Consider the following 144,179-nt stretch of genomic DNA (forward strand, 5'->3'; position numbering starts at 1 on the left):
TTTGGAGTCAACACTTTGTTAAAAATCCTCCGCCTCACCCTTTTCCCCGACAATTGCGAAACCTAATACATAAAAACTAAAAAGAGTTCACAATCCCTAAAAATTATAGACACTCTTTGGAATTATCTCTCTCTACATTTGTGCATTGCGCTTTTCCATTTTAGATATATACTTTTTTCTTAAATCAAAACTTTGAGTTTTCCTGTCCCTTCATCCCATGAACAAAAAAGGTAAATAGATCACAAAAAACTGAAAATTTTAGAGTATATGTATGAGAAAATTTAAAACAATAACAAATGTAAGTAAAGAAATTTTTTTCACACACCACAAAAAGAACACAAAAGTTTAATTATCCAAGTTTGGGAAATTCCACTTGTTCAACCCCAATAGCTTGGAATTTCATAAGAAAGAGATTTCTTCTACACATTTTTTAAAAATGGATATGCATGCTTGATACATGTTAAAGATGCAAATGACCTATGGATCCAAACATTTTAAAGAGAATAAAAAACACTAATTAAATTCTCAAGTGAACGTGCGATGGGATATTTATCCGAGGTCAAACAAGCCATTATTTTGCCCATTCACAAAAAGCTGACCTGACAATCATAGATGATTGTAAAGTGATTTATCATGCGTAACAGGCTATATTTTTGTAAGCAATGACTTTTGGATCGGGAGTCAGCACTCAGTTAAAAATCCCCCACCGCCCCCTTTTCCCCGACTCTTGCAAAACCTAATATATAAAAACTAAAAAGAGTTTACAATCCCTAAAATTTATAGACTCTCTTTGGAATTATCTCCCTCTATATTTGTGCATTGTGCATTTTCTTTTTAGATGAATATTTTTTTCTTAAATCAAAACTTTGAGTTTTGCTCTCCCTTCATCTCGTAAACAAGTCAAATAGATCACAACAAAATGAAAATTTTAGAGTTTATGTATGGAAAAAATTTAAATAAATAACAAATGTAAGTAAATAAAAGTTATTCACACACCACAAATGAACACAAAAGTTTTCTTATCCCAGTTTGGGAAATTCCACAAGTTCAACCCTAATAGCTTGAAATTTTATATGAAAGAGATTTCTTCTACACATGTTTTAAAATTGGATATGCAAGCTTGAACCATGCTAAAGATACAAATGACCTATGGATCGAAACCTTTTAAAGAGAATAACAAACGCTCATTAAATTCTCAAGTGATCGTGTGGTGGGATATTTACCAAAAAAGCCATTATTTAGCCCTTTTAGAAAAAACTGGCCTAACAATAATAGATGATTCTAAAGTGATTTATCAAGCGTAACGGGCTATATTTTAGTAAGAAATGACTTCTGGATTAGGAGTGAGCACTCCGTTAAAAATCCCCCGCCTCCCCCTTTTCCCCGACGATTGCAAAACCTAATATAGAAAAACTAAAAAGAGTTAACAATCCATAAAAATTACAGACACTCTTCGGAATTATCTCTCTCTACATTTGTAGATTGTGCATTTCCATTTTATTTGTATAAGTTTTTCTTAAATCAAAACTTTGAGTTTTCGCTGTCCCTTCATCCTGAAACAAAAAAGGCAAATAAATCACAACAAAATGAAATATTAGAGTTTATGTATGGAAAAAATTTTAAACAATAACAAACGTAAGTAAAGAAAATTTATCCACACACTACAAAGGAACTCAAAAGTTTTGTTATCCAAGATTGGGAAATTCCACTAGTTCAACCCTAATTGCTTGGGATTTTATAAGAAAGTGATTTCTTCTACACATGTTTTAAAAATGGATATGCATGCTTGAAACATGCTCAAGATGCAAATGACTTATGGATCCAAACCTTTTAAATAGAATAATAAACGCTCATTAAATTCTCAAGTAAACGTGCGGTTGGAAATTTACCCGAGTCAAACAAGCCATTTTTTTACCCATTTACCAAAAGCTGACCTAACAATCATAGATGATTGTAAAGTGATTTATCACACGTAACGGGGGTAAAGTTTTGTGACAAATGACTTACGGATTGGGAATCAACACTCAGTTAAAAATCCTCCACCTCCCCCTTTTCCCCAACTATTGCAAAACCTAATATATAAAAACTAAAAAGAGTTTACAATCCCTAAAAATTACAGACACAATTTGGAATTATTTCCCTCTACATTTTTACATTGTGCATTATCATTTTAGATGTATACTTTTTTCTTAAATCAAAACTTTTAGTTTTTACTCTCCCTTCATCCTGTAAACAAAAAAGGCAAATCGATCACAATAAAATGAAAATTTTAGAGTTTATGTATTGAAAAAAATTTTAAAAATAACAAATGTAAGTAAAAAAATTTATTCACACACCACAAATGAACACAAAAATTTTGTTATCCGAGTTTGGGAAATTCCACTTGTTCAATCCCAATAGCTTGAAATTTTATAACAAAAGAGATTTCTTCAACACATGTTTTAAAAATGGATATGCATGCTTGAAACAAGTTAAAGATGCAAATGACCTTTGGATCCAAACCTTTTAAAGAGAATAACAAATGCTCATTAAATTCTTAAGTAAATGTGCGGAGGGATATTTACCCGAATCAAAAGAGGCAATCTTTTGCCCATTTAAAAAAAGCTGACCTAACGATCATAGATGATTGTAAAGTGATTTATCACGCGTAACGGGCTATATTTTTGTCTGAAATGACTTATGGATTGGGAGTCAACACTCAGTTAAAAATCCCCTGCCTCCCCCTTTTCCCCGAGATTGCAAAACCAAATATATAAAAACTAAAAATTGATAACAATCCCTAAAAATTACAGACACTCTTTGTAATTATCTCTCTCTTCATTTGTGCAATGAGCATTTCCATTTATGATGTGTACAATTTTCTTAAATCAAAACTTTGACTTTTCGCTCTTCCTTCATCCTGTAAACAAAAAAGGCAAGATCACAACAAAATGAAAATTTTTGAGTTTATGTATGGAGAAAAGTTAAAACAATAAAAAATGATTTTAAAGAAAATATATTCACACTCCACAAATGAACACAAAAGTTTTCTTATCCAAGTTTGGGAAATACCTATAGTTCAACCCTTATAGCTTGAAATTTTATAAGAAAGAGATTTCATCTACACATGTTTTTAAAATGGATATGCTTGCTACAAACATGTTAAAGATGCAAATGACCTATGGATAAAATTTTTTTAAAGAGAATAACAAATGCTCATTAAATTCTCAAGTGAACGTGCAATAGGATATTTACCCGACTGAAACAAGCCATTATTTTGACCATATGAAAAATGCTGACCTAACATTCATAGATGATTGTAAAGTGATTTATCGTAACGGGTTAAATTTTTGTGACAAATAACTTAAGGATTGGGAGTCAACACTCAGCTAAAAATCCCCCACCTCCCCCTTTTCCCCGACGATTGCAAAACCTAATATATAAAAACTAAAAAGAGTTTACTATCCCTAAAAATTATAGACACTCTTAGGAATTATCTCTCTCTACATTTGTGCATTTTGAATATTCATTGTAGATGTATACTTTTTTCTTAAATAAAAAATTTGTGTTATCGTTCTCCCTTCATCTCGTAAACAAAAAAGTCAAACAGATCACAAAAAAATGAAAATTTTAGAGTTTATGTCCCGAAAAAATTTTAAACAATAAAAAATGTAGGTAAAGAAAATTTATTCACACACCTCAAATGACCACAAAAATTTTGCTATACGAGTTTGGAAAATTCCACTAGCTCAACCCCTAATTGCTTGGAATTTTATAAGAAAGAGATTTCTTCTACACATGTTTTAAAAATGGATGTGCATGTTTGAAACATGTTAAAGATGCAAATGGCCTATGCATTCAATCCTTTTAAAGTGAATAAAAAATGCTCATTAATTTCTCATGTGAACGGGTGGTGGGACATTTACCCGAGTGAAACAAGGCATTATTTTACCCATTTACAAAATGCTGACCTAACAATCATAGATGATTGTAAAGTGATTTATCACACGTAACGGTGGTAAATTTTTGTCACAAATGACGTAAGGATTGGGAGTCAACACTCAGTTAAAAATCCTCTGCCTCCCAATTTTCCACGACAATAGCAAAACCTAATATATAAAAACTAAAAAGAGTTTACAATCCCTAAAATTACAGACACTCTTTGGAATTATCTCTCTCTCCAATTCTGCACTATGCATTTTAGATGTATATTTTTTTCTTAAATCAAAACTTTGACTTTTCGCTCTCCCTTAATCTCGTAAACCAAAAAGGCAAACAAATCAGAAAAAAAATGAAAATTTTAGTGTTTATGCATGAAAAAAATTTAAAACAATAACAAATGTCAGTAAATAAAACTTATTCACACACCACAAATGAACACAAATGTTTTGGTATCCAAGTTTGGGAAATTTCACTTGTTCAACCCCAATAGTTAGGAATTTTATAAGAAATATATTTCTTCTACACATGTTTTAAAAATGGATATGCATGCTTGAAACATGTTAAAGACACAAATGACCTATGAATCCTAACCTTTTAAAGAGAATAACAAACGCTCATTAAATTCTACAGAGAACGTCCGGTGGGATATTTACCCAAGTCAAACAAACCATTATTTTGCCCATTTACAAAAGGCTGACCTAACAATCATAGATGATTGTAAGTGATTTATCACACGTAACAGGCCAAATTTTTGTAAGAAACGATATATGGATTGGGAGGCAAGACTCAGTTAAAAATCCCCCACCACCCCCTCTTCCCCGACAATTGAAAAAATTAAAATATAAAAACTAAAAAGACTTTACAATCCCTAAAAATTATAGACACACTTTGGAATTATATCTCTCTACATTTTTGCATTTTTTATTTCCATTTTAGATGTATACTTTTTCTTAAATCAAAACTTTGAGTTTTTGCAATCTCTTCATCCCGTAAACAAAAAGGGCAAATAGATCACAACAAAATGAAACTTTTAGAGTTTTTGTATGGAAAAAATTGAAACGAGTAACAACTGTAAGTAAAGAAAATTTATTCACACTCACAAATGAACACAAAAGTTTTGTTATCCAAGTTTCGGAAATTCCACTAGATCAACCCCAAAAGCTTCGAATTTTATAAGAAAGAAATTTCTTATACACATGTTTCAAAAATGGATATGTATGCTTGAAACATGTTAAAGATTCAAATGACCTATGGATCCATAAATTTTAAATAGAATAACAAACGCTCATTAAATTCTCGAGTCAAACAAGCCATTACTTTGCCCATTTAATAAAAAAAGTTGACCTAACAATCATATATGATTTTAAAGTGATTTTTCATACGTAACGGGCTTTTTTTTTTTGTAAGAAATGACTTATGGATTGGGAGTCAACACTCAGTTAAAAATCCCCTACCTCCCCCATTTCTCTAACGATCGCAAAACCGAATATATAAAAACTAAAAAGAGTTTACTATCCCTAAAAATTATAGACACTCTTTGGAAATATCTCTCTCTATATTTGTGCATTGTGCATTTCTATTTTAGATGTATACTTTTTTTTTAAATAAAAATTTTGAATTTTCGCTCTCCTTTCATCCCGTAAAAGAAAAACGCAAATTGATCACAACAAAATGAAAATTTAAGAGTTTTTGGCTGAAAAAATTTAAAACAATAAAAAATGGATGTAAAGAATATTTATCCACACACCACAAATGAACACAAAAGTTTTGTATCCAAGTTTGGAAAATTCCTCTAGTTCAACCCCTATACCTTGGAATATTATAAGAAAGGTATTTTTTCTATGGATGTTTTTAAAATGGATATGCATGCTTGAAACATATTAAAGATGCAAATGACCTATGGATCAAAAACTTTTAAAGAGAATAAAAAACACTCATTAAATTCTCAAGTGAACATGTGGTGGGATATTTACCCGAGTCAAACAAGCCATTATTTTGCCTTTAACAAAAAGCTAACCTAACAATCATAGATGATTTTAAAGTGTTTTATGACAAGTAATGGGCTATATTTTTGTGAGAAATTACTTGTGGATTAGGAGTCAACACTCAATTAAAAGTCCCCCACCTCCCCCTTTTCCCCACTATTGCAAAAACAAAATATATAAAAACTAAAAAGAGTTTTCAATCCCTAAAAATTACAGGCACTCTTAAGAATTATCTCTCTTTACATTTTTGCATTGTGCATTTCTATTTTAGAAGTATACTTTTTTCTTAATACAAAACTTTGAGTTTTCGCTCTCCCTTCATCCCGTAAACAAAGAAATGAAAATTATAGACTTTATGTATGAAAAAAATTTAGAACAATAAATTATGTAACTAAAGAAAATTTATTCACACACCACAAATGAACAAAAAAATTTTGTTATCCAAGTTTGGGAAACTTCACTAGTTCAACCCCAATAGCTTGAATTTTATAAGAAAGAGATTTCTTCTACACATGTTTTAAAAATGGATATGCATGCTTGAAACAAGTTAAAGATGCAAACGACCTATGAATCCAAACCTTTTAAAGAGAATTACAAACCCTCAATAAATTCTCAAGTGAACGTGCGGTGGGATATTTACCCGAATCAAACAAGCCATTATTTTGCCCATTTACAAAAAGCTGACCTAGCAATCATAGATGATTATAAAGTGATTTATCACGACAATAGCAAAACCTGATTTATAAAAACTAAAAAAAGTTTACAATCCCCAAAATAAGAGACAGTCTTTCGAATTATCTATCTCTCCATCTCTGCACTGTACATTTCCATTTTAGATGTATACTTTTTTCTTAAATTAAAACTTTGAGTTTTCGCTCTCCCTACATCCTGTAAACCAAAAGGGCAAATAGATCACAAAAAAATAAAAATTTTAGGGTTTATGTATGAAAATAATCTAAAACGATAACAAATGTAAGTAAAGAAAATTTATTCACGCACCACAAATGAACACAAAAGATTGGTTATCCAAGTTTGGGATATTCCATTAGTTCAACCCTAATAGCTTGGAATTTTATAAGAAGAAGATTTCTTCTACATATGTTTTAAAAATGGATATGCATGCTTGAAACATGTTAAAGATGCAAATTCCCTATGGATCCAAATCTTTTAAAGAGAATAACAAACGCTCATTAAATTCTCAAGTGAACGAGCGGTGAGATATTAACTCGAGCTCAAACAAGCCATTACTTTGCCCATTTACTAAAAGCTGACCTAACAATCATAGATGATTGTAAAGTGATTTATCACGTTTAACGGGCTATATTTTTGTAACAAATGAGTTATGGATTGGGAGTCAACACTCAGTTAAAAATCCCTCGCCTCTCCCTTTGCCCCGAAAATTGCCAAACCTAATATATAAAAACTAAAAAGAGTTTACAATCCCTAAAAATTATAGACACTCTTCTGAATTATCTCGCTCTACAATTGTGCATTGTGCATTTCCATTTTGGATGTATATTTTTTTCTTGAATAAAAACTTAGAGTTTTTGCTTTGCCTACATCCCGTAAACAAAAAAGGCAAATAGATCACAACAAAATGAAAATTTTAGATTTTATGTGCGGAAAAAATTTAAACAATAACAATTGTAAGTAAATAAAATTTATTCACATGCCACAAATGAACACAAAAGTTTTGTTTTCCAAGTTTTGGAAATTCCACAAGTTCAACCCCAATAGATTGGAATTTTATAAGAAAGATTTTTTCTACACATGTTTTAAAAATAGATAAGCATGCTTGAAACATGTTAAAGATGCAAATAACCTATGGATCAAAACCTTTTAAAGAGAATGACAAATGCTCATTAAATTCTCAAGTGAACGTGCGGTGGGATATTAACCCGAGTCAAACAAGCCATTATTTTACCTTTTACTAAAAGCTCACCTAACAATCATAGATGATTTTCAAGTGATTTATCACGAGTAACGGACTATATTTTTGTGAGAAATGACTTATGGCATGGGTGTAAACACTCAATTAAAAATCCCCCGCCTCCCCCTTTTCACCCACGATTGTAAAACCATATATATAAAAATTAAAAAGAGTTTAGAATCCTTAAAAATTACAAACACTCTTTAGAATTATCTCCCTCTACATTTGTGAATTGTGCATTTACATTTAAAATGTATAATTTTTTTCTTAAATCAAAACTTTGAGTTTTTGCTCTCCCTTCATCCCGTAAACAAAAAAGGCAAATAGATCACAAAAAATTGAAAATTTTAGAGTTTCTATATGGAAAAAATTTAAAACAATAATAAATAAAAGTAAAGAAAATTTATTCACATACCACAAATGAACACAAAATTTTTGTTATCCAAGTTTGGGAAATTCCACTAGTTCAACCCCATAGCTTGGAATTTTATAAGAAAGATATTTTTCTAGACATGTTTTAAAAATGGATATGCATGCTTGAAACATGTTCATGATGAAAATGACCTATGGATCCAAACCTTTCATAGAGAATAACAAATGCTCAATAAATTCTCAAGTGAACGTGCGGTGGGATATTTGCCCGAGTAACAGAAGCCATTATATTGCCCATTTACAAAAACCTAACCTAACAATCATAGATGATTGTAAAGTGATTTACCATGAGTAATGGGCTATATTTTTTTAAGAAATGACTTATGGATTGGGAGTCAACACTCAATTAAAAATCCTCCACCTCCCCCTTTTCCCTGACGATTGCCAAACCTAATATATAAAAACTAAAAAGATTTTACAATCCCTAAAAATTACAGACAGTCTTTTGAATTATCTCTCTCTACATTTGTGCATTGTGCATTTCCATTTTAGAAGTAATCTTTTTTCTTAATACAAAACTTTTAGTTTTCGCTCTCCCTTCATCCCGTAAACTAAAAAGGCGAATAGATCACAACAAAATGAAAATTTTAGAGCTTATGTATGGAAAATATTTTAAACAATAACAAATGTAAGTAAAAAAAATTTATTCACACACCACAAATGAACACAAACGTTTTGTTCTCCAAGTTTGGGAAATTACACTAGTTCAACCCCAATAGCTTGGAATTTTATAAGAAAGAGATTTCCTCTACACTTGTTTTAAAAATGGATATGCATGTTTGAAACATATTAAAGACACAAATGACCTAAAGATCCAATCCTTTTGAAGAGAATAATAAACGCTCATTAAATTCTCAAGTGAACATGCGGTGGGATATTTACCCAAGTCAAACAAGCCATTATTTTTCCCATTTAAAAAAAGCTGACCTAACAATCATAGATGATTGTAAACTGAATGGGGAATATTTTTGTAAGAAATGACTTATGGATTGGGAGTCAACACTCAGTTAAAATTCCCCCGCCTCCCCCTTTTCCCCGACGATTGCAAAACCTACTATATACAAACTAAAAAGAGTATACAATCCCTAAAAATTACAAACACTCTTTGGAATTATCTCTCTCTAAATTTTTGTATTGTGCATTTTCATTTTAGATGTAAACTTTTTTCTTAAATCAACACTGTGAGTTTTTGCTCTCCCTCCATCCCGTAAACAAAAAAGACAAATACATCACAACAAAATGAAAATTTTAGAATTTATGTATGGTAAAAATATCAAATAATAACAAATGTAAGTAAAGAAAATTTATTCATAACCAAAAATGAACAAAAAAGTTTTGTTATCCAAGTTTGGGAAATTCAACATGTTTGACCCTAATAGCTTGGAATTTTATAAAAAAGAGATTTCTTCTACACTTGGTTTAAATATTGATATGCATGCTTGAAACAAATTAAAGGTGCAAATGATCTTTGGATCCAAACCTTCTAAAGAGAATAACAAACACTCATTAAATTCTCAAGTGAACGTGCGGTGGGATATTTACCTGAGTAACACAAGCCATTATATTGCCCACTTTCAAAAAGCTGACCTAACAATCATAGATAATTGTAAAGTGATTTATCACGCGTAACGGGCTATATTTTTGTAAGAAATGACTTATGCATTGGGAGTCAACACTCATAAAAAATTCCCTGCATCCCCCTTTTCCCCGACTATTGCAAAAACTAATATATAAAAACTTAAAAGAGTTTACAATCCATTAAAATTACAGACACTGTTTGGAATTATCTCTATCTTCATTTGTGCGTTGTGCATTTCCATTTTAGATCTATACTTTTTTCTGAAATCAAAACTTTGAGTTTTCACTCTATCTTCATAGTGTAAACAAAAAAGGCAAATAGATCACAACAAAATGAAAATTTTAGAGTTTATGTATGGAAAAATTTAAAAAAATAAAAAATGTAAGTAAAGAAAATTTATTTACACATCTCAAACGAAGACAAAAGTTTTGTTATCCACGTTTGGGAAATTCCACTAGTTCAACCCCAATAGCTTGCAATTTTATAAGAAAGAGATTTCTTCTACACATGTTTTAAAAATGGATATGCATGCTTGAAACATGTTAATGACGCAAATGACCTATGGATCCAAACCTTTTAAATAAAATAAAAAACACTTATTAAATTCTCAAGTGAACATGCGGTGGGATTACAAGAGTCAAACAAACCATTATTTTGCCCATTTACGAAAATCATAGATGATTGTAAAGTTATTTATTATTCATAACGGGCTATATTTTTGTAAGAAATGACTTATGGAATTGGAGTCAACACTCAGTTAAAAATCCCCCACCTCTCCCTCTTCCCCGAGGATTGCAAAACATAATATATAAAAACTAAAAAGAGTTTACAATCCCTAAAAATTATAGACACTCTTTGGAAATATCACTCTCTACATTTGTGCATTGTGCATTTCCATTTAGATGTATACTTTTTTCTTAAATAAAACTTTGAGTTTTCGCTCTCCCATCATCCCATAAAGAAGAAAGGCAATTAGATAACAACAAAATAAAATATATAGAGTTTATGTATGGAAAAAAATTAAAACAATAACAAATGTAAGTAAAGAAAATTTATTCACACACCACAAATGACCACAAAAGTTTTGTTATCCAAGTTTGGGAAATTTCAATAGTTCCACCCCAATAGCTTGGAATTTTATAAGAAAGAGATTTCTTCTACACATGTTTTAAAAATGGCTAAGCATGCTTGAAACATGTTAAAGATGCAAATAACCTATGGATCAAAACCTTTTAAAGAGAATGACAAATGCTCATTATATTCTCAAGTGCATGTCTGGTGGGATATTAACTCTAGTCAAACAAGCCATTATTTTGCCTTTTACAAAAAGCTGACCTAACAATCATAGAAGATTGTAAAGTGATTTATCACGAGTAACAGACTATTTTTTTGTGAGAAATGACTTATGGCATGGGAGTCAACACTCAGTTAAAAATTCCCCGCCTCTACCTTTTCCTCGACGATTGCAAAACCATATATATAAAAACTAAAAAGAGTTTACAATCCCTAAAAATTACAGACACTCTTTCGCATTATCTCTCTCTACATTTGTGCATTGTGCATTTCCATTTAAAATGTATACTTTTTTCTTAAATCAAAACTTTGAGTTTTCATTCTCCTTTCACCATGAAAACAAAAGAGGCAAATAGATCACAAGAAAATGAAAATTTTAGAGTTTATGTATGGTAAAAATATCAAACAATAACAAATGTAATTAAAGAAAATTTATTCACAGACCACAAATGAATAGAAAATTTTTGTTATCCAAGGTTGGGAAATTGCACTAGTTGAACACCAATAGCATGGAATTTTTTAAGAAAGAGATTTCTTCTACACATTCTTTAAAAATGGATATGCATGATTGAAACATGTTCAAGATGCAAATGACCTATGTATCCAAAACTTTTAAAAAGAATAACAAATGCTCATTAAATTCTCAAGTGAACGTGCGGTGGGATATTTACCCGATTAACTGAAGCCATTATATTGCCTATTTGCAAAAGCTGACCTGACAATCATAGATGATTGTAAAGTGATTTATCCCAAGTAACGGGCTATATTTTTGTAAGAAATGACTTATAGATTGGGAGTCAACACTCAGGTGAAAATCCCCTGCCTCGCCCTTTTCTCCGACTATTGCAAAACCTAATATAAAAAAGTTAAAAAGAGTTTACAATCCTCAAAAATTACAGACACTCTTAGGAATTATCTCGTTCTACATTTCTGCATTGTGCATTTCCCTTTTAGAAGTATACTTTTTTTCTTAAATCAAAACTTTGAGTTTTTCCTCTCCCTTCATCCCGTAAACAAAAAAGGCAAATAGATAACAAAAAAGTGAAAATAATAGAGTTTATGTATGGAAAAACTTTTAAAAATAACAAATGTAAATAAAGAAAATTTATTCACACACAACTAATGAACACAAAATTTGTGTTGTCCAAGTTTGGGAAATTCGACTAGTTCAACCCCAACAGCTTGGAATTTTATAGGAAAGAGATTTCTTCTACACATGTTTTAAAAATGGATATGCATGCTTGAAACATGTTAAATATGAAAATGACCAATGGATCCAAACCTTTTAAAGAGAATAACAAATGCTCATTAAATTCTCAAGTGAACATGCGGTCGGATATTTACCTGAGTCAAACTAGCCATTGTTTTGCCCATTTACAAAAACCCGACCTAACAATCATAGATTATTGTAAAATGATTTATCACGCATAATGGGCAATGGTTTTTTAATAAATTACTTATGGATTGGGAGTCAACACTTAGTTAAAAATCCCCCGCCTCCCCCTTTTCCCTGACGATTGCAAAACGTAATATATAAAAACTAAAAAGAGTTTACAATCCCCATAACTTACAGACACTCTTAGGAATTATCTCTTTCTACTTTTTTGCATTGTGCATTTCCCTTTTAGAAGTATACTTTTTTCTCAAATCAAAACTTTGAGTTTTCGCTCTCCCTTCATCCTATAAAAAAAAAAAGGCAAATAGATAACAACAAAATGTAAATTTTAGAGTTTATGTATGGAAAAAATTTAAAACAATAACAAATGTAAGTAAAGAAAATTTATTCACACACCACAAATGAACACAAAAGTTTAGTTATCCAAGTTTGGGAAATTTCACTAGTTCAACCCCAATAGCTTGGAATTTTATAAGAAAGAGATTTCTTCTACACATGTTTTAAAAATGGATATGCATGCTTGAAACATGTTAAAGAAGCAAACGACCTGTGGACCCAAACCTTTTTAAGAGAATGACAAACACCCAATAAATTCTCAAGTGAACGTGCGTTGGATATTTACCTGAGTCAAACAAGCCATTTTTTTGCCCATTTACAAAAAGCTGACCTAACAAGCATAGATGATTGTAAGTGATTTATCACGAGTAGTGGGCTATATTTTTTTAAGAAATGACTTATGTTTTGGAGTCACCACTTAGTTAAAAATCCTCCACCACCCCTTTTCCATGACGATAGAAAAACCGAATATATAAAAACTAAAAAGCGTTTACAATCCCTAAAATTAAGACCACTCTTTGGAATTATCTCTCTCTCCAATTCTGCACTGTTTATTTCCATTATTTTTGTATACTTTTTCTTAAATCAAAAGTTTGAGTTTTCACTCTCCTTTCATCCCGTAAACAAAAAGGAAAATAGATAACAACAAAATGAAAATTTTAGAGTTTATGTATGGTAAAAATTTAAAACAATAACAAATGTAAGTAAAGAAAATGTATTCACACACCACAAATGAACCCAAAAGTTTTGTTATCCAAGTTTGGGAAATTCCACTAGTTCAACCCCAATAGCTTGGAATTTTATAAGAAAGAGATTTCTTCTACATTTGTTTTAAAAATGAATATGCAAGCTTGAAACATCTTAAAGACACAAATGACCTATGGATCCAAACCTTTTAAAGAGAATAATAAACTCTCATTAAATTCTTAAGTGAACGTGCGGTGGGATATTTACACGAGTCAAACAAGCCATTATTTTGCCCATTGACAAAAAGCTAACTTAACAACCATGGATAATTGTAAAGTGATTTATCACAAGTAACAGGCTGTATTTTTTTAAGAAATGACTTAAGGATTGGGAGTCAACACTCAGTTAAAAATCCCCGCCTCCCCCTCTTCCCCGAGGATTGTAAAACCTAATATATAAAACACTAAAAAGAGTTTACAATCCCTAAAAATTACAGACACTCTTAGGAGTCATCTCTCTCTCTATATTTGTGAATTGTGCATTTCCATTTCAGAAGTATACTTTTTTCTTAATTCAAAACTTTGAGTTTTCATTCTCCCTTCATCCTGTAAACAAAAAAGGCAAATAGATCACAACAAAATGAAAATTTTAGCGTTTATGTGTGGTAAAAATATCAAACAATAACAAATGTAAGTAAAGAAAATTTATTCACAATCACAAATGAACACAAAAGTTTTGTTATCCAAGTTTTGGAAATTCAAGTAGTTCAACCCTAATAGCTTGGAATTTTATAAGAAAGAGATTTCTTCTACACATGTTTTAAATATTGATTTGCGTGATTGAAACATGTTAAATATGCAAATAACCTATGGATCCAAACCTTTTAAGGGGAATAACAAACGCTCATTAAATTCTCAAGTGAACGTGCGGTGGGATATTTACCCTAGTAACACAAGCCATTATATTCCAATTTACAAAAGGCTGACCTAACAATCATAGATGATTGTTAAGTGATTTATCATGCGTAATGGGCTATATTCTTGTAAGAAATGACTTATGGATTGGGAGTCAACACTCAGTTCAAAATCCCCAGCCTCCCCCTTTTCCCTGACGATTGCAAAACCTACTATTCAAAAACTAAAAAGAGTATCCAATCCCTAAAAATTATAGACACTCTATGGAATTATCTTTCTCTAAATTTTTGCATTTTGTATTTCCATTTTAGATGTAAATTTTTTCTTACATCGAAACTTTGAGTTTTTGCTCTCCCTTCATCCAGTAAACAAAAAAGGACAAATAGATCACAAGAAAATGAAAATTTTAGAGTTTATGTATGGTAAAAATATCAAACAATAAAAAATGTAATTAAAGAAAATTTATTCACAACCACAAATGAACACAAAAGTTTTGTTATCCAGGTTTTGGAAATGCCACTTGTTCAACCCTAATCACTTGGAATTTTATAAAAAAGAGATTTCTTCTACACATGTTTCAAAAATGGATTTGCATGCTTGAAAAATGTTAAAGATGCAAATGACCTTTGGATCCAAATCTTTTAAAGAGAATAACAAACGCTCATTAAATTCTCAAGTGAACGTGCGGTGGGATATTTACATGAGTAACACAAGCTAATATATTGCCCACTTACAAAAAGCTGACCTAACAATCATAGATCATTGCAAAGTGATTTATCACGTGTAATGGGCTATATTTTTGTAAGAAATGACTTATGAATTGGGATTCAACACTCAGTTAAAAAATAACCGCATCCCCCTTTTCCCTGACGATTGCATAACCTAATATATAAAAACTTAAAAGAGTTTACAATCCCTAAAAATTACAGACACTGTTTGGAATTATCTCTCTCTACATTTGTGCATTGTGCATTTTCATTTTAGATCTACACTTTTTTCTCATATCAAAACTTTGAGTTTTCGCTCTATCTTCATCCTGTAAACAAAAAAGGCAAAAAGATAACAACAAAATGAAAATTTAAGAGTTTATGTATGGAAAAAAATTTAAAACAATAACAAATATAAGTAAAGAAATTTTTTTCACACACCACAAATGAAAACAAAAGTTTTGTTATCCAAGTTTGGCAAATTCCACTAGTTCAACCCCAATAGCTTGGAATTTTATAAGAAAGAGATTTCTTCTACACTTGTTTTAAATATGGATATGCATGCTTGAAACATGTTAAAGATGCAAAAGACCTTTTGATCCAAACCTTTTAAAGAGAATAACAAACGCTCATTAAATTCTCAAGTGAACGTGTAGTGGGATATTTACATGAATAACACATGCCAATATATTGCACACTTACAAAAAGCTGACCTAACAATCATATATGATTGTAAAGTGATTTATCACGCGTAACAGACTATATTTTTGTAAGAAATCACTTATGGATTGGTAGTCAACACTCACTTACAAATCCTCTGCCTCCTCCTCTTCCCCGAGGATTGCAAAACCTACTATGTAAAAACTAAAAAGAGTTTAAAATCCCTAAAAATTATAGACACTCTTTGGAAATATCGCTCTCTACATTTGTGCATTGTGCATTTCCATTTTAGATGTATGCTTTTTTATTAAACAAAACTTTGAGTTTTTGCTCTCCCTTCATCCCGTAAACAAAAAAGGCAATTAGATAACTACAAAATGAAAAATATAGAGTTTATGTATGGAAAAAATTTAAAACAATAACAAATGTAAGTAAAAAAATTTATTCACACACCAAAAATGAACACAAAAGTTTTTTTATCCAAGTTTGGGAAATTCCACTAGTTCAACCCCAATAGGTTGGAATTTTTTAAGAAAGAGATTTCTTCTACACATGTTTTTCAAATGGATATTCATGCTTGAAACATGTTAAAGATGCAAATGACCTATGGATCCAAACCTTTTAAAGAAAATAACAAAATCTCATTAACTTCTCAAGTGAACGTGTGGTGGGATATTTACCCTAGTCAAACAAGCCATTATTTTGCCTTTTACAAAAAGCTGACCTAACAATCACAGATGATTTTAAAGTGATTTATCATGAGTAACGGGCTATATCTTTGTGATAAATGACTTATGGATTGCGAGTCAAGACTCAATTAAAAATCCCCCGCCTCCCCCTTTTCCCCGACGATTGGAAAACTTAATATATAAAAACCAAAAGGAGTTTACAATCCCTTAAATTTAATGACACTCTTTGGAATTATCTCGCTCTACATTTGTGCATTGTGCATTTCCTTTTTAGATGTATACTTATTTCTTAAATCAAAAGTTTGAGTTTTCGCTCTTCCTTCATCTCGTAACCAAAAAAGGTAGATCAGAACAAAATGAAAATTTTAAAGTTTATGTATGAAAAAAATTTAAAACAATAAAAAATATGAGTAAATAAAATATACTCACACACCACAAATGAACACAAAAGTTTTGTTATCCAAGTTTTGGAAATACCACTAGTTCAACCCCAATAGCTTGGAATTTTATAAAAAAGAGATTTCTTCTACACTTGTTTTAAAAATAGATATGCATGCATGAAACATGTTAACGATGCAAATGACCTATGGATCCTAACCTTTTAAATAGAATAAAAAACGCTCATTAAATTTTCAAGTGAATATGTTGTGAGATATTTACCCAAGTTAAACAAGCCATTATTTTTCCCATTTACAAAAAGCTGACCTTTAAATCATGGATGATTGTAAAGTGATTTATCTCGTCTAACGGGCTATATTTTTTGTTTGAAATGACTTATGGATTGGGCGTCAACACTCGGTTAAAAATCGCCCGCCTCCCCCTCTTCCCTGACGATTGCAAAACCAAATATATAAAAAGTAAAAAGAGTTTACAATCCCAAAAAATTACAGACACTTTTTGGAATTATCACACTCTACATTTATGCATTGTGCATTTTCATTTCAGAAGTATACTTTTTTTTTAAATCAAAACTTTGAGTTTTTCGCTCTCCTTTCATCCCCTAAACAAAAATGTCAAATAGATCACAACAAAATGAAAATTTTAGAGTTTATGTATGCTGAAATTTTTTAAAAATAACAAATGTAATTAAAGAAAATTTGTTCACACACCACAAATGAAGACAAAAGTTTTGTGATCCGAGTTTAGGAAATTCCACTAGTTCAACCCCCAAAAGCTTGGAATTTTATAAGAAAGAGATTACTTCTACACATGTTTTAAAAATGGATATGCATCCTTCAAACATGTTAAAGATGCAAATGACCTACGGATCCAAACCTTTTAAAAGAGAATAACAAACGCTCATTAAATTTTCCAGTGAACATGCGGTGGGATATTTTCCCGAGTCAAACAAGGCATAATTTCGCCCATTTAAAAAAAACTAACCTAACAATCATTGATGATTCTAAAGTGATTTATCACGCATAATAGGCTATATTTTTTTGAGAAAAGACTTATGGATTGGGAGTCAACACTCATTTAAAAATCCCCTGCCTCCCCCTCTTCCCCGACGATTGCAAAACCTAATATATAAAAACTAAAAAGAGTTTACAATCCCTAAAAATTACAGGCACTCTTTGGAATCATCTCTCTCTACATTTTTACATTGTGCATTTCCATTTTAGATGTAAACTTTATACTTAAATCAAAACTTTGAGTTTTCACTCTCCCTTCATCTCATAAACAAAAAAGGTAAATAGATCACCATAAAATAAAAATTTAGAGTTTATGTATGGAAAAAAATTAAAACATTAACAAATGTAAGTAAAGAAAATTTATTCACACACCTCAAATGAACACAAAAGTTTTGTTATCTAAGTTGTGTAAATTCCATTAGTTCATCCCAAATAGCATGGAATTTTTTAAGAAAGAGATTTGTTCCACACGTGTTTAAAAAATGCATATGCATGCTTGAAACATGTTAATGATGCAAATGAATTATGGATCCAAACCTTTTAAAATGAATTACAAACTCTCATTAAATTTTCAAGTGAACGTGTGGTGGGATATTTACCCGAGTATAACAGGTCCTTATTATGCCCTTTTAAGAAATGACTTATGGATTGGGAGTCAACACTCAGTTAAAAATCCCTCGCCACCCCCTTTTACCTGACGATTGCAAAACTTAATATATAAAAAATAAAAAGAGTTTACAATCCATAAAAATTATAAACACTCTTTGGAATTATCTCTCTCTACATTTGTGCAATGTGCATTTCATTTTTAGTTGTATACTTCTTTCTTAAATCAAAACTTTGAGTTTTCGCTCTCACATATCCTGTAAACAAAAAAAGGGAAATAGATCACAACAAAATGAAAATTTAAGAGTTTATGCTTGGAAAAAATTTAAAACAATAACAAATGTAAGTAAAGAAAATTTATTCCCACACCACAAATGAACACAAGAGTCTTGTTATCCAAGTTTGGGAAATTCCACTAGTTCAACCCTAATAGCATGGAATTTTATAAGAAAGAGATTTCTTCTACACCTGTTTTAAAAATGGATATGCATGCTTGAAACATGTTAAAGATGGAAACGACCTATGGATCCAAACCCTTTAAAGAGAATAACAAACACTGATTAAATTATTAGGTGAACGTGCGGTGGGATATTTACCCGAGTCGGACAATCCATTATTTTTCCCATTTACAAAAAGCTGACCTACCAATCATAGATGATTGTAAAGTAATTTATCATGCGTAACGGGTAATATTTTTGTAAGAAATGACTCAGGGATTCAGAGTCAACACTCAGTTAAAAATCCCACGTCTCCCCCTTTTCCCCGATGATTGCAAAACCTAATATATAAAAACTAAAAAGAGTTTACAATCCATGAAAATTATACACACTCTTTGGAATTATCTCTCTCTAAATTTGTGCATTGTGCATCTCCATTTTAGACGTATACTTTTTGCTTATATAAAAATTTTGAGTTTTCGCTCTCCCTTCATCCCGTAAACAAAAAAGGAAAATAGATCACAAAAAAATAAAAATGTTCGAGTTTATATATCGGAAAATTTTAAAACAATAACTAATGTAAGTAAAGAAAGTTTATTCATGCACCACAAATGAACACAAAAGTTTTGTTATCCAAGTTTGGAAAATTCTTCTAGTTCAACCCCAATAGTTTGGAATTTTGTAAGAATGAGAATTCTTCTACACAGTGTTTTAAAATGGATATGCATGCTTGAAACTTGTTAAAGATGCAAATGACCTATGGATCCAAACCTTTTAAAGAGAATAACAAACGCTCATTAAATTCTCAAGTGAACGTGCGGTGAGATATTTACGGAGTCAAACAAGCCATTATTTTGCCCATTTACAAAAAGCTCACCTGACAATCATAGATGATTGTAAAGTGATTTATGACGTGTAACGGGCTATATTTTTGTAAGAAATGACTTATGGATTAGGAGTCAACACTCAGTTAAACATCCTCTGCGTCCCCCTTTTCCACAACGATAGCAAAACCTAATATATAAAAACTAAAAAGAGTTTATAATCCCTAAAATTACAATCACTCTTTGGAATTTTCTCTCTCTCCATTTCAGCACTACGCATTTCCATTTTAGATGTATACTTTTTTCTTTCATCAAAATTTTGTGTTTTCTCTCTCCCTTCATCTCGTAAACAAAAAGGCAAATAGATCACAACAAAATGCAAATTTTAGAGTTTATGTTTGGAAACAATTAAAACAAAAAAAAATTAAGTAAAGAAAATTTATTCACACACCACAAATGAACACAAAAGTTTTGTTATCCAAGTTTGGGAAATTCCACTAGTTCAACCCCAATAGCTTGGAATTTTATAAGAAAGAGTGAGAATAACAAACGCTCATTAAATTCTCAAGTGAGCGTGCGGTGGGATATTTACCCGAGTCAAACCAGTCATTATTTTGCCCTTTTAAAAAAAGCTAACCTGACAATCGTAGATGATTATAAAGTGATTTATCACGCATAACGGGCTATATTTTCTTAAGAAATGACTTATGGAATGGGAGTTAACACTCAGTTAAAAATCCCCCGCCTCCCCCTTTACCTCGACAATTGCAAAACCTAATATATAAAAACAGAAAAAGGGTTTAAAATCCCTTAAAATTAAAGACACTCCTTGGAATTATCTTGCTCTACATTTGGGCATTGTACATTTCTATTTTAGATGTATACTTTTTTCTTAAATCAAAACTTTGAGTTTTCGCTCTCCCTTCATCCCATAAACAAAAAAGGTAAATAGGTAACAACAAAATGAAAATTTTAGAGTTTATGTATGGAAAAAATTTAAAACAATGACAAATTTATGTAAATAAAATTTATTCACACGCCACAAATTAACACAAAAGTTTTGTTATCCAAGTTGTGGAAATACCACTAGTTCAACCCCAATAGCTTGGAATTTTAAAAGAAAGAAATATCTTCTACACATGTTTTAAAAATGGATATCCATGCTTGAAACATGTTAAAGATTCAAATAACCTATGGATCCAAACCTTTTCAAGACCTTAACAAACGATCATTAAATTCTCTAGTGAACGTGCAGTGCTATTTACTCCAGCCAAACAAGCCATTATTTTGCCCATTTATAAAAAGGTGACCAAACAATCATAGATGATTGTAAAGTGATTTAACACGCGTGACGGGCTATATTTTTGTGAGAAATGACTTATGTATTTGGAGTCAACACTCCATTAAAAATCCCCCACCTCCCCCTCTTTCCCGACGATTGCAAAACCTAATATATAAAAACTAAAAAGAGTTTACAATCCCTAAAAATTAAAGATACTCTTTGGAATTATCTCTCTCTACATTTGTTCATTGTGCATTTCCATTTTAGACGTATACTTTTTGCTTATATAAAAACTTTGAGTTTTCACTCTCCCTTCTTCCCGTAAACAAAAAAGGAAAATAGATCACAAAAAAATGAAAATTTTAGAGTTTATGTATGAGAAAATTTTAAAATAATAAAAAATTTAAGTAAAGAAAATTTATTCACGCACCACAAATGAACACAAAAGTTTTGTTATCCAAGTTTGGAAAATTCCACTTGTTCAACCCCAATAGCATGGAATTTTATAAGAAAGTGAATTCTTCTACGCATGTTTTAAAAATGGATATGCATGAAACATGTTAAAGATGAAAATGACCTATGGATCCAAACCTTTTAAAGAGAATAACAAACGCTCATTAAATTCTCAAGTGAACATTAGGTGGGATATTTACTGGAGTCAAACAAGCCATTATTTTGCCCATTTAAAAAAAACAGACATAACAATCATAGATGATTGTAAAGTGATTTATCACGCGTAACTGGCTATATTTTTCTGAGAAATAACTGATGGATTGGGTATCAACACTCAGTTAAAAGTCCCCGCCTCCCCCTTTTCCCCGACGATTGCAAAACCTAATATATAAAAACCAAGAAGAGTTTACAGTCCCTTATAATTACAGACACTCTTTGGAATTATCTCGCTCTACATTTGTGCATTGTGCATTTCCATTTTAGATGTATTCTTTTTTCTTAATTCAAAACTTTGAGTTTTCGCTCTCCCATATAGTGTAAACAAAAAAGGCAAAAAGATCAAAAAAATGAAAATTTTAGAGTTTATGTTTGGAAAAAATTTAAAACAATAACAAATGTAAGTAAAGAAAATTTATTCACACAACACAAATGAACACAAGAGTCTTGTTATCCAAGTTTGGGAAATTCCACTAGTTCAACCCTAATAGCTTGGAATTTTATAAGAAAAAGATTTCCTCTACACATGTTTTAAAAATGGATATGCAAGCTTGAAACATGTTAAAGATACAAACGACCTATGAATCCAAACCCTTTAAAGAGAATAACAAACGCTCATTAAATTATTAAGTGAATGTGCGGTGGGATATTTACCAGAGTCGCACAAGCCATTATTTTGTCCATTTACAAAAAGTTGACCTACCAATCATAGATGATTGTAAAGTGATTTATCATGCGTAACGGGCAATATTTTTTTAAGAAATGACTCATGGATTCGGAGTCAACACTCAGTTAAAAATCCCCGACTCCCCCTTTTCCCCGACGATTGCAAAACCTAATATATAAAAATTTAAAGAGTTTAAAATCCCTGAAAATTATACACACACTTTGGAATTATCTCTCTCTACATTTGTGCATTTCATTTTAGACGTATACTTTTTGCTTATATAAAAACTTTGAGTTTTCACTCTCTCTTCATCCCGTAAACAAAAAAGGAAAATAGATCACAAAAAAATGAAACTTTTAGAGTTTATGTACGGGAAAAATTTGAAACAATAACAAATGTAAGTAAAGAAAATTTATTCACACACCACAAATGAACACAAAAGTTTTGTTATCCATGTTTGGGAAATTCCACTAGTTCAACCCTTGGAATTTTAAACGACAGAGATTTCTTCTGCACATGTTTTAAAAATGGATATCCATGCTTGAAACATGTTAAAGATGCAAATGACCTATGGATCCAAACCTTTTCAAGAGATAACAAGCGATCATTAAATTCTCCAGTGAACGTGCGGTGGGATATTTACCCAAGCCAAACAAGCCATTATTTTGCCCATTTACAAAAGGTGACCGAACCATCATTCATGATTTTAAAGTGATTTAACACACGTGATGGGCTATATTTTTGTAAGAAATGACTTATGTATTTGGAGTCAACACTAAGTTAAAAAGCCCCCGCCTCCTCCTCTTCCCCGACGATTGCAAAACCTAATATATAAAAACTAAAAAGAGTTTACAATCCCTAAAAATTACAAACACTCTTTCGAATTATCTCTCTCTACATTTGTACATTGTGCATTTCCATTTTAGATGTAAACTTTTTACTTAAATCAAAACTTTGAGTTTTCGCTCTCTCTTCATCATGTAAACAAAAAAGGCAATTAGATTACAACAAAATGAAAATTTTAGAGTTGATGTATGGAAAAAATTTAAAACAATAACAAATTTAAGTAAATAAAATTTATTCACACACCACAAAAGAACACAAAAGTTTTGTTATCCAAGTTTGGTAAATTCCACTAGTTCATCCCCAATAGCTTGGAATTTTATAGGAAAGAGATTTATTGCACACATGTTTAAAAAATGGATATGCATGCTTGAAACATGTTAAAGATGCAAATGACCTAACCTTTTAATGAGAATAACGAACACCCATTAAATTCTTAAGTGAACGTGCGGTGGGATATTTACCCGAGTCAAACAAACCATTATTTTGCCCATTTACAAAAAGCTCACCTGACAATCATAGATGATTGTGAAGTGATTTATCACGTGTAACGGGCTATATTTTTGTAAGAGATGACTTATTGATTGGGAATCAACACTTAGTTAAAAATCCTCTGCCTCCGTCTTTTCCACAATGATAGAAAAACCTAATATATAAAAACTAAAAAGAGTTTACAATCCCTAACATTACAAACACTCTTTGGAATTATCTCTCTGTCCATTTATGCACTGTGCATTTCCATTTTAGATGTATACTTTTTTCTGAAATCAAAACTTTGATTTTTCGCTCTCCCTTCTTCCCGTAAAAACAAAAAGCAAACAGATCACAACAAAAAGAAAATTTTAGAGTTTACGTATAGAAAAAAAGTTTGAACATTAACAAATCTAAGTAAAGAAAATTTGTTCACACACCACAAAAGAACACAAAAGTTTTGTTATCCAAGGTTGGGCAATTCTACTAGTTCAAACCCAATAGTTTGGAATTTTATAAGAAAGAGATTTCATCTACACTTGTTTTAAAAATGGATATGCATGTTTGAAACAAGTTAAAGATCCAAATGACCTATGGATCCAAACCTTTTACAGAGAATAACAAACTCTCATTAAATTCTCAAGTAAACGTGCGGTGGGATATTTACCCGAGTCAAACAAGCCATTATTTTGCCCATTAACAAAAAGCTAACATAACAATCATAGATGATTGTAAAGTGATATATCACGCGTAACGAGTAATATTTTTGTACGAAATAACATATGGATTGGGAGTCAACACTCAGTTAAAAATCCTCCACCTCCCCCTTTTCTACGACAAATATATAAAAACTAAAAAGAGTTTACATTCCCTAAAAATATTGACACTCTTTGGAAATATCTGTCTCACCATTTCTGCACTGTGCATTTCCATTTTAGATGTATACTTTATTCTTAAATCAAAACTTTGAGTTTTCGCTCTCCCTTTATCCCGTAAACAAAAAAGGCATATAGATCACAACAAAATGAAAATTTTACAGTTTATGTATGGAAAAAATTTAAAACAATAACAAATGTAAGTTAAGAAATTTTATTTATACACCACAAAAGTTTTGTTCTCCAAGTTTGGGAAATTCCACGAGTTCAACCCCAATACATTGGAATTTTATAAAAAAGAGATTTCTTCAACTCATGTTTTAAAATGGATATGCATGCTTGAAACATGTTAAAGATGCAAAAGACTTATGGAAATAAACATTTTAAAGAGAATAACAAATGCTCATTAAATTCTCAAGTGAACGTGCGGTGGGATATTTACCCGAGTCAAACAAGCCATTATTTTGTCCATTTACAAAAATTTCACGTGACAATCATAGATGATTGTAAAGTGATTTATCACGCATAACAAGCTATATTTTTGTAAGAAAGGACTTATGGATTGGGAGTCAACACTCAGTTCAAAATCCTCCACCTTCCCCTTTTCCACTACGATTGCAAACCTAATATTTAAAAACTAAAAAGAGTTTAAAATCCCTAAAATTACAGAAACTCTTGGGAATTATCTCTATCTCAATTTCTGCATAGTGCATTTCCATTTTAGATGTATATTTTTTTCTTAAATTAAAACTTTGAGTTTTCGCTCTCCCTTCATCCCGTAAACAAAAAAGACAAATAGATCACAATAAAATGAAAATTTTAGAGTTTATGTATGGATAAAATTTAAAAAAATAACAAATGCAAGTAAGAAAAATTTATTCACACACCACAAATGAACACAAAAGTCTTCTTATCTAAGTTTTGGAAATTCCACAAGTTCAACCCCAATAGCTTGGAATTTAATAAGAAAAAAGATATCTTCGACACATGTTTTAAAAATGGAAATGCATGCTCGAAACATGTTCAAGATGCAAATGATCTATGGATCCAAACCTTTCAAAGAGAATAACAACCGCTCATTAAATTCTCGAGTGAACGTCCTGAGGGATATTTACTCGAATCAAACAAGCCATTATTTTGCCCATTTACAAAAAGCTGACCTAACAATCATAGATGATTGTAAAGAGATTTATCAAGCATAATGGGCTATATTTTTGTAAGAAATGACTTATGGATTCGAAGTCAACACTCAGTTAAAAATCTCCCGCCTGCCCCTTTTTCCCGACGATTGCAAAAGCTAATATATAAAAACAAAAAAGAGCTTATAATCGCTTAAAATTATAGACACTCTGCAATTGACCTATGGATCCAAACCTTCTAAAAAGAATAACAAACGTTCATCAAATTCTCAAGTGAACGTGCGGTGGGATCTTTACCCGAGTCTAACAAGCCATTATTTTTCACATTTACCAAAAGCTGACCTGGCAATCGTCGATGATTGTAAACTGATTTATCACCAGTAACGGGCTAAATGTTTGTAAGAAATGACTTATGGATTGGGATTCAACACTCAGTTAAAAGTCCCCCGCCTACCCCTCTTCCCTGACAATTGAAAAACCTAATATTTAAAAACAAAAATGAGTTTACAATCCCTAAAAATTAAAGGCACTCTTTAGAATTATCTCACTCTACATTTGTGCATTGTGCATTTCAATTTTAGATTTATACTTTTTTCTTAAATAAAAAACTTGAGTTTTCGTTCTCCCTTCATCCAGTAAAAAAAAAAAAGGAAAACAGATAACAAGAAAATGAAAATTTTAGATATTACGTATGGAAAAAATTTTAAACAATAACCAATGTAAGTTAAGAAAATTTATTCACACACCACAAATGAACACAAAAGTTTTGTTATCTAAGTTTGGGAAATTCCTCTAGTTCAACCCCAATAGCTTGGAATTTTATAAGAAAGATATTTCTTTTACACATGTTTTAAAAATGGATATGCATGCTTGAAACATGTTAAAGATGCAAATGAGCTATGGATCCAAACCTTTTAAAGAGAATAACAAAAGCTCATTAAATTCTGAAGTGAACGTGTGGTGGGATATTTTCCCAAGTCAAACATGCCATTATTTTGCCCATTTACAAAAAACCTTACCTAACAATCACAAATGATTTTAAAGTGATTTATCAGATGTAACGGGCTATATTTTTGTAAGAAATGACTTATGGATTGGGAGTCAACACTAAGTTAAAAATCCCCCGCCTCCCCCTCTTCCCCGACTATTGCAAAACGTAATATATAAAAACTAAAAAAGAGTTTACAATCCCTAAAAATTACAGACTCTCTTTGGAATTATCTCTCTCTACATTTGTTCATTGTGCATTTCCATTTTAGATGTGTATTTTTTTCTTAAAACAAAACTTTGAGTTTTCGCTCTCCCTTCATCCTAAAAAAAAAACAGTCATATAGTTCACTGAAAAATGAAAATTTTAGAGTTGTATGGAAAAAATTTAGAAAATAAAAAATGTAAGTAAAGAAAATTTATTCAAACACCACCAATAAACACAAAAGTTTTGTTATCCAAGTTTGGGAAATTCCACTAGTACAACACCAATAATTTTGAATTTTATAAGAAAGAGATTTCTTCTACACATGTTTTAAATATGGATATGCATGCTTGAAACAAGTTAAAGATTCAAATGATGTATGGATCCAAACCTTTTAAAGAGAATAAGAAACGCACATTAAATTCTCAAGTGAACGTGCGGTGGGATATTTTCCCGAGTCAAACAAGCCATTATTTTGCCCATTTAAAAAAAGCAGACTTAACAATCATAGATGATTGTAAAGTGATTTATCTCGCACAATTGGCTTCATTTTTTTAAGAAATGCCTTCTGGATTGGAAGTCAACACTCAGTTAAAATTCCCCCGCCTCTCCCATTTCCCCGACGATTGCAAAACTTAATATATAAAAACTAAAAAGAGTTTACGATCCCTAAAAGTTTCAGACACTCTTTGGAATTATCTCTCTCTACATTTGTGCATTGTGCTTTTCCATTTTAGATGAATACTTTTTTCATAAATCAAAACTTTGAGTTTTCGCTCTCACTTCATCCAGTAAAATAAAAAGGCAATTAGATCACAAAAAAATGAAAATTTTAGAGTTTATCTATGGCAAAAATTTAAAACAATAACAAATGTAAGTAAATAAAATTTATTCACACACCACAAAAGAACACAAAATATTAATTATCCAAGTTTGGAAAATTCCACTAGTTCAACCCCAATAGCTTGATATTTTATAAGAAAAAGATATCTTCTACACATGTTTTAAAAATGGATATGCATGCTTGAAACATGTTCAAGATGCAAATGACCTATGGATCCAAACCTTTTCAAGAGAATAACAAATGCTCATTAAATTCTCAAGTGAACGTGGGGTAGGATATTTACCCGAGTCAAACAAGCCATTATTTCGCCCATTTACAAAAAGCTGACCTAACAATCATAGATGATTGTAAAGTGATTTATCACACGTAATGGGCTATATTTTTGTAAGAAATGACTTATGGATTGAGAGACAACACTCAGTTAAAAATCCCCTGCCTCTCCCTCTTCCCAACGATTCCAAAACCTAATATATAAAAACTAAAAAGAGTATACAATCCCTAAAAATTATAGACACAGTTTGGAATTATCTCTCTCTACATTTTTGCATTATGACTTTCATTTTTAGATCTATACTTTTTTTTTAAATCAAAACTTTGAGTTTTCGCTCTACCTTCATCCAGTAAAAAAAAAAAGGCTAATAGATCACAAGAAAATGAAAATTTTAGAGTTTATATATGAAAAAAATTTTAAAAAATTACAAATGTAAGTCAACAAATTTTTTTCACACAGCACAAATGAACACAATAGTTTTGTTATTCAATTTTGGGAAATTCCACAAGTTCAACGCAATAGCCTGGAATTTTATAAGCAAGAGATATCTTCTACACATGTTTTAAAAATGGATATGCATGCTTGAAACATGTTAAAGATGCAAATGACCTATGGATCCAAACCTTTTAAAGAGAATAAAAAATGCTCATTAAATTCTCAAGTCAAGGTGCGGTGGGATATTTACCCGAGTCAAACAAGCCAATATTTTGCCCATTTTCAAAAAGTTGACCAAACAATCATAGATGATTGTAAAGTGATTGAGCACATGTAATGGGCTATATTTTTTTAAGAAATGAGTTAAGGATTGGGAGTCAACACTCAGTTAAAAATCCCCCGCCTCCCCCTTTTCCCCGACGATTGCAAAACTTAATTTATAAAAACTAAAAAAAGTTCACAATTCCTAAAAATTTCAGAGACTCTTTCGAATTATCTCTCTCTATATTTTTGCATTGTGTATTTCCATTTTAGATGTATACTTTTTTCTTAAATCAAAACTTTGAGTTTTTGCTCTCCCTTTATCCTGTAAACAAAAAAGGAAAATAGATCACAACAAAATTAAAAGTTTTTATTTTATGTATGGAAAAAATTTAATACAATAACAAATTTAAGTTAATAAAATTTATTCACACACCACAAATGAACACAAAATTTTTTTTATCCAAGTTTGGGAAATTCCACTAGTTCAACCCCAATAGCTTGGAATTTTATAAGAAAGAGATTTCTTCTAGACATGTTTTAAAAATTGATATGCATGCTTAAAACATGATAAAGATGCAAATGACCAATGGATCCAAACCTTTTAAAGAGACTAACAAAAACCCATTAAATTCTCAAGTGAACGTGCGGTGGGATATTTACCTGAGTCAAACAAGCCATTATTTTGCCCATTTACAAAAAGTGGACATAACAATCGTAGATGATTGTAAATTAATTTATCACGCGTAATGAGCTATATTTTTGTAACAAATGATGTATGGATTTAGAGTCAACACTTAGTTAAAAATCCCCAGCCTCCTCCTCTTCCCCAACGATTGCAAAACCAAATATATAAAAACTAAAAAGAGTTTACAATCTCTAAAAATTACAGACACTCTTTGGAATTATGTCTATCTACATTTGCGCATTGTGCATTTCCATTTTAGATGTATACTTTTTTCATAAATCAAAACTTTGATTTTTTCACTCTCCCTCATCCCGTAAACCAAAAAAGTCAAATAGATCAGAACAAAATGAAAATTTTAGAGTTTTTGTATGGAAAAAATTTAAAACAAAAACAAATGTAAGTAAAGAAAATTTATTCACACAGCACAAATGCACACAAATGTTTTGTTATCTAAGTTTGGGAAATTCCACTAGTTCAATCCCAATAGCTTGGAATTTTATAAGAAAGAGATTCCTCTACACATGTTTTAAAAATGGATATGCATGCTTTAAACATGTTAAAGATGCAAATGACCTATGGATTCAAAACTTTTAATGGGAATAACAAACGCTCATTAAATACTCAAGTGAACGTAAGGGGGATATTTATCCGAGTCAAACTAGCCATTATTTTTCCCATTTACAAAAACCTGACCTAACAATCATAGATGATTGTAAAGTGATATATCACGCATAACGGGCTATATTTTTGTAAGAAATGACTTATGGATTCGGAGTCAACACTCAGTAAAAAATCTCCCGCCTCCTTTTCCCTGACGATTACAAAACCTAATATATAAAAATAAAAATAAAGCTTACAATCCCTTAAAATTACAGACACTCTTCAAAATTATCTCCCTCTAAATTTGTGCATTGTGCATTTCCATTTTAGATGTATACTTTATTCTTAAATCAAAACTTTGAGTTTTCGCTCTCGCTTCATCCCCTAAACAAAAAAGGCAAATAGATCACTATGAAATGAAAATTTTAGAGTTTATGTATGGAAAAAATTTAAAACAAGAACAAATGTAAGTAAAGAAAATTTATTCACACACCACAAATGAACACAAAAGTTTTGTTATCTAAGTTTGGGAAATTCCACTAGTTCAATCCCAATAGCTTGGAATTTTATAAGAAAGAGATTTCTGTCTACACATGTTTTAAAAATGGATATGCATGGTTGAAACTTGTTAAAGATGCAAATCACCTATGGATCCAAAACTTTTCATGAGAATAAGAAACGCTCATTAAATACTCAAGTGAATGTAAGAAGGATATTTATCCGAGTAAAACTGGCCATTATTTTGCCCATTTACAAAAAGCTGACCTAGCAATCATAGATGATCTTAAAGTGCTTAATCATGCATAACGGGCTATATTTTTTTAAGAAATGACTTATGGATTCGGAGTCAACACTCAGTAAAAAATCCCCCGCCTCCCCCTTTTCCCCGACAATTACAAAACCTAATATATAAAAACAAAAAAGAGCTTACAATCCCTTAAAATTAAAAACACTCCTTGGAATTATCTCTCTCTACTTTTGTGCATTGTGCATTTCCATTAGTTTTCGCTCTCCCTTCATCTCGTAAACAAAAAAGGCAAATAGATCACTAAGAAATGAAAATTTTAGAGTTTATGTATGGAAAAAATTTCAAACAATAACAAATTTAAGTAAAGAAAATTTTTTCACACACCACAAATGAACACAAAAGTTTTGTTATCCAAATATGGGAAACTCCACTAGTTCAACCCCAAAAGCTTGGAATTTTATAAGAAAGAGATTTCTTCTCCACATGTTTTAAAAATGGATACGAATGCTTTGACCATGTCAAAGCTGCAAATGACCTATGGATCCAAACCGCTTAAAGAGAATAACAAATGCTCATTAAATTCTCAAGTGAACATGCGATGGGATATTTACCCGAGTAAAACAAGCTATTATTTTGCCAATTTAAAAAAAGCTGACCTAACAATCATAAATGATTGTCAAGTGATTTATCACGTGTAATGGGTTATATTTTTGTAAGGAATGACGTATGGATTGGGAGTCAACACTCAGTTAGAAATCACCCGCCTCCCCATTTTCTCCGACGATTGCAAAACCTAGTATATAAAAACTAAAAAGAGTTTAAAATCCCTAAAAATTACAGACAGTCTTTGGAATTGTCTCTCTCAACATTTGTGCATTGTGCATTTACATTTTAGATGTATACTTTTTTCTTAAATCAAAACTTTGAGTTTTCGCTCTCCCTTCTTCCCATAAAAAAAAACGCAAAGAGATCACAACAAAATTAAAATTTTAGAGTTTATGTAAGGAAAAAAATTTTAAACAATAAGAAAATTAAGTAAAGAAAATTTATTCACACACCACAAATGAACACAAAAGTTTTGTTATCCAATTTTGGGAAATTGCACTAGTTCAACCCCAATCGCTTGGAATTTTATAAGAAAGATATATCTTCTACACATGTTTTAAAAATGGATATGCATGCTTGAAACATGTTAAAAATGAAAATTACCTATGGATCCAAACCTTGTAAAGAGAATAACTAACGCTCATTAAATTCTCAAGTGAACGTGCAGTGGGATATTTACCCGAGTCAAACATGCCATTATTTATCCCATTTTAAAAAAAACTGACGTAACAATCACAGTTGATTCTAAAGTAATTTATCACGCGTAACGGGCTATATTTTTTAAGAAATGACTAATGGATTGGGAGTCAACACTCAATTGAAAATCCACCGCCTCCCCCTCTTCCCCGACTATTGCAAAACGTAATATATAAAAACAAAAAAGAGTTTACAATCCCTAAAAATTACAGACTCTCTTTGGAATTATCTTTCTCTACATTTATACATTATGCATTTCCATTTTAGACATATACTTTTTTCTTAAATCCAAAATTTGAGTTTTTGCTCTCCCTTCATCCTGTAAACAAAACAGGCAAATAAATCACAACAAAATGAAAATTTTTGAGTTTATGTGTGGAAAAAATTTAAAACAATAACAAATGTAAGTAAAGAAAATTTATTCACACACCACAAATGAACACAAAATATTTGTTATCCAAGTTTGGGAAATTCAACTAGTTCAACCCCAATAGCTTGGAATTTTATAAGAAAGTGATATCTTCTACACATGTTTTAAAAATGGATATGCATGCTTGAAACATGTTCAAGATGCAAATGACCTATGGATCCAAACCTTTTAAAGAGAATAAAAAACGCTCATTAAACTCTCAAGTCAAGGTGCGGTGGGATATTTACCCGTGTCAAAAGAGGCATTATTTTGCCCATTTTCAAAAAGCTGACCTAACAATCATAGATGATTGTAAAGTGATTTATCACACGTAACGGGTTATATTTTTGTTAGAAATGACTTATGGATTTGGAGTCAACACTCAATTAAAAATCCCCGCCTCCCCCTTTTCCCCGATGATTGTAAAACCTAATATATAAAAATTAAAAAGAGTTTACAATCCCTAAAAATTTCAGACACTCTTTGGAATTATCTCTCTCTACATTTTTGCATTGTGCATTTCTATTTTAGATGTATACTTTTTTCTTAAATCAAAACATTGAGTTTTCGCTGCCCCTTCATCCAGTAAACAAAAAAGGAAAATAGATCACAACAAAATGAAATTTTTAGATTTTATGTATGGAAAAAATTTAAATCAATAACAAATGTAAGTTAAGAAAATTTATTCACACACCACAAATGAACACAAAAGTTTTGTTATCCAAGTTTAGGAAATTCCACTAGTTCAACCCCAATATCTTGGAATTTTATAAGAAAGAGATTTCTTCTACACATGTTTTAAAAATGGACATGCATGCTTGAAAGATGTTAAAGATGCAAATGACCTATGGATCCAAACCTTTTAAAGATAATAACAAACGCTAATTAAATTCTCAAGTGAACGTGCGCTGGAATATTTACCCAAGTCAAACAAGCAAATATTTTACTCATTGACAAAATGCAAACCTAAAAATCATAGATGATTGGAAAGTAATTTGTCACATGTAATGGTCTATATATTTTTAAGAAATTACTTTTGGATTGGGAGTCAACACTCAGTTAAAAATCACAAGCCTCCCCCTTTTCCCCGACGATTACAAAACCTAAAATATAAAAACTAAAAAGTGATTAAAATCCGTAAAAATTACAGACACTCTTTTGAATTATCTCTTTCTACATTGTGCATTGTGCATTTCCATTTTAGATGTATACTTTTTTCTTAAATCAAAACTTTGAGTTTTCGCTCTCCCTTTGTCCCGTAAAAAAAAAGGCAAATCGATCTCAACAACATGAAAATTTTAGAGTTTATGTATGGAAAATATTTAAAAAAATAACAAATGTAAGTAAAGAAAATTTATTCAAACACCACAAATGAATACAAAATTTTTGTTATCCAACTTTGGGAAATTCCACTAGTTCAACCCCAATTGCTTGGAATTTTATAAGAAACATGTTTTAAAAATGGGTATGCATGCTTGAAACATATTAAAGATGCAAATGACGTATGGATCCATACCTTTTGAAGATAATAACAAATGCTCATTAAATTCTGAAATGAATGTGCGGTGGGATATTTACCCGAGTCAAACATGCCATTATTTTACTCATTTACAGAAAAACTGACCTAACAATCACAGATGATTGTAAAGTGTTTTATCATGTGTATTAGGCTCTATTTTTGTAAGAAATGACTTATGGCTTGGGAGTCAACACTCAGTTAAAAATCCACCGCCTTCCCCGACTATTGCAAAACGTAATATATAAAAACTAAATAGAGTTTACAATCCCTAAAAATTACAAAATTTCTTTTGATTTTTCTCTCTCTACATTTGTGCATTGTGCATTTCCATTTTAGATGTATACTTTTTCTTAAATCAAAACTTTCAGTTTTCCCTCTCCCTTCATCCTGTAAACAAAACAGGCAAACAGATAACAAGAAAATGAAAATTTTAGTATTTATGTATGGAAAAAATTTAAAACAATAACAAATGTAAGTAAAAAAAATTTATTCACTCACCGAAAATGAACACAAAATTTTTTTTATCCAACTTTTGGAAATTCCACGAGTTCAACCCCAATAGCTTGGAATATTATAAGAATGAGATTTCATCTACATATGTTTTAAAAATGGATATGCACGCTTGAAACATGTTAAAGATGCAAATGACGTATGGATCCAAACATTTTAAAGAGAATAAGAAACGCAAATTAAATTCTCAAGCGAACATGCGGTGGAATATTTATCCGAGTCAAAGAAGCCATTTTTCTGGCCATTTAGAAAAAGCAGACCTAACAATCATAGATGATTGTAACATGATTTATCACGCACAACGGGCTATATTTTTGTAAGAAATGCCTTCTGGATTGGTAGTCAACACTCAGTTAAAAATCCCCCGCCTCCTCCTTTTCCCCGATGATTGCAAAACCTAATATATAAAAACAAAAAAGAGCTTACAATCTCTTAAAATTACAGACACTCTTTCGAATTATTTCTCTCTACATTTGTGCCTTGTGCATTTCCATTTTAGACGCATACTTTTTCCTTAAATCAAAACTTTGAGTTTTCGCTCTCCCTTCATCCTGTAAACAAAAGAGGCAAATCACAACATCATGAAAATTTTAGAGTTTATGTATGGAAAAAATTTAAAACAACTACTAATTTATGTATAGAAAATTTATTCACACACCACAAATGATCACAAAAGTTTTGTTGTCCAAGTTTGGTAAATTCCAATAGTTCAAATCCGATTGCTTGGAATTTAATAAGAAAGAGATTTCTTCTACACATGTTTTAAAAATGGATATGCATTCTTGGAACATATTAAGGATGCAAATGACCTATGGATCCAAACCGTTTAAAGAAAATAACAAACGCTCATGAAATTCTCAAGTGAACGTGCGGTGGGATATTTACCCGAGTCAAACAAGCCAATATTTTGCCCATTTACAAAAAAAAACTGACCTAACAATCACAGATGATTGTAAAGTGATTTATCATGCGTAACGGGCTTTATTTTTGTAAGAAATGACTTATGGATTGGGAGTCAACACTCAGTTAAAAATTCCCGCCTCCCCTTCTTCCTCGACGATTGCAAAACCTAATATATAAAAACTAAAAAGAGTTTATATTCCTTAAAATTAAACACTCTCTTTGGAATTATCTCTCTTTATATTTGTGCATTGTGCATTTACATTTTATATGTATACTTTTTTCTTAAATTAAAACTTTGAGTTTTCGCTATCCCTTCATCCAGTATACAAAAAATGCAAATAGATCACAACAAAATGAAAAATTTAGAGTTTATGAATGGAAAAAATTTAAAAAAATAACTAATGTAAGTAAAGAAAATTTATTCACACAGCACAAATGAACATAAAAGTTTTGTTATCCAAGTTTGGGAAATTCCACTAGTTCAACCCGATTAGCTTGGAATTTTATAAGAAAGAGATTTCTTCTACACATGTTTTAAAAATGGATATGCATGCTTGAAACATGTTAAAGATGCAAATGACCTATGGATCGAAGCCTTTTAAAGAGAATAACAAACGCACATTAAATTCTCAAGTGAACGTGCGTTGGGATATTTTTCCCAGTCAAACAAGCCATTATTTTCCCATTTACAAAAAGCGGACCTAACAATCATAGATGATTGTAAAGTGATTTATCACGCACATTGGGCTATATTTTGGTTAGAAATGCTTTCTAGATTGGGAGTCAACACTCAGTTAAAGATCCCCCTGCCTCCCCCTTTTCCCCCACTATTGGAAAACCTAATAAATAAAAACTAAAAAAAATTTAAAATCCCTAAAAATTTTGGATACTCTTTGGAATTATTTCTCTCTACGTTTGTGCATTGTGCTTTTCCATTTTAGATGTATAATTTTTTCATAATTCAAAACTCCCTTCATCCTCGAATATAAAAAGGAAAATAGATCACAAAAAATAAAAATTTTAGAGTTTATGTATGGAAAAAATTTAAAACAATAAAAAATGTGAGTAAAGAAAATTTATTCACACACCACAAATGAACACAAAAGTTTTGTTCTCTAAGTTTGGGAAATTCCACTAGTTCAACCACAAAAGCTTGGAATTTTATAAGAAAAAGATTTCTTCTTCACATGTCTTAAAAATGGATAAGCATGTTTTAAACATGTTCAAGATGCAAATGAACTATGGATCCAAACCTTTTAAAGAGAATAACAAACACTCATTAAAATCTCAAGTGAACGTGTGGTAAGATATTTACCCGAGTCAAACAAGCCATTATTTTGCCTATTTACAAAAAAATCTGACCTAACCATCATAGATGATTGTAAAGTGATTTATCACGCATAACGGGCTATATTTTTGTAAGAAATGACATATGGATTGGGAGTCAACACTCAGGTAAAAATCCCCCGCTTCCCCCTTTTCACCGACAATTGCAAAACATAATAAATAAAAATTAAAAAGATTTTATAATCCCTAAAAATTTCAGACACTCTTTGGAATTATCTCTCTCTACATTTGTGAATTGTGCATTTCCATTTTACCTGTATACTTTTTTCTTAATTTAAAACTTTGAGTTTTCGCTCTCCCTTCATCCCGTAAACAAGAAAGGCAAATAGAACACAATAAAATGAAAATTATAGAGTTCAAGAATGGAAAAAATTTATAACAAAAATAAATGTAAGTAAAGAAAATTTATTCACACACCACAAATGAACACAAACCTTTTGTTATCCTAGTTTAGGAAATTCGACTTGTTCAACCCCAATAGCTTGGAATTTGATAAGAAAGAGATTTCTACTACAAATGTTTTAAAAATGGATATGAATAATTGAAACATGTTAAAGATCCAAATGAGCTATGGATCCAAACCTTTTAAAGAGAACAACAAATGCTCATTAAATTCTCAAATGAACATGCGGTGGGATATTTACCCGAGTCAAACAAGCCATTATTTTGCCCATTTTACAAAAAGCGGACCTAAAAATCATAGATGATTGTAAAGTGATTTATCTTGCGTAACGGCTATATTTTTTTAAGAAATGACTTATGGAGTGGGAGTCAACACTTAGTTAAAAATCCCCCGCCTCCCCCTCTTCCCGACGATTGCAAAACCTAATACATAAAAACGAAAAAGAGTTTACAATCCCAAAAAATTACAGACACTCATTGGAATTATCTCTCTCTACTTTTGTCCATTGTGCATTTACATTTTAGATTTATACTTTTTTTTAATCAAAACTTTGAGTTTTCGCTCTCCCTTCTTCCCATAAACAAAAAAGGCAAATAGATCAAAACAAAATTAAAATTTTAGTTTTTATGTATGGAAAAAATTTAAAAAAAAAACAAATATAAGTAAAAAAAATTTATTCACACACCACAAATGAACACAAAAGTTTTGTTATCCAAGTTTGGGAAATTCGAATAGTTCAACCCGATTAGCTTGGAATTTTATAAAAAAGAGATTTCTTCTACACATGTTTTAAAAATGGATATGCATGCTTGAAACATGTTAAAGATGCAAATGACCCACGGATCGAATCCTTTTAAAGAGAATAACAAACGCTCATTAAATTCTCAAGTAAACGTGCAGTGGGATATTTACTCGAGTCAAACAAGCCATTAATTTGCCCTTTTACTAAAGGTTGTCCTAACAATCATAGATGAATGTAAAGTGATTTATCACGCATAACGGGCTATATTTTTGTAAGAAATGACTTATGGATTGGGGTGTCAACCCTCAGGTAAGAATCCCCACCTCCCCCTCTTCCCCGACGTTTGGAAAACTTAATACAATAAAAACTAAAACGAGTTTACAGTCCCAGAAAGATATAGAAACTCTTTGGAATTATCTCTCTCTGCATTTGTGCATTGTGCATTTCCATTTTAGATGTATACAATTTTCTTAAATCAAAACTTTGAGTTTTCGCTCTCCCTAAATCCTGTAAACAAAAAAGGCTAATAGATCACAAAAAAATGAAAATTATAGAGTTTATGTATGGAAAAAATTTAAAACAGTAACAAATGTAAGTAAAGAAAATTTATTCACACACCACAAATGAACACAAAAGTTTTGTTATCCAAGTTTGGGATTTTCATTAGTTCAACTCTAATAGCTAGGAATTTTGTAAGAAGGAGATTTCTTCTACACATGTTTTAAAAATGGATATGCATGCTTGAAACATGTTAAATATGCAAATGACATATGGATCCAAACCTTTTTAAGAGAATAAGAAACGCTCATTAAATTTTCAAGTGAATGTGCGCTGGTAGATTTATCCTAGTCAAACAAGCCATTATTTTTCCAATTTACAAAATGATGACCTAACAATCATAGATGATTGTAAAGTGATTTATCACGCATAACGGGCTATAGTTTGTAAGAAATGACTTTTGGATTGGGAGTCAACACTCAGGTAAAAATCCCCCACTTCCCCCTTTTCACCGACGATTGCAAAACATAATAAATAAAAACTAAAAAGAGTTTATGATCCCTAAAAATTTTAGACACTCTTTGGAATTATCTCTCTCTACATTTGTGAATTTTGCATTTCCATTTTATATGTATACTTTTTTCTTAAATTGAAACTTTGAGTTTTTGCTCTCCCTTTATTCCGTAAACAAGAAAGGCAAATAGAACACAATAAAATGAAAATTTAGAGTTTAAAAATGGAAAAAATTTAAACCAAAAAAAAATGTATGAAAGAAAATTTATTCACACATCACAAATGAACACAAAACTTTTGTTATCCAAGTTTGGGAAATTCCACTTGTTCAACCCCAATAGCTTGGAATTTGATAAGAAAGAGATTTCTACTACAAATGTTTTAAAAATGGATATGAATAATTGAAACATGTTAAAGATCCTAATGAGCTATGGATCCAAACCTTTTAAAGAGAACAACAAATGCTCATTATATTCTCAAGTGAACATGCGGTGGGATATTTACTCAAGTCAAACAAGCAATTATTTTGCCCATTTACAAAAAGCGGACCTAACAATCATAGAAGATTGTAAAGTGATTTAACACGCGTAACGACTATATTTTTGTAAGAAATGACTTATGGAGTGGGAGTCAACACTTAGTTAAAAATCCCCCGCCTCCACCTCTTCCCGGCGATTACAAAATCTAATACATAAAAACAAAAAGAGTTTACAATCCCTAAAAATTACAGACACTCTTTGGAATTATCTCTCTCTACATTTGTCCATTCTGTATTTCCTTTTTAGATTTATATTTTTTTTAATCAAAACTTTGAGTTTTCGCTCTCCCTTCTTCCCGAACACAAAAAAGGAAAATAGATCAAAACAAAATGAAAATTTTAGTCTTTATGTATGGAAAAAAATTAAAACAATAAAAATTTAAATAAATAAAAATTATTCACACTCCGCAAATGAACACAATAGTTTTGTTATCAAAATTTGTGAAATTCCACTAGTTCAACCCCAATAGCTTGGAATTTTATAAGAAAGAGTATCCTTCTACACATGTTTTAAAATTGGATATGCACGCTTGAAACATGTTAAAGAAGCAAATGACCTATGGATCCAAACCTTTTAAAGAGAATAACAAACGCTCATTAAATTTTGAAGTGAACGTGCGGTGGGATATTTACCCGAGTCAAACAAGCCATTATTTTGCCCATTTACAAAAAACTGACCTAACAATCATAGATGATTGTAAAGTGATTTATCACGTGTAACGGGCTTTATTTTTGTAAGAAATGACTTATGGATTGGGAGTCAACACTCAGTTAAAAATCCCCCGCCTCCCCTTCTTCCTCGACGATAGCAAAACCTAATATATAAAAACTAAAAAGAGTTTACATTCCTAAAAATTAAACACTCTCTTTGGAATTATCTCTCTCTACATTTGTCCATTGTGCATTTACATTTTAGATGTATACTTTTTTCTTAAATTAAAACTTTGAGTTTGCGCTCCCCATTCATCCTGTTAACAAAAAATGCAAATAGATCACAACAAAATCAAAATTTTAGAGTTTATGAACGGAAAAAATTTAAAACAATAACTAATATAAGTAAAGAAAATTTATTCACACACCACAAATGAACATAATAGTTTTGTTATCCATGTCTTGGAAATTCCACTAGTGCAACCCCAATTGCTTTGAATTGTATAAGAAAGAGATTTCTTCTACACATGTTTTAAAAATGGATATGCATGTTTGAAACTTGTTAAAGATGCAAAGGACGTATGGATCCAAACCATTTAAAGAGAATAACAAACGCACATTTTATTCTCAAGTGAACGTGCGGTGGGATATTTATCCGAGTCAAACAAGCTGTTATTTTCCCATTTACAAAAAGCGGACCTAACAATCATAGATCATTTTAAAGTGATTTATCACGCACATTGGGCTATATTTTTGTAAGAAATGCTTTCTAGATTGGGAGTCAACACTCAGTTAAAGATCCCCCGCCTCCCCCTTTTCCCCCACGATTGCAAAACCTAATAAATAAAAACTAAAAAACATTTACAATCCCTACAAATTTTGGACACTCTTTGGAATTATTTCTCTCTACGTTTGTGCATTGTGATTTTCCATTTTAGGTGAATATTTTTTTCTTAATTCAAAAGTTTATGTTTTCGCTCTCCCTTCATCCAGGAATATTAAAAGGAAAATAGATCACAAAAAAATGAAAATTTTATAGTTTATGTATGGAAAAAATTTAAAACAATAAAAAATGTGAGTAAAAAAAATGTATTCACACACCACAACTGAACACAAAAGTTTTGTTATCTAAGTTTGGGAAATTCCACTAGTTCAACCCCAATAGCTTGGAATTTTATAAGAAAAAGATTTCTTCTTCACATATTTTAAAAATGGATATGCATGTTTGAAACATGTTCAAGATGCAAATGAACTATGGATCCAAACCTTTTAAAGAGAATAACAAATGCTCATTAAATTCTCAAGTGAACGTGCAGTAAGATATTTACCCGAGTCAAACAAGCCATTATTTTGCCCATTTACAAAAATCTGACCTAAGAATCATAGATGATTGTAAAGTGATTTATCACGCGTAATGGCGGCTATATTTTTTTAAGAAATGACTTATGGATTGGGTGTCAACACTCGGTTAAAAATCCCTTGCCTCCCCCTCTTCCCATCGATTTCAAAACCTAATATATAAAAACAAAAAAGAGTATACAATCCCCAAAAATTACAGACACTCTTTGGAATTATCTCGCTCTACTTTTTACATTGTGGATTTTCATTTTAGATGTATACTTTTTTTTGAAAAAAAACTTTGAGATTTCGCTCTCCCTTCTTCCCGTAAACAAAAAAGGCAAATAGACCAAAACAAAATAAAATTTTAGACTTTAAGCATGGAAAAATTTTTAAAAAAAACAAATATATGTAAAAAAAAATTATTCACACACCACAAATGAACACAAAAGTTTTGTTATCCAAGTTTGGAAAATTTCACTAGTTCAATCCGGTTAGCTTGGAATTTTATAAGAAAGAGATTTCTTCTACACATGTTTTAAAAATGGATATCCATGCTTGAAACATGTTAAAGATTCAAATGACCTACGGATCCAAGCCTTTTAAATAGAATAACAAACGCTCATTAAATTCTCAAGTAAATGTGCGGTGGGATATTTACTCGAGTCAAACAAGCCATTATTTTGCCCTTTTACAAAAGGCTGTCCTGACAATCATAGATGATTGTAAAGTGATTTAACACGCATAACGGGCTATATTTTTGTAAGAAATGACTTATGGATTGGGTGTCTACACTCAGGTAAAAATCCCCACCTCCCCTCTTCCCCGACATTCGGTAAATATAATATAATAAATACTAAAAATGTTTACAATCCCAGAAAGTTACAGAAACTCTATGGAATTATCCCTCTCTACATTTGAGCATTGTGCATTTCCATTTTAGATGTATACTTTTTTCTTCAATCAAAACTTTGAGTTTTCGCTTTCCTAAATCATGTAAACAAAAAAGGCTAATAGATCACAACAAAATGAAAATTTTAGAGTCTATGTATGGAAAAAATTAAAAACAGTAACAAATGTAAGTAAAGCAAATTTATTCACCCACAAATGAACACAAAAGTTTTGTTATCCAAGTTTGGGAAATTCCACTAGTTCAACCCGATTAGCTTGGAATTTTATAAGAAAGAGATTTCTTTTACACATGTTATAAAAATGGATATGCATGCTTGAAACATGTTAAAGATGCAAATGACGTATGGATCCAAACCATCTTAAGAGAATAAGAAACGCTCATTAAATTCTCAAGTGAATGTGCGCTGGTTTATTTATCCTAGTCAAACAAGCCATTATTTTTCCCATTTAGAAAATGATGACCTAAATATCAAAGATGATTGAAAAGTGATTTATCACGCATAACGGGCTATATTTGTGTAAGAAATGACTTATGGATTGGGATTCAACACTCAGGTAAAAATCCTCTGCTTCTCCCTTTTCATCGATGATTGCAAAACATAATAAATTAAAATTCAAAAAGATTTTATAATCCCTAAAAATTTCAGACACTCTTTGGAATTATCTCTCTCTACATTTGTGAATTGTGCGTTTCCATTTTACATGTATACTTTTTTCTTAAATTAAAACTTTGAGTTTTCGCTCTCCCTTCATCCCGTAAAACAAGAAAGGCAAATAGAACACAATAAAATGAAAATTTTAGAGTTCAAGAATGGAAAAAATTTATATAAAAATAAATGTAAGTAAAGAAAATTTATTCACATACCACAAATGAACACAAAACTTTTGTTATCCAAGTTTAGCAAATTCCACTTGTTCAAGCCCAATAGCTTGGAATTTGATAAGAAAGAGATTTCTACTAGAAATGTTTTAAAAATGGATATGAATAATTGAAACATGTTAAAGATCCAAATGAGCTATGGATCCAAACCTTTTAAAGAGAACAACAAATGCTCATTAAATTCTCAAATGAACATGCGGTGGGATATTTACCCGAGTCAAACAAGCCATTATTTTGCCCATTTACAAAAAGCGGACCTAACAATCATAGATGATTGTAAAGTGATTTATCACGCATAACGGCTATATTTTTTTAAGAAATGACTTATGGAGTGGGAGTCAAAACTTAGTTAAAAATCCCCTGCCTGCCTCTCTTCCCGACGATTGCAAAACCTAATACGTAAAAACAAAAAAGAGTTTACAATCCCTAAAAATTACAGACACTCTTTGGAATTATGTCTCTCTACTTTTGTCCATTTGTGGATTTCCATTTTAGATTTATACTTTTTTTAAATCAAAACTTTGAGTTTTCGCTCTCCCTTCTTCCCGTAAACAAAAAAGGCAAATAGATCAAAACAAAATGAAAATTTTAGTCTTTATGTATGGAAAAAATTTAAAACAAAAACAAATAGAAGTAAAAAAAAATTATTCACACGCCACAAATGAACACAAAATTTTTGTTATCCAAGTTTTGGAAATTCCACTAGTTCAACCCGATTAGCTTGGAATTTTATATGGAAGAGATTTCTTCTACACATGTTTTCAAAATGGATATGCATGCTTGAAACATGTTAAAGATGAAAAGGACCCACGGATCGAACCCTTTTAAAGAGAATAACAAACGCTCATTAAATTCTCAAGTAAACGTGCGGTGGGATATTTACTCGAGTCAAACAACCCATTAATTTGCCCTTTTACAAAAAGGTTGTCCTAACAATCATAGATGAATGTAAAGTGATTTATCACGCATAACGGGCTATATTTTTGTAAGAAATGACTTATGGATTGGGTGTCAACACTTAGGTAAGAATCCCCACCTACCCCTCTTCCCCGACGTTTGGAAAACATAATATAATAAAAACTAAAAAGAGTTTACAATCCCAGAAAGTTATAGAAACTCTTTGGAATTATCTCTCTCTGCATTTGTCCATTCTACATTTCGATTTTAGATGTATACATTTTTCTTAAATCAAAACTTCGAGTTTTCGCTCTCCCTAAATCCTGTAAAAGAAAAAGGCTAATAGATCACAACAAAATCAAAATTTTGGAGTTTATGTATGGAAAAAATTTAAAACAGTAACAAATGTAAGTAAATAAAATTTATTCACACACCACAAATGAACACAAAAGTTTTGTTATCCAAGTTTGGGATTTTCATTAGTTGAACCCTAATAGCTAGGAATTTTGTAAGAAGGAGATTTCTTCTACACATGTTTTAAAAATGGATATGCATGCTTGAAACGTGCTAAAGATGCAAATGACGTATGGATCCAAACCTTTTTAAGAGAATAAGAAATGCTCATTAAATTCTCAAGTGAACGTGCGCTGGTATATTTAACCTAGTCAAACAAGCCATTATTTTGCCCATTTACAAAATGATGACCTATCAATCATAGATGATTGTAAAGTGATTTATCACGCATAACGGGCTATATTTTTGTAAGAAATGACTTTTGGATTGGGAGACAATACTCAGGTAAAAATCCCCCACTTCCCCCTTTTCACCGACGATTGCAAAACATAATAAATAAAAACTAAAAAGAGTTTATAATCGGTAAAAATTTCAGACACTCTTTGGAATTATCTCTCTCTACATTTGTGAATTGTGCATTTCCATTTTACATGTATACTTTTTTCATAAATTAAAACTTTGAGTTTTCGCTCTCCCTTCATCCTGTAAACAAGAAAGACAAATAGAACACAATAAAATGAAAATTTTAGAGTTTAAGAATGGAAAAAATTTATAACAAAAACCAATGTAAGTAAAGAAAATTTATTCACACACCACAAATGAACACAAAACTTTTGTTATCCAAGTTTGGGAAATTCCACTTGTTCAACCCCAATAGCTTGGAATTTGATAAGAAAGAGATTTCTACTACAAATGTTTTAAAAATGGATATGAATAATTGAAACATGTTAAAGATCCAAATGAGCAATGGATCCAAACCTTTTAAAGAGAACAACAAATGTTCATTAAATTCTCAAGTGAACATGCGGTGGGATATTTACCCGGGTCGAACAAGCGATTATTTTGCCAATTTACAAAAAGTGGACCTAACAATCATAGATTATAGTAAAGTGATTTATCATGCGTAATGGCTATATTTTTGTAAGAAATGACTTATGGAGTGGGAGTCAACACTTAGTTAAAAATCCCCCGCCTCCCCCTCTTCCCGACAATTGCAAAACCTAATACATAAAAACAAAAAAGAGTTTACTATCCCTAAAAATTACAGAAACTCTTTGGAATTATCTCTCTCTACTTTTGTCCATTGTGCATTTCCATTTTAGATTTAAACTTTTTTTGAATAAAAACTTTGAGTTTTCGCTCTCCCTTCTTCCATTAAACAAAAAAAGCAAATAGATCAAAACAAAATGAAAATTTTAGTCTTTATGTATGGAGAAAATTTAAAACAAAAACAAATATAAGTAAAAAGAATTTATTCACACACCACAAATGAACACAAAAGTTTTGTTCAACCCGATTAGCTGGGAATTTTATAAGAAAGAGATTTCTTCTACACATGTTTTAAAAATGGATATGCATGTTTAAAACATGTTAAAGATGCAAATGACCTACGGATCCAAGGCTTTTAAAGAGAATAAAAAACGCTTATTAAATTCTAAAGTGAACGTGCGGTGGAATATTTAGTCGAGACAAACAAGCTATTATTTTTCCCATTTACAAAAAGTTGTCCTAACAATCATAGATGATTTTAAAGTGATTTATCACGCATAACGGGCTATATTTTAGTAAGAAATGACTGAAGGATTGGGAGTCAACACTCAGGTAAAAATGCTCCGCCTCCCCCTCTTACCCGACGATTGGAAAACCTAATATAATAAAAACTAAAAAGAGTTTACAATCCCTAAAATTTATAGACACTCTTTGGAGATTTCTCTCTCTACATTTGTGCATTGTGCATTTCCATTTAAGATGTATACTTTTTTCTTAAATCAAAATTTTGAGATTTCGCTCTCCCTAAATCCAGTAAAATAAAAAGGCAGATAGATCACAACAAAATGAAAATTTTAGAGTTTATGTATGGAAAAAATTTTAAACAATAAGAAATGTAAGTAAAGATAACTTATTCACACACCACAAATGAACACAAAAGTTTTGTTATCCAAGTTTGGGAAATTTCATTAGTTCAACCCTAATAGCTAGGAATTTTATAAGAAAGAGATTTCTTCTACACATGTTTTAAAAATGGATATGCATGCTTGAAACATGTTAAAGATCCAAATGACCTATGGATCCAAACCTTTTAAAGAGAATAAGAAACGCTCATTAAATTTTCAAGTGAACATGAAGTGGGATATTTACCAATCAAACAAGTCATTATTTTGACCATTTACAAAAAGCGGACCTAACAATCATAAATGATTGTAAAGTTATCTATCACGTGTAACGGTTTATATTATTGTAAGAAATGACTTATGGATTGGGAGTCGACACTTAGTTAAAAATCCCCCGCCTACCCCTTCTCCCCGACGATTGCAAAACCTAATTTATAAAAACTAAAAAGAGTTTACAATCCCTTAAAATTACAGACACTCTTTGGAATTATCTCTCTACTTTGTGCATTGTGCATTTCCATTTTAGATGTATTCTTTTTTTTTAAATCGAAACTTTGAGTTTTTGCTCTCCCTTCTTCCCGTAAACAAAAAAGGCAAATGGATCAAAACAAAATGAAAATTTTAAACTTTATGTATGGAAAAAATATAAAAAAACAACAAATATAAGTAAAAAAAAAATTTTTCACACACCAAAAATAAACACAAAAGTTTTGTTATCCAAGTTTGGGAAACTCCCCTAGTTCAACCCGATTAGCTTGGAATTTTATAAGAAAGAGATTTCTTCTACACATGTTTTAAAAATAGATATTCATACTTGAAACATGTTAAGGATGCAAATGACCTACGGATCCAAACCTTTTAAAGAGAATAACAAACGCTCATTAAATTCTAAAGTGAACGTGCGGTGGGATATTTACTCGAGACAAACAAGCCATTATTTTGCCCATTTACAAAAAGCTGTCCTCACAATCGTAGATGATTGTAAAGTGATTTATCATGCATAACGGGCTTAATATTTGTAAGAAATGACTTATGGATTGGGAGTCATCACTCCGTTAAAAACCCCCGTCTCCCCATTTTCCCCGACGATTGCAAAACCTTATATATAAAAACTAAAAAAAGCTTACAATCCCTTAAAATTACAGACACTATTTGGAATTATCTCTCTCTACATTTGTGCATTGTGCATTTCCATTTTAGATATATACTTTTTTCTTTAATCAAAACTTTGTGTTTTCGCTCTCCCTTCATCTCTTAAACAAAAATAAGCAAATAGATCACAACAAAATGAAAATTTTAGAGTTTAAGTATGGAAAATATTTTAAAAAATAAACAATGTAAGTAAAGAAATTTTTTTCACACACCAGAAATGATCACAAAAGTTTTTTATCCAACTTTGGGAAATTCCACTAGCTTAACCCCAATTGCTTGGATCTTTATAAGAAAGAGATTTCTTCTACACAAGTTTTAAGAATTGATATGCATGCTTACAACATGTTAAAGATGAAAATGACCTATGGATCCAAACTTTTAAAGAGAATAACAAACTCTCATTAAATTCTAGAATGAAAATGTTATGGGATATTTAACCGAGTCAAACAAGCCATTATTTTGCCCATCTACAAAAAGCTGACCTAACAATCGTAGATGATTTTAAAGTGATTTATCACCTGTGACAGGCTATATTTTTGTAAGAAATAACTTATGGGTTGGGAGTCAACACTCAATTAAAAATCCCTCGCCTCCCTGTCTTCCCCAACGATTGCAGAACCTAATATATAAAAACTAAAATGAGTTTACAATCCCTAAAAATTAATGACACTCTTTGGAATTACCTCTCTTTGCATTTGTGCATTGAGCATTTCAATTTTAGATTTATATTTTTTTATTAAATAAAAACTTTGAGTTTTCGTTCTCCCTACATCCTGTTAAAAAAAAGGCAAATAGATAACCAGAAAATAAAAATTTTACAGTTTATGTATGGAAAAAATTTAAAACAATAAAATTTAATTAAATAAAATTTATTCACACTCCGCAAATGAACACAACAGTTTTGTTATTAAAGTTTGTGAAATTCCACTAGTTCAACCCCAATAGCTTGGAATTTTATAAGAAAGAGTTTTTTTCTACACATGTTTTAAAATTGGATATGAATGCTTGAAACATGTTAAAGATGCAAATGACCTATGGATCCAAACCTTTTAAAGAGAATAACAGACGCTCATTAAATTCTAAAGTGAACGTTCGGTGGGATATTTACCTGAGTCAAACAAGCCATTATTTTGCCCATTTACAAAAAACTGACCTAACAATCACAGATGATAGTAAAGTGATTTATCACACATAACGGGCTTTATTTTTGTAAGAAATGACTTATGGATTGGGAGTCAACACTTAGTTAAAAATCCCTCGCCTCCGCTTCTTCCTCGACGGTTGCAAAACCTAATATATAAAAACTAAAAAGAGTTTACATTCCTAAAAATTAAACACTCTCTTTGGAATTATCTCTCTCTACATTTGTGCATTGTGCATTTACATTTAAGATGTATACTTTTTTCTAAAATTAAAACATTGAGTTTTTGCTCCCCCTTCATCCTGTAAACAAAAAATGCAAATAGATCACAACAAAATGAAAATTTTAGAGTTTATAAATGGAAAAAATTTAAAACAATAACTAATGTAAGCAAAGAAAATTTATTCACACACCACAAATGAACATAAAAGTTTTGTTATCCAAGTCTTGGAAATTCCACTAGTTCAACCCCAATTGGTTTGAATTTTATAAGAAAGAGATTTCTTCTACACATGTTTTAAAAATGGATATGCATGTTTGAAACATGTGAAACAGGCAAATGACATATGGATCCAAACCATTTAAAGAGAATAACAAATGCACATTATATTCTTAAGTGAACGTGTGGTGGGATATTTATCCGAGTCACACAAGCTATTATTTTCCCATTTACAAAAAGCAAACCTAACAATCATAGATGATTGTAAAGTTATTTAGAACGCACATTGGGCTATATTTTTGTAAGAAATGCTTTCTAAATTGGGAGTCAACACTCAGTTAAAGATCCCCCTTTTCCCCCTTTTCCCCCACGATTGCATAACCTAATAAATAAAAACTAAAAAAAGTTTACAATCCCTAAAAATCTCAGACACTCTTTGGAATTATTTCTCTCTACGTTTGTGCGTTGTGCTTTTCCATTTTAGATGTATACTTTTTTCTTAATTCAAAACTTTGTGTTTTCGCCCTCCCTTCATCCAGGAATATAATAAGGTAAATAGATACCAAAAAAATGAAAATTTTAGAGTTTATGTGTGGAAAAAATTTAAAACAATAAAAAATGTGAGTAAAGAAAATTTATTCTCACACCACAAATGAACACAAAAGTTTTGTTATCTAAGTTTGGGAAATTCCACTAGTTCAACCCCAATAGCTTCGAATTTTATAAGAAAAAGATTTCTTCTTCACATGTTTTAAAAAGGGATAGGCATATTTGAAACATGTTCAAGATGCAATTGAACTATGGATCCAAACCTTTTAAAGAGAATAACAAACGCTCATTAAATTCTGAGGTGAACGTGCCGTAAGATATTTACCTAAGTCAAAGAAGCCATTATTTTGTCCATTTACAAAAAATCTGACCTAACAATCATAGATGATTGTAAAGTGATTTATCACGCGTAATGGGGGCTATATTTTTGTAAGAAATGACTTATGGATTGGGAGTCAACACTCGGTTAAAAATCCCCTACCTACCCTCTTCCTAACAATTGCAAAACCTAATATATAAAAACAAAAAAAGTATACAATCCCCAAAAATTACAGAATCTCTTTGGAATTATCACTCTCTACTTTGAGCATTCTGGATTTCCATTTTAGATGTATACTTTTTTTGAATCAAGACTTTGAGTTTTCGCTATCCTTTCTTCCCGTAAACAAAAACGGCAAATAGATCAAAACAAAATGAAAATTTTAGACTTTATGTATGGAAAAAATTTAAAAAAATAACAAATATATGTAAACAAAATTTATTCACACACCACAAATGAACACAAAAGTTTTGTTATCCAAGTTTGGGAAATTTCACTAGTTCAACTCGATTAGCTTGGAATTTTATAAAAAAGAGATTTCTTCTACACATGTTTTAAAAATGGATATCCATGCTTGAAACATGTTAAAGATGCAAATGACCTACGGATCCAAGCCTTTTAAATAGAATAACAAACGCTCATTAAATTCTCAAGTAAACATGAGGTGGGATATTTACTCGAGTCAAACAAGCCATTATTTTGTTCTTTTACAAAAGGTTGTCTTGACAATCATAGATGATTGTAAAGTGATTTATCACGCATAACGGGCTATATTTTTGTAAGAAATGACTTATGGATTAGGTGTCTACACTCACATAAAAATCCCCACCTCCCCCTCTTCCCCAACGTTTGGAAAACATAATATAATAAAAACTAAAAATAGTTTACAATCCAAGAAAGTTATAGAAACTCTTTGGAATTATCTCTCTCCACATTTGTGCATTGTGCATTTCCATTTTAGATGTATACTTTTTTCTTCAATCAAAACTTTGAGTTTTCGCTCTCTCTAAATCATGTAAACAAAAAAGGCTAATAGATCATAACAAAATGAAAATTTAAGAGTCCATGTTTGGAAAAAATTTAAAACAGTAACAAATGTAAGTACATAAACTTTATTCACACATCACAAATGAACACAAAAGTTTTGTTATCCAAGTTTGGGAAATTTCATTAGTTCAACCCTAATAGCTAGGAATTTTATAAGAAAGATATTTCTTCTACACATGTTTTAAAAATGGATATGCATGCTTGAAACATGTTAAAGATGCAAATGACGTATGGATTAAATTCTCAAGTGAACGTGCGTTGGTATATTTATCCTAGTCAAACAAGCCATTATTTTGCCCATTTATAAAATGATGACCTAACAATCATAGATGATTGTAAAGTGATTTATCACGCATAACGGGCTATATTTTTGTAAGAAATGACTTATGGATTGGGAGTCAACACTCAGGTAAAAAATCCCCCGCTTCCCCCTTTTCACCGACAATTGTAAAACATAATAAATAAAAACTAAAAAGAGTTTATAATCCCTAAAAATTTCAGACACTCTTTGGAATTATCTCTCTCTACATTTGTGAATTGTGCATTTCTATTTTACATGTATACTTTTTTCTTAAATTAAAACTTTGAGTTTTCGCTCTCCCTTCATCCTGTAAACAAGAAAAGCAAATTGAACAAAATAAAATGAAAATTTGAGACTTTAAGAATGGAAAAAATTTATAACAAAAAAAATGAAGGTAAAGAAATTTTTATCACACACCACAAATGAACACAAATTTTTTGTTATCCAAGTTTAGGAAGTTCCACTTGTGCAACCCCAATAGCTTCGAAATTTGATAAGAAAGAGATTTCTACTACAAATGTTTTAAAAATGGATATGAATAATTGAAACATGTTAAAGATCCAAATGAGCTATGGATCCAAACCTTTTAAAGAGAACAACAAATGCTCATTAAATTCTCAAGTGAACATGCGGTGGGATATTTACCCGAGTCAAACCAGCCATTATTTTGCCCATTTACAAAAAGCGGACCTAACAATCATAGATGATTGTAAAGTGATTTATCAAGCGTAACGGCTATTTTTTTTTAATAAATGACTTATGGAGTGGGAGTCAATACTTAGTTAAAAATCATTCCCCCCCCGCGTCCCCCTCTTCCCGACGATTGCAAAACCTAATACATAAAAACAAAAAAGAGTTTACAATCCCTGAAAATTACATACACTCTTTGGAATTATCTCTCTCTACTTTTTTCCATTGTGCGTTTCCATTTTAGATTTATACTTTTTCTTTAATCAAAACTTTGAGTTTTCGCTCTCCGTTCTTCCCGTAAACAAAAAAGGCAAATAGATCAAAACAAAATGAAAATTTTATTCTTTATGTATGGAAAAAATTTAAAACAATAACAAACATAAGCAAAAAAAATTATTCACATAGCACAAATGAACACAAAAGTTTTTTTATCCAAGTTTGGGAAATCCACTAGTTCAACCCGATTAGCGTGGAATTTTATAAGAAAGAGATTTCTTCTACACATGTTTTAAAAATGGATATGCATACTTGAAACATGTTAAAGATGCAAATGACCTATGGATCTAAGCCTTTTAAACTGAATAACAAACGCACATTAAATTCTCAAGTGAACGTGCGGTGGGATATTTATCCAAGTCAAACAAGCCATTATTTTCCCATTTACAAAAAGTGGACCTAACAATCATAGATGATTGTAAAGTGATTTATCACGCACATTGGGCTATATTTTTGTTAGAAATGCTTTCTAGATTGGGAGTCAACACTCAGTTAAATATCCCCCTGCCTCCCCCTTTTTCCCCACGATTGGAAAACCTAATAAATAAAACACTAAAAAAAGTTTAAAATCCCTAAAAATTTTGGACACTCTTTGGAATTATTTCTCTCTACGTTTGTGCATTGTGCTTTTCCATTTTAGATGTATAATTTTTTCATAATTCAAAACTCCCTTCATCCATTAATATAAAAAGGAAATATATCACTAAAAAATGAAAATTTTAGAGTTTATGTATGGAAAAAAATTTAAAACAATAAAAAATGTGTGTAAAGAAAATTTATTCACACACCACAAATGAACACAAAAGTTTTGTTATCTAAGTTTGGGAAATTCCTCTAGTTCAAAACCCAAAAGCTTGGAATTTTATAAGAAAAAGATTTCTTCTTCACATGTCTTAAAAATGGATAAGCATGTTTGAAACTTGTTCAAGATGCAAATGAACTATGGATCCAAACCTTTTAAATAGAATAACAAACGGTCATTAAAATCTCAAGTGAACGTGCTGTAAGATATTTTCCCAAGTCAAACAAGCTATTATTTTTGCTATTTACAAAAAAATCTGACCTAACCATCATAGATGATTGTAAAGTGATTTATCACGCGTAACGGTGGCTTTATTTTTGTAAGAAATAACTTATGGATTGGGAGTCAACACTCGGTTAAAAATCCCCTGCCTCTCCCTCTAACCAACGATTGCAAAACCTAATATATAAAAACAAAACAGAGTATACATTCCCCAAAAATTACAGACACTCTTTGGAATTATCTCTCTGTACTTTGTGCATTGTGGATTTCCATTTTAGATGTATACTTTTTTTTGAATCAAAAATTTGAGTTTTTGCTCTCCCTTCTTCCCGTGAACAAAAAACGCAAATAGATCAAAACAAAATGAAAATTTTAGACTTTATGTATGGAAATTTTTTAAAAAAATAACAAATATATGTAAAACAAATTTATTCTCACACCACAAATGAACCCAAAAGTTTTGTTATCCAAGTTTGGGAAATTTCACTATTTCAACCCGATTAGCTTGGAATTTTATAAGAAAGAGATTTCTTCTACACATGTTTTAAAAATGGATATCCATGCTTGAAACATGTTAAAGATGCAAATGACCTACGAATCCAAGCCTTTTAAATAGAACAACAAACACTCATTAAATTCTCAAGTAAACGTGCGGTGGGATATTTACTCGAGTCAAACAAGCCATTATTTTGCCCTTCTACAAAAGGCTGTCCTGACAATCATAGATGATTGTAAAGTGATTTATCATGCATAACGGGCTATATTTTGGTAAGAAATGACTTATGGATTGGGTGTCTACACTCACGTAAAAATCCCCACCTCCCCCTCTTCCCCGACGTTTGGAAAACATAATATAATAAAAAATAAAAAGCGTTTACAATCCCAGAAAGTTACAGAAAATCTTTGGAATTATCTCTCTCTACATTTGTGCATTGTGCATTTCCATTTTAGATGTATACTTTTTTCTTCAATCAAAACTTTGAGTTTTCGCTCTCCCTAAATCATGTAAACAAAAAAGGCTAATAGATCACAACAAAATGAAAATTTTAGAGTCTATGTATGGAAAAAATTCAAAACAGTAACAAATGTAAGTAAAGAAAATTTATTCACACACAACAAATGAACACAAAAGTTTTGTTATCCATGTTTGGGAAATTTCATTAGTTCAACCCTAATAGCTAGGAATTTTATAAGAAAGAGATTTCTTCTACACATGTTTTAAAAATGGATATGCATGCTTGAAACATATTAAAGATGCAAATGACGTTTGGATCCAAACCTTTTTAAGAGAATAAGAAACGCTCATTAAATTCTTAAGTGAATGTGCGCTGGTTTATTTATCCTAGTCAAACAAGCCATTATTTTTCCCATTTACAAAATAATGACCTAAATATCATATATGATTGTAAAGTGATTTATCACACATAACGGGCTATATTTTTGTAAGAAATGACTTGTGGCTTGGGAGTCAACACTCGGGTAAAAATCCCCCGCTTCCCCCTTTTCACCGACGATTGCAAAACATAATAAATAAATATTAAAAAGAGTTTATAATCCCTAAAAATTTCAGACACCCTTTAGAATTATCTCTCTCTACATTTGTGAATTGTGCATTTCCATTTTACATGTATACTTTTTTCATAAATTAAAACTTTGATTTTTTGCTCTCCCTTCATCCCGTAAACAAGAAAGGCAAATAGAACACAATAAAATGAAAATTTTAGAGTTCAAGAATGGAAAAAATTTATAACAAAAATAAATGTAAGTAAAGAAAATTTATTCACACATTGCAAATGAACACAACTTTTGTTATCCAAGTTTAGGAAATTCCACTTGTTCAACCCCAATAGCTTGGAATTTGATAAGAAAGAGATTTCTACTACAAATTTTTTAAAAATGGATATGAATAATTGAAACATGTTAAAGATCCAAATGAGTTATGGATCCAAAACTTTTAAAGAGAACAACAAATGCTCATTAAATTCTCAAATGAACATGCGGTGGGATATTTACCCAAGTCAAACAAGCCATTATTTTGCCTATTTACAAAAAGCGGACCTAACAATCATAGATGATTGTAAAGTGATTTATGACGCGTAACGGCTATATTTTTTTAAGAAATGACTTATGGAGTGGGAGTCAACACTTAGTTAAAAATCCCCCGCCTCCCCCTCTTCCCGGTGATTGCAAAACCTAATACATAAAAACAAAAAAGATTTTAAAATCCCTAAAAATTACAGACACTCTTTAGAATTATCATTCTCTACTTTTGTCCGTTGTGCATTTCATTTTTAGATTTATACTTTTTTTTAATCAAAACTTTGAGTTTTCGTTCTCCCTTCTTCTCGTAAACAAAAAAGGCAAAAAAATCAAAACAAAATGAAAATTTTAGTCTTTATGTATGGAAAAAATTTAAAACAAAAACAAATATAAGTAAAAAAAATTTATTCACACACCACAAATGAACACAAAAGTTTTGTTATCCAAGTTTGGGAAATTCCACTAGTTCAACCCGATTAGCTTGGAATTTTATAAGAAAGAGATTTCTTCTACGCATGTTTTAAAAATGGATATGCATGCTTGAAACATGTTAAAAATGCAAATGACCCGCGGGTTGAAGCCTTTTAAAGAGAATAACAAACGCACATTAAATTCTCAAGTGAACGTGCGGTGGGATATTTATCCGAGTCAAACAAGCCATTATTTTCCCATTTACAAAAAGCAGACCTAACAATCTTAGATGATTGTAAAGTGATTTATCACGCATTGGGCAATATTTTTGTTAGAAATGCTTTCTAGATTGGGAGTAAAACTCAGTTAAAGATCCCCCTGCCTCCCCCTTTTCCCCCACGATTGGAAAACCTAATAAATAAAAACTAAAAAAAGTTTAAAATCCCTAAAAAATTCGGACACTCTTTGGAATTATTTCTCTCTACATTTGTGCATTGTGCTTTTCCATTTTAGATGAATAATGTTATCTTAATTCAAAACTCCCTTCATCCAGGAATATAAAAAGGCAAATAGATCACAAAAAAATGAAAATTTTAGAGTTTATGTATGGAAAAAATTTAAAAAAATAAAAAATGTGAGTAAAGAATATTTATTCACACACTACAAATGAACACAAAAGTTTTGTTATCTAAGTTTGGGAAATTCCACTAGTTCAACCCCAAAAGCTAGGAATTTTATAAGAAAAATATTTCTTCTTCACATGTTTTAAAAATGGATATGCATGTTTGAAACATGTTCAAGATGCAAATGAACTATGGATCCAAACCTTTTAAAGAGAATAACAAACACTCATTAAATTTTCAAGTGATCGTGGGGTAAGATATTTACCCGAGTCAAACAAGCCATTATTTTGCCCATTTACAAAAATTCTGACCTAACAATCATAGATGATTATAAAGTGATTAATCACGCATAACGAGGGCTATATTTTAGTAAGAAATGACTTATGGATTGGGAGTCAACACTCGGTTAAAAATCCCCTACCTCTCCCTCTTCCTGACGATTGCAAAACCTAATATATAAAAACAAAAAAGAGTATACAATCCCCAAAAATTGCAGACACTCATTGGAATTATCTCTCTCTACTTTGTGCATTGTAGATTTCCATTTTAGATATATACTTTTTTTAATCGAAACTTTGAGTTTTTGCTCTCCCTTCTTCCCGTAAACATAAAAGGCAAATAGGTCAAAACAACATGAAAATTTTAGACTTTAAGTATGGAAATAATTTAAAAAATAACAAATAAATGTAAAAAAAAATTATTCACACACTACAAATGAACACAAAAGTTTTGTTATCCAAGTTTGGGAAATTTCACTAGTTCAACCAGATTTGCTTGGAATTTTATAAGAAAGAGATTTCTTCTACACATGTTTTAAAATTGGATATCCATGCTTGAAAAATGTTAAAGATGCAAATGACCTACGGATCCAAGCCTTTTAAATAGAATAACAAACGCTCATTAAATTCTCAAGTAAACGTGCAGTGGGATATTTACCCTAGTCAAACAAGCCATTATTTTGGTCTTTTACAAAAGGTTGTCCTAAGAATCATAGATGATTGTAAAGTGATTTATCACGCATAACGGGCTATATTTTTGTATGAAATGACTTATGGATTGGGTGTCTACACTCACATAAAAATCCCCCACCTCCTCCTCTTCCCCGACTTTTGGAAAACCTAATATAATAAAAACTAAAAAGAGTTTACAATCCTAGAAAGTTATAGAAACTCTTTGGAATTATCTCTCTCTACATTTGTGCATTGTGCATTTCCATTTTAGATGTATACTTTTTTCTGAAATCAAAGCTTTGAGTTTTCGCTCTCCCTAAATCTTGTAAACAAAAAAGGCTAATAGATCACAACAAAATGAAAATTTTAGAGTTTATGTATGGAAAAAATTTAAAACAGTAACAAATGTAAGTAAATAAAATTTATTCACACACCAGAAATGAACACAAAAGTTTTGTTATCCAAGTTTGGGAAATTTCTTTAGTTCAACCCTAATAGCTAGGAATTTTATAAGAAAAAGATTTCTTCTACACATGTTTTAAAAATGGATATGCATGCTTGAAACATGTTAAAGATGCAAATGACGTATGGATCCAAACCTTTTTAAGAGAATAAGAAACTCTCATTAAATTCTCAAGTGAACGTGCGCTGGTATATTTATCCTAGTCAAACAAGCCATTATTTTCCCATTTACAAAATGATGACCTAACAATCATAGATGATTGTAAAGGGATTTATCATGTATAACGGGCTATATTTTTGTAAGAAATGACTTATGGAGTGGGAATCAACACTTAGTTAAAAATTCTCTGCCTCCCCCTCTTCCCGACGATTGCAAAACCTAATATAGAAAAACAAAAAAGAGTTTACAATCCCTAAAAATTACAAAAACTCTTTGGAATTATCTCTCTCTACTTTTTTCCATTGTGTATTTCCTTTTTAGATTTATACTTTTTTTAATAAAAATTTTGAGTTTTCGCTCTCCCTTCTTCCTGTAAACAAAAAAGGCAAATAGATCAACACAAAATGAAAAATTTATTCTTTATGTATGGAAAAAATTTAAAACAAAAACAAATATAAGTGAAAAAAAAATTATTCACACACCTCAAATGAACACAAAAGTTTTGTTATCCAAGTTTGGGAAATTCCACTAGTTCAACCCGATTATCTTGGAATTTTATAAGAAAAAGATTTCTTCTACACATGTTTTAAAAATGGTATGCATGCTTGAAACATGTTAAAGATGCAAATGACCTATAGATCCAATCCTTTTAAAGAGAATAACAAACGCTCATTAAATTCTAAACTGAACGTGCGGTGGGATATTTACTCAAGACAAACAAGTCATTATTTTTCCCATTTTCAAAAAGTTGTCCTAACAATCATAGATGATTTTAAAGTGATTTATCACACATAACGGGCTATATTTTAGTAAGAAATGACTAATGGATTGGGAGTCAACACTCAGGTAAAAATCCCCCGCCTCCCCCTCTTCCCCAACGATAGCAAAACCTAATATATAAAAACTAAAATGATTTTACAATCACTAAAATTTAAAGGCACTCTTTAGAATTATCTTTCTCTACATTTGTGCATTTTGCATTTCCATTTAAGATTTATACTTTTTTCTTAAATCAAAACTTTGAGTTTTTATTCTACCTTCATCCTGTAACCAAAAAAGGCAAATAGATCACAACAAAACGAAAATTTTAGAGTTTATGTATGGAAAAAAATTAAAATAAAAAAAAATCTAAGTAAAGAAAATTTATTCACACACCACAAATGAACACAAAAGTCTTTTATCCAAGTTTAGGAAATTGCACTAGTTCAACCACAATAGCTTGGAATTTAATAAGAAAGAGAATTTTTTCTATACATGTTTTAAAAATGGATATGCATTCTTGAAACATGTTAAAGATGCAAATGACCTATATATCCAAGCCTTTTAAAGAGAATAACAAACGCTCATTAAATTCTAAACTGAACGTGTGGTTGGATATTTACTCGAGACAAACAAGCCATTATTTTTCCCATTTACAAAAAGCTATCCTAACAATCATAGATGATTGTAAAGTGATTTATCATGCATGACGGGCTATATTTTAGTAAGAAATGACGGATGGATTGGGAGTCAACACTCAGGTATAAATCCCCCGCCTCCCCCTCTTCCCCGAGAATTGGATAACCTAATATAATAAAAACTAAAAAGAGTTTACGATCCCTAAAAGTTATAGACACTCTTTGGAATTTTCTCTCTCTACAGTTGAGCATTGGGCATTTCCATTTAAGATGTATACTTTTTTCTTAAATCAAAACTTTGAGTTTTCGCTCTCCCTAAATCCAGTAAAATAAAAAGGCAAATAGATCATAACAAAATGAAAATTTTAGAGTTTATGTATGGAAAAAATTTAAAACAATAACAAATGTAAGTAAAGAAAATTTATTCACACACCACAAATGAACACAAAAGTTTTGTTATCCATGTTTGGGAAATTTCATTAGTTCAACCCTTATAGCTAGGATTTTTATAAGAAAGAGATTTCTTCTACACATGTTTTAAAAATGGATCTGCATGCTTGAAACATGTTAAAGATCCAAATGACCTATGGATCCAAACCTTTTAAAGAGAATAGCAAACGCTCATTAAATTCTCAAGTGAACATGCAGTGGGATATTTACCTTTCAAAGTGGTCATTATTTTGCCCATTTACAAAAAGCTGACCTAACAATCATAAATGATTGTAAATTTATTTATCACGCATAACGGGCTATATTTTTGTAAGAAATGACTTATGGATTGGGAGTCAACACTCAATTAAAAATCCCCCGCCTCCCCATTTTCCCTGACGATTGCTAAACCTAATATATAAAAAATAAAAAGAGCTTACAATCCCTTAAAATTACAGACACTCTTTGGAATTATCTCTCTCTACATTTGTGCATTGTGCATTTCCATTTTAGATGTAACTTTTTTCTTTAATCAAAACTTTGTGTTGTCACTTTCCCTTCATCCCGTAAACAAAAAGGCAAATAGATCAAAACAAAATGAAATTTTAGAGTTTATGTATGAAAAAAATTTTAAACAATAAAAAATGTAAGTAAAGAAAATTTATTCACACACCACATATGAACACAAAAGTTTTGTTATCCAATTTTTGGAAATTCCACTTGTGCAACCCCAATAGCTTGGAATTTTATTAGAAAGAGATATGTTCTACACATGTTTAAAAAATGGATATGCATGCTTGAAACATGTTAATAATGCAAATAACCTATGGTTCCAAATCTTTTAAAGAGAATAACAAACGCTCATTAAATTCTCAAGTGAGTTTGCAGTGGGATATGTACCCGAGTCTAACAAGCCATTATTTTGCCCATTTACAAAAATTTGACCTAACGATCATAGAAGATTGTAAAGTGATTTATCATGCGTAATGGGCTATAATTTTTTGTAAGGAGTGACTTATAGATTGGGAGTCAACAGTCAGTTAAAAATCCCCTGCCTCCCCCTTTTCCCGATGATTGCAAAACCTAATATATAAAAACTAAAAAGAGTTTTCAATCCTTAAAATTTACAGACACTTTTTGGAATTATCTCTCTCTAAATTTGTGCACTTTGCATTTCCATTTTATAATATTAGTTTTTTTCCAAGATAAAAACTTCAGTTTTCATTGTCTCTTCATCTTGAAAACAAAATAGAGAAAAATGGCAAATAAATCACAAAAAAATTAATTTTTAATAGTTTATGTATGGAAAAAATTTAAAAAAATAAAAAATGTAAGCAAATAAAATTTATTCACACACCACAGATGAACACAAAAGTTTTGTTATCCAAGTTTGGGAAATTCCACTAGTTCAACCCTAATAGCTTGGAATTTCATTAGAAAGAGATTTTTCTACAAATGTTTTAAAAATGGATATGAATGCTTGAAACATGTTAAATATGCAAATGACCTATGGATCCAAACCTTTTAAGGAGAATAACAAACGCTCATTAAATTCTCAAGTGAACGTGCGGTGGAATTTTTACCCGACTAAAACAAGCCATTATTTTGCCCAATTACAAAAAGCTGACGTAACGATCATAGATGATTGTAAAGTGATTTATCATGTGTAACAGGCTATAATTTTTGTAAGGAATGACTTACGGGTTGGGAGTCAACACTCAGTTAAAAATCCCCCGCCTCCCCCTTTTCCCGATGATTGCAAAACCTAAGATATAAAAACAAAAAAGAGTTTATAATCCCTAAAAATTAATTATACTTTTTGAAATTATCTCTATGGACGTTTGTACACTGTGGAATTACTTTTTAGATGATTACTTTTCTTCTTAAAACAAAACTTGGGTTTTCAATTTCCCTCCATCTCGTAAACAAAATAGGGTTAAAAGGCAAATAGATCATTACAAAATGATAATTTTACAGTTTATATATGGAAAAAATTTAAAACAATAACAAATGTATGCAAAGAAAATTTATTCACACACCACAAATGAACACAAAAGTTTTGTTATCCATGTTTGGGAAATTCCACTAGTTCAACCCTAATTGCTTGGAATTTTAAAAGAAAGAGATTTCTACACATGTTTTAAAAATTGATATGCATATATCAAACATGTTAAAGATACAAATGACTTATGGATCCAAACCTATTAAAGCGAATAACAAACACTCTTTAAATTGTCAAGTGAGCGTGCGGTGGGATATTTACCCCTGTCAAACATGCCATTATTATGGCCATTTACAAACAGATGACCTAATGATCATTGATAATTGTAAAGTGATTTATCATGCGTAACAGGCTATATTTTTTTTTAAGGAATGTCTTACGGATTGGAAGTCAAGACACAGTTAAAAATCCCCCGCCTCCCCCTTTTCCCGACAATTGCAAAACCAAATATATAAAAACAAAAAAGTGTTTACAATCCATAAAAATTACAGACACTTTTTGGAATTATCTTTCTCTACATTTGTGCACTGTGCATTTCCATTTTAGATGCATACTTTCTTTCTTGAATCAAAACTTGAGTTTTCCCTTTCCCTTCATCTTGTAATAAAAAAAGAGATAAAAGGCAAATAGATCACAAAAAAATGAAAATTTTAGAGTTTATGTATGGAAAAAGTTTTAAAAAAAAACAAATGTAAGAAAAGAAAATTTATTCACACACCACAGATGAAAACAAAAGTTTTATTATCCAAGTTTGGGAAATTCCACTGGATCAACCATTATAGCTTGGAATTTTATAAGAAAGAAATTTTTGCACATGTTTTAAAAATGGATATGCATGCTTGAAACATGTTAAAGATGTAAATGACCTATGGATCCAAACCTTTTAAAGAGAATAACAAACACTAATTAAATTCTCAAGTGAGCATGCGGTGGGATATTTAACCGAGTCAAACAAGCTATTATTTTTCCCATTTAAAAAAAGCTGACCTAACGATCATAGATGATTGAAAAGTGATTTGTCTAGCGTAATAGGCTATATATTTTTTTAGGAATGACTAACGGTGTGGGAGTCAACACTCAGTTAAAAATCCCCCGCGTCCCCCTTTCCTAAAGATTGCAAAACCTAATATATAAAAACTAAAATGAGTTTAAATTTCCCAAAAATTACAGACACTTTTTGGAATTATCACTCTCTACATTTGTGGACTCTGCATTTGCATTTTAGATGTATACATTTTTTCTTAAATCAAAACTGGAGTTTTCACTTTCCCTTCATCTCGTAAAAAAAAAAGATATAAAAGGAAAATAGATCACAACAAAAAGAAAGTTTTAGAGTTTAAGTATGGCAAAAATTTAAAACTATCAACAAATAAGCAAAAAAAAATTTATTCACACACCACAGATGAACACAAAAGTTTTGTTATCCAAGTTAGCGAAACTCCACTAGTTCAACCCTAATAGTTTGGAATTTTAAGAAAGAGATTTCTACACATGTTTTAAAAATGGATATGCATGCTTGAAACATGTTAAAGATGCAAATGACCTATGGATCCAAACCTTTTACACAGAATAACAAACACTCATTTAATTCTCAAGTGAGCGTGCGGTGGAATATTTACCAGAGTCAAACAAGCCATTATTTTGCTTATTTACAAAAAGTTGACCTAATAATCATAGAAGATTGAAAAGTGATTTATCTTTTGTAATGGGTTATATTTTTTGTAAGGAATGACTCATGGATTGGGAATCAACACTCAATTAAAAATCCCCCGCCTCCCCCTTTTCCCGACGATTGCAAAACTAAATATAAAAAAACTAAAAAGAGTTTACAATCCCTAAAAATTACTGACACTTTTTGGAATTATCTCTCTCTACATTTGTGCACTGTGCATTTCCATTTTAGATGTTTACTTTTTTTTCTTAAATCAAAACTTGAGTTTTCAATTTCCCTTTATTTCGTAAACAAAAAAGTGATAAAAGGCAAATAGATCACAACAAAAGGAAAATTTTTTATTTTATGTATGGAAAAAATTTAAAACAATAACAAATGTAAGCAAAGAAAATTTATTCACACACCACAGATGAAAACAAAAGTTTTGTTATCCAAGTTTGGGAAATTCCAGTAGAACAACACTTATAGCTTGGAATTTTATAAGAAAGAGATTTCTGCACATGTTTTAAAAATGGATATGCATGGTTGAAACATGTTAAAGATGCAAATGACCTATGGATCCAAAAGTTTTAATCAGAATAACAAACACTAATTAAATTCTCAAGTGAGCATGCGGTGGGATATTTAACCGAGTCAAACAAGCTATTATTTTGCCCATTTACAAAAAGCTGACCTAACGATCATAGACGATTGAAAAGTGATTTGTCTTGCGTAATAGGCTATATTTTTTTTAAGGAATGACTTATGGTTTGGGAGTCAACACTCAGTTCAAAATCCCCCGCGTCCCCCTTTCCTGACGATTGCAAAACCTAACATATAAAATTTAAAATGAATTAACATTCCCCAAAGATTACACTTTTTAGAATTATTACTCTCTACATTTGTGGACTGTGCATCTTCATTTTAGATGTATACTTTTTTTCTTAAATCAAAACTTGAGTTTTCATTTTGCCTTCATCTCGTTAAAAAAAAAAAGATATAAAAGGCAAATAATTTTAGAGTTTAAGTATGGAAAAAATTTTAAACTATAAACAACTGTAAGCAAAGAAAATTTATTCACACACCACAAATGAACACAAAAGTTTTGTTATCCAAGTTAAGGAAATTCCACTAGTTCAACCCTAATAGCTTGGAATTTTAAGAAAGAGATTTCTACACATGTTTTAAAAATGGATATGCATGCTTGAAACATGTTAAAGATGCAAATGACCTATGGATCCAAACCTTTTACACAAAATAACAAACACTCATTTAATTCTCAAGTGAGCGTGCGGTGGGATAATTACCCAAGTCAAACAAGCAGTTAGTTTGCTCATTTACAAAAAGCTGACCTAATCATCATAGAAGATTGAAAAGTGATTTATCATTCGAAATGGGCTATATTTTTTTGTAAGGAATGACTTATGGATTGGGAGTCAACACTCAATTAAAAATCCCCCGCCTCCCCGTTCTCTCGACGATTGCAAATTCTAATATATAAAAACTAAAAAGAGTTTACAATCCCTAAAAATTACTGACACTTTTTGGAATTATCTCTCTCTACAATTGTGCACTGTACATTTCCATTTTAGATGTTTACTTTTTTTCTTAAATCAAAACTTGAGTTTTCACTTTCTTTTCATTACGTAAACACAAAAGAGATAAAAGCCAAATTGATCACAACAAAATGAAAATTTTAGAGTTTATGTATGGAAAAAATTTAAAATAATAACAAATTTAAACAAATAAAATTTATTCACACACCACATATGAACTCAAAAGTTTTGTTGACCAAGTTTGGGAAATTCCACTAGTTAAACCCTAACAGCTTGGAATTTTATAAGAAAGAAATTTCTTCACATGTTTTAAAAATGGATACGCATGCTTGCAACATGTTAAATATTCAAATGACCTATGGATTCAAACCTTTTAAAGAGAATAACAAACACACATTAAATTCTCAAGTGAGCGTGCGGTGGGATATTTACCCGAGTCAAACAAGCCATTATTTTGCCCATTTAAAAAAAGCTTACCTAATGATCATAGATGAGTGTAAAGTGATTTATCATGCGTAATTGCTTATATGTTTTGGAAGGAATGAAATATTCATTGGTAGTCAACACTTAGTTAAAAAACTCTCGCCTCCCCCTTTTCCTGATGATTGAAAAACCTAATATATAAAAATTTAAAAGGGTTGACAATCCCTAAAAATTACAGAAACTTTTTGGAATTATCTCTCTCTACATTTGTGCACTATGTATTTCCATTTTACATGATTACTTTTTTTCTTAAATCAAAACTTGTGCTTTCACTTTCCCTTCATCTCGTAAACAAAATAGAGATAAAGGAAAAAAGATCACAACAAAATGAAAATTTTAGAGTTTATGTATGGACAAAATTTAAAACAATAACAAATATAAGCAAAGAAAATTTATTCACACACCACAGATGAACATAAAGTTTTGTTATACAAGTTTGGGAAATTTCACTAGTTCAACCCTAATAGCTTGGAATTTTATAAGAAAGAGATTTCTACACATGTTTAAAAAATGGATATGCATACTTGATACATGTTAAAGATGCAAATGACCTATGGATCAAAACCTCTTAAAGAGCATAACATATGCTCATTAATTTTTGAAGTGAGCGTGCGGTGGGATATTTCCAAGAGTCAAACAAGCCATTATTTTGTCCATTTACAAAAAGCTAACCTATCTATCATAGATGATATTAAAGTGATTTATCATGTGTAATGGGCTATATTTTTTTAAGGAATGGCTTATAGATTGGGAGTAAACACTCAGTTAAAATCGCCCATTTCCCACTTTTCTCGACGATTGCAAAACCTAATATAAAAAGAACTAAAAAGAGTTTACAATCCCAAAAATTTAAAGACACTTTTTGGAATTATCCCTCTCTACATTTATGCAATATGCATTTCCATTTTAGATGTTTACTTTCCTTCTTATATCAAAACTTGAGTTTTCACTTTCCCTTCATCTCGTAAACAAAAAAGAGTTAAAAGGCAAATAGATCACAACGAAATGAAAATTTTAGAGTTTATGTCTGGAAAAAATTCAAAAAAATAACAAATGAAGCAAAGAAAATTTATTCACTCACCACAGATGAACACAAAAGTTTTGTTATCCAAGTTTGGGAAATTCCACTAGTTCAACCCTAATAGCTTGGAAATTTATAAGAAAGAGATTTCTACATATGTTTTAAAAATGGATATGCAAGCTTGAAACATGTTAAAGATGCAAATGACATGTGGATGTAAACCTTTTAAAGAGAATAACAAACGCTCATTACATTCACAAGTCAACGTGCGGTGGGATATTTACCTGAGTGAAACAGGCTATTCTTTTCCCATTTACAAAAAGCTAACCTAACGATCATAGAAGATTGTAAAGGGATTATCATGCATAACGGGCGATATTTTTTTGTAAGCAATGCCTTATGGATTAGGAGTCAACACTTAGTTAAAAATCCCCCGCCTCCCCCTTTTCCAGACGAATGCAAAACCTTATATATTAAAATAAAAATGAGTTCAACCCTAATAGCTTTGAATTTTATACGAAAGATTTCAAGATATGTTTTAAAAATGGATATGGATGCTAGAAACATATTCAAGATGCAAATGACCTATGGATCCAAACCTTTTAAAGAGAATAACAAACGCTCATTAAATTCTCAAGTGAGTGTGTGGTGGGATATTCACCCGAGTCAAACAAGCCATTATTTTGCCCACTAACAAAAGGCTGACCAAATGACCATAGACGATTGTAAAGTGATTTATCACGCGTAACGAACTATATCTTTAATATGGAATGACTTAAGGATTGGGAGTCAACACTCAGGTAAAAATCCCCCGGCTCCCCCTTTTCTCGATGATTGCAAAACCTAATAAATAAAAACTACAAATAGTTTACAACTCCTAAATATTACAGACACTTTTTGGAATTATCTCTCTCAAAATTTGTCCACTGTGCATTTCCATTTTAGATGGATTCTTTTTTTCTTAAATCAAAACTTGAGTTTTCACGTTCTCTTCATCTAGTAAACAAATAAGAGATACAAGGCAAATATATCACAACAAAATTAAAAAATGTAGAGTTTCAGAATCGAAAAAATTTAAAACAATAAGAAATGTAAGCAAAGAAATTTTATTCACACACCACAGATGAACACAAAAGTTTTGTTATCCAAGTTTGGGAAATTCCACTAGTTCAACCCTAATAGCTTGGAATTTTATAAGAAAGAGATTTCTACATATGTTTTAAAAAATTGATATGCATGCTTGAAACATGTTAAAGATGAAAATGACCTATAAATCCAAACCTTTTAAAGAGAATAACAAACGCTAATTAATTTCTCAAGTGAGCGTGCTGTAGGATATTTACCCGAGTCAAACAAGCCATTATTTTGCCCATTTACAAAATGCTGACCTGACGATCATAGATGATTGTAAAGTAATTTATCATGCATAACGGGCTATATTTTTTGTAAGGAATGACTTACGGATTGGTAGTCAACGCTTACTAAAAAATCCCCCACCTCTCGCATTTCTCGACGATTGTAAAACCTTATAAATAAAATCTAAAAGGAGTTTACAATCCCTAAAAACTACAGACACTTTTAGGAATTATCTCTATCCACATTTGTGCACTGTGCATTTCCATTTTAGATGTATATTTTTTTTCTTAAATCAAAACTTGAGTTTTCACTTTTCCTTCATCTCGTAAAAAAAAAAGAGATTAAAGGCAAATAGATCACAACAAAATGAAAATTTAAAATTTTATGCATGGAAAAAATTTAATACAATAAAAATGTAAGCAAAGAAAATTTATGCTCACACCACATATGAACTCAAAAGTTTTGTTATCCAAGTTTGGGAAATTCCTCAAGTTCAACCCTAATAACTTGGAATTTCATAAGAAAGATATATCTATTCATGTTTTTAAAATGGATATGCATGCTTGAAACATGTTTAAGATGCAAATGACCTCTCGATCCAAATCTCTTAAAGAGAATAATAAACCCTCATTAAATTTTCAAGTCAACGTGCCAAACTTTTTCCCATTTACAAAAAAGCTGACCTAACGATCATAGATGATTGTAATGGGATTTATTATGCGTAATAGGCTATATTTTTTTAAGCAATGACTTCTGGATTTGGAGTCAACACTCAGTTAAAAATCCCCTGCTTCCCCCTTTTCCCGACGATTGCAAAACCAAATATGTTAAAACTAAAATTATTTTAGAATCCCTAAAAATTACAGACACTTTTTGGAATTATCTCTCTCTACATTTGTACACTATGAATTTCCATTTAGATGTATACTTTTCTTCTTCTATCAAAACATGAGTTTTTACTTTCCCTTCATCTCTTAAACAAAATAGAGATAAAAGCCAAATAGATCACAAAAAACTGAAAATTTAAGAGATGATGTATGGAAAAAATTTAAAAGAATAACAAATTTAAGCAAAAAAATTTATTCACTCACCACAGATGAACACAAATGTTTTGTTATCCAAGTTTGGGAAATTCCACTAGTTCAACCCTAACAGCTTGGAATTTTATAAGAAAAAGATTTCTACACATGTTTTAAAAATGGATATGAATGCTTGAAACATGTTAAAGATTCAAATGACCTATGGCTCCAAACCTCTTAAATAGAATAACAAATGCTCATTGAATTCTCAAAAGAGCGCGCAGTAGGATAATTACCTGAGTCAAACAAGCCATTATTTTGCCCAATTACAAAAAGCTGACCTAACGATGATAGATGATTTTAAAGTGATTTATCATGTGTTAAAGGCTATAATTTTTGTAAGGAATGACTAACGAAATGGGAGTCAACACTCGGTTAAAAATCCCCCGGCTCCCCCTTTTCCCGACGATTGCAAAACCAAATATATATAAAAAAAAAGTGTTTACAATCCCTAAAAATTACAAACACTTTTTTGAATTATCTCTCTCTACATTTGTGCACTTGAGTTTTCACTTTCCCTTCATCTCGTAAACCAAAAAGAGATTAAGGCAAATAGGTCACCAAAAAATGAAAATTTTAGAGTTTACGTATGGAAATTTTTTTAAAGAATAACAAATGTAAGCAAAGAAAATTTATTCACACACCACTGATGAACACAAAAGTTTTGTTATCCAGGTTTGGGAAATTCTACTAGTTCAACCCTAATAGTTATGAATTTTATAAGAAAGAGATTTCTACACGTGTTTTAAAAATGGATATGCAAGCTTGAAACATGTTAAAAATGAAAATGACCTATTGATCCAAACCTTCTAAAGAGAATAACAAAAAATCATTAAATTCTAAAGTGAGTGTGCGGTGGGATATTTACACGAGTCAAAAAAGCCATTATTTTGCCCATTTACAAAAAGCTGACCTAACGATCATAGATGATTACAAAGTGATTTATCATCTGTAACGGTCTATATTTTTTTTTGTAAAGAATGACTTATGGATTGGGAGTCAACACTCAGTTAAAAATCCACCGCCTCCCCCTCTTCTAGACGATTGCAAAACCTAATATATAAAAAAAAAAAAGCTTCCAATCCCTAAAAATTATAGACACTTTTTGGAATTATCTCTCTCTACATTTGTGCACTGTACATTTCCATTTTAGATGTAAAATTTTTTTCTTAAATCAAAACTTAAGTTTTTACTTTCCCTTCATCTCGTAAACCAAAAAGAGATTACAGGCAAATAGGTCACAAAAAAATGAAAAATTTAGAGTTTATGTATGGAAATTTTTTTAAAGAATAACAAATGTAAACAAAGAAAATTTATTCACACACCCCCGATGATCACAAAAGTTTGTTTTCTAGGTTTGAGAAATTCCACTAGTTCAACCCTAATAGCTATGAATTTCATAAGAAAGAGATTTCTACACATGTTTTAAAAATGGATATGCAAGCTTGAAACATGTTAAAGATGAAAATGACCTATTGATCCACACCTTTTAAAGAGAATACCCAAAAATCATTAAATTCTAAAGTGAGCATGCGGTGGGATATTTACACAAGTCAAAAAAGCCATTATTTTGCCCATTTACAAAAAGCTGACCTAACGATCATAGAAGATTGCAAAGTGATTTATCATGTGTAACGGCCTATATTTTTTGTAAAGAATGACTTATGGATTGAAAGTCAACACTCAGTTAAAAATCCACCACCTCCCCCTTTTCATGATGATTGCAAAACCTAATATATAAATAAAAAAGAGCTGCCAGTCCCTAAAGATTATAGACACTTTTTGGAATTATCTCTCTCTACATTTGTGCACTGTTCATTTCGATTTTAGATGTAAACTTTTTTTCTTAAATCAAAACTTCAGTTTTCACTTTCCCTTCATCTCGTAAACAAAATAGAGAAAAATGACAAATAAATCACAACAAAATGAAAATTTAAGAGTTCATATATGGAAAAAATTTAAAACAAAACAAATGTAAGCAAAGAAAATTTATTCACATGCCATAGATGAACACAAAAGTTTTGTTACCCAAGTTCTGGAAATTCCACTAATTCAATCCTATTAGCTTGGAATTTTATAACAAAGAGATTTCTACATAGGTTTTAAGAATGGATATGCATGCTTGAAACATGTTAATGCAAATGACCTATGGATCCAAACCATTTAAAGAGAACAACAAATGCTCATTAAATTCTCAAGTGAGCGTGCGGTGGGATATTTACCCGAGTTAAACAAGCCATTATTTTGCCCATTTACAAATATTTGACTTAACTATCATAGATGATTGTAAAGTGATTTATCATGTGTAACGGGCTATATGTTTTGTAAGGAATGACTTATGGTTTGGGAGTCAACACTCAGTTCAAAATCCCTCGTCTCCCCCTTCTCCTGACGATTGCAAAATCTAATACATAAAAAATAAAAAGAGTTTAAAATACCTAAAAATTACAGATGCTTTTTGGAATTATCTCTCTCTACCTATGTGAACTGAGCATTTCCATTTTAGATGATAAGTTTTTTTATTAAATCAAAAGTTTCATTTTCACTTTCTCTTCATCTCATAAACAAAATAGAGATAAAAGGCAAACAAAGCACAACAAAATGAAAATTTTAGAGTTTATGTATGGAAAATTTTTAAAACAATAAGAAATGTAAGCAAAGAAAATTTTTTCACACACCACAGATGAACACAAAAGTTTTGTTATTAGAGTCTACGAAACTCTACTAGTTCAACACTAATAGCTTGGAATTTTATAAGAAAGAGATTTCTACACATGTTTTAAAAATGGATATGCATGCTTGAAACACGTTAAAGATGCAAATGACCTATGGATCCAAACGTTTTAAAGAGAATAACAAAGACTCATTAAATTCTCAAGTGAGCGTGCGTTGGGATATTTAACCGAGTCAAACAAGCCATTATTTTGCCCATTTACAAAAGGCTCACCTAACGATCATAAAGTATTGTAAGTGATTTATCATGCGTACGGGCTACATTTTTTTTAAGGAATGACTTACGCATTGGGAGTCAACACTCAGTTAAAAATCCATCACGTCCCCCTTTTCTCGACGATTGCCAAAACTAATATATAAAAACTTAAATGATTTTACATCCCACAAAAATGACAGACACTTTTGGCAATTATCTCTCTCTATATTTGTGCACTATTCATTTGCTTTTTAGATGTATACTTTTTTTTTAAATCAAAACTTGAGTTTTTACTTTCCCTTCATCTCGAAAGCAAAAATGATATAAAAGACAAATAGATCACAACAAAAAGAAAGTTTTAGAGTTTATGTATGGAAAAAATTTAAAACAATAACAAATGTATGCAAAGAAAATTTATTCACACACGACAGAAGAACACAAAAGTTTTGTTTTCCAAGTTTGGGAAATTCCACTAGTTCAACCCCAGTAGCTTGGAATTTTATAAGAAAGAGATTTCTACACATTTTTTAAAAATGGATATGCATGCTTGAAACATGTTAAAGATGCAAATGCCCTTTGGATTCAAACCTTTTAAAGAGAATAACAAACACTAGTTAAATTCTCAAGTGAGCGTGCGGTGGGATATTTACCCGAGTCGAACAATCCATTAATTTGCCCATTTACAAAAAGCTGACCTATTGATCATAGATGATTGAAAAGTGTTTAATCGTGCGTAACGGGCTATATATTTTTGTAACGAATGACCTATAGATTGGGAGACAACACTCAGTTAAAAATCACCCTCCCTCCCCCTTTTTCTCGGCGATTACAAAACCTGATGTATTAAAACTAAAAAGAGTTTACAATCCCTAAAACTTACAGACACTTTTTAGAATTATCACTCTCTACATTTGTGCACTGTACATTTCCATTTTAGATGTTTACCTTTTTTCTTAAATCAAAACTTGAGTTTGGAGTTTTCCTTCATCTCGTAAACAAAAGAGAGATAAAAAGCAAATAGATCACAGCAAAATGAAAATATAAGAGTTTATGTATGGAAAAAGTTTAAAACAAAAACAAATGTAAGAAAATAAAATTTATTCACTCACCACAGATGAACACAAAAGTTTTGTTTTCCAAGTTTGGGAAATTCCACTAGTTCAACCCGAAGAGCTTGAAATTTTATAAGAAAGATATTTCTACACATATTTTAAAAAAGGTGAAACATGTTAAAGATGAAAATAACCTATGGATCCAAACCTTTTTAAGAGAATAACCAACGCTCATAAAGTTCTAAAGTGAGCGTGCGGAGGGATATTTGCTCGAGTCAAACAAGCAATTATTTTTCCCATTTACAAAAAGTTTACCTAACGATCATAGATGATAGTAAAGTTATTTATCATGTGTAACGGGCTATATTTTTTTGTAAGGAATGACTTATGGATTGGGAGTCAACACTCAGTTAAAAATTGCCCACCTCCCCCTTTTCCCGACGATTGAAAAACCTAATATATAAAAACTAAAAAGAGATTACAATCCCTAAAAATTATTGACACTTTTTGGAATTATCTCTATCTATATTTGTGCACTTTGCATTTCCATTTTAGTTGCATACTTTTTTTCTTAAATAAAAGCTTGAGTTTTCACTTTCCCTTCATCTTGTAAACTAAAAAGAAATTAAAGGCAAATAGATGACAACCAAATGAAAAATTTAGAGTTTATGTACGGAAATATTAAAACAATAAAAAATTAAAGTAAAGAAAATTTATGCGCACACCACTGAAGAACACAAAAGTTTTCTTATCCAAGTTTTGGAAATTCCACAAGTTCAACCCTAATAACTTGGAATTTTATAAGATAGAGATTTCTACAAATGTTTTAAAAAGGGATATATGCATGCTTGAAACATGTTAAAGATGCAAATGACCTATGTATCCAAACCTTTTAAAGAGAATAACAAAGGCTCATTAAATTCACAAGAAGGCGTACAATGGGATATTTTCCCGAGTGAAACAAGATATTAGTTTACCCATTTACAAAAAGTTGACCTAGCGATCATAGATGATTGTAAAGTGATTTAACATGCATAATGGGCTATATTTTTTTATAAGGAAATACTTATGAATTGGGAGTCAACACTCAATTAAAAATCCCCTGCCTCTAAATTGAGCGTGTGGTGGGATATTTACTGGAGTCAAACAAGCCATTATCTTGCCCATTTACAAAAAGCTGACCTAACGATCAAAGATGACACTAAAGTGATTTATCGTGTGTAACGGGCTACATTTTTTTTTAAGGAATGACTTATGGTTTCGGAGACAACACATAGTTAAAAATCGCCTGCCTCCCCCTTTTCCCGACAATTGCAAAACCTAATATATAAATTGTAAAATGAGTTTAAAATCGCTAAAAATTACAAAAACTTTTTGGAATTATCTCTTTCTACATTTTTCCACTTTTTATTTCAATTTTAGATGTAAGCTTTTTATCTTAAAACAAAACTTGAGTTTTCACTTTCCCTTCATCTCGTAAACAAAATAGAGATAAAAGGGAAATAGATCACAGCAAAATGAAAATTTAAGAGTTTATGTATGGAAAAAATTTAAAACAATAACAAAATATAAGCAAAGAAAATTTATTCACACCCCATAGAAGGACACAAAAGTTTTGTAATCCAAGTTTTGGAAATTCCACTAGTTCAACCCTATTTGCTTGGAATTTTATAAGAAAGAGATTTCTACATAGGTTTTAAAAATGGATATGCATGCTTGAAACATGTTAAAGATGAAAATGACCTATGGATCCAAACCATTTAAAGCAAATAAAAAACGCTCATTAAATTCTCAAGTAAGCGTGCGGTGGGATATTTACCCGAGTCAAACAAAACATTATTTTGCACATTTACAAAAAGCTGACCTAACGATCATAGATGATTGTAAAGTGATTTATCATGTGTAATACGCTATATTTTTTTGTAAGGAATGACTTATGGATTGGGAGTCAATACTCAGTTAAAACTCCCTTGCCTCCCCCTTTTCCGGACGATTGCAAAACCTAATATATAAAAAGTAAAAAGAGTTTACAATGCCTAAAAATTACAGCCCATTTTGGAATTATCTCTCTCTGTGTTTGTGCACTGTGCATTTCAATTTTAGATGTATACTTTTTTTCTTAAATCAAAACTTGAGTTTTCACTTTCCTTTCATTTCGTAAAAAATAAAGAGATAAAAGGAAAATAGTTCACAACAAAATGAAAATTTTAGAGGTTCGGTATGGAAAAAATTTAAAACAATAACAAATGTAAGCAAATAAAATTTATTCACACACCACAGATGAACACAAAAGTTTTGTTATCCAAATTTTGGAAATTCCACTAGTTCAACACTAATAGCTTGGAAATTTATAAGATAGAGATTTCTACACTTGCTTTAAAAAGGGTATGTATGCTTGAAACATGTGAAAGATGAAAATGACCTATGCATCCAAACCTTTTAAAGAGAATAACAAAGGCTCGTTAAATTCACAAGTGAGCATGCATTGATATTTCCGCGAGTGAAACAAGACAATATTTTACCCATTTAAAAAAAATTGAACTAACAATCATAGATGATTGTAAAGTGATTTATCATGCGTAATGGGCTAATTGTTTTTGTAAGGAAAGACTTATGAATTGGGAGTCAACACTCAATTAAAAATCCCCCGCCTCTCCATTTTCCCGATGATTGCAAAACCTAATATATAAAAACTAAAGTGAGTTTACAATCCCTAAAAATTATTGACACTCTTCAAAATTATCTTTCTCTACATTTGTGCACTTTGAATTTCAAATTTAGATGTATACTTTTTTTCTTAAATCAAAACTTGAGTTTTCACTTTCCCTTCATCTCGTAAACAAAAAAGAGATAAAAGGAAAATTGATCACAACATAATGAAAATTTTAGCGTTTATGTATGGAAGAATTTAAAACAATAAAAAAATTTGGCAAAAAAAATTTATGCACACACCCCAGATGGACACAAAAGTTTTGTTATCCAAGTTTTGGAAATTCCATAAGTTCAACCTAATAACTTAGAATTTTATAAGAACGAGATTTCTACACATGTTTTAAAAATCCATATGCATGCTTGAACTTGTTAAAGATTAAAATGACGTTTGGATCCAAACATTTGAAAGAGAATAAAAAACGCTCATAAAATTCTAAATTGAGCGTGCGGTTGGATATTTACCCGAGTCAAACAAGGCATTATTTTGCCCATTTAAAAAAAGAAAACCTAACAATCAAAGCTGATACTAAAGTCATTCATCATATGTAACGGGATACATTTTTTTGTAAGGAATGACTTATGGATTGGAAGACAATACTCAGTTAAAAATCGCCCGCCTCCCCCTTTTCCTGACAATTGCAAAGCCTAATATATAAAAAGTAAAATGAGTTTAAAATCCCTAAAAATTACAGACACATATTGGAATTATCTCTCTCTACATTTGTCCACTTTCCCTACATCTCATAAACAAAATAGAGATAAAAGGCAAATAGATCAAAACAAAATGAAAATTTAAGAGTTTATGTATGGAAAAAATTTAAAACAATAACAAACATACACAAAAGTTTTGTTATTCAGGTTTTGGAAATTCCACTAGTTCAACCCTTTTAGCTTGGAATTTTATGAGAAAGAGATTTTTACTTAGGTTTTAAAAATGGATATTCAAGCTTGAAACACGTTAAAGATGCAAATGACCGATGGATCCAAACCATTTAAAGAGAATAACAAACGTTCATTAAATTCTGAAGTGAGTGTGGGTGGGATATTTAGCCCAGTCAAACAAGACATCATTTTGCCCATTTACAAAAAGTTGACCTAACGATAATAGATGATGGTAAAGTGATCTATCATGTGTAATGGGCTATATGTTTTGTAAATAATGACTTATGGATTGGGAGTCAACACTCAGTTCAAAATCCCCCGTCTCCCCCTTCTCCCGACGATTGCAAAATCTAATATATAAAAACTAAAAAGAGTTTAAAATCCCTAAAAATTACAGACACTTTTTTGAATTATCTATTTCTACATTTGTGCACTGTGCATTTCCATTTTAGATGATTACTTTTTTTATTAAATCAAAACTTGAATTTTCACTTTCTCTTTATCTAGTAAATAAATTAAAGATAAAAGGCAAACAAATCACAAAAAAATTAAAATTTTAGAGTTTATGCATGGAAAAATTGTAAAACAATAATAAATGTAAGCAAAGAAAGTTTATTCACACATCACAGATGAACAAAAAAGTTTTGGTATCCAAGTTTTGGAAATTCTACTAGTTCAACGCTAATAGCTCGAAATTTTATAAGAAAGAGATTTTTACACATGTTTAAAAAATAGATATGCATGCTTGAAAGATGTTAAAGATGCAAATGACATATTGATCCAAACCTCTTAATGAGAATAACAAACGTTCATTAAAGTCTCAAATGAGCTTGTTGTGGGATATTTACCCCCGTCAAACAAGCCATTATTTTGCCCTTTAACAAAAACTTGACCTCACAATCATAGATGATTGTAAAGTGATTTATCATGAGTAACATGCTATATTTTTTGTAAGGAATGTATTATGGATAGGGAGTCAACACTCAATTAAAAATCCCCCACCTCCCCATTTTCCCGACGATTGCAAAACCTAATATATAAAAATTAAAAAGATTTTACAATCCCTAAAAATTACAGACACTTTTTGGAATTATCTCTCTCAACATTTTTGCAGTATGCATTTTCATTTTAGAACTTTTCTTTTTTCATAAATCAAAACATGAGTTTTCACTTTGCATTCATCTCGTAAACAAAAAAGAGATAAAAGGCAAATAAATCACAAAAAAATGAAAATTTTAGAATTTATGCATGAAAAAAAGTTGAAAAAAAACAAATGTATGCAAAGAAAATTTGTTCACACATCACAAATGAACACAAAATTTTTTTTATCGAAGTTTGGGAAATTCCATTAGTTCAACCCTAATAGCTTGGAATTTTTGAAGAAAGAGATTTCTACACATGTTTTAAAAATGAATATGCATGCTTGAAACATGTTAAAGATGAAAATGACCAATGAATCCAAACCTTTTAAAGAGAATAACAAACACTCATTAAATTCTCAAGTGAGCGTGTGTTGGGATATTTTACCGAGTCAAACAAGCCATTATTTTACCCATTTACAAAAAGCTCTCCAAACGATAATAAATCATTGTAAAGTGATTTTTTATGCGTAATAGGTTATATTTTTTGTAAGAAATAACTTACAGATTAGGAGTCAACACTCAGTTAAAAATCCCCCATGTCCCCCTTTTCCCGACGATTGCAATACCAAATATTTAAAAACTAATATGCGTTTACATTCCCCAAAAATTACAGACACTTTTTGGAGTGATCACTCTCTACATTTGTGCACTGTGCATTTGCATTTTAGATGTATACTTTTTTTCTTAAATCAAAGCTTGAGTTTTTACTTTCCCTTCATCTTGTAAACAAAAAAGATATAAAAGGCAAATAGATCACAACAAAAAGAAAGTTTTAGAGTTTGAATGGAAAAAATTTAAAATAATAACAAATGTAACCAAAGAAAATTTATTCACACACCACAGATGAACACAAAAGTTTTGTTATCCAAGTTTGGGAAATTCCACTAGTTCAACCATAATAGATTGGAATTTTATAAGAAAGAGATTTCTACACATGTTTTAAAAATGGATATGCATGCTTGAAACATGTTAAAGATGAAAATGACCTTTGGATCCAAACCTTTTAAATAGAATAACAAACACTCATTAAATTCTCAAGGGAGCGTGAGTTGGGATATTTACCCGAGTCAAATAATCCATTATTTTGCCCAATTACAAAAAGCTGACCTAACGATCATAGATGATTGAAAAGTGATTTATCATGCGTAACGGGCTATATTTTTGTAACGAATGACTTATGGATTGGGAGTCAATACTCAGTTAAAAATCCCCCGTCCCCCCCACCTTTTCTTGACGATTGCAAAACCTAATATATAAATAGTAAAAAGAGTTTACAATCCCAAAATATTACAGACACTTTTTGGAATTTTCTCTCTCTACATTTGTGCACAGTGCATTTCCATTTTAGATGTTTACTTTTTTTCTAAAATCAAAACATGAGTTTTGAGTTTCCCTTCATCCAGTAAACAAAATAGAGATAAAAGGCAAATAGATCACAACAAAATGAAAATATAAGAGTTTATGTATGGAAAATATTTAAGACAATAACAAATGTAAGCAAAGAAAATTTATTCACGCACCACAAATGAACACCAAAGTTTTGTTATCCAAGTTTGGGAAATTCCACTAGTTTAACCCTAATAGCTTGGAATTTTATAAGAAAGATATTTCTACACATGTTTTAAAAATGGATATGCATGCTTAAAACATGTTAAAGATGAAAATGACCTATGGATCCAAACCTTTTAAAGAGAATAATCAACGCTCATAAAGTTCTAAAGTGAGCGTACGGAGGGATATTTGCTCGAGTCAAACAAGCAATTATTTTTCCCATTTACAAAAAGTTGACCTAACGATCATAGATGATAGTAAAGTTATTTATCATGTGTAATGGGCTATATTTTTTTTTGTAAGGAATGACTTATGGATTGGGAGACAACACTTAGTTAAAAATCGCCCACCTCCCCCTTTTCCCGACGATTGAAAAACCTAATATATAAAAACTAAAAAGATATTACAATCCCTAAAAATTATTGAAACTTTTTTGAATTATCTCTATCTATATTTGTGCACTTTGCATTTCCATTTTAGTTGCATTCTTTTTTTCTTAAATAAAAACTTGAGTTTCACTTTCCCTTCATCTTGTAAACTAAAAAGAAATTAAAGGCAAATAGATGACAACCAAATGAAAAATTTAGAGTTTATGTACGGAAATATTAAAACAATAACAAATGAAAGTAAAGAAAATTTATGTGCACACCACTGAAGAACACAAAAGTTTTCTTATCCAAGTTTTGGAAATTCCACAAGTTCAACCCTAATAACTTGGAATTTTATAAGATAGAGATTTCTACACATATTTTAAAAAGGGATATATGCATGCTTAAAACATGTTAAAGATGCAAATGACTCATGTATCCAAACCTTTTAAAGAGAATAACAAAGGCTCATTAAATTCACAAGAAGGCATACAATGGGATATTTTCCCGAGTGAAACAAGATATTAGTTTACCCATTTACAAAAAGTTGACCTAGCGATCATAGATAATTGTAAAGTGATTTAACCTGCATAATGGGCTATATTTTTTTATAAGGAAATACTTATGAATTGGGAGTCAACACTCAATTAAAAATCCCCTGCCTCTAAATTGAGCGTGCGGTGGGATATTTACTGGAGTCAAACAAGCCATTATCTTGCCCATTTACAAAAAGCTGACCTAACGATCAAAGATGACACTAAAGTGATTTATCGTGTGTAATGGGCTACATTTTTTTTTAAGGAATGACTTATGGTTTCGGAGACAACACTTAGTTAAAAATCGCCTGCCTCCCCCTTTTCCCGACAATTGCAAAACCTAATATATAAATTGTAAAATGAGTTTACAATCGCTAAAAATTACAAACACTTTTTGGAATTATCTCTTTTTACATTTTTCCACTTTTTATTTCAATTTTAGATGTAAACGTTTTTTCTTAAAACAAAACTTGAGTTTTCACTTTCCCTTCTTCTTGTAAACAAAATAGAGATAAAAGGCAAATAGATCACAGCAAAATGAAAATTTAAGAGTTTATGTATGGAAAAAATTTAAATGAATAACAAAATGTAAGCAAATAAAATTTATTCACATGCCATAGAAGGACACAAAAGTTTTGTAATCCAAGTTTTTGAAATTCCACTAGTTCAACCCAATTTGCTTGGAATTTATAAGAAAGAGATTTCTACATAGGTTTTAAAAATGGATATTCATGCTTGAAACATGTTAAAGATGAAAATGACCTATGGATCCAAACCATTTAAAGCAAATAAAAAGCGCTCATTAAATTCTCAAGTAAGCGTGCGGTGGGATATTTACCCGAGTCAAACAAAACATTATTTTGCCCATTTACAAAAAGTTGACCTAACGATCATAGATGACTGTAAAGTGATTTATCATGTTTAATGGGCTATATGTTTTCTAAGGAATGACTTATGGATAGGAAGTCAACACTCAGTTCAAAATCTCCTGCCTCCCCCTTCTCTCGACGATTGCAAAATCTAATATATAAAAACTAAAAAGAGTTTAAAATCCATAAAAATTACGGACACATTTTGGAATTATCTCTCTCTACATTTGTGCATTGTAGATGATTACTTTTTTTCTTAAATCAAAACTTGAGTTTTCACTTTCTCTTATCTCATAAAAAAAATAGAGATAAATGGCAAACTGATCACAACAAAATGATAATTTTAGAGTTTATGTGTGGAAAAATTTTAAAACAAAAACAAATGTAAGCAAAGAAAATTTAATAAGACACCATAGATGAACACAAAAGTTTCCTTATCCAAGTTTGGGAAATTCTACTAGTTCAACCCTAATAGCATGGAATTTTATAAGAAAGAGATTTCACCACATGTTTAAAAAATGGATATGCATACTTGAAACATGTTAAAGATGCAAATGACCTAAGGATCCAAACCACTTAATGAGAATAACAAACACTCATTAAATTCTCAAGTGAGCGTGCAGTGGGATACTTAACCGAGTGAAGCAAGCCATTATTTTGCCCATTTAAAAAAAGTTGACCAAACGATCATAAATGATTGTAAATTGATTTATCATGCGTAGCAGGCTATATTTTTTGTAAGGAATTACTTACGGATTGGGAGTGAACACTCAGTTAAAAATCCCCCACATCCCCCTTTGCCCGACGATTGCAAAACCTAATATATAAAAACTAAAATGAGTTTACATTCCCCAAAAATAACAGACATTTTTTGGAATTTTCTCTCTCTACATTTGTGCGCTGTGCATTTGCATTTTACATGTATACTTTTTTTATTAAATCAAAACTTGAGTTTTTACTTTCCCTTCATCTCGTAAACAAAAAAGATATAAAAGGCAAATAGATCACAACAAAAAGAAAGTTTTAGAGTTTATGTATGGAAAAAATTTAAAACAATAACAAATGTATGCAAAGAAAATTTATTCACACACCATAGATGAACACAAAAGTTTTGTTATCAAAGTTTGAGAAATTCCACTAGTTCAACCCTAATAGCTTGGAATTTTATAAGAAACAGATTTCTACACATGTTTTAAAAATGGATATGCATGCTTTAAACATGTTAAAGATGCAAATGACCTATGGATCCAAACCTTTTAATGAGAATTACAAACACTCATTAAATTCTCATGTGAGCGTGCGGTGGGATGTTTACCCGAGTCAAACAATCCATTATTTTGCCCAATTACAAAAAGCTGACCTAACGATCATAGATGATTGAAAAGTTATTTATCATGCGAAACAGGCAATATTTTTTGTAAGGACTGACTTGCGGATTGGGAGTCAACACTCAGTTAAAAATCCTCAGCTTCCCACTTTACCCGACGATTGCAAAACCTAATATATAAAAACTAAAAGGAATTTAAAATCCCTAAAAATTATAGACTCTTTTTTGAATTATCTCTCTCCAGATTTGTGCACTATGCATTTCCATTTTAGATGTATACTTTTTTTCTTAAATAAAAAAACTTGAGTTTTCACTTTCCCTTCATCTCGTAGACAAAATAGAGAAAAAAAGCAAATAGATCACAACATAATGAATATTTAAGAGTTTATGCATGGAAAAAATTTCAAACAATAACAAATGTAAGCAAAGAAAATTTATTCACACGCTATAGATGAACATAAAAGTTTTGTTATCCAAGCATTGGAAATTCCGCTAGTACAACCCTTTTATCTTGGAATTTTATAAGAAAGAGATTTCTACATAGGTTTTAAAAATGGATATGCGTTCTTGAAACATGTTAAAGATGCAAATGACCTATGGATCCAAACCATTTAAAGAGAATAATAAACGCTCATTAAATTCTCAAGTGAGCGTGCTGTGGGATAATTACCAGTGTCAAACAAGCCATTATTTTGCCCATTTACATAAAGGGGACCTAACGATCATAGATGATTGGAAAGTGATTTATCATGTGAAACGGGCTATATTTTTCAGTAAGGAATAACTTATGGATAGGGAGTCAACACTCAGTTCGAAATACCCTGCCTCCCCCTTCTCCGGATCATTGCAAAATCTAATATATAAAAACTAAAAAGAATCCATAAAAAATAGATACACTTTTTGGAATTATCTCTCTCTACATTTGTGGTCTGTGCATTTCCATTTTTTATGATTACTTTTTTCTTAAATCAAAACTTGAGTTTTCACTTTTTCTTCATTTCGTAAACAAAAAAGAGATAAAAGGCAAATATATCACAAAAAAATGAAAATTTAGATTTTATGTGTGGAAAAATTTTAAAACAATAAAAAATGTAATCAAAGAAAATTTATTCACACACCACAGATGAACACAAAAGTTTTGTTATCCAAGTTTGGGAAATTCCACTAGTTCAACCCTAATGGCTTGGAATTTTATAAGAAAGAGATTTCTACATAGGTTTTGAAAATGGATATGCATGCTTGAAACATGTTAAAGATGCAAATGACCTATGGATCCAAACCATTTAAAGAGAATAACCAACGCTCATTAAATTCTCAAGTGAGCATGCGATGGGATATTCACCCGAGTCAAACAAGCCATTATTTTGCCCATTTACAAAAAGCTGACTTAACGATCATAGATGATTGGAAAGTGATTTATCATGTGTAATGGGATATATTTTTTTTAAGGAATGACTTATGGATTGGGAGTCAACACTCAGTTCAAAATCCCCCGCCTCCCCCTTCTCCCGACGATTGCAAAATCTAATATATAAAAACTAAAAAAGAGTTTAAAATCCCTAAAAATTTCAGACAATTTTTGGAATTATCTCTCTCTACATTTGTGCACTGTGCAATTCCATTTTAGTTGATTACTTTTTTTCTTACATCAAAACTTGATTTTTCTCTTTCTCTTCATGTCGTAAACAAAATAGAGATAAAAGGCAAATAGATCACAAAAAAATGAAAATTTTAGATTTTATGTGTGGAAAATTTTTAAAACAATAACAAATGTAATCAAAGACAATTTATTCACACACCATAGATTAACTCAAAAGTTTTGTTATCCAAGTTTGGGAAATTCTACTACTTCAACCCTAATAGCTTGGAATTTTATAAGAAAGAGATTTCTACACAGGTTTAAAAAATGGATATGCATACTTGAAACATGTTAATGATGCAAATAACCAATGGATCAAAACCTCTTAATGAGAATAACAAAAGCTCATTAAATTCTCAAGTGAGCATGATGTGGGATATTTACAAACCTTGTCAAACAAGCCATTATTTTGCCCATTTACTAAAAGTTGGCCTCACGATCATAGTTGATTGTAAAGTGGTTTATCATGAGTAACATGCTATATTTTTTTTAAGGAATATCTTACGGATTGGGAGTCAACACTCAATTAAAAATCCCCCACCTCCCCTATTTCCCTACGATAGCAAAACCAAATATATAAAAAATAAAATTTTTTTACAAACCGTGCACTGTGCATTTGCATTTTAGATGTCCACATTTGTCCACTGTGCATTTGCATTTTAGATGTATAATTTTTTTCTTAAATCAAAACTTGAGTTTTTACTTTCCCTTCATCTCGTCAACAAAAAAGGTATAAAAGGCAAATAGATCACAACAAAAACAAAGTTTTAGAGTTTATGTATGGAAAAAATTTAAAACAATAACAAATGTGAGCAATAAAAGTTTATTCACACACCACAGATGAACACAAAAGTTTTGTTATCCAAGTTTGGGAAATACCACTAGTTCAACCCTAATAGCTTGGAATTTTATAAGAAACATATTTCTACACATGTTTTAAAAATGGATATGCATGCTTGAAACATGTTAAACATGCAAATGACCTATGGATCCAAACCTTTTAACGAGAATAACAAATACTCATTAAATTCTCAAGTGAGCGTGCGGTGGGATATTTACCCGAGTCAAATAATCCATTATTTGACCCAATTACAAAAAGCTGACCTAACGATCTTAGATGATTGAAAAGTTACTTATCATGCGTATCGAGCTATATTTTTTTGTAAGGAATGACTTATGGATTGGGAGTCAACACTCTATTAAAAGTCCCTCGCCTCCCCGTTTTCTCGACGATTGCAAAACCTAATATATAAAAACTACAAAGAGTTTACAACCCTTAAAAATTACAAACACTTTTTTGAATTATCTCTATCTAATTTTGTGCACTGTTCATTTCCATTTTAGATGTTTACTTTTTTTCTTAAATCAAAACTTGAGTTTTGAGTTTCCCTTCATCTCGTAAACAAAATAGAGATAAAAGGTAAATAGATCACAAAAAAATTAAAATTTAAGAGTTTATGTATGGAAAAAATTTAAAACAATAACAAATGTAAGGAAAGAAAATTTATTGACACACCACAGATGAACACAAAAGTTTTGTTATCCAAGTTTGGGAAATACCACTAGTTGAACCCTTATAACATGGAATTTTATAAGAAAGAGATTTCTACACTTGTTTTAAAAATGGATATGCATGCTTGAAATGTTAAAGATGCAAATGACCTATGGATCCAAACCTTTTAAAGAGAATAACAAACGCTCATAAAATTCTCAAGTCAACATGGGGTGGGATATTTACCCGAGTCAAAGAAGCCAATCTTTTTCCCATTTAAAAAAAGCTGACCTAACGATCATTGATGATTGTAAAGGGATTTATAATGAGTAACGAGCTATATTGTTTTGTCAGCAATTAATTATGGATTGGGAGTCAACACTCAAATAAAAATTCCCCGCCTCCCCCTTTTCCCGACAATAGCGAAACCTAATGTATTAAAACTAAAATTAGTTTACAATCCCTAAAAATTTTAAACACTTTTTAGAATTATCTCTCTCTACTTTTGTGCACTGTGCATTTCCATTTTAGATGTATACTTTTCTTTTTACATAAAAACTTGAGTTTTCACTTTCCCTTCATCTTGTAACCAAAAAAGAGATAAAAGGCAAATAGATCACAACAAAAAGAAAATTTTAGAGTTTATGTACTAAAAAAATTTAAAACAATAAAAAATGTTAGAAAAGAAAATTTATTCACACACCACAGATGAACACAAAAGTTTTGTTACCAAAGTTTGGGAAATTCCACTAGTTCAACCCAAATATCTTGGAATTTTATAAGAAAGAGATTTCTACACATGTTTTAAAAAAGGATATGCATGCTTGAAACTTGTTAAAGATGCAAATGACCTATGGATCCAAATATTTTAATTAGAATAACAAACACTCGTTAAATTCTTAAGTGAGCATGCGGTGGGATATTTAACCGAGTCAAACAAGCCATTATTTTGCCCATTTACAAAAAGCTGACCTAACGATCATAAATGATTGTAAAGTGATTTATCATGCGTAATAGGAATTATTTTTTATAAGGAATGACTTACGGATTGGGAGTCAACATTCAATTCAAAATCCCCGACGTCCCCCTTTTTCCAACGATTCCAAAACCTAATATATAAAAACTAAAATGTGTTTACATTCTCCAAAAATTACATAAACTTTTTGGAATTATCTCTCTGTATATTTGTGCATTGTGCATTTGCATTTTAGATATATACTTTTTTTCTTAAATCAAAACTTGAGTTTTTACTTTCCCTTCATCTCATAAACAATAGAGATATAAAAAACAAATAGATCACAACAAAAAGAAAGTTTTAGAGTTGATGTATGGAAAAAAAATTAAAACAATAACAAATGTAAGAAAAGAAAATTTATTCACACACCACAGATGAACAAAAAAGTTTTGTTATCCAAGTTTGGGAAATACCACTTGTTCAACCCTAATAGCTTGGAATTTTATAAGAAAGAGATTTCTACAATTGTTTTAAAAAAGGATATGCAAGCTTGAAACATATTAAAGATGCAAATGACCTATGGATCCAAAGCTTTTAAAGAGAATAACAAACACTCATTAAATTCTCAAGTGAGCGTGCGGTGGGATATTTACCTGAGTCAAATAATCCATTATTTTGCCCATTTACAAAAAGCTGACCTAACGATCTTAGATGATTGAAAAGTTATTTATCATTCGTATCGAGCTATATTTTTTTCTAACGAATGACTTATGGATTGGGAGTCAACACTCTATTACAAGTCCCCCGCCTCTACAAAGATTTTACAATCCCTAAAAATTACAGACAGTTTTTTGAATTATCTCTCTCTAATTTTGTGCATTGTTCATTTCCATTTTAGATGTTTACTTTTTTTCTTAAATCAAAACTTGAGTTTTGAGTTTCCCTTCATATCGTAAACAAAATAGAGATAAAAGGCAAATAGATCACAAAAAAATGAAAATTTAAGAGTTTATGTAGAGAAAAAATTTAAAACAATAGCAAATGTAAGCAAAAAAAATTTATTCACACACCACAGATGAACACAAAAGTTTTGTTATCAAAGTTTGGGAAATTCCACTAGTTCAACCCTTATTACATGGAATTTTATAAGAAAGAGATTTCTACACTTGTTTTAAAAATGGATATGCATGCTTGAAACATGTTAAAGATGCAAATGACCTATGGATCCAAACCTTTTAAAGAGATTAACAAATTCTCATAAAATTTTCAAGTGAACATGGGGTAGGATATTTACCCGAGTCAAACAAGCCGATCTTTTTCACATTTACAAAAAGCTGACCTAACGATCATAGAGCTATATTTTTTTGTAAGCAATGACTTATTGATTGGGAGTCAACACCCAATTAAATATCCCCCTCATCCCCCTTTTACCGACGATAGCAAAACCTAAAGTATAACAACTAAAATTAGTTTACAATCCTTACAAATTTTAAACACTTTTTGGAATTATCACCCTCTACTTTTGTGCACTATGCATTTCCATTTTAGATGTATACTTTTCTTCTTACATAAAAACTTGACTTTTCGCTTTCCCTTCATCTTGTAACCAAAAAAGAGATAAAAGGCAAATAGATCACAACAAAAAGAAAATTTTAGAGTTTATGTACTAAAAAAATTTAAAACAATAACAAATTTTTGAAAAGAAAATTTATTCACGCTCCACAGATTAACACTAAAGTTTTGTTATCCAAGTTTGGGAAATTCTACTAGTTCAACCCAAATAGCTTGGAATTTTATAAGAAAGAGATTTCTACACATGTTTTAAAAATGGATATGCATGCTTGAAACTTGTTAAAGATGCAAATGACCTATGGATCCAAACATATTAAATAGAATAACAAACACTCATTAAATTCTCAAGTGAGCGTGCGGTGGGATATTTAACCAAGTCAAACAAGCCATTAATTTGCCCATTTACAAAAAGCTGACTTAACGATCATAAATGATTGTAAAGTGATTTATCATGCGTAACAAGCTATTTTTTTACAAGGAATGACTTACGGATTGGGAGTCAACATTCAATTCCAAATCCCCCACGTCCCCCTTTTCCCGACAATTGCAAAACCTATCACATAAAAACTAAAATGATTTTGCATTTCCCAAAAATTACAGACACTTTTTTGAATTATCTCTCTCTATATTTGTGCACTATGCATTTGCATTTTAGATGTATAATTTTTTTCCTAAATCATAACATGAGTTTTTACTTTCCATTCATCTCATAAACAATAAAGATATAAAAGGCAATTAGATCACAACAAAAAGAAAGTTTTGGAGTTTATGTATGGAAAAAATTTGAAACAATAACAAATTTCAGCAAAGAAAATTTATTCACACACCACAGATGAACACAAAAGTTTTCTTATCCAAGTTTTGGAAATACCACTTGTTCAACCCTGATAGCTTGGAATTTTATAAGAAAAAGATTTCTACACATGTTTTAAAAGTGGATATGCAAGCTCTAAACATGTTAAAGATGCAAATGACCTATGGATCGAAACCTTTTAAACAGAATAACAAACACTCATTAAATTCTCAAGTGAGCATGCAGTGGGATATTTACCTGAGTCAAATAATCCATTATTTTTCCCAATTACAAAAAGTTGACCGAACGATCTTAGATGATTGAAAAGTGATTTACCATACGTGACAGGCTATATTTTTTGTAACAAATGACTTATGGATTGGGAGTCCGCACACTATTAAAAATCCTCCGTCTCCCCCTTTTCTCAATGATTGCAAAACCTATTATATAAAAACTAAAAAGAGTTCACAATAAAAAAAATAACAGACACTTTTTGGAATTATCTCTCTCTACATTTGTGCACTATTCATTTCGTTTTTAGATGTTTACTTTTTTTTTTAAATCAAAACTTGAGTTTTGAGTTTCCCTTCATGTCGTAAATAAAATAGAGATAAAAGGCAAATAGATCACAACAAAATGAAATTTAAGACTTTATGTATGAAAAAAATTTAAAACAATAACAAATGTAAGCAAAGAAAATTTATTCACACACCAGAGATGAACAAAAAAGTTTTGTTATCCAAGTTTGGGAAATTCCACTAGTTAAACTCTAACCGCTTGGAACTTTAAAGAAAAAGATTTCTACACTTGTTTTAAAAAACTGGATATGCATACTTGAAACACGCAAAAGATGCAAATGACCTATGGATCCAAACCTCTTAAAGAGAGTAACAGACACTCAATAAATTCTCAAGTGACCGTGCAATGGGATATTTACCCGAGTCAAACAAGCCATTATTTTGCCCAATCACAAAAAGCTGACTTAACGATCATAGATGATTGTAAAGTGATTTATCTTGCGTAACAAGCCTTATTTTTTATATGGAATGACTTATGGATTGGGAGTCCACACTCAGTTAAAAATCCCCTGCCTCCCCCTTTTCCCGATGATTGCAAAACCTAATATATAAAAAATAAAAAGAATTTACAATCCCTAAAAATTATAGACAATTTTTTGAATTATCTCTCTCTACATTAATGCACTATGGATTTCCATTTTAGATGTATACTTTTTTTCTTAACTCAAAACTTGAGTTTTCACTTTCCCTTCATCTTGTAAACAAAAAAGAGATAAGGCAAATAGACCACAACAAAATGAAAATATCGGAGTTTATGTATGGAAAAATTTAACACAATAAAAAATATAAGCAAAGAAAATTTATTCACACACCACAGATGAACACAAAAGTTCTGTTATCCAAGTTTGGGAAATTCCAATAGTTAAACCCTAATAGCTTGGAATTTTATAAGAAAGGGAATTCTACACATGTTTTAAAATTGGATATGCATAATTAAAACATGTTAAAGATGCAAATGACCTATGGATCCAAACCTTTTAAATAGAATAACAAAAGCTCATTAAATTTTGAAGTGAACGTGCGGTGGGATATTTACCCTAGTCAAACATGCCACTATTTTGCCCATTTACAAAAAAACCTGACCTAATATATAAAAACTAAAAAGAGTTTAAAATCCCTAAAAATTACAGACACTTTTTGGAATTATCTCCCTCTACATTTGTGCACTATGCATTTCCATTTTAGATGATTACTTTTTTTCTTACATCAAAACTTGAGTTTTCACTTTCTCTTCATGTCGTAAACAAAATAGAGATAAAAGGCAAATAGATGTCTACAAAATGAATATTTTAGAGTTTATGTATGGAAAATTTTTAAAACAATAACAAATGTAATCAAAGAAAATTTATTCACACACCATAGATTAACACAAAAGTTTTGTTATCCAAGTTTGGGAAATTCTACTAGTTCAACCTTAATAGCTTGGAATTTTATAAGAAAGAGATTTCTACACATGTTTTAAAAATGGATATGCATGCTTGAAACACTTTAAAGATGCAAATGACCTATGGATCCAAACCTTTTAAAGAGAATAACAAACACTCATTAAATTCTCAAGTGAGCGTGCTGTGGGATATTTAACCGAGTTAAACAAGCCATTATTTTTCCCATTTACAAAAAGCTGACGTAACGATCATAAATGATTTTGAAGGGATTTATCATGCGTAAATGGCTATATTTTTTTGTAACGAATGACTTACGGATTGGGAGTCAACACTCAGTTCAAAATCCCCCATGTCCCCCTTTTCCCGACGATTGCAAAACCTAATATATAAAAGCTAAAATGAATTTACATTCCCCAAAAATTACAGACACTTTTTGGAATTATCTGTCTCTACATTTATGCACTGTGCATTTTCATTTTTGATGTATACTTTTTTTCTCAAATCAAAACTTGAGTTCTTACTTTCCCTTCATCTTGTAAACAAAAAAGATATAAAAGGCAAATAGATCACAACAAAAAGAAAGTTTTAGAGTTTATGTATGGAAAAAAATTAAAACAATAAGAAATGTATGGAAAGAAAATTTTTTGATACACCACAGATGAACACAAAAGTTTTGTTATCCAAGTTTGGGAAATACCACTAGTTCAACTCTAATTGCTTGGAATTTTATAAGAAACAAATTTCTACACATGTTTTAAAAATGGATATGGATTCTTGAAACATGTTAAAGATTCAAATGATCTATAGAACCAAAAGTTTTAAAGAGAATAACAAACACTCATTAAATTCTCAAGTGAGCGTGCGGTGCGATATTTACTGGAGTCAAATAATCCATTATTTTGCCCACTTACAAAAAGCTGACCTAACGATCATACATGATGGAAAAGTGATTTATCACGCGTAATGGGAAATATTTTTTGTAACAAATGACTTATGGATTGGGAGTCAACACTCAATTAAAAATCCCGCGCCTCGCCATTTTCTCGACGATCGTAAAACCTAATATATAAAAATGAAAAAGAGTTTACAATCACAAAAACTTACAGACACTTTTTACAATTATCGCTCTCTACATTTGTGCAATGTGCTTTTCCATTTTAGATGTTTACTTTTTTTCTTAAATCAAAACTTGAGTTTTGAGTTTCCCTTCATCTCGTAAACAAAATAGAGATAAAAAGCAAATAGATCACAACAAAAAAAAAAAAAAATTTAGAGTTTATGTATGGAAAAAATTTAAAACAATAACAAATGTAAGCAAAGATAATTATGCACACACCACGGATGAACACACAAGTTTTGTTATCCAAATTTGGGAAATTCCACAAGTTCAACCCTAATAGCTTGGAATTTTATAAGAAAGAGATTTCTACAGATGTTTAAAAACGGAAATGCATAATTGAAACAAGTTAAAGATGCAAATGACCTATGGATCCAAACAACTTAAAGAGAATAACAAATGCTCATTAAATTCTCAAGTGAGCATGCGGTGGGATATTTACCCGAGTCAAACAAGCCATTATTTTGCCCAATTACAAAAAGCTGACCTAACGATCATAAATGATTGTAAAGTGATTTATCATGTGTAACACGCTCTATTTTTTTGTAAGGAATGACTTATGGATTGGGAGTCAACACTCAGTTAAAAATCCTTCGCCTCCCCCTTTTCCAGACTATTAGATAACTTAATATTTAAAAAGAAAAATGATTTTTCAATCCCTAAAAATACAGACCCTTTTTGGAATTATCTCTTTCTACATTTGTGCACAGTGCATTTCCATTTAAATGTATACTTTTTTTCTTAAATCAAAACTTGAGTTTTCACTTTCCCTTCATCTCATAAACAAAAAAGAGATAAAAGGCAAATAGTTCACAACAAAATGAAAATTTTAGAGTTTTATGTATGCAAAAAATTTAAAACAATAACAAATTTAAGCAAAGAAAATTAATTCACACACCACAGATGAACACAAAAGTTTTGTTATCCAAGTTTGGGAAATTTCACTAGTTCAAGCCTAATAGCTTGGAAATTTATAAGATAGAGATTTCTACACATGTTTTAAAAAGGGATATGCATGCTTGAAACATGTTAAAGAAGCAAATGACCTATGGATCCAAACCTTTTAAAGAGAATAACAAACACTCATTAAATTCACAAGTGAGCGTGCAGTGGGATATTTACCCGAGTCAAAGAAGATATTATTTTACCCATTTACAAAAATATGACCTAACGATCATAGATTATTGTATAGTGATTTACCGTACGTATTGGGCAATATTTTATTTTGTAAGGAATGACTTATGGAGTGGGAGTCAACACTCAATTAAAAATGCCCCGCCTCTCCCTTTTCCCGACGATTGCAAAACCTAAAATATAAAAACTAAAATTATTTTACAATCCCTAAAATTACAAACACTATTCGAATGCACTTTGCAGTTCAATTTTATATGTATACTTTTTTTCTTAAATCAAAACTTGAGTTTTCACTTTCCCTTCATCTCGTAAACAAAAAAGAGATAAAAGGCAAATAGATCACAACAAAATGACACTTTTAGAGTTTATGTATGGAAAAAATTTAAAACAATAATAAATGTAAGCAAAGAAAATTTATGCATACACCACAGATGAACACAAAAGTTTTGTAATCCCAGTTTGGGAAATTCCATAACTTCAACCCAAATAACTTGGAATTTTATAAGAAAGAGATTTCTACATATGTTTTAAAATGGATATGCATGCTTGAAACTTGTTAAAGATTAAAATGACCTATGGATCCAAACCTTTTAAAGAGAATAACTAACGCTAATTAAATTCTAAAGTGAGTGTGTGGTGGGATTTTTTCCCAAGTCAAACAAGACATTATTTTGCCCATGTACAAAAAGCTGACCTAACATTCATAGATGATACTAAAGTGATTTATCATCTGTAACATGCTCAATGTTTTGTATGGAATGACTTATGGATTGGGAGATAACACTCAGTTGAAAATCGCCCGCCTCCCCCTTTTCCCGACAATTGCAAAACCTAATATACAAAAAGTAAAATGAGTTTAAAATCCCAAGCAATTACATACAATTTTTGGAGTTATCTCTCTCTACATTTTTGCACTTTACATTTCAATTTTAGAGGTATACTTTTTTCTTAAATCAAAACTTGAGTTTTCACTTTCCCTTCATCTCGTAAAGAAATAAGAGATAAAAGGCAAATAGATCACAAAAAAATGAAAATTTTGTATTTTATGTATGGAAAAAATTTAAAACAATAACAATGTTAGCACAGAAAATTTATCCACACACTACAGATGAATACACATGTTTTGTTATGGAAGATTGGGAAATTAAACATGTTCAACTCTTATAACATGGAATTTTATAAGAAAGAGATTTCTACACATGTTTTAAAAATGGATATGCATGCTTGAAACATGTTAAAGTTGAAAATGACCTATGGATCCAAATATTTTAAAGAGAATAAGAAACGCTCATTAAATTCTCAAGTGAACGTGCGGTGCGATATTTACCCGAGTCAAACAAGCCATTATTTTGCCCATTTACAAAAAGCTAACCTAACGATCATAGATGATTTTAAAGTGATTTATCATGCATAACAGCCTATATTTTTTATAAGGAATGACATATGGATTGGGAGTCAACACTCCGTTCAAAATCCTCCGCCTCCCCCTTTTCGCAACGATTGCAAAACCCAATATATAAAAAGTAAAATGAGTTTAAAATCCCTAAAAATTTCAAACACTTTTTTGAATTATCTCTCTTACTTTTGTGCACTGTGCATTTTCATTTTAGATGTATACTTTTCTTCTTATATCAAAACTTTCTTTTTCACTTTCCCTTCATCTCGTAACAAAAAAAAGAGATAAAAGGCAAATAGATCACAACAAAATGAAAATTTTAGAGTTTATGTACTGAAAGAATTTAAAACAATATAAAAATGATAGCAAAACAATTTATTCACACACCACAGATGGACACAAATTTTGTTATCCAAGTTTGGGAAATTCCACTAGTTCAACCGTAATAGCTTGGAATTTTATAAGAAAGAGATTTCTATATATGTTTTAAAAATGGATGTGCATGCTTGAAACATGCTAAAAATGCGAATGAACTATGGATCCAAACCTTTTAAAGATAATAACAAACGCTCATTAAATTCTCAAGTGAGCGTGCGGTGGGATATACCCGAGTCAAATAAGCCATTATTTTGCCCATTTTCAAAAAGCTGACTTAACGACCATAGATGATTTTAAAGTGATTTATCATGCGTAATGGCCTATATTTTTTATAAGGAATGACTTATGGATTGGGAGTCAACAATCAGTTAAAAATCCCCCGCTTCCCCCTTTTCCTAACGACAGCCAAACCTAATATATAACAACTAAAATGTGTTTACTATCCCTAAATATTACAGACATTTTTTGGAATTATCTCTCTCTACATTTGTGCACTGTACATTTCCATTTTAGATGTATACCATTTTTTCTTAAATCAAAACTTGAGTTTTTACTTTCCCTTCATCTCGTAAACAAAAAAGAGATAAAAGGCAAATAGAGCACAACAAAATGAAAATTTTAGGGTTTCTGAATGGAAAAAATTTAAAACAATATCCAAGGTAAGCAAAGAAAATTTATTCACAAACCACAGATGAACACTAAAGTTTTGTTATCCAAGTTTACGAAATTCTACAAGTACAACCCTAATGGCATGAAATTTTATAAGAAAGAGATTTCTAAACATGTTTTAAAAATGGATATTCATGCTTGAAACCTGTTAAAAAGGCAAATGACCAATGGATCCAAACCATTTAAAGAGAATAACAAATGCTCATTAAATTATCAAGTGAGCATGCGGTGGGATATTTACCCATGTCAAATAAGCCATTATTTTGCCCATGGAAGAAAAGCTGACCTAACGATCATAGATGATTGTAAAGTGATTTATCATGTGTAATGGGCTATATTTTTTATACGGAATGACTTATGGATTGGGAGTCAACACTCACTTGAAAATCCCCCGCCTCCCCCTTTTCTCGATGATTGCAATACCTAATATATAAAAACAAAAGTGATTTTACAATCCCTTAATATTACAGAAACTTTTTTAAATTATCTCTCTCTACATTTGTGCACTGTGCCTTTCCATTTTAGATGTACACTTTGTTTGTTAAATCAAAACTTGAGTTTTCACTTTCCCTTCATCTCATAAACAAAAAAGAGATAAAAGGCAATTAGATCACAACAAAATGAAAATTTTAGTGTTTATGTATGGAAAAAATTTAAAACAATAACAAATGTAATCAAAGAAAATTTCTTCACACACCACAGATGAACACAAAAGTTTTGTTATCCAAGTTTGGGAAATTCCACAAGTTCAACCCTAATAACTTGGAATTTTATAAGAAAGAGATTTCTACACTTGTTTTAAAAATGGATATGCATGCTTGAAACATGTTAATGGTGCAAATGACCTATGGATCAAAAAGTTTTAAAGAGAATAAAAAACACTCATTAAATTCTCAAGTGAGTGTGCGGTGGGATATTAACAAAATTCAAACCACCCATTATTTTGCCCATTTACAAAATATGACCTACCGATCATAGATGATTGTAAAGTGATTTATCATGTGTAACGGGCTATATTTTTTGATAAGGAATGACTTATGGATTGGGAGTCAACACTCAGTTAAAAATCCCCCCCTCACCCTTTTCCAGACGATTGCAAAACTGAATATATAAAAACTAAAAAGTGTTGACAATCCCTAAAAATTACAGACACTTTTTGGAATTATCTCTTACTTCATTTGTGGACTACTCTTTTCCATTTTAGATGATTTTTTTTCTTAAATTAAAACTTAAGTTTTCACTTTCCCTTCATCTCGTAAAGAAAAAAGAGATAAAAGGCAAATAGATCACAACAAAATGAAAATTTTAGAGTTTATGTAAGGTAAAAATTTAAAACAATATAAAATGTAAGCAAAGAAAATTTATGCACACTCCACGGATAAACACAAAACTTTTGTTATCAGAGTTTGGGAAATTCCACAAGTTCAACCCTAATAGCTTGAAATTTTATAAGAAAGTGATTTCTACACATGTTTTAAAAATGGATATGCATGCTTGAAATCTGTTAAAGATGCAAATGACCTATGGATCCAAACCTTTTAAAGAGATTAAGAAACGCTCATTAAATTATCAAGTGAGTGTGCGGTGAGATATTTACCCAAGTCAAACAAGCAATTTTTCGCCCATTTACAAAAAAATGACATAACGATCATAGATGATTGTAAATTGATTTATCATGCGTAATGAGCTATATTTTTTATAAGGAATGACTTATGGATTGGGAGTCAACACTTAGTTAAAAATTCCTAGCCTCCCTCTTTTGCCGACTATTGCAAAACCAAATATATAAAAACTAAAACGAGTTTACAATCCCTAAATATTACCGATAGTTTTTTGAATTATCTCTCTCTACATTTGTGCACTGTGCATTTCCTTTTTAGATGTATACTTTTTTTCTTCAATCAAAACTTGAGTTTTCACTTTCCCTTCATCTCGTAAACAAAAAAGAGATAAAAGGTAAATAGTTCACAAAAAAAAGAAAATTTTTGGGATTATGTATGGAAAAAATTTAAAACAATAACAAATGTAAGCAAAGAAAATTTATGCACACACCACAGATGAACACACAAGTTATCTTATCCAAGTTTTGGAAATTCCACAAGTTCAAGCCTAATAACTTTGAATTTTATAAGAAAGAGTCTTCTACACATTTTTAAAAAATGGATATGCATGCGTGAAACATGTTAAAGATTCAAATGACCTATGGATCAAAACCTTTTCAAGAGAATAACAAACGCTCATTAAATTCTCAAGTCAACGTGGGGTGGGATATTTACCCAAGTCAAACAAGCCATTCTCTTTCCCATTTACAAAAAGCTGACCTAACAATCATAGATGATTGTAAAGGGATTTATAATGCGTAATGAGCTATATTTTTGTGTAAGCAATGACTTGTGGAAAGGGAGTCAATACTCAGTTAAAAATCCCCCCCCCCCCCCCCCCCCCCCCCCCCCCCCCCCTTTTTCGACGATTGCAAAACCTAATATATTAAAACTAAAATTAGTTTACAATCCCTAAAAATTTCAAACACTTTTTGGAATTATGTCTTTCTACTTTTGTGAATTGTGCATTTCCATTTTAGATGTATACTTTCCTTCATATATCAAAACTTGAGTTCTCAGTTTCCCTTCATCACGTAATAAAAAAAGAGATAAAAGGCAAATAGATCACAACAAAATGAAAATTTTAGAGTTTATGTACTGAAAAATTTTTAAAAAATAACAAATGTTAGCAAATAAAATTTATTCACACACCACAGATGAACACAAAAGTTTTGTTATCCAAGTTTGGGAAATTCCACTAGTTCAACCCCAATGACTTGGAATTTTATAAGAAAGAGAATTCTACACATGTTTTAAAAATGGATATGCATGCTTGAAACATGTTAAAGTTGAAAATGACCTATGGATCCAAACGTTTTAAAGAGAATAACAAAAGCTCATTAAATTCTAAAGTGAACGTGCGGTGGGATATTTACCCGAGTCAAACAAGCCATTATTTTGCCCATTTACAAAAAGCTGACCTAACGATCATAGATGATTGTAAAGTGATTTATCATGCATAACGTCCTATATTTTTTTATAAGGAATGACATATGGATTGGGAGTCAACACTCAGTTAAAAATCCTCCGCCTCCCCCTTTTCCCAACGATTGCAAAACATAATTTATAAAAATTAAAATGAGTTTACAATCCCTAAAAATTTCAAACACTTTTTTGAATTATCTCTCTTACTTTCGTGCATTGTGAATTTTCATTTTAGATGTATACTTTTCCTCTTATATCAAAACTTTCTTTTTCACTTTCCCTTCATCTCGTAACAAAAAAAAGAGATAAAAGGCAAATAGATCACAACAAAATGAAAATTTTAGAGTTTATGTACTGAAAGAATTTAAAACAATATAAAAATGATAACAAAATAATTTATTCACACACCACAGATGGACACAAATTTTGTTAGCCAAGTTTGGGAAATTCCACTAGTTCAACCGTAATAGCTTGGAATTTTATAAGAAAGAGATTTCTATATATGTTTTAAAAATGGATGTGCATGCTTGAAACATGTTAAAGATGCGAATGAACTATGGATCCAAACCTTTTAAAGATAATAACAAACGCTCATTAAATTCTCAAGTGAGCGTGCGGTGGGATATACCCGAGTGAAACAAGCCATTATTTTGCCCATTTTCAAAAAGCTGACTTAACGACCATAGATGATTTTAAAGTGATTTATCATGCGTAATGGCCTATATTTTTTATAAGGAATGACTTATGGATTGGGAGTCAACACTCAGTTAAAAATCCCCCGCCTCCCCCTTTTCCTAACGACAACCAAACCTAATATATAACAACTAAAATGTGTTTACTATCCCTAAATATTACAGACAGTTTTTGGAATTATCTCTCTCTACATTTGTGCACTGTACATTTCCATTTTAGATGTATACCATTTTTTCTTAAATCAAAACTTGAGTTTTTACTTTCCCTTCATCTCGTAAACAAAAAAGAGATAAAAGGCAAATAGAGCACAACAAAATGAAAATTTTAGGGTTTCTGAATGGAAAAAATTTAAAACAATATCCAAGGTAAGCAAAGAAAATTTATTCACAAACCACAGATGAACACTAAAGCTTTGTTATCCAATTTTACGAAATTCTACAAGTACAACCCTAATGGCATGAAATTTTATAAGAAAGAGATTTCTACACATGTTTTAAAAATGGATATTCATGCTTGAAACCTGTTAAAAAGGCAAATGATCAATGGATCCAAACCATTTAAAGAGAATAACAAATGCTCATTAAATTATCAAGTGAGCATGCGGTGGGATATTTACCCATGTCAAATAAGCCATTATTTTGCCCATGGAAGAAAAGCTGACCTAACGATCATAGATGATTGTAAAGTGATTTATCATGTGTAATGGGCTATATTTTTTATAAGGAATGACTTATGGATTGGGAGTCAACACTCACTTAAAAATCCCCCACCTCCCCCTTTTCTCGATGATTGCAATACCTAATATATAAAAACAAAAGTGATTTTACAATCCCTAAATATTACAGAAACTTTTTTCAATTATCTCTCTCTACATTTGTGCACTGTGCCTTTCCATTTTAGATGTACACTTTGTTTGTTAAATCAAAACTTGAGTTTTCACTTTCCCTTCATCTCATAAACAAAAAAGAGATAAAAGGCAATTAGATCACAACAAAATGAAAATTTTAGTGTTTACGTATGGAAAAAATTTAAAACAATAACAAATGTAATCAAAGAAAATTTCTTCACACACCATAGATGAACACAAAAGTTTTGTTATCCAAGTTTGGGAAATTCCACAAGTTCAACCCTAATAACTTGGAATTTTATAAGAAAGAGATTTCTACACTTGTTTTAAAAATGGATATGCATGCTTGAAACATGTTAATGGTGCAAATGACCTATGGATCAAAAAGTTTTAAAGAGAATAAAAAGCACTCATTAAATTCTCAAGTGAGTGTGCGGTGGGATATTAACAAAATTCAAACCACCCATTATTTTGCGCATTTACAAAATATGACCTACCGATCATAGATGATTGTAAAGTGATTTATCATGTGTAACGGGCTATATTTTTTGATAAGGAATGACTTATGGATTGGGAGTCAACACTCAGTTAAAAATCCCCCCCTCACCCTTTTCCAGACGATTGCAAAACTGAATATATAAAAACTAAAAAGTGTTGACAATCCCTAAAAATTACAGACACTTTTTGGAATTATCTCTTACTTCATTTGTGGACTACTCTTTTCCATTTTAGATGATTTTTTTTCTTAAATTAAAACTTGAGTTTTCACTTTCCCTTCATCTCGTAAAGAAAAAAGAGATAAAAGGCAAATAGATCACAACAAAATGAAAATTTTAGAGTTTATGTAAGGTAAAAATTTAAAACAATATAAAATGTAAGCAAAGAAAATTTATGCACACTCCACGGATAAACACAAAACTTTTGTTATCAGAGTTTGGGAAATTCCACAAGTTCAACCCTAATAGCTTGAAATTTTATAAGAAAGTGATTTCTACACATGTTTTAAAAATGGATATGCATGCTTGAAACCTGTTAAAGATGCAAATGACCTATGGATCCAAACCTTTTAAAGAGATTAAGAAACGCTCATTAAATTATCAAGTGAGTGTGCGGTGAGATATTTACCCAAGTCAAAGAAGCAATTTTTTGCCCATTTACCAAAAAATGACATAACGATCATAGATGATTGTAAGTTGATTTATCATGCGTAACGAGCTATATTTTTTATAAGGAATGACTTATGGATTGGGAGTCAACACTTAGTTAAAAATTCCCAGCCTCCCCCTTTTGCCGACTATTGCAAAACCAAATATATAAAAACTAAAACGAGTTTACAATCCCTAAATATTACCGATAGTTTTTTGAATTATCTCTCTCTACATTTGTGCACTGTGCATTTCCTTTTTAGATGTATACTTTTTTTCTTCAATCAAAACTTGAGTTTTCACTTTCCCTTCATCTCGTAAACAAAAAAGAGATAAAAGGTAAATAGTTCACAAAAAAAAGAAAATTTTTTGGGATTATGTATGGAAAAAATTTAAAACAATAACAAATGTAAGCAAAGAAAATTTATGCACACACCACAGATGAACACACAAGTTATCTTATCCAAGTTTTGGAAATTCCACAAGTTCAAGCCTAATAACTTTGAATTTATAAGAAAGAGATTTCTACACATTTTTTAAAAATGGATATGCATGCGTGAAACATGTTAAAGATTCAATTGACCTATGGATCAAAACCTTTTAAAGAGAATAACAAACGCTCATTAAATTCTCAAGTCAACGTGGGATGGGATATTTACCCAAGTCAAACAAGCCATTCTCTTTCCCATTTACAAAAAGCTGACCTAACGATCATAGATGATTGTAAAAGGATTTATAATGCGTAATGAGCTATATTTTTGTGTAAGCAATGGCTTGTGGATAGGGAGTCAATACTCAGTTAAAAATCCCCCGCCCCCCCCTTTTTCGATGATTGAAAAACCTAATATATTAAAACTAAAATTAGTTTACAATCCCTAAAAATTTCAAACACTTTTTGGAATTATGTCTTTCTACTTTTGTGAATTGTGCATTTCCATTTTAGATGTATACTTTCTTTCATATATCAAAACTTGAGTTCTCAGTTTCCCTTCATCTCATAATAAAAAAAGAGATAAAAGGCAAATAGATCACAAAAAAATGAAAATTTTAGAGTTTATCTACTGAAAAAATTTTAAAAAATAACAAATGTTAGCAAATAAAATTTATTCACACACCATAGATGAACACAAAAGTTTTGTTATCCAAGTTTGGGAAATTCCACTAGTTCAACCCCAATGGCTTGGAATTTTATAAGAAAGAGAATTCTACACATGTTTTAAAAATGGATATGCATGGTTGAAACATGTTAAAGTTGAAAATGACCTATGGATCCAAACGTTTTAAAGAGAATAACAAACGCTCATTAAATTCTAAAGTGAACGTGCGGTGGGATATTTACCCGAGTCAAACAAGCCATTATTTTACCCATTTACAAAAAGCTGACCTAACGATCATAGATGATTGTAAAGTGATTTATCATGCATAACGTCCTATATTTTTTTATAAGGAATGACATATGGATTGGGAGTCAACACTCCGTTAAAAATCCTCCGCCTCCCCCTTTTCCCAACAATTGCAAAACCTAATATATAAAAATTAAAATGAGTTTACAATCCCTAAAAATTTCAAACACTTTTTTGAATTATCTCTCTTACTTTCGTGCATTGTGAATTTTCATTTTAGAGTTTATGTAAGGTAAAAATTTAAAACAATATAAAATGTAAGCAAAGAAAATTTATGCACACTCCACGGATAAACACAATACTTTTGTTATCAGAGTTTGGAAAATTCCACAAGTTCAACCCTAATAGCTTAAAATTTTATAAGAAAGTGATTTCTACACATGTTTTAAAAATGGATATGCATGCTTGAAACCTGTTGAAGATGCAAATGACCTATGGATCCAAACCTTTTAAAGAGATTAAGAAACGCTCATTAAATTATCAAGTGAGTGTGCGGTGAGATATTTACCCAAGTCAAACAAGCAATTTTTTGCCCATTTACAAAAAAATGACATAACGATCATAGATGATTGTAAATTGATTTATCATGCGTAACGAGCTATATTTTTTATAAGGAATGACTTATGGATTGGGAGTCAACACTTAGTTAAAAATTCCCAGCCTCCCCCTTTTGCCGACTATTGCAAAACCAAATATATAAAAACTAAAATGTTAACAAAGAAAGTTTATTCACACACCACAGATGAACACAAAAGTTTTGTTATCCAAGTTTTGGAAATTCCACTAGTTCAACCCTTATAGCTTGGAATTTTACAAGAAAGATATTTCTACATATGTTTTAAAAATGGATATGCATGCTTGAAACATGTTAAAGATGCAAATGAACTATGGATCCAACCTTTTAAAGAGAATAAAAAATGCTCATTAAATTCTCAAGTGAGCGTGCGGTGGGATATTTACCCACCCCAGTCAAACAATCCATTATTTTGCCTATTTAGAAAAAGCTGACTTACAGACCATAGATGATTGTAAAGTGATGTATCATGTGTAATGGACAATAATTTTTATAAGGAATGACTAATGGATTGGGAGTCAACACTCACTTAAAAATCCCCTGCCTCCCCCATTTCCCGACCATTGCAAAACCTAACATATAAAAACTAAAATGAGTTTACAATCCCTAAATATTATAGACACTTTTTGGAATTATCTCTCTCTACATTTGTGCACTGTGCATTTCCATTTTAGATGTATACTTTTTTTCTTAAATCAAAGCTTGAGCTTTCACTTTCCCTCCATCCGATAAACAAAAAAGAGATAAAAGGCAAATAGATCACAACAAAATGAAAAATTTAGAGTTTATGTATGGAAAAAATTGAAAACAATAACAAATGTAAGCAAAGAAAATTTATTCACACACCACAGATGAACACAAATTTGTTATCCAATTTTGTGAAACTCCACTAGTTCAACCCTAATAGCTTGGAATTTTATAAGAAAGAGATTTCTACACATGTTTCAAAAATGGATATGCATGCGTGAAGCATGTTAAAGATGCAAATGACATATGGATCCAAACCTTTTAAAGAGAATAAAAAACTCTCATTAAATTCTCAAGAGAGCGTGTGGTGGGAATTTTACCCGAGTAAAACAAGCCATTATTTTGCCCATTGACAAAAACCTGACCTAACGACCATTGTTGATTGTAAAGTGAGTTATCATGGGTAACGAGATATATTTTTAATAAGGAATGACTTATGGATTGGGAGTCAACATTTAGTTAAAAATCCCCCGCGTCCCCCTTTTCCCGACGATTGCAAAACCTATTATTTAAAAACTAAAAAGATTTTACAATCCGTAAATATTACAGACACTTTTTGAAATTATCTCTCTCTACATTTGTGCACTGTGCATTTTCTTTTTAGATGAAAATTTTTTTTCTTAAATAAAAACTTGAGTTTTCACTTTCCCTTCATCTCGTAGACAAAAAAGAGATAAAAGGCAAATAGATCACAACAAAATGAAAATTTTAGAGTTTCTAAATGGAAAATAATTAAAACAGTATGAAATCTAAGCACAGAAAATGTATTCACACACCACAGATGTACACAAAAGTTTTGTTATCAAAGTTTGGGAAATTCCACTAATTCAACCCTTATAGCTTGAAATTTTATAAGAAAGAGATTTCTATACATGTTTTAAAAATGGAAATGCATCCCTGAAATGTGTTAAAGATGCAGATGACCTATGGATCCAAACCTTTTAAAGAGAATAAAAAATGCTCATTAAATTCTCAAGTGAGCGTGCGGTGGGATGTTTACCCGAGTCAAACTAGCCATTATTTTGCCCATTTAAAAAAAGCTGACATGACGATCATAGATGATTGTAAAGTGATTTATCATATATAATGGGCAATATTTTTTATAAGGAATGACATATGGATTGGGAATCAACACTTAGTTAAAAATATCCCGGCTACCCCTTTTCACGACGATTGCTAAAACCTAATATAAAAATACTAAAATTAGTTTACAATCCCTAAATACAAAATTCAATTTTTTGAATTATCTCTCTCTAAATTTGTGCACTATGCATTTTCATTTTAGATGTATACTTTTTTTCTTAAATCAAAACTTGAGTTTTCACTTTCCCTTCATTTCATAGACAAAAAAGAGAAAAAGGCAAATAGATCACAAAAAAATGAAAATATTAAAGTTTATGTATGGAAAAAATTTAAAATAATAACAAATGTAAGCAAAGAATATTTATTCACACACCACAGATGACCACAAAAGTTTTGTTATCCAAGTTTTGGAAATTCCACTAGTTCAACCCTACTAGCTTGGAATTTTATAAGATAGAGATTTCTACACATGTTTTAAAAATGGATATGCATGCTTGAAACATGTTAGAGATGCAAATGACATATGGATCCAAACATTTTAAAGAGAATTACAAACGCTCATTAAATTCTCAAGAGAGCGTGTGGTGGAATATTTACCCGAGTAAAACAAGTCATTATTTTGCCCATTTACAAAAGGCTGACCTAACGACCATAGATGATTTCAAAGTGATTTATCTTGTGTAATGGGATATATTTTTAATAATGAATGACTTATGGATTGGGAGTCAACACTCAGTTAAAAATCCCATGGCTTCCCCTTTTCTTAACGATTGCAAAACCTAATATATAAAAAATAAAAAGAGTTTACAATCCGTAAATATTACAGACACTTTTTGGAATTATCTCTCTCAACATTTGCGCACTGTGCATTTCCGTTTTAGATGTTTACTTTTTTTCTTAAATAAAAACTTGAGTTTTCACTTTCCCTGCATCTCGTAGACAAAAAAGAGATAAAAGGCAAATAGACCACAACAAAATTAAAATTTTAAAGTTTCTTTATGGAAAAAATTTAAAACAAAATGAAATCTAAGCAAAGAAAATTTATTCACACACCACAGATGAACACAAAAGTTTTGTTATCAAAGTTTCGGAAATTCCACTAGTTCAACCCTAATAGCATGGAATTTTATAAGAAAGAGATTTCTACACATGTTTTAAAAATGGATATGCATGTTTGAAACGTGTTAAAGATGCAAATGACCTAAGGATCCAAACCTTTTAAAGAGATCCCCCGCCTCCCCCTTTTTCCGACAATTGAAAAACCTAAAATAAAAAAACTAAAATGAGTTTACAATCCCTAAATACTACAAACAATTTTTGGAATTATCTCTCTCTTTGTGCATTGTGCATTTCCATTTTAGTTGTATGCTTTTTTTCTTAAATCAAAACTTGAGTTTTCACTTTCCCTTCGTCTCATAAACAAAAAAGAGATAAAAGACAAAGAGATCACAACAAAATGAAAATTTTAGAGTTTATGTATGGAAAAAATTTAAAACAATAACAAATGTAAGCAAAGAAAATTTATTCACACACCACATCTGAACACAAAAGTTTTGTTATCCAAGTTTGGGAAATTCTTCTTGTTCAACCCTAATATCTTCGAATTTTATAAGTAAGAGATTTCTACACATGTTTTAAAAATGGATAAGCATGCTTGAAACATGTTAAAGATTAAAATTACCTATGGATCTAAACCTTTCAAAGAGAATAACAAACGCTCATTAATTTCTCAAGTGAGCGTCCAGTGGGATATTTAGCTCAGTCAAACAAGCCATTATTTTGCCCATTTATAAAATGCTGACCTAACGATCATAGATGATTGTCAAGTCATTTATCTAGCGTAACCGGCTATATTATTTGTAAGGAATGACTTATGGATTGAGTGTCAACACTTCACAAAAAATGCCCCACCTCCCCCTTTTCCCGATGATTGCAAAACCAAATATATAAAAACTAAAAAGAGTCTACAATCCCTTAATAATATAGACACTTTTTGGAATTATCTATCTCCACTTTTGTGCACATTGCATTTCCATTTTAGATGTATACTTTTTTTCTTAAATCAAAGCTTGAGTTTTCACTTTCCCTTTTAACTCATAAACAAAAAAGAGATAATAAGAAAAAAGATTCAACAAAGAAAAAAATTCAGAATTTATCAATAGAATTTTTTTTTAAAATAAAAAATGTAAGCAAAGAATATTTATTCACACATCACAGATGACCACAAAAGTTTTGTTATCCAAGTTTGGGAAATTCCATAAGTTCAACCCTAATTGCTAGGAATTTTATAAGAAAGAGATTTCTACATATGTTTTAAAAATGGATATGCATGCTTGAAACCTATTAAATATGCAAATGACCTATGGATCCAAACCTTTTAAAAAGAATTACAAACGCTCATTAAATTCTCAAATGAGCGTGTGATGGGATATTTACCCGAGTCAAACAAGCCATTATTTTGCCCATTTAAAAAAAAGCTGACCTAACAATCATAGATGATTGTAAAGTGATTTATCATGCGTAATGGGCTATATTTCTTATAAGGAATGACATATGGATAGGGAGTCAACACTCACTTAAAAATCCCCCACCTCCTCCTTTCTCGACAATTGCAAAACCTAATATATAAAAACTAAAGTGAGTTTACAATCCCTAAATATGACTGACACTTTTTGGAATTATCTCTCTCTACATTTGTGAACTATGCGCTTCCATTTTAGATGTATACTTTTTTTCTGAAATCAAAACTAGAGTTTTCACTTTCCCTTCATCTCATAAACAAAAAAGAGATAAAAGGCAAATAGATCACAACAAAATAAAAATTTTAGAGTTTATGTTTGGAAAAAATTTAAAACAATAACAAATGTAAGGAAAGAAAATTTATTCACACACCATAGACGAACACAAAAGTTTTGTTATCCAAGTTTGGGAAATTCCACTAGTTCAACCTTAATAGCTTGGAATTTTATATGAAAGAGATTTCTACCCATGTTTTAAAAATGGATATGCATGCTTGAAACATGTTAAAGATGCAAACGACATATGGATCCAAACCTTTTGAAGAGAATAACAAACGCTCATTACATTCTCTAGTGAGTTTGCGGTGGGATATTTACACGAGTAAAACAATCCATTATTTTCCAATTTACAAAAAGCTGACCTAATGACCATAGGTGATTGTAAAGTGATTTATCATGCGTAACGGGCTATATTTTTAAAATGGAATGACTTACGGATTGGGAGTCAACACTGTGTTAAAAACCCCCGCCTCCCTCTTATCCCGATGATTACAAAACCTAATATATAAAAACTAAAAAAAGTTTACAATCCGTAAATATTATAGACACTTTTTGGAATTATCTCTCTCTAAATTTGTGCTCTATGCATTTCCATTTTAGATATATACTTTTTTCTTAAATAAAAACTTGAGTTTTCACTTTCACTTCATCTCGTAAAAAAAAACAGATAAAAGGCAAATAGATCACAAAAAAATGAAAATTTTAGAGTTTCTGAATGGAAAAAAAATAAAACAATATGAAATGAAAGTAAAGAAAATTTATTCACACACCATAGATGAACACAAAAGTTTTTTTTTCGAAGTTTGGAAAATTCCACTAATTCAAACCCATAACCTTGGAATTTTATTAGAAAGAGATTTCTACATATGTTTTAAAAATGGAAATGCATGCTTGAAACACATTAAAGATGAAAATGACCTATGGATCCAAACCTTTTAAAGAGAATAAAAAACTCTCATTAATTTCTCAAGTGAGCGTGCGGTGGGATATTTACCCGAGTCAAAAAAGCCATTATTTTGCCCATTTACAAAAAGCTGGCCTAACGATCATAGATGATTGAAAAGTCATTTATCATGCGTAACGGGCTATATGTTTTGTAAGGAATGACTAATGGATTGGGAGTCAAAACTTAGTAAAAAATCCCCTACCTCCCCCTTTTCCCAACGATTGCAAAACCTAATATTGAAAAACTAAAATGAGATTACAATCCATAAAAATTACAGACACATTTTGGAATTATCTCTCTCTACATTTGTGCACTGTGCATTTCCATTTTAGATGTATACATTTTTTCTTAAATCAAAACTTGAGTTTGCACTTTCCCTCATCTCGTAAACAAAAAAGAAATAAAAGGCAAATAGACCACAACAAAATGAAAATCTTAGAGTTTCTTAATGGAAAAAATTTAAAACAAAATGAAACCTAAGCAAAAAAAAATTATTCACACACCACAGATGAACACAAAAGTTTTGTTATCCAAGTTTTGGAAATTCCACTAGTTCAATCCTAATTGCTTGGAATTTTGTAAGAAAGAGATTTCTACACTTGTTCTAAAAATGGATATGCATGCTTGAAATATGTTAAAGATGAAAATGACCTATGGATCCAAACCTTTTAAAAAGAATAACAAATGCTCATTAAATTCTAAAGTGAGCGTGCGGTGTGATATTTACCCGAGTCAAATAACCCCTTATTTTTTCAATTTACAAAAAGTTGACCTATGGATCATGGATGATTGTAAAGTGAGTTATCAACCGTAATGGGCTATATTTTTTTTCAGGAAAGACTTATGGATTGGTAGACAACACTCACTTAAAAATCCCATGCCTCCCCCTCTTCCCGGCGATTGCAAAACCTAATATATAAAAACTAAAATTAGTTTACAATTCCTAAAAATTACAGAAAATTTTTGGAATTATATCTCACTACATTTGTGCATATTGCATTTACATTTTAGATGTATACTTTCCTTCTTATATCAAAACTTGAGTTTTCACTTTCCCTTCATCTCGTAAACAAAAAAGAGATAAAAGGCAAAAAGATCACAACAAAATGACAATTTTAGAGTTTATGTATGGAAAACATTTAAAACAATAACAAATGTAAGCAAAGAAAATTTACTCACACACCAAAGATGAACACAAAAGTTTTGTTATCCAAGTTTTGGAAATTCCACTAGTTCAAACCTAATTGCTTGGAATTTTATAAGAAAGAGATTTCTACATATGTTTTAAAAATGGATATGTGTGCTTGAAACATTTTAAAGATGCAAATGACCTATGGATCCAAACTATATTAAGAGAATAAAAAACGATCATTAAATTCTCAAATTAGCATGCGGTGGGATATTTACCCAAGTCAAACAAGCCATTATTTTGCCCATTAAAAAAAAGATGACTTAACGATCATAGATGGTGGTAAAGTGATTTATCATGCGTAATGGGCTATATTTCTTATTAGGAATGACATATGGATTGGGAATCAACACTCACTTAAAAATCCCCCGCCTCCCCCTTTTCCTGAAGTTTGCAAACCCTAAAATATAAAAACTAAAATGAGTTTATAGTCCCTAAATATTACAGACACTTTTTGGAATTTACTCTCTCTACATTTGTGCACTGTGCATTTCCATTTTAGATGTATACTTTTTTTCTTCAATCAAAACTTGAGTTTTCACTTTCCCTTCATCTCTTAAACAAAAAAGAGATAAAAGGAAAATAGATTATAACAAAATGAAAATTTTAGAGTTTATGAATGGAAAAAATTTAAAACAATAACAAATGTAAGGAAAGAAAATTTATTCGCACACCACAGATGAAAACAAAAGTTTGTTATCCAAGTTTGGGAAATTCCACTAGTTCAACCCTAAAAACTTGGAATTTTATAAGAAAGAGATTGCTAGACATGTTTTGAAAATGGATATGCATGCTTGAAACAAGTTAAAGATGCAAATGACCTATGGATCCAAAACTTTTAAAGAGAATAACAATCGCTCATTAAATTCTCAAGTCAAAATGGGGTGGGATATTCACCCGAGTCAAACAAGCCATTCTTTTTCCCATTTACAAAAATCTGACCTAACAATCATTGATGATTGTAAAGGGAATTATCATGCGTAACGAGCTATATTTTTTTGTAAGCAATGACTTAAGATTTAGAGTCAACACTCAGTTAAAAATCCCCCGCCTCACCCTTTTCCCGACGAATTCAAAACCTAATATATAAAAACTAAAAAGAGTTTATAATATCTAAAAATTATAGACACTTTTTGGAATTATCTCTCTCTACATTTCTCCACTGTGCATTTCCATTTTAGATGTATAATTTTTTTCTTAAATCAAAACATGAGTTTTCACATTCCCTTCATCACGTAAACAAAAAACAGATAAAAGCCAAATAGATCACAAAAAAAAAAAAAATTAGAGTTTAAGTATGAAAAAAATTTAAAACAATAACAAATGTAAGCAAAGAAAATTTATGCACACACCACAGATGAACATAAAACTTTTGTTATCAGAGTTTGGGAAATTCCACAAGTTCAACCCTAGTAACTTGGAATTTTATAAGAAAAAGATTTCTACACATGTTTTAAAAATGGATATGCATGCTAGAAACATGTTAAAGATGCAACTGACCTATAACCTTTTAAAGAGAATAAAAAATACTCATTAATTCTCAAGTGAACGTGCAGTGGGATATTTACCCGAGTCAAACAACCCATTATTTTTTTGATTTACAAAAAGCTGACCTAAGGATCATAGATGATTGTAAAGTGATTTATCAAGCGTAACGGGCAATATTTTTTGTTAGCAAAGACTGATGGATTGGTAGTCAACACTCACTTAAAAATCCCTCGTCTCCCCCTTTTTCGGACGATTGCAAAACCTTATATATAAAAACTAAAATGAGTTTACAATCCTTAGAAATTATGGACACTTTTTGAAATTATCTCTCTCTACATTTGTGCATTGTGAATTTACATTTTAGATGTATACTTTCCTTCTTATATCAAAACTTGAGTTTTTACTTTCCCTCAATCTCGTAAATAAAAAAGAGATAAAAGGTAAAAAGATCACAACAAAATGACAATTTTAGAGTTTATGTATGGAAAACATTTAAAACAATAACAAATGTAAGCAAAGAAAATTTACTCACACACCAAAGATGAACACAAAAGTTTTGTTATCCAAGTTTTGGAAATTTCACTAGCTCAAACCTAATAGCTTGGAATTTTATAAGAAAGCGATTTCTACATATGTTTTAAAAATGGATATGCATGCTTGAAACATGTTAAAGATGCAAATGACCTATGGATCCAAAATATTTAAAGAGAATAAAAAATGCCAATTAAATTCTTAGGTGAGAGTGCGGTGGGATATTTACCCGACTCAAACAAGCCATTATTGTGCCCATTTAGAAAAATCTGACCTTACTACCATAGATGAGTTTACAATCCCTAAAAATTACACACACTTTTTGGAATTATCTTTATGTTCATTTGTCCACTGTTCAATTCCCTTTCAGCTGTATACTTTTCTTCTTAAATCAATGCTTAACTTTTAACTTTCCTTTAATCTCGTAAACAAAAAAGTGATAAAAGGCAAATAGATCACAAAAAATGAAAATTTAAGAGTTTAAGTATCGAAAAAATTTAAAACAATAACAAATGTAAGAAAAGAAAATTTATACACACACCACAGATGAACACAAAAGTTTTGTTATCCAATTTTGGGAAATTCCACTAGTTCAACCCTTATAGCATGGAATTTTATAAGAAAGAGATTTCTACATATGTTTTAAAAATGGATATGCATGCTTGAAACATGTGAAAGATACAAATGACCTATGGATCCAAACCTTTTAAAGAGAATAACAAACGCTCATTAAATTCTCAAGTCAACGTTCGGTGGGATATTTACCCGAGACAAACAAGCAATTATTTTCCCATTTACAAAACACTCACCTAACGATCATAGATGTGATTTTAAAGGGATTTATCATGCGTTACGGGCTATACATTTTTGTAAGTAATGACTTATGGATTGAGAGTTAACACTCAATTAAAAATCGTCTGCCTCCCCCTTTTCTTGATGATTCCAAAACCTAATATATTAAAACTAAAATTAGTTTACAGTCCCTAAAAATTACAAATACTTTTTGGAATTATCTGTCTCTACATTTGTGCACTGTGCATTTCCATTTTAGATGTATACTTTTCTTCTCATATCAAAACATGAGTTATCACTTTCCTTTCATCGCGTACACAAAAAATTGATAAAACGCAAATAGATCACAACAAAATGAAAATTTTAAAGTTTATGTATGGAAAAAATTTAAAACAATAACAAATGTAAGAAAAGTAAATTTATTGACACACAACAGATGAACACAAAAGCTTGAAATTTTAAAAGAAAGAGATTTCTACAGATGTTTTAAAAATGGATATGCATGCTTGAAACATCTTAAAGATGCAAATAACCTATGGGTCGAAACCTATTAAAGAGAATAACAAACGCTAGTTAAATTCTCAAGTCAACGTGCGGTGGGATATTTACTCGAGTCAAACAATCCATTGTTTTCCCTTTTACAAAAAGCTGACCTAACGATCATAGATGATTGTAAATAGATTTATCATGTGTAACGGGCTATATTTTTTTTTTAAGAAATGACTTATGAATTTGGAGTTAACACTCAATTCAAAATCCCCCGCCTCCCCCTTTTTCACGACGATTGCAAAACCTTATATATTAAAACTAAAAAGAGTTTAAAATCCCTAAAAATTACAAACACTTTTAGGAATTATCTCTCTCTACCTTTGTGCACTGTACATTTCCATTTTAGATGTATACTTTTCTTCTTCTATCAACACTTGAGTTTTCACTTTCCCTTCATCTCGTAAACCAAAAAAGAGATAAAAGGCAAAGAGATCACAACAAAATGAAAATTTTAGAGTTTATGTATTGAAAACATTTAAAAAAATAACAAATGTAGTAAAATAAATTTTTTCACGCACCACAGATGAACACAAAAGTTTTCTTATCAAAGTTTGGGAAATTCCACTAGTTCAACCCTAATAGCTTGGAATTTTATAAGAAAGAGATTTCTACATATGTTTTAAAAATGGATATGCATGCTTGAAACATGTTAAAGATGCAAATGACCTATGGATCCAAACCTTTTAAAGATAATAACAAACGCTCATTAAATTTTCAAGTGAGCGTGCGGTGGGATATTTACCCGAGTCAAACAAGCCATTATTTTGCCCATATACAAAAAGCTTACCTAACGACTATAGATGATTGTAAAGTGATTTATCATGTGTAATGGGCTATATTTTTTTATAAGGAATGACTTATGGATTGAGAGTCAGCACTCAGATAAAAATCCCCCGCCTCGCCCTTTTCTCGATGATTGCAAAACCTAATAAATAAAAACTAAAAAGATTTTACAATCCCTAAATATTACAAACACTTTTTGGAATTATCTCTCTCTATATTTATGCCCTGCGCATTTCCTTTTCAGATGTATACTTTTTTTCCTATATCAAAACTTGAGTTTTCACTCTCCCTTCATCTCCTAAATAAGAAACAGATAAAAAACAAATAGATCACAATAAAAAGAAAAATTTTCACTGACTGAATGGAAAAAATTTAAAACAATATGAAATGTAAGCAAAGAAAATTTAGTCACACACCACAGAGAAACACTAAAGTTTTGTTGTCCAAGTTTGGGAAATTCCACTAGTTCAACCATAACATCTTGGAATTTTATAAGAAAGAGATTTTTAGACAAGTTTTAAAAATGGATAGGCATGTTTGAAACCTGTTAAAGTTGCAAATGCCCTATGGATCCAAACCTTTTAATGAGAATAACAAACACTCATTAAATTCTTAAGTGAGCGTGCAGTGGGATATTTACCCGAGTCAAACGAGCCATTATTTTGCCCATTTACAAAAAACTGACCTAACAATCATTGATAATTGTAAAGTGATTTATCATGTGTAATAGGCTATATTTTTTTGTAAGGAATGCCTTAAGGATTGGGAGTCAACACTCAGTTAAAAATCCCATGCGTCCCCCTTTTCCTAACGATTGCAAAACCTAATATATAAAAACAAAAAAGAGTTTACAATCCCTAAAAATTACAGACACTTTTGGGAATTATCTCTCTCCACATTTCTGCATTGTGCATTTCCATTTTAGATGTATACTTTTTTTCTTAAGTCAAAACTTGAGTTTTCACTTTCCCTTGATCTCGTAAACAAAAAAGAGAAAAAAGGTAAAAAAATCACAACAAAATAAAATTTTTTAGAGTTTTTGTATGGAAAAAATTTAAAACAATGACAAATGTATGGAAAGAAAATTTTTGCACACACCATAGACGATCACAAAAGTTTTGTGATCAGTGTTTGGGAAATTCCACAAGTTCAACCCTCATAACTTGGAGTTTTAAAAATGGATATGCTTGCTGGAAAAATGTTAAAGATGCACCTGACCATTTAATCCAAACCATTTAAAGAGAATAACAAATGCTCATTAAATTCTCAGGTGAACGTTTGGTGGGATATTTACCTGAGTCAAATAAGCCATTATTTTTCCCATTGACAAAAAGCTGACCTAAGGATCATAGATGATTGTAAAGTGATTTATCATGCATAGTCGGCTATATTTTTTTTGTAAGAAATAACTTATGGATTGGGAGTCAACACTCAGTTAAAAATCCCCCGCCTCCCCCTTTTCCAGATGATTGTAAAACCTAATATATAAATACTAAAAAGAGTTTACTATCCCTAAATATTACAGACACTTTTTGGAATTATCTCGTTCTATATTTGTGCCTTGTGCATTTCCTTTTTAGATGTATAGTTTTGTTCTTAAATCAAAACTTGAGTTTTCACTTTCCCTTCATCACGTAAACTAAAAACATATAAAAGGCAAATAGATCACAACAAAATGAAAAATTTTGAGTTTCTGAAAGGAAAAAATATAAAAAATATGAAATGTAAGAAAAGAAAATTTATTCACACACCATAGAGGAACACTAAAGTTTTGTTATCTAAGTTTGGGAAATTCCACTAGTTCAACACTAATAGCTTGGAATTTTAAAAGAAAGAGATTTCTACATTTGTTTTAAAAATGGATTTGCATAATTGAAACATGTTCAATATGCAAAAGACCTATGGATCCAAACCTTTTAACGAGAATAACAAACGATCATTAAATTCTAAAGTGAGTGTGCGGTGGGATATTTACACGAGTTAAACAAGCCATTATTTTGCCCATTTACAAAAAACTGTCCTAATGACCATAGATGATTGTAAAGTGATTTATCATGCGTAACGGGCTATATTTTTTAAAAGGAATGACTTATGCATTGGGAGTCAGCACTCAGTTAAAAATCCTCCTCCTCTCCCTTTTCCCGACGATTGCAAAACCTAATATATAAAAACTGAAAAGAGTTTAAAATCCCTAAATATTACAAACACCTTTTGGAATTATCTCTCTCAATATATGTGCCATGAGCATTTCCTTTTTAGATGTATACTTTTGTTCTTAAATCAAAACTTGATTTTTCTCTTTACCTTCATCTCATAAATAAGAAACAGATAAAAGGTATATAGATCACAAAAAAATGAAAATTTTGAGTTTCTGAATGGAAAAAATATAAAAAATATGAAATGTAAGAAAAGAAAATTTATTCACACACCACAAAGGAACAGTAAAGTTTTGTTATCCAAGTTTAGGAAATTCCACTTGTTGAACACTAATAGCTTGGAATTTTATAAAAAAGAGATTTCTACATATGTTTTAAAAATGGATATGCATGCTTGAAACATGTTTAATATGCAAAAGACCTATGGATCCAAACCTTTTAAAGAGAATAACAAACACTCATTAAATTCTAAAGTGAGCGTGCTGTGGGATATTTACACGAGTCAAACAACCCATTATTTTGCCCATTTACAAAAAACTGACCTAATGACCATAGATGATTGTAAAGTGATTTATCTTGCGTAACGGGCTGTATTTTTTTAAAGGAATTACTTATGGATTGGCAGTCAGCAATCAGTTAAAAATCTCCTGCCTCTCCCTTTTCCTGACGATTGAAAAACCTAATATATAAAAACTAAAAAGAGTTCACAATTCCTAAATATTACAAACACTTTTTGCAATTATCTCTCTCTATATATGTGCCATATCCATTTCCTTTTTAGATGCATACTTTTGTTCTTAAATCAAAACTTGAGTTTTCACTTTCCCTTCATCTCGTAAATAAGAAATAGATAAAAACCAAATAGATCACAACAAAATGAAAATTAGATCACAACAAAATGAAAATTTTGAGTTTCTGAATGGAAAAAATATAAAACAATTTGAAATGTAAGGAAAGAAAATTTATTCACACACCACAGAGGAACACAAAAGTTTTGTTATCCAAGTTTGGGAAATTGCACTAGTTCAACCCTAATAGCTTGGAATTTTATAAGAAAGAGATTTTTACACATGTTTTAAAAATGGATATGCAAGTTTAAAACTTGTTTAAGATGCAAATGCCCTATGGATCCAAACCTTTTAAAGAGAATAACAAACGCTCATTAAATTCTCAAGTTAGCGTGCGGTGGGATATTTACCCGAGTCAAACAAGCCATTATTTTGCCCATTTACAAAAAGCAGACCTAATGATCATTGATGATTGTAAAGTGATTTATCATGGGTAACGGGCTATATTTATTTGTAAGGAATGACTTAAGGATTGGGAGTCAAGACTTAGTTAGAAATCCCCTGCCTACCCCTTTTCCCAACGATTGTAAAACCTAATATATAAAAACTAAAAAGAGTTTACAATCCCTTAAAATTACAGACACTTTTTGGAATTATCTCTCTCCACATTTCTGCATTGTGCATTTCCATTTTAGATGTATACTTTTTTTCTTAAATCAAAACTTGAGTTTTCACTTTCCCTTCATCTCGTAAACAAAAAAAGAAAAAAGGAAAATAGATCACAACAAATAGAAAATTTTAGAGTTTATGTATGGAAAAACTTTAAAACAATAACAAATGTATGGAAAGAAAATTTTTGCACACACCACAGACGATCACAAAATTTTTGTTATCAAAGTTTGGAAATTCCACAAGTGCAACCCTAATCACTTGGAATTTTATAAGAAAGAAATTTCTACACATGTTTTAAAAATGGATATACTTACTGGAAACATCTTAAAGATGCAAGTGACCTTTGAATCCAAACCTTTTAAAGAGAATTACAAACGGTCATTAAATTCTCAAGTGAACGTGCGGTGGGATATTTACTGGAGTCAAACAAGGCATTATTTTTCCAATTTATAAAAAGCTGACCTAAGGATCATAGATAATTGTAAAGTGATTTATCATGCGTAGCGGGCTATATTTTTTGTAAGGATGGACTTACGGATAGGGAGTCAACACTCAGTTAAAAATCCCTGACCTCCCCCTTTTCCCAACGATTGCAAAACCTAATATATAAAAACTAAAAAGAGTTTACAATCCCTAAATATTACAGACACATTTTGGAATTATCGCTCTCTATATTTGTGCCCAGTGAATTTCCTTTCTAGATTTATAGTTTTCTTATTAAATCAAAACTTGATTTTTCGCTTTCCCTTCATCTCGTAAATAAAAAAGAGTAAAAAGGCAAATAGATCACAACAAAATGAAAATTTCAGAGTTTATGTACGGAAAAAATTTTAAACAATAACAAATGTAAGCAAAGAAAATTTTTGCACACACCACAAACGATCTCAAAATTTTTGTTATCAGAGTTTGGGAAATTGCACAAGTTCAACCCTAAGAACTTGGAATTTTAGAAGAAAGAAATTTTTATACACGTTTTAAATAAGGATATGCTTGCTTGAAACATGTTAAAGATGCAACTGACCTTTGAATCCAAACCTTTTAAAAATAATAACAAAGCCTCATTAAATTCTCAAGGGAACGTGCAGTGGGATATTTACCCGAGTCAAACAAGCCATTATATTTCCTATTTAAAAAAAGCTGACCTAAGGATCATAGATGTTTGTAAAGTGATTTATCATGCGTAACGGGCTATATTTTTTTGTAAAGAATGACTTATGGATTGGGAGTCAACACTTAGTTAAAAATCCACCGCCTCCCCTTTTCCCGACGATAGCAAAACCTAATATATAAAAAATAAAAATAGTTTACAATCAGTAAATATTATAGACACTTTTTGGAATTATCTCTCCCTACATTTGTGCATTGCGCATTTCCATTTTAGATGTATACTTTTTTTGTTAAATCAAAACTTGAGTTTTCACTTTCCCTTAATCTCGCAAACAGAAAAGAGGTAAAAGGAAAAAATATTACAAGAAAATAAAAATTTTAGAGTTTATGAATGGAAAAAATTTAAAACAATATGAAATGTAAGCAAAGAAAATTTATTCACACACCACATATGAACACAAAATTTTTGTTATCGAAGTTTGGGAAATTCCGCTAGTTTAACCCTAATAGCTTGGAATTTTATATGAAAGAGATTTCAACACGTGTTTAAAACTGGTTATGCATGCTAGAAACTTGTTAAAGATGCAAATGACCTATGGATCCAAACCTTTTAAAGAGAATAATAAACACTAATTAAATTCTCAAGTGAGCGTACAGTGGGATTTACCCGAGTCAAACCAACACTATTTTGCCCATTTACAAAAAGCTTACCTAACGATCAGAGGTGATTGTAAAGTGATTTATCATGTGTAACGGGCTATATTTTTTTATAAGGAATGATTTATGGGTTGGGAGTCAATAATCACATAAAAATCCCCCACCTCCCCCTTTTCTCGACGATTGCAAAACCTAATATATAAAAACTAAAAAGAGTTTACAATGCCTAAAAATTACAGACACTTTTTGGAATTATCTCTCTCACCATTTGTGCATTGTGCATTTTAATTTTAGATGATTACTTTTTTTCAAAAATCAAAACTTGAGTTTTCACTTTCCCATCATCTCGTTAAGAAAATAGAGATAAAAAGCAAGTAGATCACAAAAAAATGAAAATTTAAAAGTTTATGTATGGAAAAAATTTAAACAATAAAAATTGTCAGCTAAGAAAATTGATTCATACACCACAAATGAACACAAAAGTTTTATTATCCAAGTTTTGGAAATTCCACTAGTTAAACCCTAATAGCTTGGATTTTTATAAGAAAGGGATTTTTACACATATTTTAAAAATGGATATGCATGCTTTAAATATGTTAAAGATGCAAATGACCTATGGATCCAAACCTTTTAAAGAGAATAACAAACACACATTAAATTCTCAAGTGAACGTGCGGTGGGAATTTACCCGAGTCAAACAAGCGATTATTTTGCCCATTTACAAAAAGTTGACCAAACGATCATAGATGATTGTAAAGTGATTTATCATGCGTAACGGGCTATATTTTTTGTAAGGAATTAGTTACAGACTTGGAGTCAACACTAGTTAAAAATCCTCCGCCTCCCCCTTTTCCCGACGATTGCAAAACCTAATATATAAAAACTAAAAAAAGTTTACAATCTATAAAAATTATAGACACTTTTTGGAATTATCTCTCTCAACATTTCTACACTGTGCATTTCCATTTTAGATGTATTCTTTTTTTCTTAAATCAAAACTTGAGTTTTCACTTTCCCTTCATCTCGTAAACAAAAATGAGAAAAAAGGCAAATACATCACAACAAAATCAAAATTTTAGAGTTTATATGTGGAAAAAATTTAAAACAATAACAAATGTAAGCAAAGAAAACTTTTGCACACACCACAGACGATCACAAAGTTTTGTTATCAGAGTTTGGGAAATTCCACAAGTTCAACCCTAATAGCTTGGAATTTTATAAGAAAGACATTTCTACACCTGTTTTAAAAAATGGATACGCGTACTTAAAACATGTTAAAGATGCAACTGACCGATGGATCCAAACCTTTTAAGGAGAATAACTACGCTCATTAAATTCTCAAGCGAACGTGCGGTGGGATATTTAGCCGAGTCAAACAATCCCTCATTTTGCCCAATTACAAAAAGTAGACCTAACAACCATAAATGATTGTAAATTGATTTATCATGCGTAATAAGCTATTATTTTTGTAAGGATTGACTTATGGATTAGGAGTCAACACTCAGTTAAAAATCCCCCGCGTCCCCCTTTTCCCAACAATTGCAAAACCTAATATATAAAAACTAAAAAGAGTTTACAATCCCTAAAAATTGCAGACACTTTTTGGAATTATCTCTCTATACATTTGTGCACTGTGCATTTCCATTTTAGATGTATACTTTTTTTCTTAAATAAAAACTTGAGTTTTCACTTTCCCTTCATCGCGTAAACAAAAAAGTGATAAAAGGCAAATAGATCACAATAATATGAAAATTTTAGAGTTTATGAAAGGGAAACTTTTTAAATAATAACAAATGTTAGCAAAGAAAATTTATTCACACACCACAGATGAACACAAAAGTTTTGTTGTCCATGTTTTGGAAATTCCACTATTTCAACCCTAAGATCTTGGATGTTTATAAGAAAAGGATTTCTACACATGTTTTAAAAATGGATATGCATGCTTGAAATATGTTAAAGATGCAAATGACATATGGATCCAAACTTTTTAATGAGAATAACAAACACAATTTAAATTCTCAAGTGAGCGTGCGGTGGGATATTTACCCGAGTCAACCAAGCCATTATTTTGCCCATTTACTCAATGCTAACCTAACGATTATAGATGATTGTAAAGTGATTTATCATGTGTATCGGGATACATTTTTTGTAAGGAATGACTTAAGGATTGGGAGTCAACACTCCGATAAAAATCCTCCGCCTCCTCCTTTTCCCGATGATTTTAAAACCTAATATATAAAAACTAAAAAGAGTAGACAATCCTAAAATTACAGACAATTTTTGGAATTATCTCTCTCTACATTTTTGCACTATGCATTTCCATTTTAGATGATTACTTTTTTTCTTAAATCAAAACTTGAGTTTTCACTTTTCCTTCATCTCGTAAAAAAAATAGAGATAAAAGGGAAATAGATCACAACAAAAAAAATTTTTAAGAGTTTATGTACGGAAAAATATAAAACAAAAACAAATGTAAGCAAAGAAAATTTATTCACATACCACAGATGAACACAAAATTTTTGTTATAAGTTTTTTGGAAATTACACTAGTTCAATGCTAATAGCTTGGGAATTTATAAGAAAGAGATTTCTATACATGTTTTAAAAAGGAATATCCATGCTTGAAACATGTTAAAGATGCAAATGACCTATGGATCCAAACATTTTAAAGAGAATAACAAACGCACCTTAAATTCTCAAGTGATCATGAGGAAGGATATTTACCCGAGTCAAACAAGCCATTATTTTGGCCAATTACAAAAAGCTGACCTAACGATCATAGATGTTTGTAAAGAGATTTATCATGCGTAACAGGCTATATTTTTTGTCAGGAGTGACTTAGGGATTGGGAGTCAACACTTAGTGAAAAATCCCCCACCTCCCCCTTTTCCAGACGATTGCAAAACCTAATATATAAAAACTAAAATAAGTTTATAATCCAAAAAATTACATACAATTTTTGTAATTATCTCTCTCTACATTTGTGCACTGTGCATTTTTATTTTAGAGGTAAACTTTTTTTCTTAAATCAAAACATGAGTTTTCAGTTTCCCTTCATCTCATAAACAAAAAAGAGATAAAAGGCAAATAGATCACAACAAAATTAAAATTTCAGAGTTTATATATGAAAAAAATTTAAAATAATAAAAAATGTAAGCAAAGAAAATTTATTCACACACCACAGATGAACACAAAAATTTAGTTATTCAAGTTTGGGAAATTACAGTAGTTCAACCCTAATAGCCTTGGAATTTATAAGAAAGAGATTTCTACACATGTTTTAAAAAGGAATATGCATGCTTGAAACATGTCAAAGATGAAAATGACCTATGGATCCAAACATTTTAAAGAGAATAACAAACGCACATTAAATTCTTAAGTGAGCGTGCAGTGGGATATTTAGCCGAGTCAAACAAGCCATTTTTTTGCCCATTTACTAAAAGATGACCTAACGACCATAGATGATTGTAATGTGATTTATCATGCAAAACGGGCTATATTTTTGTAAGGAATGACTTATGGATTGGGAGTCAACAGTAAGTTAAAAATCCCCTGCCACCCCTTTTCTCTATGATTTTAAAACCTAAATATATAAAAACTAAAAAGAGTTGGCAATCCCTAAAAATTACAGACACTTTTGGGAATTAGCTCTCTCTACATTTGTGCACTATGCATTTCCATTTTAGATGATTACTTTTTTCTTAAATCAAAACTTGAGTTTGCACTTTTCCTTCATCTCGTAAAACAAAATAGAGATAAAAGGGAAATAGATCACAACAAAACGAAAATTTAAGAGTTTATGTACGAAAAAATATAAAACAATAACAAATGTAAGAAAAGAAAACTTATTCACATACCACAGATGAATACAAAAGTTTTGTTATAAGATTTTGGGAAATTACACTATTTCAACACTAATAGCTTGGGAATTTATAAGAAAGAGATTTTTACACATGTTTTAAGAAGGAATATGCTTTTTTGAAACATGTTAAAGATGCAAATGACCTATGGAGCCAAACATTTTAAAGAGAATAACAAACACATTAAATTCACAAGTGAGTGTGCAGTGGGATATTTACAAGAGTCGAACAAGACATTATTTTTCCCATTTACATAAAGTTGATCTAACGATCATAGATGATTGTAAAGTGATTTATCAAGCGTAATGGGCTATATGTTTTTGTAAGGAATGACTTTTGGCTTGGGAGTCAACACTCAATTTAAAATCCCCCGCCTATCCTTTTTCCGACGATTGCAAAACCTAATATATAAGAACTAAAATGAGTTTTCAATCCCTAAAATTACAGAATCTTTTTGGAATTATCTTTCTCTACAATTGTGAACTGTGCATTTCCATTTTAGATGTATACATTTCTTCTTAAATTAAAACTTGAGTTTTCACATTCCCTTCATCTCGTAAACAAAAAAGAGATAAAAGGCAAATAGATCACAACAAAATGAAAATTTTAGAGTTTATGTATCAAAAATATTTAAAACAATAAAAAGTGTAAGCAAAAAAAATTTATTCACACACCACATATGAACACAAAAGTTTTGATATACAAGTTTGGGAAATTCCACTAGTTCCACCCTAATAGCTTGGAATTTTATAAGAAAGAGATTTCTACATATGTTTAAAAAAGGGATATGCATGCTTGAAACATGTTAAAGATGCAAATGACCTATTGATCCAAACCTTTTAAAGAGAATAACAAACGTTCATTAATTTTTCAAGTGAGTGTGCGGTGGGATATTTACCTGAGTCAAACAAACCATTATTTTGCCCATTTTAAAAAATCTGACCTAACGATCATAGATGATTGTAAAGTTATTTATCATGTGTAACGGGCTTTTTTTTTGTAAGGAATGACTTTTGGATTGGGAGTCAATACTGAGTTAAAAATCCCCCGCCTCCCCTTTTTCCCGACGATAGCAAAACCAAATATATAAAAACTAAAAAACGTTTACAATCCCAAAAAATTACAAATAATATTTGGAATTATCTCTCTCCACATTTGTGCACTATGCATTTCCTATTTAGATATATACTTTTTACTTAAATACACACTTGAGTTTTCACTTTCCTTTCATCTCGTAAAGAAAAAAGAGATAAAAGGCAAATAGATCACAACAAAATCAAAATTGTAGAGTTTATGTATGGAAAATATTTAAAACAATAACAAATCTATGTAAAGAAAATTTATGCACACACCACAGATGAACACTAAAGTTTTGTTATCCAAGTTTCGGAAATTCCACAAGTTCAACCCTAATAGCTTGGAATTTTATAAGAAAGAGATTTCTACACATGTTTTAAAAATGGATATGCATTCTTGAAACCTGTTAAAGATGCAAATGACGTATGGATCCAAACCTTTTAAAGAGAATAACAAACACTCATTAAATTCTCAAGTGAGCGTGCGGTGGGATATTTACCTGAGTCAAACAAGCCATTATTTTGCCCATTTACAAACAGCTGACCTAACAATCATAGATGATAGTAAAGTGATTTATCATGCGTAACAGGCTATATTTTTGTAAGAAATGACTTAGGGATTGGTAGTCAACACGCAGTTAAAAATCCCCTACCTTCCCCTTTTCACGACAATTGTAAAAACTAATATATAAAAACTAAAAACAGTTTGCAATCCCTAAAAACTTACAAACAAATTTTGGAATTATCTATATCCAAATTTGTGCACTATGCATTTCCATTTTAAATATATACTTTTTTTCTTAAATCAACACTTGTGTTTTCACTTTCCCTCCATCTCCTAAAGAAAAAAGAGATAAAAGGCTAATCTATCACAACAAAATGAAAATTTTAGAGTTTATGTATGGAAAAAATTTAAAACAATAAAAAATGTAAGCAAAGAAAATTTATGCACACACAACAGATGAACACAAAAGTTTTGCTATCCAAGTTTGGGAAATTCCACAAGTTCAACCCTAATAACTTCGAATTTTATAAGAAAGAGAATTTTACACATGTTTTAAAAATGGATATGCATGCTTGAAACATGTTAAAGATGCAAATGACCTATGGATCCAAACCTTTTAAAGGGAATAACATACGCTCATTAAATTCTAGGGTCAACGTGCGGTGGGATATTTACCTGAGTCAAACAAGCCATTCTTCTTCCTATTTAAAAAAATCTGACCAAACGTTCAAAGATGATTGTAAAGGGGGATTTATCATGTGTAACAGGTTATATTTGTTTCTAAGCAATGACTTATGGATTGGGAGTCAACACTCAGTTAAAAATCCCCCGCCTCCACCTTTTCCCGACGATTGCAAAACCTAATATATTAAAACTAAAATTAGTTTACAATCCTTAAAAATTACAGACACTTTTTGGAATTATCTCTCTCTACATTTGTGCACTGTGCATTTCCAAAACTTGAGTTTTCACTTTTCTTTCATCTCATAAACAAAAAGAGATAAAAGGAAAACAGATCACAACAAAAAGAAAATTTTAGAGTTTATGAATGGAAAAAATTTTAAAAAATATGAAATGTAAGCAAAGAAAATTTATTCACACACCACAAATGAACACTAAAGTTTTGTTATCCAATTTTTGGAAATTCCACTAGTTCAACACTAATAGCTTGGAATTTTATAAGAAAGATTTCTACACATGTTTTAAAAATGGATATGCATGCTTGAAACCTGTTAAAGATGCAAATGACCAATGGATCCAAACCTTTTAAAGAGAATAACAAACGCTCATTAAATTCTCAAGTGAGCGTGCGGTGGGATATTTACCCAAGTCAAACAAGCCAATATGTTGCCCATTTACAAAAAGCTGACCTAACAATCTTAGATGTTTGTAAAGTGATTTATCACGCGTAACAGGCTATATTTTTGTAAGAAATGACTTAGGGATTAAGAGTAACCACTCAGTTAAAAATCCCCCACCTCCGCCTTTTCCCGACGATTGCAAAAACTAATATATAAAAACGAAAAAATTTTACAGTCCATAAAAATTACAAAAAAAATTTGGAATTATCTCTCTCCATCTTTGTGCACAATGCATTTCCTTTTTAGATATATACTTTTTTTCTTAAATCAACACTTGAGTTTTCACTTTCCCTTCATCTCGTAAAGAAAAAAGAGATAAAAGGCAAATAGATCACATTAAAATAAAAATTTTAGAGTTTATGTATGGAAAAAATTTAAAACAATAACAAATGTAAGCAAAGAAAATTTATGCACACACCATAGATGAACACAAAAGTTTTGTTATCCAAGTTTGGGAAATTCCACAAGTTCAACCCTTATAGCTTAGAATTTTCTAAGAAATAGATTTCTACACATGTATTAAAAATGGATATGCATGCTTCAAACCTATTAAAGATGCAAATGACTTATGGATCCAAACCTTTTAAAGAGAATAACAAACACTCATTAAATTCTCAAGTGTGCGTGCGGAGGGATATTTTCCCGAGTCAAACAAGCCATTATTTTGCCCATTTACAAAAAACTGACCTAACGATCTTTGATGATTGTAAAGTGATTTGTCATGCGTAACGGTCTATATTTTTTTTTAAGGAATGACTTATGGATTGGGAGTCAACACTCACTTAGAAATCCTCCGCCTCCCCCTTTTCTCGACGATTGCAAAACCTAATATATAAAAAACTAAAATGAGTTTACAATCCCTAAATAATACTGACATTTTTTGGATTTATCTCTCTCTACATTTGTGCACTGTGCGTTTCCACTTTAGATGTATACTTTTTTTCTTAAATCAAAACCTGAGTTTTCACTTTCCTTTCTTCTCATAAACGAAAAGTGATAAAAGACAAATAGATCACAACAATATGAAAATTTTAGAGTTTATGTATAGAAATTTTTTTAAAAATAACAAATGTAAGCAAAGAAATGTTTTTAGAGTTTTGGTATCAAAGTTGTTGAAATTCCACTAGTTCAACCCTAATAGCTTGGAATTTTATAAGAAAGATATTTCTACACTTGTTTTAAAACTGGATATGCTTGGTAGAAACATGTTAAAGATGCAAATGACCTGGATCCAAATCTTTGCAAGAGAATAACAAACGATCCTTAAATTCTCAAGTGAGCGTGTGGTGGGTTATTTACCCGAGTCAAACAAGCCATTATTTTTTCCATTTATGAAAAGCTGACCTAACGATCATAGATGATTGTAAAGTGATTTATCATGTGTAACATGCTATCTTTTTTTGTAAGGAATGACTTATGGAATGAGAGTCAACACTCAGTTAAAAATCCCCCGCCTCCCCCTTTTCCCAACCATTGCAAAACCTTATATATAAAAACTAAAAATAGTTTACAATCTCTAAAAATTATAGACACTTTTTGGAATTATCTCTCTCGACATTTCTGCACTATACATTTCCATTATAGATGTATACTTTTTTTCTTAAATCAAAACTTGAGTTTTCACTTTCCCTTCATCTCGTAAACAAAAAAGAGATAAAAGGCAAATAGATCACAACTAAATGAAAATTTTAGTGTTTAAGAGTGGAAAAAATCGAAAACAATAACAAATGTAAGCGAAGAAAATTTATGCATACACCAGAGATGAACACAAACGGTTTTTTAATTAGAGTTTGAGAAATTACACAAGTTCAACCCTAATAACTTGGAATTTTATAAGAAAGAGATTTCTACACATGTTTTAAAAATTGTATGCATGTTATAAACATGTTAAAGATGCAACTGGCCTATGGATCCAAACCTTTTAAAGAGAATAACAAGCGCTCATTAATTTCTCAAGTGAACGTACGGTGGGATATTTACATGAGCCAAACAAGCCATTATTTTTCCCGTTTACAAAAGCTAACCTAAGGATCATAGATGATTGTCAAATGATTTATCATGCGTAACGGGCTATATTTTTTGTAAGGAATGACTGATGGACTGGGAGTCAACATTCAGTAAAAAATCCCACGCCTCCTCTTTTCCCGACGATTGCAAAACCTAATATATAAAAACTGAAAAGTGTTTACAATCCCTAAATATAACATACATTTTTTGGAATTATCTCTCTCTACATTGGTGCACTATGCATTTCCATTTTAAATGTATACTTTTTTTCTTAAATCAAAACTTGAGTTTTCGCTTTCATTTCATCTCTTAAACAAAAAAAAAAAAGATTAGAGGCAAATAGATCACAACAAAATGAAAATTTTAGAGTTTATGAATGGAAAAAATTTTCAAAAATATAAAATGTAAGCAAATAAAATTTATTGACACACCACAGATGAACACAAAAGTTTTGTTATCCAAGTTTGGGAAATTCCACTAGTTCAACCAAAATAGCTTGGAATTTTATATGCAAGAGATTTCCACACATATTTTAAAAAAGGATATGCATGCTTGAAAAATGTTAGACATGCAAATGACCAAAGGATCCAAACCTATTAAACGCTCATTAAATTCTCAAGTGAGCGTGCGGTAGGATATTTACCCGAGTCAAACAAGCCATTATTTTGCCCATTTTAAAAAACCGACCTAACGATCCTAGATGATTGTAAAGTGATTTATCATGCATAATGGGCTACATTTTTTTATAAGGAATGATTGATGGATTTGGAGTCAGCACTCAATTAAAAATCCTCCGCCTCCCCTTTTGCCAACGATTGCAAAACCTAAAATAAAAAAAACTAAAAAGAGTTTACAATCCCTAAAAATTATAGACACTTTTTGGAATTATCTCTCTCTACATTTGGGCACTGTGCATTTCCATTTTAGAAGTATACTTTTCATCTTAAATCTATACTTGAGTTTTTACTTCCCTTCATCTCGTAAACAAAAAAGAGATAAAAGGCAAATAGATCACAAAAAATGAAAATTTTATAGTTTATGTATGGAAAAAATTTAAAACAATAACAAATGTAAGAAAAGAAAATTTATTCTCACACAAGAGATGAACACAAAAGTTTTGTTATCCAAGTTTGGGAAATTCCACTAGTTCAACCCTTATAGCTTGGAATTTTATAATAAAGAGATTTCTACTCATGTTTTAAAAATGGATATGCATGCTTGAAATATGTTAAAGATGCAAATGACCTATGGATCCAAACCTTTTAAAGATAATAACAAACACTCATTAAATTCTCAAGTGAGCGTGCTGTGGGATTTTTTACCCAAGTCAAACAAGCCATTATTTTTCCCATTTACATAAAGCAGACATAACGATCATAGATGATTGTAAAGTGATTTATCATGTGTAACGGGCTATATTTTTAGTAAGGAATGACTTATGGATTGGGAGTCAGCCCTCAGTTAAAAATCCTCCACCTGCCCCTTTTCCCGACGATTGCAAAACCTAATATATAAAAACTAAAAAGAGTTGACAATCCCATAAAATTATAGACATGTTTGGGAATTATCAGTCTCCATTTTTCCATTGTGCTTTTCCATTTTAGATGATTACTTTTTTTCTTAAATCAAATCTTGAGTTTTCACTTTTCCTTCATCTTCTAAACAAAATAGAGATAAAAGGCAAATAGATCACAACAAAATGAAAATTTAAGAGTTGATGTATGGAAAAAATTTAAAACAATATCAAATGTAACGAAAGAAAATTTATTCACACACCACAGATGAACACAAAAGTTTTGCTATCCAAGTTTGAGAAATTCCACTAGTTCAAACCCAATAGCTTGGAATTTTATAAGAAAGAGATTTCTACACATGTTTTAAAAATGGATATGCAAGATTGAAACATGTTAAAGATGCAAGTGACCTATGGATCCAAACCTTTTAAAGAGAATAACAAACGCTCATTAAATTCTCAAGTCAGCGTTAAGTGGGAAATTTACCCGAGTCAAACATGCCCATTTACTAAAAGCTGACCTAACGATCAAAGATGATTGTAAAGTGAATTATCATGCATAACGGGCTATATTCTTTTATAATGAATGACTTATGGATTGGGAGTCAACACTCAGTTAAAAATCCCCCGCCTCCCCCTTTTCACGACGATTGCAAAACCATATATATTAAAACTAAAATTAGTTTACAATCCCTAAAAATTACAGATACTTTTGGGAATTATCTCTCTCAACAATTGTGCACTGTGCAATTCCATTTTAGATGTATACTTTTCTTCTTATATGAAAATGTGAGTTATCACTTTCCCTTCATCTCGTAAATAAAAAAGAGATAAAAGGCAAACAGATCACAACAAAATTAAAATTTTAGAGTTTAAGAATGGAAAAAATTTTAAAAAATATAAAATGTCAGCAAATAAAATTTATTCACACACCACAAATGAACACTAAAGTTTTGTTATCCAATTTTGGTAAATTCCACTTGTTCAACCCTAATAGCTTGGAATTTTATAAGAAAGAGAATTCTACACATGTTTTAAAAATGGATATGCATGATTGAAACTTGTGAAAAATGGAAATGACATATGGATCCAAATATTTTAAAGTGAATAACAAAGGCTCATTAAATTCTCAAATCAACGTGCGGTGGGATATTTACTCGAGTCAAACAAGCCATTATTTTGCACATTTACAAAAAGCTGACCTAACAATTATAGATGATTGTAAAGCGATTTATCATGCGTAACGGGCTATATTTTTTTGTAAGAAATGACTTATGGATTCGGAGCAACACTCAGTTAAAATTTCTCCGCCTCCCTCTTTTCCAGACGATAGCAAAACCTAATATATAAAAACTAAAAAGAGTTTACAATCCCTAAAAATTACAGACTCTTTTTGGACTTATCTCTCTCTACATTTGTGTACTGTGCATTTCCAATTTAGATATATACTTTTTTTCTTAAATCGATACTTGAGTTTTCACTTTCACTTCATCTCGTAAACAAAAAAGAGATAAAAGGCAAATAGATCAAAAAAAAATGAAAAATTTAGAGTTGAAGTGTGGAAAAAAATTTAAAAAAAACAAATGGAGGAAAAGAAAATTTATTCACTCACCACTGATGAACACAAAAGTTTTGCTATCCAATTTTGGTAAATTCCACTTGTTCAACCCTAATAGCTTGGAATTTTATAAGAAAGAGAATTCTACACATGTTTTAAAAAAGGATATGCATGATTGAAACGTGTTAAAGATGCAAATGACTTATGGATCCAAACCTTTTAAAGTGAATAATAAAGGCTCATTAAATTCTCAAATCTACGTGCGGTGGGATATGTACTCGAGTCAAACAAGCCATTATTGTGCACATTTACAAAAAGCTGACCTAACAATCATAGATGATTGTAAAGCGATTTATCATGCGTAACAAGCTTTTTTTTTGGTAAGAAATGACTTATGGATTGGGAGCAACACTCAGTTAAAATTTCTCCGCCTCCCTCTTTTCCAGACGATAGCAAAACCTAATATATAAAAACTAAAAAGAGTTTACAATCCCTAAAAATTATAGACACTTTTTGGACTTATCTCTCTCTACATTTGTGTACTGTGCATTTCCAATTTAGATATATACTTTTTTTCTTAAATCGAAACTTGAGTTTTCACATTCACTTCATCTCGTAAACAAAAAAGAGATAAAAGGAAAATAGATCACAACAAAATGAAAAATTTAGAGTTGATGTGTGGAAAAAATTTAAAAAAAAATAAATGGAAGAAAAGAAAATTTATTCACTCACCACTGATGAACACCAAATTTTGCTATCCAAGTTTGGGAAATTCCACTAGTTCAACCCCAATAGCTTGGAATTTTATATGAAAGAGATTTCTACACATGTTTTAAAAATGGATATGCATGCTTGAAACATGTTACAGATGCAAACGACCAATGGATCCAAATATTTAAAAAAGAATAACAAACGCTCATTAAATTCTCAAGTGAGAGTGATGTGGGATATTTACCAGAGTCAAACAAGCCATTATTTTGCCCATTTACAAAAAGCTGGCCTAATGAACATAGATGTTGGTAAAGTGATTTATCATGTGTAACAGGCAATATTATTTTGTAAGGAATGACTTAAGGATTGGGAGTCAACACTCTGTTAAAAGTCATTTGCCTTCCCCTTTTCCCAACGATTGCAAAACCTAATATATAAAACCTTAAAAGATTTTAGAATCCCTAAAAATAACAGATGTTTTTTGGAATTCTCTCTCTCTAAATTTTTGCACTGTGCAGTTCCATTTTAGATGTATAGTTCTTTTCTTAAATCAAAACTTGAGTTTGAACTTTGCCTTCATCTCCTAAACAAAAAAGAGATAAAAGGCAAATAGATCACAACAAAATGAAAATTTTACAGTTGATATACGAAAAATTTTAAAACAATAACAAATGTAAGCAAAGAAAATTTATTCACACACCACAAATAAACACAAAGGTTTTGTTATCATAGTTTGGTAGATTTAATTAATTCAACCCTAAAATCTTGGAATTTTATTAGAAAGATATTTCTACACATGTTTAAAAATTGGATATGCAAGCTTGAAACATGTTAGAGATGCAATTGACCTATGGATCCAAACCTTTTAAAGAGAATAACAAACGGTCATTAAATTCTAAAGTAAACGTGCGGTGGGATATTTACCCGAGTCAAACAAGCCATTCTATTCCCATTTACAAAAAGCTGACCTAAAGATCATAGATGATTGTAAAGTGATTTATCATTCGTAACGGGCTATATTTTTGTAAGGAATGACTTATGGATTGGGCGTCAACACTCAGTTAAAAATCCCCAGCCTCCCCCTTGTCCCGAAGATTGCAAAACCTAATATATAAAAACTAAAAAGAGTTTACAATCCCTAAAAATTACAAAAGCTTTTTGGAATTATCTCTCCCTACATTTGTGCACAGTACATTTCAATTTTAGATGTATATTTTTTTTCTTAAATAAAAACTTGAGTTTTCACTTTCCCTTCATCTCGAAAACAAAAAAAGAGATAAATGGCAAATAGGTTAGAACAAAATGAAATTTTTAGAGTTAATGTATGGAAATAATATTAAAAAATAACAAATATAAAAAAATAAAATTTATTCACACACTATAGATGAACTCAAAAGTTTTTTTATCCAAGTTTGGGAAATTCCACTCGTTCAACCCTTATAGCTTGGAATTTTATAAGAAAGAGATTGCTATGCATGTTTTATAAATGTAGATGCATGCATGAAACATGTTAAAGATGCAAATGACCTATGGATCCAAACCTCCTAATGAGAATAGCAAACGCTGATTAAATTCTCAAGTGAATGTGTAGTGGGATATTTACCCGATTCAAACAAGCCATTATGTAGTGGGATATTTACCCGATTCAAACAAGCCATTATGTTGCCCATTTACAACAGGCTGACCTAACGATCATAGATGATTGTAAAGTGATTTATCATGTGTAATGAGCTATATTTTTTGTAAGGAAGGACTTATGGATTGGGAGTCAACACTCAGTTAATAATTCCCCGCCTACCCCTTGCCCCGACGATTGCAAAACCTAATATATAAAAACTAAAAAGAGTTTACAAGCCTTAAAAATTATAGACACTATTTGGAATTATCTCTATCTGCATGTGTGGACTGTGCATTTCCATTTTAGATACATACTTTTTTACTTAAATAGAAACTTGAGTTTTCACTTTCCCTTTATCTCACAAAAAAAAGAAAACTTTAGAGTTTATGTATGGAAAAAATTTAAAACAATAACAAATGTAAGCAAAAAAAATTTACACACACCACATATGAACACAAAAGTTTTGTTATCCAAGTTTGGGAAATTCGACTAGTTCAACCCTATTAGCTTGGAATTTTATAAGAAAGAGATTTCTACACATGTTTTAAAAATGGATATGCATGTTTGAAACATGTTAAAGATGAAAATGACCTATGGATGAAAATATTTTAAAGAGAATAACATATGCTCATCAAATTCTCAGGTGAGTGAGCAGTCGGCTTTTCACCCGAGTTAAAATAGCCATTATTTTGCCCATTTGTAAAAATCTGGCCTAATGATCATAGATGATTGTAAAGTGATTTTTCATGCAAAACAGGCTATATTTTTTTGTAAGGATTGACATACGGATTGGGAATCAACACTCAGTTAAAAATCATCTGCCTCCGCCTTTTCCCGATGATTGCAAAACCTAATACAGAAAACTTAAAAAGAGCTTACAATCCCTAAAACTTATAGACACTTGTAGGAATTATCTCTATCTACATTTGTACTTTGTGCATTTCCATTTTATATGTATACTTTTTTTCTGAAATCAAAACTTGAGTTTTAACTTTCCCTTCATCTCATAAACAAAAAAGAGATAAAAGGAAAATAGATCACAACAAAATGAAAATTTTAGAGTTTATGTATGGAAAAAATTTAATACAATAAAAAATGTAAGAAAAGAAAATTTATGCACACTCCACAGATGAACACAAAAGTGTGATATCCAAGTTTGGGAAATTTCACTAGTTCAACCCTAATAACACGGAATTTTATCAGCAACAGATTTCTACACATGTTGTAAAAAAAGATAATTTCTTGAAACATTTTAAAGATGCAAATGACCTATGGATCCAAACCTTTTAAAGAGCATAACAAACGCACACTAAATTCTCAACTGAACGTGCGGTGGGATATTTACCCGAGTCGAACAAGCCATTATTTTGCCCATTCAAAAAGAGCTGACCTAACGATCATAGATGATTGTAAAGTGATTTATCATGCGTAACGGGCTATATTTCTTTGTAAGGAATGACTTATGGATTGGGTGTCAACACCTAATTGAAAATTCCCCACCTCCCCCTTTTCCCGACGATTGCAAAACCTAATATGTAAAACTAAAAAGTCTTTAAAATCCCTAAAAATTACTGGCACTTTTTTGAATTTTCTCTCTCTACATTTGTGCACTATGCATTTCCATTTTAGATATATACTTTTTTTCTTAAATCAAAACTTTCCCTTCATGTCGTAAAAAAAAAAAAGAGATAAAAGGCAAATAGCTCACAACAAAACTTTAGAGTTGATGTGTGAAAAAAAATTAAGACTAACAAATGTAAGAAAAGAAAATTTATTCACACATTACCGATGAACACAAAAATTTTGGTATCCAAGTTTGGGAAATTCCACTAGTTCAACCTTGATTGCTTGGAATTTTATAAGAAAGAGATTTCTTCACATGTTTTAAAAATGGATATGCATGCTTGAAACATGTTAAAGATGCAAATGACCAATGGATCCAAACCTTTTAAAAAGAATAACAAACGCTCATTAAATTCTTAAGTGAGTATGATGTGGGATATTTACCCGAGTCAAACAAGCCATTATTTTGCCCATTTACAGAAAGCAGGCCTAAAGATCATATATGATTTTAAAGTGATTTATCATGCGTAACAAGCAATATTTTTTTGTAAGGAATGACTTAAGGATTGGGAGTCAACACTCAGTTAAAAATCATTCACCTCCCCCTTCTCCCAACAATTAAAAAACCTTATATATAAAACTTTAAAAGAGTTTACAATCCCTAAAAATTATAGACGTTTTTTGGAATTATCTCTCCGTCAATTTATGCACTGTTCAGTTCCATTTTAGATGTATAGTTTTTTTCTTAAATCAAAACTTGAGTTTTAACTTTGCCTTCATCTCATAAACAAAAAAGAGATAAAAGGCAAATAGATCACAACAAAATGAAAATATTTGAGTTCATATGTGGAAAAAATTTAAAACAATAACAAATGTAAGCAAAGAAAATTTATTCGCACACCACAGATGAACACAAAGGTTTTGTTATCCTAGTTTGGGAAATTCCACTAGTTCAACTCTAAAAGCTATGAATTTTATAAGAAAGAGATTTCTGCACATGTTTAAAAATGGATATTCAGGCTTGAAACAAGTTCGAGATGCAAATGACCTATGGATCCAAACCTTTTAAATAGAATAACAAACGCTCATTAAATTCGCAAGTGGGCGTACGGTGGGATATTTACCCGAGTCAAACAAGCCATTATTTTTCCCATTTACAAAAAGTTGACCTAACGATCATAGATGATTGTAAAGTGATTTAGCATGCGTAACAAGCTATATTTTTTGTAAGGAATGACTTATGGATTGGGAGTCAACACTCAATTTAAAATCATCCGCCTCCCCCTTTTCCCAATGATTTCAAAACCCATTATAATAAAAATAAAAAGAGTTTACAATCCCTAAAAATTACAGACACTTTTTGGAATTATCTCTCTGAACATTTGTACACAGTGTATTTCTATTTTAGATGTTTACTTTTTTTCTTATTTCAAAACTTGAGTTTTCACTTTCCCTTTACTTCGTAAACAAAAATAAGATAAAAGGCAAATAGATCACAACAAAATGAAATTTTAGAGTTTATGTATGGAAAAAATTTCAAACAATAACAAATTTAAGCAAAGAAAATTTATTCACTCACCACAGATGAACACAAAAGTTTTGTCATCCAAGTTTGGGAAATTCCACTAGTTCAACCCTAATAGCCTGAAATTTTATAAGAAAGCGATTTCTACTCACATTTTAAAATTGGATATTCATGCTTGAAACATGTAAAAGATGCAAATGACCTACGGATCCAAACCTTTTAAAAAGAATAACAAGCCTTTATTAAATTCTCAAGTGAATTTACGGTGGGATATTTACCCTAGTCAAACAAGCCACTATTTTGCCCATATACAAAAACCTGACCTAATGATCATAGATGATTTTAAAGTGATTTTTCATGCGTAACGGGCTATTTTTTTTGTAAGGAATAACTTTTGGGTTGGGAGTCAACACTAGTTAAAAATCCCCTGCCTCCCCCTTCTCCCAACGATTACGAAACCTAATATATAAAAACTAAAAAGAGTTTACAATCCCTAAAAATTATAGACCCTTTTTGGAATTATCTCTCTCTACATTCTGCACTGTACATTTCTATTTTACATGTATATTTTTTATCTTAAATTAAAACTTGAGTTTTCACTTTCCCTTCATCTCTTAAACAAAATAGAGATAAAAGCCAAACAGATCACAACAAAATAAAAATTTTAGAGTTCATGGATGGAAAAAATTTAAAAAAATAAGAAATGTAAGCAAATAAAATTTATTCACACACCACAGATGAATAGAAAAGTTTTGATATCCATGTTTGGGAAATTCCACTAGTTCAACCCTAATAGCTTGTAATTTTATAAGAAAGAGATTTCTTCTACACATGTTTTAAAAATGGATATGCATGCATGAAACATGTTAAAGATGCAAATGACCAATGGATCCAAACCTTTTAAAGAGAAAAACAAACGCTCACTATATTCTCAAGTGAACGTGCAGTGGGATATTTACCCGAGTCAAACATGCCATTCTTTTGCCCATTTTCAAAAAGTTGACCTAACAATGTTAGATGATTCTAAAGTGATTGGTCACGTATAACGGGCTGTGGTCACGTGTAACGGGCTATATTTTTTTAAGGAACTACTTATGGATTAGGTGTCAACAGTCAGTTAAAATTCTCCACCTCCCTCTTTTCCCGACCATTGCAAAACCTAATATATATAATCTAATACGAGTTTAGAATCCGTAAAAATTATAGACACTTTATGGAATTATCTCTCTCTTCATTTGTGCACTATGCATTTCCATTTTAGATGTATAATTTTTTTCTTAAATCAAAACTTGAGTTTTCACTTTTCCTTCATCTCGTAATAAAAAAAGAGATAAAAGGCAAGTAGATCACAACAAAATGAAAATTTTAAAGTTTATGGATGGAAAAAATTTTAAAAATAACAAATTTAAGCAAACAAAATTTATTCACACACCACAGATGAACACAAAATTTTAGTTAAGCTAGTTCGGGAAATTCCTCTAGTTCAACCCTAATTTCTTGGAATTTTATAAGAAAGAGATTTCTACACATGTTTTAAAAACTGATATGCATGCTTTAAACATGTCAAAGATGCAAATGACCTATGGATCCAACCCGTTTAAAGAGAATAAAAAATGATAATTAAATTCTCAAGTGAGTATGCGGTGGGCTATTGACCCGAATCAAACAAGGCATTATTTTGCCCTTTTAGAAAAAGTTGGCCTAACGATAATAGATGATTGTAAAGTGATTTATCATGCATAATAGACTATATTTTTTTTAAGGAATGACATATGGATTGGGAGTCAACACTCAGTTAAAAATCAACCACCTCGCCCTTTTCCTGACGATTGAAAAACATAATATATAAAACCTAAAAAGAGTTTACAATCCCTAAAAATTACAGACAATTTTTGGAATTATCTCTCTCTACATTTCTTCACTGCATTTCCATTTTAGATGTATACTTTTTTTCTTAAATAATAACTTGATTTTTCATTTTCCCTTCATCTCGTAAACAAAAGAGAGATAAAAGGCAAATAGATCACAACAAAATGAAATTTTAGAGTTTATGTACGGAAAAATTTAAAACAATAACAAATGTAAGCAAAGAAAATTTATTCACTCACCACAGATGAACACAAAAGTTTTGCCATCCAAGTTTGGGAAATTCCGCTAGTTCAACCCTCATAGCTTGGAATTTTATAAGAAAGAGATTTCTACACAAGTTTTAAAAATGGATATGCATGCTTGAAACATGTTAAAGATGCAAATGACCTATGGATCCAAACCTTTTAAAGAGAATACCAAATGCTCATTAATTCTCAAGTGAACGTGCGGTGGGATATTTACCCGAGTCGAAAAAGCCATTATTTTGCCCATTCACAAAAAGTTGATCTAACGAATAGATGATTGTAAAGTGATTTATCATGTAACGGGGTATATTTTTTTTGTAAGGAATGACTTATGGATTGGGTGTCGACACTTAATTAAAAATTCCCCGCCTCCCCCTTTTCCCGATGATTGGAAAACCTAATATATAAAAAATAAAAAGTCTTAAAATCCCTAAAAATTACTGACACTTTTTGGAATTTTCTCTCTCTACATTTGTGCACTGTGCATTTCCATTTTATATATATACATTTTTTCTTAAATCAAAACTTTCCCTTCATCTCGTAAAAAAAAAAAGAGATAAAAGGCAAATAGAGCACAACAAAATGAAAACTTTAGAGTTGATGTGTGAAAAAAATTTAAAACTAAAAAATGTAAGAAAATAAAATTTATTCACATACTACCGATGAACACAAAAGTTTTGTTATCCAAGTTTGGGAAATTCCACTAGTTCAACCCTAATAGCTTAGAATTTTATAAGAAAGAGATTTCTACACATGTTTTAAAAATGGATATGCATGCTTGAAACATGTTAAAGATGCAAATGACCAATGGATCCAAACCTTTTAAATAGAATAACAAACGCACATTAAATTCTCAAGTGAGTGTGATGTGGGATATTTACCCGAGTCAAACAAGCCATTATTTTGCCCATTTACAAAAAACAGGCCTAATGATCATAGATGATTGTATAGTGATTTATCATGCGTAACAGGCAATATTTGTTTGTAAGGAATGACTTAAGGATTGGGAGTCAACACTCAGTTAAAAATCATTCGCCTCCCCCTTTTCTCGATGATTGCAAAACCTTGTATATAAAACTTTAAAAGAGTTTACAATCCCTAAACATTATAGATGTTTTATATCTCTCTAAATTTATGCACTGTGCAGTTCCATATTAGATGTATACTTATTTTCTTAAATCAAAACTTGAGTTTTAACTTTGCCAACTTGTCAAAAACAAAAAAGAGATAAAAGTCAAATAGATCACAACAAAATGAAAATTTCAGAGTTCATATGTGGAAAAAATAACAAATGTAAGAAAAGAAAATTTATTCACACACCACAGATTAACACAAAGGTTTTGTTATCCTAGTTTGGGAAATTCCACTAATTCAACTCTAAAAGCATGGAATTTTATAAGAAAGAGATTTTGGCACATGTTTAAAAAATTGATATGCAAGCTTGAAACATGTTGGAGATGAAAATGACCTATAGATCCAAACCTTTTAAATAGAATAACAAACGCTCATTAAATTTTCAAGTGGGCGGCGGTGGGATATTTACCCGAGTCAAACAAGCCATTATTTTGCCCATTTACAAAAAGTTGACCTAACGATCATAGATGATTGTAAAGTGGTTTATCATGCGTAACAGACTATATTTTTTTGTAAGGAATGACTAATGGATTGGGAGTCAACACTCAGTTTAAAATCATCCGCCTCCCCCTTTTCCTGACGATTTCAAAACCTATGATAATAAAAATAAAAAGAGTTTAAATCCATAAAAATTACAGACACTTTTTGGAATTATCTCTCTCTACATTCGTGCACAGTGTATTTTTATTTTAGATGTATACTTTTTTTCTTAATTCAAAACTTGAATTTTCACTTTCCCTTTATCTTGTAAACAAAAAAGAGATAAAAGGCAAATAGATCACAACAAAATGAAAAGTTTAGAGTTTATCTACAGAAAAAATTTAAAACAATAACAAATGTAAGCAAAGAAAATTTATTCATACACGAAAGATGAACACAAAAGTTTTGTTATCCAAGTTTGGGAAATTCCACTAGTTCAACCCTAATAGCCTGGAATTTTATAAGAAAGCGATTTCTACTCACATTTTAAAAATGGATATGCATGCTTGAAACATGTTAAAATTGCAAATGACCTATGGATCCAAACCTTTTAAAAAGAATAACAAACCTTCATTAAATTCTCAAGTGAGCGTGCGGTGGGATATTTACCCGAGTCAAACAAGCCATTATTTTGCCCATTTACAAAAAGCTAACCTAATGACCGTAGATGATTGTAAAGTGATTTATCATACGTAACTGGCTATATTTTTTTGTAAGGAATGACTTATGGATTGTGAGTCAACACTCAGCAAAAAATCCGCCACCTCTCCCTTTCTCCGACGATTGTAAAACCTAATATATAAAAACAAAAAAGATTTTACAATCCTTAAATATTAGTGACACTTTTTGGAATTATCTCTCTCCACATTTGTGAACTATGCATTTCCATTTTAGATGTATACTTTTTTTCTTAAATCAAAACTTGAGTTTTCACTTTCCCTTCATCTCGTAAACAAAAAGAGATAAAAGGCAAATAGATCACAACAAAATGAAAATTTTAGAGTTTATGAATGGAAAATATTTTAAACAATATGAAAGGTAAGCACGGAAATTTTTTTTCCCACACCATAGATGAACACTGAAGTTTTGTTATCCAAGTTTGGGAAATTCCACTAGTTCAACCCTAATTGCTTGGAATTTTATAAGAAAGAGATTTCTACACATGTTTTAAAAATGGATATGCATGCTTGAAACATGTTTAAGATGCAAATGACCGAAGGATCCAAACCTTTTAAAGAGAATAATAAACGCTTATTAAATTCTCAAGTGAGTGTGCGGTGGGATATTTACCCGAGTCAAACAAGCCATTATTTTTTCGATTTACAAAAAGCTGACCTAACGATCATAGATGATTGTAAAGTGATTTATCATGCGTAACAGGCTATATTTTTTGTGAGGAAGGACTTATGGATTGGGAGTCAACACTCAGATAAAAATCTCCCATCTCCCCCTTTTCCCAACGATTACAAAACCTAATATATAAAACCTAAAAAGAGTTTACAATGCCTAAAAATTACAAACACATTTAGGAATTATCTCTTTCTAAATTTGTGCACTGTGCATTTCTATTTTAGATGTATACTTTTTTTCTTAAATCAAAACTTCAGTTTTAACTTTGCCTTCATCTTGTAAACAAAAAAGAGTTACAATGCAAATAGATCACAACAAAATGAAAATTTTAGAGTTGATGTATTGAAAAAATTCAAAGTAATAACAATTGTAAGCAAAGAAAATTTATTCACACACCACAGATGAACATAAAGGTTTTGTTATAAAATTTTGGGAAATTCCACTTGTTCAACCCGAATAGTTTTGAATTTTATAAGAAAGAGATTTCTACACATGTTTAAAAAATGGATATGCAAGTTTGAAGCATGTTAAAGATGCAAATGACCTATGGATCCAAAGCTTTTTAAGAGAATAACAAATGCTCATTAAATTCTCAAGTGGGCTTGCGGTGGGATATTTACCCGAGTCAAACAAGCCATTATTTTGCCGATTTACAAAATGTTGGCCTAACGATCATAGATGATTGTAAAGAGATTTATCAAGCATAACAGGCTATCTTTTTTTTGTAAGGAATGACTTATGGATTGTGAGTCAAACACTCATTTAAAAATCATCCATCTCCCACTTTTCCTGACGATTGCAAAACCTAATATACAAAACAAAAAAAGATTTTACAATCCCTAAACATTACGGACACTTTTTGGAATTATCTCTCTCTTCGCTTGTGCACTGTGCATTTCTATTTTAGATGTATACTTTTTTTCTTGAAACAAAACTTGAGTTTCCAGTTTCCCTTCATCTCGTAAACAAAAAAATGATAAAAGGCAAATAGATCTCTACAAAATGAAAATTTTAGAATTTATGTAAGAAAATAACTTAAAACAATAACAAACGTAAGCAAAGAAAATTTATTCACACACCACATATGAACACAAAAGTTTTGTTATCCATGTTTGAGAAATTGCACTAGTTCAACCCTAATAGCTTGGAATTTTATTAGAAAGAGATTTCTACACAAGTTTTAAAAATGGATATGCATGCTTGAAACATGTTAAAGATGCAAATGACCTATGGATCCAAACCTTTTAAAGAGAATAACAAACAATCATTAATTCTCAAGTGAACGTGCGGTAGGATATTTACCCGAGTCAAACATGCCATTACTTTGCCCATTTGCAAAAAGCTGACGTAACGATCATAGATGATTGTAAAGTTATTTATCAAGTGTAACGGGCTATATTTTTTTAAATGAAAGACTTATGGATTGGGAGTCAACACTTGGTTAAAAATCCCCCGCCTCCCCCTTTTCTCGACGATTACAAAACTTAATATATTAAAACTAAAAAGAGTTTACAGTCCCTAAAAATTACAGACACTTTTTAAAATTATCTCTCTCTACATTTGTGCACTGTGCATTTCCATTTTAGATTTATCCTTTTTTTCTTAAATCAAAACTTGAGTTTTCACTTTCCCTTTATCTCATGAACGAAAAAGAGAAAAAAGGCAAATAGATAACAACAAAAAGAAAATTTTAGAGTTTATGTTTGGAAAAAATTTAAAACAATAACAAATGTAAGAAAACAAAATTTATTCACACATTATAGATGAACTCAAAAGTTTTGTTATCCGAGTTTGGGAAATTCTACTAGTTCAACCCTAACATCTTGGAATTTTATTAGATAGAGATTTTTCTACACATGTTTTGAAAATGGATATCCATGCTTGAAACATGTTAAAGATGGAAATGACCTATTGATGCAAAAATTTTAAAGAGAATAACAAACACTTTAAATTCTCAGTTGAACATGCAGTGGCATATTTAACTGAATCATACATGCCATTATTTTGTCCATTTACAAAAAGCTGACCTAACGATCATAGATGATTGTAAAGTGATTTATCATGCGTAACGGGCAATATTTTTTCTAAGGAACGACTAATGGATTGGGAGTCAACAAACAGTTAAAAATCCCCCACCTCCCCCTTTTCTCGACGATTGCAAAACCTAATTTATAAAAACTAAAAAGTGTTTACAATCCCTAAAAATTGCAGCCACTTTTCGAATTATCTCTCTCTAC

This window comes from Aristolochia californica, unplaced genomic scaffold, assembly GCF_029961685.1.
Source record: "Aristolochia californica isolate CCGP_79_NKW_82.1479 unplaced genomic scaffold, dmAriCali1.0.hap1 SCAF_11, whole genome shotgun sequence".
NCBI classification, from domain to species: Eukaryota; Viridiplantae; Streptophyta; class Magnoliopsida; order Piperales; family Aristolochiaceae; genus Aristolochia; species Aristolochia californica.